The sequence below is a fragment of the Bubalus kerabau genome, chromosome X, assembly GCF_029407905.1.
Source record: "Bubalus kerabau isolate K-KA32 ecotype Philippines breed swamp buffalo chromosome X, PCC_UOA_SB_1v2, whole genome shotgun sequence".
Classification (NCBI taxonomy): domain Eukaryota; kingdom Metazoa; phylum Chordata; class Mammalia; order Artiodactyla; family Bovidae; genus Bubalus; species Bubalus kerabau.
In genome coordinates this window covers 114,156,948-114,301,126 of record NC_073647.1, presented here as the reverse complement: position 1 = coordinate 114,301,126, position 144,179 = coordinate 114,156,948, and the positions used below count along the sequence as shown (strand labels likewise).

General features: G+C 39.7%; 1 protein-coding gene, 3 long non-coding RNA genes and 1 other non-coding gene across 15 annotated transcripts; 3 read left to right on the top strand and 2 right to left on the bottom strand.

Moving 5' to 3' along the window:
* Positions 1-981: 981 nt before the first annotated feature.
* TRNAR-CCU (transfer RNA arginine (anticodon CCU)) lies at positions 982-1,054 on the top strand. Its single transcript has one exon. It is a non-coding gene; the product is annotated as a tRNA-Arg (tRNA).
* A 68,519-nt stretch (positions 1,055-69,573) lies between these two features.
* Positions 69,574-84,092, bottom strand: LOC129638435 (uncharacterized). Of its 3 annotated transcripts, none has more exons than XR_008707794.1 (3): positions 77,195-77,341; positions 76,299-76,404; positions 69,574-69,953 (listed from the first exon to the last, which is right to left on the bottom strand). It is a non-coding gene; the product is annotated as an uncharacterized LOC129638435 (long non-coding RNA). The 3 variants fall into 3 exon arrangements; XR_008707793.1 differs by lacking the exons at positions 69,574-69,953; positions 77,195-77,341 and adding exons at positions 75,451-75,613; positions 83,988-84,092; XR_008707792.1 differs by lacking the exon at positions 69,574-69,953 and adding an exon at positions 75,451-75,613.
* ZNF674 (zinc finger protein 674) lies at positions 83,608-121,360 on the top strand. Of its 9 annotated transcripts, none has more exons than XM_055562851.1 (8): positions 84,070-84,197; positions 85,158-85,266; positions 86,570-86,638; positions 87,201-87,243; positions 88,288-88,329; positions 89,034-89,160; positions 89,447-89,545; positions 118,740-121,360. In XM_055562851.1, exons 4-8 carry the CDS (start codon positions 87,229-87,231, stop codon positions 120,230-120,232), a joined length of 1,776 nt encoding a protein of 591 aa, XP_055418826.1. In that variant the 5' UTR covers positions 84,070-84,197; positions 85,158-85,266; positions 86,570-86,638; positions 87,201-87,228; the 3' UTR covers positions 120,233-121,360. The 9 variants fall into 9 exon arrangements, with proteins under 9 accessions (XP_055418825.1, XP_055418826.1, XP_055418823.1 ...); XM_055562849.1 differs by having other exon boundaries at positions 84,075-84,205; XM_055562853.1 differs by having other exon boundaries at positions 84,075-84,205; positions 88,283-88,329.
* LOC129638434 (uncharacterized) lies at positions 100,797-103,688 on the top strand. The gene is made up of 2 exons (XR_008707791.1): positions 100,797-100,906; positions 103,595-103,688. It is a non-coding gene; the product is annotated as an uncharacterized LOC129638434 (long non-coding RNA).
* A 2,318-nt stretch (positions 121,361-123,678) lies between the features above and the next one.
* Positions 123,679-125,794, bottom strand: LOC129638436 (uncharacterized). Its single transcript, XR_008707795.1, has 3 exons — positions 125,603-125,794; positions 124,074-124,200; positions 123,679-123,757 (listed from the first exon to the last, which is right to left on the bottom strand). It is a non-coding gene; the product is annotated as an uncharacterized LOC129638436 (long non-coding RNA).
* Between the last annotated feature and the right edge of the window lie 18,385 nt (positions 125,795-144,179).

Sequence of the window (144,179 nt, the reverse complement as noted above, 5' to 3'; positions counted from 1 at the left end):
TGCCTTGCCCCCTCCCTACTTCATTTAAGTCTCTGCACAAACACATGAAGTAAAAGCATTTGCATGGAATTTGTACTGGCATTTAACATAATTGGTCTTGGACTCCCTTATTTGTACTTGTTCTCCACTCCTCTTGTTCATTTTGCTCAAATGTTACCTTATCAGAAAGGTCTTCTCTCACACCTTATCTAAAACAGCACCCATCCCCTACTACCATCCCTGTCACTTGCTATTTTATCCGTTCTGTTTTTCTTCTTACCACCTGAAACATTATAGATTTTATTTATTTATTGTCTGTCTCCTCCAACCTGAAGGTAAGTTTCATGAGAGCGCAGTCTTTGTTTCATTAATTGCTATACCCTCCACACCTAAGACAGGGCCTGGCACATGGTAGGTCTTTGATAAATAACTGTTGAACTAATAAGTGAATCCTAGTGGATAATTTACACACTCACTCATATATGGATAAACTGAGCGACTTTACATTAGACTATGAAGGATCTGATCGCAGTTAACAAGCTTGAATTAGCATTAGCTACTTCAATGTAGCTAATTGAAGTGAAAGTGAAAGTAGCTCAGTTGTGTCCGACTCTTCGAGACCCCATGGACTGAAGCCTACCAGGCTTGTCCGTCCATGGGATTTTTCCAGGCAAGAGTACTGGAGTGGGGTGCCATTGCCTTCTCCAGGGGATCTTCCTGACCCAGGGATCAAACCCTGGTCTCCTGCATTGCAGGCAGACGCTTTACCCTCTGAGCCACCAGGGAAGCCCCATATAGAGTCCAACAAATAGAGATGACTTTCAACTAATGGGGCAATTACTAAAATTACTACTATTTCCAACTAATGGGGCAATTACTAAAACAGACCATGCATTATGGCACAAAGAAAATCTCAATAAATTCCAAAAGGATAATATCAGATAGGCTCAATCTTTCACTACATGCAGTAAAATTAGACATTAACAACAAAGAATAGGGACTTCCCTGGTGGTCCAGTGGCTAAGACTCTGCACCCCTAATGCAGGGAGCCCGGGTTCAATCCCTGGGCAGGGAACTAGATCCCACATGCTACAATGAAGATCAAAGATCCTGCATGCCACAACTAAGACCTAGCCCAGTCAAATAAATAAATATATTTTTATAAACAACAACAAAGAATAGACAAAAGGAGCTATGCACTAAGAAACTATAAATAATTTTTAAATTGCTAAATTATTCAATTTAAAGAGGAAGTAAAAACTGAAATTATGAAATATTTATGATTCAAGACCAAAGAAACCATTATGACAAAATCTGTAGGATGAATATTTGCACTCACCCTTTTCTTCCCAGAGAAAAATCACCATTGTGAATTTCATAAAATTAATTCCAGCCTCTCAAATTTTATATTTAAATTTTTGAATAATGATTAGAAGGATTAAAACAAACTGATAAGATGGATTAAAACAAACTGATAAGACCAAATTGAAGAAAATAACAATTGGAAACATTCTTCATATATTTTTTTTCCATGTAAGTCAGCTATATTAACAAAGTGTTGAGTAGGAAATATCTTTAGGGACTCTGCATCAAGATGACAAAATATATATTTGTAAATTTACATCATAACTGAAAGTAACTGATATATTTTTATTGCCCTAAGTATTTAACCTCTCACTTTAAAGTATGAAAAAAATTGCATTGGTACTGTCCAGTTGAATTAAATTTTACTCTATATGGATGAAACCCATAATTATTTACTTTCCAGTATTTCCGGGATGAATGCATTCATAACTCAATTCATGATGCCAAATCTACAGAGCAATTTCCTCAACTTAGTGAGTGGAAAATTATTGATTCATAATTCCCTAATTTCTCAAACACCATCAGCCATATCCAACTCTTTGCGACCCCATGGACTGTAGCCTGCCAGGCTCCTCTGTCCATGGAATTCCCCAGACAGGAATCCTGGAGTGGGTTGCCATTTCCTTCTCTAGGGAGACCTTTCCGATCGAGAGATCAAACCCAGGTCTCCCAAATTCCTGGCAGATTGTTTACCATCTGAGCCACCAGGGAAGCCCTTTTCAAACACCATAACTTCTCCTAATCTTACATTACCTCATTGTAAACTTCCCTAAACAGCCCATAGGCATTCTTCATCATAGTGCTCAAAACAAGAGCAAAGTAAAATTTATGCTCTCCTTTGATATCACTTAATCCTTATTCTCCCAGTAGGAAAAGATGGAAAAGCTTATTCACTGGTCAATAATTACTTCTATATTCTGTGTACCCTTAACTAGGATTTGACACCTCTTTTAGGGTACACCAGTCACAGGACTTTTTATCTTCATGAGAGGGCTATTCCTAATTTTTCCTGTGATGAAATGACCTTTGAATAGTCTGAGTAAATAATCCTTTAAATTAGGGTGGAAAAAAAAGGTAGATAAAAGGCATATACCAGGAAAGTTAAATATAGCACAGCCTGTTTTCTAAGAAGAAAAGCAGCCAATAAGAATAGCTGCATGGGCATCATTTATTCTGCAGCACTTTCTGGGGTTTTGATACTGTGTGCTTCAGGAGGACAATACACCAGTATGCTCTATAACTCATCCATCTCCTTGGCAGGCTCTAGCACTTTCGAGACTATACATTTCTGTTTGATGTACTCTAAGTCCTCAATTTAACTCATACTTGTCTTTTATTCAACACTCCTTTGAAATAAAATCTCCACCTTCTCTCCTTAACTAAATCTCACCTACCTTTCTAAGTACAGGTTAAATCTCACCTCCTTGAACCTTTTTCTCATCTTACCCCAGGAATCACTGTCTTTGCTGAATTCTGAAATCACTTCTTAGGGGCAATGAATGCACTGTGAGCAAGTCACCAGGAGGAACACAAAGATAAGACATTGTCCCTTTACCTCATTCATGCTCACCTTGCCCATTCCTATCTATTTAGACAAATGAAGTGAAAGGGCATTCCTATCTATTTAGGCAAATGAAATGAAAGAAAAATATACCATGGTAGAAGAAACACTGCCAGTAATTAACTGCCTGAGAATTTAGAGAAGGGAGAAATCATCAAGCCCTGAGGTAGTTTGAAAAAGATATGCCAAGAAGACACTGGAACTATGGCTAAGGGAATGGGCAGAATTTATATAGATGTAAAAGAGGGCATTATAAGTGGACAAGACAGAAGTAAATGAAGAATTGAGATAGGAAGAAAAAAAAAAAGCTATGTTTCAGGAGCAGGAAATAGGAAAAACTCTGAACACTGTTCTTTCATGTGCCTGATCCTATGCCTCGCCATAGTAGTTGCTCAGAATGCATCATTGAGTGAACAGAGAAAGGTGATAATATTTTTACCAATAATAATCTGCTATTCAGTTAATACGTGAACAGAAGATAGCTTTGTGTGAAGGAAGTATGAGAGCATTAAATTGCCACAAACATGAAATGTTAGCTTGTTATCATATCTCACTGATAGGCAGTATTATTAAGATAAATTAAAGGGATTTAACCTTTAAAATTTTAGTTGAAATGAATAATAAAATATAAATATCATTGAAATAATTAACATTGCTAATGGTTGTTCTCTATATTTGATGGTCCAAGATACCAATATTAAAGCCAAATATCTATAAAACTCTATGCAGTGTATTTCAGCATACTTCATTTTTATTAGAAGTGGTGATCTTTTTGATTTTTGAAAGCTCTTCTTTGGAGAGACTACTTCATCTTGTCTCTACAAATAAGAACTTATGTACTCAATTAACCACTGATGGGACTTGTTGTTTCTGTGAGAGCAATAAGTGACTACAAGAAGAACACATCCACTAATGGTTTGCAGAACCATCATTCCACAGTTGTTTGAGGCATTATCACAAGGTCCTTGAGTGAAAGGTTTTTCTTCTGCTGAAATCTGTAACATGTATCAGCAAGGGCTGGGATAGCTGCTGTGGACCTGTGGGGCTCGCTCCCTCGTGCTTGTCTTTGAGCAACAAACCGATCGCATCAAATCTTTTTTTCTCCCTAAGTGTCAGACAAGTGACTCAGTTTTGAAAAACCTAACCATCTAGTGGCTTAATTTCATTAACAGAATAAACTAGTGTGTGCTATGTGAGTGTGCAATACATATGTGTTATGGATGCAGGAGCTGAGATGGTGGTTTACAAACTATAAAAATTCATATTTAAAAACAAAACATGGGACTTCCCTGGTGGTCCAGTGGCTAAGATTCTGAGCTCTCAATGCAGGGAGTCTGGTTTCCATCCTAGCTCAGCGAAGTAGATCCCACATGCTACAACAAAAGACCCTGCATACTGCAATGAAGATTGAAGATCTCACATGCCACAACTAAGACCTGGCACAGCCAAATCAATCAATCAATAACTTTTTTAATAAAAAATAAAACCAAGAAAACTAGATTTCAGGGAACATAAACTAATATGTCCAAACTATGATTGCCTGTGGAGAAGATGTCACGTTTTCCTCCATTTAAAGGCATCTTTGATGAGGTCAGTTTCTTCCCTCCCACGAGTAACTTTTTGTGGCCCTTACATAACAACACAGAGACGAATAAGAAAGTTTGATATTAGATGAAAGAGATGAGAAGAGAATTATTTCTCACTAAGGAAGAGGAAAGCTCTTGTCATACAGTTGAACAAATGAACTGAAGTGTTTTGTTGAGTTAAACACAGGGTTAGTTAATTCACACAAAGGTACCTGGAAACATAAAAAGTTTTTAAGAGATGTCATCCTCAAGGAGTACTTATGAGAGAGAAAAAAATGCAAGTGAAATTAAGTTGGAAGAGAAAATTAATACATACAATTGCAACAATAGACCAGCTAATGTCGGTCTTAAAACTCAGTTATGAGAACTGTATAAAAGCTGAACACGCCTTAATTAATACAAGTGAAAATGAAGAGACTCGCGTTCTGCCCCTAAATGTACAAAGAGCCACCTAGTGAAGAGCATGCTCCAAACAGTACAGAAATAGAGATGGGCAGGGTGCAAAGTTTATAACTTCCCCCTCACAGCTGATCATCCTTAAACACATTGTGTTCTGAATTCAAAGTAGGCATAAGATAAGAAAACCCTCGTAGATCCTGTTCTAGATACATCTCTCTTTATCTCTTTTCACAAAGGCCAGCACTGTCCAGAATCTCAGAATTTTCCAGGTCTCTGAAAACATGATAAGGAGGAAACAATTTTGCTTTGACAGTCAAGTGACATCTATATAACTCTTTATGTCAATTTTTCTCCAGTTGTGGAAAGACAATCAATTTTAAATGAAGCCATAATTCTAGCATTCATGGTCCTTTTTTTCCTTCTAAGTTTTTGGCTTGGATCAGTTACCCAGCTTTAAATGACATGAGTTTCAGTGCCACAGCCCTTGATCTGTCCTCCCACACTCCTCAGATCACAAGGCCAAGAGTACAAGTAGCTGCCCAGAGCAAATAGCTCCTGCATGTTTCCTCACACATCCCCAAATCCCATGGAAACCAGGCCAAAAGGATCTAAGAAACTACAAGAGAGGGCATTTTAAAACAATCTAACAAAACAGGTACCTTTTCTTATCTATGTTACCACCATTGTGCTTGTGCTCATGAAAGTGGTGAGGGGATGAGGAAAGGCCTTATTTTCTATGTTGGTTATTGGCAACGTAGTTTAAGGGATTCCCCCCCAACAACAAAACACACAATTGAAAGTGGAAAGTCCTTCAATAGAGGGCTAATTGTGATCTTTAGTTTTAAGTGTCAACTTGACTGAATTAAGGGACTCCCCGATAGCTGGCAAAGCATTATTTCTGGGTGTGTCTGTGAGAGTGTTTCTGGAAGAGATTGGCATTCAGATCAGTAGACTAAATAAAATTCCCCTCACTGAGGCAGGTGGGCAGCATCCAACCCATTGAAGGCCTGAGTGGAACACAAAGGGGGATGAAGGGCAAGTTCACTCTGTCAACTTGAGTTAAGACACCCATCCTCTCCTGCCCTTGATGCTGGTACTCAGGCCTTTAGAGTCAGAATGAATTATACCACTAAGTTTCCTGGTTCTCTAGCTTGCAGGCAGCATATCAGGAACTTCTCAGCTTCCATAATTGCATGCACCAATTCCTATGATATCTATTTCTCCAGCCAATTCCTATGATATCTATATATTTACCTGTCTATCCTACTGGTTCTGTTTCTCTGCTGCTGCTGCTGCTAAGTCACTTCAGTCGTTTCTGACTCTGTGTGACCCCATAGACGGCAGCCCACCAGTCTCCCCCGTCCCTGGGATTCTCCAGGCAAGAACACTGGAGTGGGTTGCCATTTTCTTCTCCAATGCATGAAAGTGAAGTCTCTCAGTCATGCCCAACTCTTAGCGACCCCATGGACTGCAGCCTACAAGGCTCCTCCGTCCATGGGATTTTCCAGGCAAGAACACTGGAGTAGGTTGTCATTGCCTTCTCCTCTGTTTCTCTGAAGAATCCTAAATAATACACCAATGCTTTTGTGGGATATAGAAGGCATGGTTTTTTATATCACCTGGTGATATACTTTTAGAAGATTAACCCCAAACTTCCAAGGTATAAAATGATAGCAGGAAGGAATGGCTGACTTCAAGTTTTTAAAATTTCCATAGGGAAGACATAGAAACTCACCATAGACTTTTATAAAATATCAATTATTAGATAGTACATTCTGACAGTAAACCTCAAATTCATCTTCTGAAAACCTGAGCTTAAGAGTGATTAGCCATAGGACTTGGAAATGTGGGAACAGAACTTCACTGAAGAGTCAAAAATCAAACTTGTCAAGAACAAAATCTCTCTTTCCCAACCCTAAACAATTTCCCTCCAAGACAGAACTAACACAATATCCTTAAAGGAGAAAATTAGAATATGAAGGGCAAAATCTCTAAAAGGAATTTCCTGCTTTCACACCAAGACTCTGCTGACTACATTGACGGTGTGCAGAAAACAAAAATGGGAGTCCTTTGGGTTGATTGGGCAGAGGCACATGGAGTACCAGTCTGGGAAAATAGCAGCCCTACTTATGGACCAAAGACTGAGCACACCCAGTAGAAATATAAGCATAGCTGGCATTGACCAAGGTCATACCCCACATTGGCTACTTCATACTAGCATTTGATCATTTAACTCTCATGGAAACTATCTGAAAGAGATATTTTAATTTCCATCTTAAAATGAGGGGACAGAGGCATCAAGAGACTAACCGTCAAGCTAACTTTAGAGGTTAACACAACTAGCAAATGACAGAGTCAGGAGTCAGCCCATATCTTTCTGACTCCTCCCTTTAAGCAACTCTACCTTGTTGATACTGACTCTTCACTCCCGGGGCTTTACAGCCTCTTCTTTCACAGACATTCAAAAACAATGCCATGCTTAACTCATTCAGCATGTAAAAATCAGAGGCTCTCTCTAGAGAAAGCCAAAATACCAGTATGAAAAATGGAATTCACAATCTGACAATTTGCCATGTCTGAAGAGGTGAATGCTACCATCTTTTTTGCTAATATATCCCATTCCTGAAAGTGTTGTATAGCTGATAATTTTTGTTTAAATTAAAATGAAAAAAAATGGGTTTCAAAACTGTTAACAGTATCATGACAGTGATTCAAATAATTTCTTAAACTGAGAAGTCTCAAAACCAGAGTTGGAAATAACTAGTTTGAATGCTTTTTAAGAAAATAATTCACAACCCAGAACTGTGAAGTTCTAGATTGTCCTTTGCCAGAGGGAAGCAGAGAAATAATCTATTATAACCCACACCTCAACCTTCCTGTCCTATGCTTCTGGTCTCTCTAATAGCAGTAACATCTCTCTCCTCCTTAAAACATCTGAACACCTCTATGTTCTGTCAGTTTGCTAATTACTATAATTGTATCTCTGTAATCATTTTCTTCCTGCTCCCTGTCTGTTGCAACCACTGCTATCCTAGTTCAGATCCTTTTTAACCCTTACATCTGAAGTGGCTTCCTTCCCTGTTTCCAGTTCTTCCTACTCTATTTACGTTAAGCCAGAGTTTTAACTACTAAAACACATCAGTCTATTAACACAAAGCACACAAATCATCTTCTAAACTTCCAGTGATTCCCTATTGCCAAACTAGAAACAAGCAAAACAGTACAAAACAAACTGCAAAGCAAAACACAGTTCTCAGTTTTGTATTAAAGGCCTCCCGTGATCTGATCACTGTTCATTTTTCCAGACAAGATGGCTTCCCAATATCCCATCCCCTGCACCCTATTCTGCAGTCAAAGAAGACAATGCAATAGGTCCCTAAAACAACACCTTTCATCTCCTCCTAGAGCTTTTTTTTTTTTTTGCTTCAAATTACTGTAAAGTGAAATGAAAGTGATTTCAGAAATGAATGAAAGTGAAAGTTGCTCAATCGTGTCCAACTCTTTGTGACCCCATGGACTATACAGTCCATGGAATTCTCTAGGCCAGAATAATTGCATTCTCCTTCTAGATCTTTTTTTTTTTTTTTTTGGCTTCAACTTACTGTAAGTTGGTGAAGAATCTGCCTGCAATGCAGGAGACACTGGTTCAATTCCTGGGTCGGGAAGATCCCCTGGAGAAGGGATAGGCTGGCTACCCACTCCAGTATTCTTGGGCTTCCCTTGTGGCTCAGCTGATAAAGAATCTGCCTGCAATGAGGGAGACCAGGGTTCAATTCCTGGGTTGGGAAGATCCCCTGGGGAAGGGAAAGGCAACCCACTCCGGTATTCTGGCCTGAAGAATTCCATGAACTGTATACTCCATGGGGTAACTGTAAGTTCTGTTAAAATAGAAACTTTGTTTGGTGTATGTTAAATGAATGAGTGAATGAATGTGGTGTTCTCCCTGTTGCAATGTTCTTTTCTCCCATCCTTACCTGTCTATGTATTCAATACTATCAATTCACTCCATATATCATTTAAATCATTCCTCATCCACAATCCTTCCCTGATGATCCTCACAGAGTCTGTCCCTTGACTATGTCTGCTCTTCCATTAATTGGCTCTTCTCTGTTCTAACACTTCCACTGGCTGCCTCAGATTACAGCCCCTCCAGCCTTTTGTTCTTCTGCTAGAAAAGCCCCCAAAGAGCAGAGGTAAACATTGTGTTTCAAGCATGCGGCCTGGCACATAGTAGGAACTCAAAAGAATAACAATCATCATGTATTAAATTGAAGCTTATTAACAACACACAGGCCACACAATGCATTCCTGTGTACAAGGTTTTTATCTGTATGAAATTTTTTATCTTCAGGGACAAAATGTGGAACATACAAATATATGTATATATCTAAATCAAGGATTTATACATATAAATACAAATTTATATACAGATATATGTATATATCCAAATCAATGCATCTGGTCCCATCACTTCATGGCAAATAGATGGAGAAAAAAATGGAAACAGTGACAGACTTCATTTTCTTGGGCTCCAAAATCAACGTGGACATTGACTACAGTCATAAAATTAAAAGACACTTGCTCTTTGGAAGAAAAGCTATGATAAACCTAGACAGCATATTAAAAAGCAGAGACATCACTTTGCTGACAAAGGTCCATGTAGCCAAAGCTCTGGTTTTTCTAGTAGTCATGTATGGATGTGAGAGTTGGACCATAAAGAAGGCTGAGCACTGAAGAATTGATGCTTTTGAACTGTAGTGCTGGAGGACTCTTGAGAGTCCCTTGGACATCAAGAAAATCAAACCACTAAATCCTAAAGGAAATCAACCCAGAATAATGCCTGGAAGGACTGATGCTGAAGCTGAAGCTCAATACTTTGGCCACCTAATGTGAAGAGCTGACTCATTGGAAAAGACCCTGATGCTGGGAAAAATTGATGGCAGTAGGAGAAGGGGGCAACAGAGGATGAGATTGTTGGATGGCATCATTGACTCAATGGATATGAGTTTGAGCAAACTCTGGGAGATAGTGAAGGACAGGGAGGCCTGGTATGCTGCAGTCCATGGGGGTCCTAAAGAGTCGGACATGACTGAGTGACTGAACAACAAAATCAAGGATCAGTAAAATTCCCCTGAAAAGAGCCAGATAGTAAATATTTTAGGCTTTGAACCATAAGCTCTTATGAACCATAAGATCTCTGTTATTTTTATGACAAAAATAGTCACAGACATAAACAAATGTACATGACTGTACTTCAATAAAACTTTATTTATAAAAGCAGGCAGTGGACCTTGAAAGGGACTAGGATGTCACTCTGGCATTAAGAATTATTTTGAGCTGAAGGCATTTGATTTCCAGAAATTCCTCATCAGCCTAAAAGCAGAACCTTCCACAGTAACTCAACTGTCAAAAATCTCTCCACAGGAGCAACTCTAATCTCTTCTTTAGGAGAGGGAAAGTTGATACCACACTCAAACAGACAATGTCATAAACTATAGTAACTCCTATCTATTCCTAACGGCTCATTTATCTTTCCAAAAAGTCATTTGTGTTTCCATTAGTACTCTTTCTCTGCCCCCACCCCTTTCTAAGAAGTCATTTGTCCTCACAGAGGTACCCGTCTGCCTATTCCCTATTGATATGATATGTAAGCTCCAAATTTTAGCCATCCTGAATCACATTTTTCTGTGAACTATTGTATACTTATGTGTAAAGATTTTTTTTTCTTGCCTGTCTTTTGTCAGTTTAATTTGCAGGTCTCTGAGTACTGAACATAAGAGGATAGATGAAAAGTTTTTCTCCTCAGAAGTTGGATTTGGCCCAAGGGGCATAGTTTTCCAACCCTGTATTGAATCACAACAAATTAGCAGGAACAATGGCTGCTGTGTTTCTTCAGCTTCTCCTTTCACTGAAGCAAACAAAACTCTGTTTCCAATTAAGATCAAAATACATTCATTCCTGTACTTTAATAAAGGTCTTCTCAGTGTTGATGACTATGTTCCTGCTGGAGGGATGCAAAAATAAATATGTGAAAAGTTACTTGTAAGCATCCAGTACATAAATATTTGGCATTTTGTAATATCATTTCATTCTCCTCTATTTCCCAATTTATATCCTGTTGATTTTTGAATTTTGTTAACTTTTTGGCATTGAAAATAGATTCAGTTTTCAGAGTGATGTGCCATTCTTGACATATATAACATTTTCCCTTTCTAAAGAATTCTTTTTTAATTAAGGGGGAAAGCACATAAAAATAAATCAAAATGCTGAACTGAATATTCATTATGGTCTTGATTATATAACAAATGTTCACAGAATTAGTAAGTGAATACTCAGTATTACAGAGAAAATTTTTGTTTCAATGGAGAACTCTGCATCTTTTATATCACAGCTCTGGTCCTATTCATTGTCTTTGAACTATTTTGCATCTCTTTGTAAATCATAGGTAACTGATAAATATACAAACTCCATCTTGTCTGAGATTAAGTCTTGAGACTTAACTTGCACTCCCTCTAGAGAAAACAGTTTGGGGTCTTACTTGCAGACTGGACTGGATTCTATCACTTTGCCCAAATTGTCCATTCTTCCAGTTTTCTTCAAAATCTGGCTACAACCCTCCAAACTAACATAACCAGTTTCTCTCCCTCCTGCCTGACTCAGAGTCACCAAGAACTAAAACCTGGCTACCCAGATCCCTGTTGAGACTCTGGGCTCACTTGCAGCTGGCCTTTTCCCCCTAGGACCTGAAGAAATCTTGCAAGCTAAATCACCAAGACTCCATATAAACTTTGAAGGACTCACTATTGTAGCAGCAATCAGGCATGGGCTAGAATTTTGCATAGAGAAGCCATTGCCTGGACCACTAAGGAAGTCCAGTGAAATGATCAGGTCATGCACCCCTTATATAAGAGGTAACCAAGACTATGGACAACATGGCCGAGAGCATGACCATACTAACTTGACAGCTTCAAGAAAGGCAATGAACTTTGCTGCCTAATTGACTGGTGCTCACCTAATTCTGGCTTACAGAAAGGGTGCATGTGCAGTAGGTGGACACACTAATAATAGTGTGGTCCAGAAAGCTTCTGTGACATCTTCACATAATCACATGTGAGATGCCAACAGAGAAATCTCTGTCAAGTATCTGCAGTTCTGACTCTTGAGCTAAAGGTTTTCCTCCACCCATTTCTTGGAATCTAGTGGACTAGTTTGGAGAAGGCAATGGCAACCCACTCCAGTGTTCTTGCCTGGAAAATCCCATGGACAGAGGAGCCTGGTAGGCTGCAGTCCATGGGGTCGCTAAGAGTCGGGCATGACTGAGAGACTTCACTTTCACTTTTCACTTTCATGCATTGGAGAAGGAAATGGCAACCCACTCCAGTGTTCTTGCCTGGAGAATCCCAGGGACAGAGAAGCCTGGTGGGCTGCCATCTATGGGGTCGCACAGAGTCGGACACGACTGAAGCGACTTAGCAGCAGCAGCAGCAGTTACCCTTAGTGTTTGACTACTGAATCTTCAACATGACTTTCTGTGTTTCTCTTTTTCACTTGAGGCAACCCTCTTTTGAAATGCCTGGTCTCTGGGATCCTAGAACAACTTACCTTTGCCAGCGAATCTCAACAGATGGTTTCACTGGTTTTACAGGCACAATGCCAGCAAGAGTCCTGGAAAGACTATTTCGTAGACATCTGCTTCCTCCACTCAGGAGGTTTACAATCACCTCTGTGTTGTTCAGTGACTCATGATATTTGTCTTGAACAAAAGTGGAAACTGACTGCATTGAATTTTATCTGAACCCTGTACTCCTAGAAAGCAGCAACAGTTAAGAAATTTGCTTTCCCTTTCCAGAAAAAAATAAATGCAAAGGACTACCTGCCCTTGGTATTCAGAGATAAAGACCTACCTCCACCATTCCTCATGGTTCCTCCTGACACCCCTAAGACTTCCTGTCTACCCTGCCTCATGACTCCCTTGTTTACTACTTGCCTGTGTAAAACTTCAGGTGTTCTTTCTTCTTTGAGATGTTCCTAATTAATGAACATTCTCCCCAGTGCAATGTTATGTACGTGCATGCTAAGTCGCTTCAGTTGTGTCTGATTCTTTGCAACCCCATGGACTATAGCCCACCAGGCTCCTCTGTCCACAGGATTCTCCAGGCAAGAATACTGGAGTGAGTTGCCATGCCCTTCTCCAGGAGATCTTCCCGACCCAGGGATTGAACTAACGTAATGTCTCTTATGTCTCCTGGATTGGCAGGGAGGTTCTTTACCACTAGCACCACGTGGGAAGCTCCCCCTCCACCAGTGCAATAGACTACATAAAATCATCTCCTTAACTGTCCAATGCATTTTTGTCTTTGATGACATTTAAAAATTTTTTACAATCAGCATTTATTATTGTAGGACAAGAAAAACTTTTTTCCTCTACCTTCCTAGGTTTTCCAACTGGGGCCCTGTAGATTAGACTGACAAAAGACGGATTAATAAAAAACAATGAACAGAGTTCATTAACATGTGCATTGTGCATACAGTATTCCATGTGCATACAGGAATACTCAGTGATGAGTAACTCAAAAGGGTGGTTAGAACTTGGGCTCATTTAGCATCTTAACTAAAGATTCTCCCAGCAAGAATACTGGAGTGGGTTGCCATGCCATCCCTCCTCCAGGGGATCTTCCGGACTCACGAACTGAACCCACATCTCCAGCATCTCCTGCATTGCAGGCAGATTCTTTACCGCTGAGTCACTGGGGAAGCCCTTTCTTGTGTCTGCTTCTTCTCAGTTGCCTTCAGATCAAAATGCATACTCTAAATACCTTCATTCTTCTTATATTTTAAAAGAATAAATAGCACCAAGGTGGTTTTTTTTTAGTTTTTCCTTCAAAAAGTGTTTTGGATTTCTGCGATCATATGATTTTTCCAGTGGAGGAAAAGGGACAAAGGGGTTTTGAGCTTTGTATCACTGTTACTTTGCATACTGTTCTTTGTGATAGCTGTAGTTTTGAATGGCATCTGTTTTACTGATGACGCCACAGGCTCAGGGACATAACGCCTGTGCAGTCCAAGGCTGGACTGTGCTGGTGGACTGTGCTGGCACTCGACATTTTTTGTACCTCCTTCTATGTCTTGCCTGGTTTTCAGAGGTTGGAAATCTGGGAACCACATTTCCTAGACATTTCCTGGATTTCCTTGGCAACAGGATTTTGGATTCAGTTTAGGTTCCACTAATGAAATGGATATGCGCAAAATACCAAAGGTGACAAAAAGGCACCAGCAGGTAGACCTATATATGTCAACAGATATGACTTTTTTTTTTAATGAGCCTCCAGGTGTTTTTCTGCTTATCGCCCTCCGTGATGCTGCTGGCAGCTGCAACCACTGGTGGCAATGTCCTGAAATTCCTTTCCTGAATAGCTGAAACAAATTCCTGAGTCTCTGAAAGCCTGCAGTGACTCTGAGAGCTAGCAATGGCTTTCCCTGACTTTTGTTCCTCCAGTCCTTCCAACAGTCATATAAGCTTCCACATCTCTGTGTTATTATCCTTATTGATTGAAATACTGAGAGTAATTTCTGTTTTGTTGTCCTAACCCTGACTAATACAGGGGTGCCTGATGTTACAGACCCTGGAAGCACAGCTCCATTTGACTCCAGAGACCAAGTTCCTTGTCAATGACCTTCCTGGTTCACCAGTAGTACCTGCACCACACATCATCCATCCTGGAATGACCTCCTTCGTGGAAGCTGACTCAGTGGAGTTTTGAGAGCAGGCAGAGAGATGAGATGAGGCATAAGGAGAATGAGTCCTCCAGTACAACCTCCCAGAGGGGAAAAGCACATTATGTAGCTATTGGACACGTGAGAGAAATGTCAAAAGAACATGATATCAGGTAGGTATTTATTCTACACAAAGAAAACAAAAAAAGTTTCTTCAAGATGATACCACAATGGAGCCAATATCTAGTCTAAATAAACTGAGTCCTACTCAAACCCTCTTCCACCATCATGTGGGGCCTATTGCATCTGGGATGAAGGAGAGGGCTCCAAGCCAAACTTTGGTTAAAGTCTGCCCTTTGACACTGTTGACTGAAAAAGAAAAACACAACATAAAAGCTGTACGTCAAGTGTATTCAGTGTCTTACTGAGGACCTTGGGACACAACCTGTCAGATAACCCTGAGGAACTGTTCCAAAGATGTCGGGGGAGATGTTAGTATATATGTGAACTTGGTGAAGATCATCTCAGCAGAAAGTTGCTGCTAGTCCTAAGGGACAGATATCTTAATTATTTTAGTGCTTTTCTAAGTATGGGCTCCCCTGATAGCTCAGTTGGTAAAGAATCCATCTGCAGCGCAGGAAACCCTAGTTCAATTCCTGGGTTGGGAAGATCCACTGGAGAAGGGATAGGGTGCCCACTCCAGGGTTAATGTTTAATGTTTTTCTAAGTATGGGAAGGTGCAAGAATTGAGGTTCATAAAAAATTGCTCCTGAAAATATCTAACCATCTGAAGGCCCGTTCTGCAAGTTTTCCCAGAGCACAGAGTGCCTCATTCTTGATCTCCACCCTGAACTCCTTTCAGGTGAGTGTTAAAGGTTAGCAACTATAGTGACTAATGACACAACTCGTGCACAGTCAGATGGTGAGTAACATTCTTTGGCTGGCAACACCAACCCACCACTTCTAACATCACTCCCGTTTTGCTCCTGGGTTCCCAACCCACCTATCTAGGTGTGTGTGCTCAGTTGCTCAGTCATGGGGTTTGACTCTTTGCAGCCCCATGGACTGTAGCCCACCAGGCTCCTCTGTCCATGGGATTCTCCAGGCAAGAATAATGGAGTGAGTTGCCATGCCCTCCTCCAGGGGATCTTCCTGACCCAGGGATCCAACCCATGCCTCTTGTGTCTCCTGAACTGGCAGGCAGATTCTTTACCACTATTCCACCTGGGAAGCCATTATCTAGGTGTCAATCTCTTTAATCCCTGCTAATTGATCAGAATTGAAAGTGTGACAGTTTCCTGGAATATCTAATTTCAATAAGGGAAACCCAAGCAAAGCCTTCCCAACCCTGTCCTCTCTCTTGAGAACATGAGTGGAGGAGGATTTGGCAGACTACTTCAGATATATCTTCAAACTCTCACCTGGCTCACAGCCACAAAACATGACTTGGACATTATTCCTATGAGATAGGAATCTACTCTTGCCTTAAAAGTGTTCAGCCTTCAGAGAAAGTCCCTTGGCCATCATGTCCTAATTTCAAACAGTTCAAACATAAAACACTTGGGGTTACATTAAGCAGTTACCAAACCAAGACATATCAGGATTTCCTAAACATAAAATTAAAAGATTGTTGGGTCTCTCTATCTCTGTGCAGGAAGCAGTGATCAAGACCATCCCCAAGAAAAAGAAATGCAAAAACGCAAAACAGTTGTCTGAGGAGGCCTTACAAACAGCTGAGAAAAGAGGAGAAGCTAAAGGCAAAGGAGAAAAGGAAAGATATACCCATTTGAATGCAGAGTTCCAAAGAATAGCAAGAAGAGATAAGAAAGCCTTCCTAAGTAATCAATGCAAAGAAAGAGAGGAAAACAATAGAATGGGAAAGACTGGAGATCTCTTCAAGAAAATTAGAGATACCAAGGGAATATTTCACACAAAGATGGGCACAATAAAGGACAGTAAATGTATGGACCTAACAGAAGCAGAAGATATTCAGAACAGGTAGCAAGAATACACAGAAGAACTATACAAAAAAGATCTTAATGGCCCAGATAACCAAGATAGTGTGATCACTCACCTAGAGCCAGACATCCTGGAGTGTGAAGTCAAGTGGGTATTAGGAAGTATCATTACGAACAAAGCCAGTGGAAGTGATGGAATTCCAGCTGAGCTATTTCAGATCCTAAAAGATGATGCTGTGAAAGTACTGTACACAACAAATTTGGAAAATTTGGCCAGCAAAATCTGCCAGCAAATTTGGAAAACTCAGCAGTGGCCACAGGACTGGAAAAGGTCAGTTTTTATTCCAATCCTAAAGAAAGGCAATGCCAAAGAATGTTCAAACTACCACACAATTGCACTCATCTCACACGCTAGCAAAGTGATGCTCAAAATTCTCCAAGCAAGGCTTCAACAGTATGTGAACCGAGAAATTCTGGATGTTAAAGCTCGATTTAGAAAAGACAGATAAGCAGAGATCAAATTGCAAAATCCATTGGATCATAGAAAAAGCAAGAGAGTTCCAGAAAAACATCTACCTCTGCTTCATTGACTACACCAAAAACTTTGTGTGGATCACAACAAACTGTGGAAATTTCTTCAAGAGATGGGAATACCAAACCACCTGACCTGTCTCCTGAGAAACCTGTATGCAGGTCAGGAAGCAACAGTTAGAACTGGACATGGAACAACAGACTGGTTCCAAATTGAGAAAGGAGTAGGTACTTTAACTTATATGCAGAGTACATCATGTGAAATATGGGGCTGGATGAAGCACAAGCTGGAATCAAGATTGCCAGGAGAAATATCAATAACCTCAGATATGCCGAGGACACCACCCTTATGACAGAAAGACAAGAGGAACTAAAGAGCCTCTTGATGAAAGTGAAAGCGGAGAGCGAAAAAGCTGGTTTAAAACTCAACATTCAATAAACGAAGATCATGGCATCCACTCCCATCATTTGATCACAAATAGATGGGGAAACAAAGGAAACAGTGACAGACTTTGTTTTCTTGGGCTCCAAAATCACTGCAGGTGGTGACTGCAGCCATGAAATTAAAAGACACTTGCTCCTTGGAAGGAAAGCTATGACCAAACTAGACAGCATATTAAAAAGCAGAGACATTACTTTGCCAACAATGGTCCATCTAGTCAAGCTATGTTTTCTCCAGTAGTCATGTATGGATGTGAGAGTTGAACTATAAAGAAAGGTGAGCACAGAAGAACTGATGCTTTTTAACGATGGTGTTGGAGACGATCTTGAGAGTCCCTTGGACTGCAAGGAGATTAAACCAGTCAATCCTAAAGGAAATGAGTCCTGAATAATCCTTGGAAGGACTGATGCTGAGGTTGAAGCTCCAATACTTTGGCCACCTGACATGAAGAACTGACTCATTGGAAAAGACTCTTATGCTGGGAAAGATGGAAGGCGGGAGGAGAAGGGGATGACAGAGGATGAGATGGTTGGATGGCATCACTGATTCAATGGACATGAGTTTGAACAAGCTCCAGGAGTTGGTGATGGACAGGGAAGCCTGACGTGCTGCAGTCCATGGGGTTGCAAAGAGTTGGACACGGATGAGCGACTGAAGTGAACTGAACTGAACTGATTGGTCTGTCTGTCTCTAGAAATATGTAATAGCTGGTTGACATCAGTCTTAAAGGCATAAGAAAACAGGAGTGCTTTAACTACCACCCTCCTCTCCAAATTCACCACAGATCAAGTAGATTTCCTCAGACTGGTATTAGACTGGAAACAAATATCCTGTGCATGTGTGCTCAGTAGCTTCAGTCACGTCCGACTCTTTGCAACACTATGAACTGTAGCCCGCCAGGCTCCTCTGTCCATGGGATTCTCCAGGCAAGAATACTGAAGTGGGTTGCCATGTCCTCCTCCTAGGGATCTTCCCAACCCAGGGATCAAACTCGTGTCTCTTACATCTCCTGCACTGGCAGGCAGGTTCTTTACCACTAGTGCCTATCCTACATATATGTAAATACATACATGCACAAACACACACAGAGACCTTTTTTTCCATCTCCAGTCTTTCTCAATTATGTCATCTGAAATCAATAAATATTGACTCTTCCCATACACACATATTATGCTCAAATACCTTTAGGTTAAATTCCCAGCTGTTATCAGCATTAAGGGTGCAATCAAAGACAGCCCCTCACCAAACCCTTTCCCCTGACAGGTGAAATATTAGGTACTTTGAATCATTTCCACTTCAAAAAGGTTTTAAGAATTGCTTACTGGTCTCCTCTGACAAAAGTCTTTTGAGCCTTTAAGAGAGTATTTTATTTTTTAAAAGACCAAAAACACAATTTCGTGAAAAAGTGATTTCAAAATGAAGCCATTCAAATTCAGTCTAAAAATCTAAACTCTGGCCCAAGTTGGGGTCTCAACAAATTTTTAAATTTAAATTAAAAAAAATCATGCCTGCCTATAACTCCCCGTGACTCCTCCTTCATCTTTATTTACGTCCTTTCACTTACCACATCCCACAACTACTTTGTGATTTCCTTTGTTTATAACCCAGAAATGTAATCTTTGTTAACAATCATAAGACTTTAAGTTTTCCTAGCTCTAGCACATATATGAGATCATTTAACACCCTATGAAGTATTCATCATTGATGTTTAATATTCAAGTAGAACATTGAGGCTCAATGACATCAATGGTTTCATTCAAAAAGTAGCAAAGAAGGATAAGAATTCATGCCATTCTAAGATGCAAATGCTTGGACTTACTCCAGATTCTCAGAATCAGAAACTCGAGGGATAGGGCCCAGCAAGCTAGCTTTAACAGGCCCTTAAGTGACTCTGATGCTCACTCAAGTGTGGGAACCACTGACCTACAAGATGCCACACAGTCTGATGGAAGACTGGCCTCATTGAGTTCAGCTCACCACCTCGTCCACTCTGCTCTAACCACTCTGGCCTTCTTTCTACCTATTAAAGACTCCAGGCTGATGGCTAACTCAGGAATGTTTCGCTTGTTAGTCCCTCTCCTGGGAATGCATTTCCTGAGGTCTTGGTATGGCCTATATCTTTCCATCTACAGGTCTCACTTAAGACGTCATCTCCTCAGAGGAGCCTTCCCTAAATACCTTATCTAAAGTCATCTTCCTCAATACCCTGTGTCAGTACTTCCTCTTCTTCACAACAGTTATCACTGTGAGGACTTTGCCTCTAACCTCTTAGGGTCTGTACTTGAGGCCTGTGAATTAAATAGACAAAAGACAGATTAACAGGAGAAAAAGGCACACATACTTAATTGACATTTCTAATTTTATGTTGAGGGGGTGCTATACAGAAAAGAAGTAAAACTCCAAAGTGGTGGGTAGACTCAGGGGCTTGGATACCATTTTAACAAAAGAGTGATAAATTGTGGAATAGTAACTAGTCAAAGGAAAAGGGATTTGTGAGAAGGTAAATATATGGGGGAAGTATTGGTAGATAAGGATTGTTTGGTAAGGTTTGTTATGCTGACTCAAGTCAGTGCCATCTCCAGAGATGAGTCATCACTGGTGATTAAGAGTATTCTCCTCTTCCTCATATGTGAAAAGGAAACACCTTTACAAATGGAAATGCTTTTAGGCAGAAAGGGAGAGGGCAAAAAGATCCTCCCATGTCTGTGCTGTGTTTAGTCATGTCCAACTCTTTGAGACTGCATGGACTGTAGCTCACCAGGCTCCTCTGTCCATGGAATTCTCCAGGCAAGAATACTGGAGTCAGTTGCCATGTCCTCCCCTCCAGGGGATCTTCCTGACCTAGGTATCAAACCCACGTCCACGCCGAGTCTTCTGAATTGCAGGCAGATCTTTAGCACTGAGCCACTGAAGAAGCCCCATCCCATTGTCTATGGTTTCTTAATTGCCTTCAGCTCAAAATAACCCTCATATCAAAGTGCCATATTTTGGGATGACGTATTCCAATCCCCTTTCCCACCTTAAATTTTCTTATTAAGTTTCATTTCTTAAATTGTTGTGTCCTCAACACTAAACTGTAAGCTCTATGAAGGCAGGGACCTTACCTGTACTGCTAGTTCAATAGTTATTTGTTGAATGAACTGACTTAGATCTGTCTCTGCCCAAGTATTCCCCCATGTATGTCTCACCTCAAGTAATGTATAAAGTAATATTGCTGTAAATCAGTTGGGGCCTCCCTGGTAGCTCAGCAGTAAAGAATTCACCTGCCAATGAAGCAGACGTGGGTTCGATCCCTGGATCAGGAAGATCCCCTGGAGAAGGGAATGGCAACCCAGTCCAGTATTCTTGCCTGGGAAATCCCATGGACAGAGATGCCTGGCTGGCTACAGTTCATGGGATCACAAACAGACACCACTGAGTGACTAAAAAACAACAAAATCAATTGGATAGGTTTTTCCTTCTATCTCTAACTTAAAGAGGCAAAAATTCGTGGAAAAAATATTTGCAAAATAAAAAAAAAAATATTTGCAAAATAAAATGACATTGAAAAAGCCACTTCTAAAGACAAGCTGGTATGTGCCTACTGAAGGGATTAGAACATGCCACTCCAAAATCTGCCTCTTTGGCGTATGCATTATTTTGAGTCAATTGAGAACCAGTAGACAAAGGGAAAGTTCTTTATCTCACCTTCTCTGCCTGAAAATAGAGTATAAATTTTCCCTTTTGTAAAGGAAATTTACATTTATAGAGGAAATTTTCTTTCATAAAGCAGTCTCCCAACAGGAAGAAAGCTACTTCTCAGAAGACAACTTAGCATCTCTTATCTGCATATAAGACAACCCTTATTTACCACACACTTCCTCCCCTCTCCTTCCCATAATTTATTTCCCCTGCCCAGAAGCCCAAAACTCCTGTCCCATTGTTTAGCCTAAGATGGTATAATAGCCTCAATCACCTGGCCACTCACTTAAGCTACATTTTTCTTTGTGAATTCTCATGTGTACACACAAAATTAAAATTATTTTTTCTCCTGTTAATTAATATTTTATCAATTTGATTCACAGGCTCCAGGAGGGTGGAGGGGGGAGATTTTTCTTGCCCTATACTATCATGAAAATTTTTTTGCAAGAAATGTTTGGGGTTAGATTAATAAAACTCAGTTTGTCCCTTTGAATTTATCAAGTGGGAGATAACCTTCCTTCTCAGTCCACTACTAGTGGATATTTCATTATCAGAAATGAAGAAGACAATTTTTTAATCAAGATCACTATTGAAACAGGAAGGAAGAGGGCAGGGCACAACCCTTAAAGAATGTCATAGCTGTTGTGGCTATGACGTAAAGATGATATCCCAAGATGGCCGAAGATTTGACTTCCAGTAGACCTTGAACCTCATTATAGGCTTATTGTAATGTATTAATATATGCTAAATGACACACCCACCAGCAACATGACAGTTCCAAGCCTGACTATAAAAGGCTAAACAGTGGGCAATGGCCCAATTTCTGGAAATCCCTGCCCTTCTTCAAAATAGTTTGTGTAATCATTAGACTGTCATTAGCCTATCAAATCACCCAGCCCATAAAAACTAACCAAGCCATATTTAGGGGCCACTCTTTTTTTTTTTTAGTGTTTTATTTATTTATTTTAATTGGAGGCTAACTACTTTATAATATTGTGGTGGTTTTTGCCATGCATTCACATGAATCAGCCAGGGCTGTACCTGTGCTCCCCATCCTGAACTTCCCTCCCACCTTCCTCCCCATTCCATCCCTCAGGGTCATCCCAGTACACCAGTCCTGAGCACTCTGTCTCATGCATTGAACCTGGACTGGAGATCTATTTCACATATGATAATATACATGTTTCAATGCTGTTCTCTCAAATCATCCCACCCTCACCTTCTCCCACAGAGACCAACAGTCTGTTCTTTACATCTGTGTCTCTTTTGCTGTCTTGCATATAGGGTCATTGCTACCATCTTTCTAAATTCCATGCTATGCTAAGTCGCTTCAGTCGTGTCTGACTCTGTGTGACCCCATGGACAGCAGCCCACCAGGCTCCTCCATCCACAGGATTCTCCAGGCAAGAATACTGGAGTGGGGTGCCATTTCCTTCTCCATCTAAATTCCATATATATATGTGTTAATATACTGTATTGATGTTTTTCTTTATGACTTACTTCACTCTGTATAATAGGCTCCAGTTTCATCCACTTCATTAGAAGTGATTCAAATGCATTCTTTTTAATGGCTGAGTAATAGTCCATTGTGTATATATACCACAACTTTCTTATCCATTCTTCTGCCGATGGACATCTAGGTTGCTTCCATGTCCTGGCTATTGTAAACAGTGCTGCGATGAACACTGGGGTACACGTGTCTCTTTCAATTCTGGTTTCCTCGGTGTGTATGCCCAGCAGTGGGATTGCTAGGTCGTATGGCAGTTCTATTTCCAGTTTTTTAAGGAATCTCCACACTGTTCTCCATAGTGGCTGTACTAGTTTGCATTCCCACCAACAGTGTAAGAGGGTTCCTTTTTCTCTGCACCCTCTCCAGCATTTATTGTTTGTAGACTTTTTGATAGCAGCCATTCTGACTGGAGCGAGATGGTACCTCATTGTGGTTTTGATTTGCATTTCTCTGATAATGAGTGATGTTGAGCATCTTTTCATGTGTTTGTTAGCCATCTCTATGTCTGCTTTAGAGAAATGTCTGTTTCGTTCTTTGGCCCATTTTTTGATTGGGTCGCTTATTTTTCTGGAATTGAGCTGCAGGAGTTGCTTGTATATTTTTGAGATTAATTCTTTTCCAGTTGCTTTGTTTGCTATTATTTTCTCCCATTCTGAAGGCTTAAGGGCCATTCTTGCCTTTTGAGACAAACCACAATCTGTCTATGGAATGTGTATCTCTCTAAATAAATCCACTTCTTACCTATCACTTTGCCTCTCACTGAATTCCTTCTGTGCTGAGACATAAAGAACCTGAGCTTCATTAAGTTCTAAGACCAGATGTGCAATCTTAATGACAAAATCATGGGTTTGAGGACTTCCCTGGTGGTCCAGAGGTTAAAAATCTGCCTGCCAATACAGGGGACACAAATTCAATCCCTGGTCCAGGGGAGATTCCACATGCTATGGGGCAAAAAAAGCACATGCACCGCAACTACTGAGCCCATGCTCTAGAGCCCACGAACTACAGCTACTGAAGTCTGTGTGCCTCAGAGCCTGTGCTCCACAACAAGAGAAGTCACCACAATGAGAAACCTGTGCACCCCAACAAAGAGGAGACTCCACTGGCCACAACTAGAGAAAAATCTGAACACAGCAACAAACACCTAGTGCAGCCAAAAATAAATTAATTAAAATCTTAAAAAGACAATTAAAAAGTTTTTATTAAAAAAAAGATAGTGGGTTTGAGTCCCAGCCCATGGGTTCAAATCCCAATCAGTTTTGGCTGGATTCAAATACTATCTGAGTTAGGCAGTTTCAATGTTAAACACCCAGGAAGGTCCCTCTGATTCCAACACTCTCCAAAAATCATCCTCTTCAACATCATCATTAGCTTTGACATTGTTGTCCAGTGCTCTGCACTGATAATTCTCTTTTCATTCACATATCTAGCTTCAGATTTGTTTTTCACTAAATGGGAACCTATTGATCTTCACTGTTTCTGTATGTGAAGTAGAGATAATAGCTGCTTTTGAATTGAAAGTGCTATAGAAAGGAAAGGTATTATGTCATCATTATATTATTTTTCAAAGACATATGCATGGGAGAAGGGGCAGATGCTTCTGTTTCCTTTAAAGATTCCCTACAAGCCATTCTCCATCATCTATACCCACGACATGCATTGATTTTACATAGAATCAAGTAAGATTGATTATTCCTATAGAGACCAAACCTTAAGTATATGAGAGAAGCTAGAAATTCAAGTCAGAACTTGTGTTCAGGGAGGATCTGAAGAAAATGGACATCAAAAAGCTAACTCAAAGTGTAGCCACGGACCATCTATCACTCAACAGCATTGTTCATCTGAGCATGCTTCATTAAGTCAGTTATATCAATAGGTAACAAAGTAAAACAAATTTCTATCATGGATCACTGCATCAGAAATTCTCCTTTGAGATATACTCTTGCAAGGGCCAACCTATTCCCCCTGCACAGACTGGAAACCTCTAGCAACTTGGTGATTCTCTTGTTGTTACTAGGATTCTATGGTGCCAGCTACTGTGTCTATGTAGCAAACAGAAGTCTGGAGTTCTCTCCAAGGCCCTACATTCTCCATAGCCCCTGCCTAACCTGCAAAAAAAGAACAACTATATTCCAAGAAAGTAACTTGGATTCTGAAAAGACATGATGCAGTGTCTCATTAGACTCCATTTCTATGGCCAGGATTTGTGTCAGGGCTTACAAGGCTCACAGCATGTCATGATCCTTATTCATAACAGCACACCACATAAGAACTGGGACAGAAAACCGCAAACGTGATTTTAATTTACAGGACGGTTGTGAAGTCATAATCGTATATAATAACACCTTGTAAAATAATGTCACTCCTGTCCCCTTAGGAGCCTTATGTACATTTCTTTCTGCTCAGCTCCTATACTGCAAAATAGCACTGAGCTTTCCTTTTCTCACCTTAGCAGAAGGAGCAAAAGAAATTTTGTCCTCACTGTTCCTGAGCCAGCTCTCCAGAGTGGAAGTCCTTGTATTAGTTTTCTATCATTAAGTAGGAAATTGCCACAAAAGCAGCAACTTAACATAAATCAAGGATCTCGCAGTTCTGTAAGTCACGCACAGTGTGGCTGGCTCTCCGCTTAGGGTGTGACATGGTTGAAATTCAGGTATTGGCCTAACTGGCCTTTTGTCTGGAGGCTCCGGGGACAAAATCTACTTCCAAGCTCATTTTAGTTGTTGGCAAAATTCAGTTCCTTGTAAAGCTGGAGGACTGGGGTCCCCATTTCCTGGCTGGTTCTCAACCAGGGGGCCATGTTCTACTCTTAGAAACACATCCACATAACTTTTTACTGCCTTGACTCTTTTTTAAAATCATTTTTTAATTGACATATACTTAATTTACTATATTGTGTTAGCTTCAGTTATACAGTAAAGTGATATTCTTTTTCAGATTCTTTTTCAAAATAGTCTATTACAAGATATTGAATATAATTCCATGTGCTATACCGTAGGTCCCTGTTGTTTATCTATTTATATATAAATAGTAGTGTGTATATGTTAATCCTAAACCCCTAATTATCCACCCCACCCCACTATTATTTCCTCTGGTTTGTTTTCTATGTCTGTGAGTCTATTTCTGTTTTGTAAATAAGTTTATTTATATCATTTTTTTAGATTTCACATATAAGTGATATCATATATTTTTATTTTTCTGCCTTGATTCTTTCTTATGCTTCAAATCTCTGCCCTCCTCATTGGCAGCCAGTCAGAAGACACTATTTGCTTGTAAGGGCTCACCTGATGAGGTCAGGCCCACCCAGGACAATCACCCTTGCTATATAACATCAGCATAGGAGTAATATCATATTCACAGGTTCCAACCACATTCAAAAGACAAAAGATTATACAAGAGTAAGGCTTATGGGGAGCCATCTTAGAATTCTGCCTACCACAGCACAAAAGGATAAAGGTGACAGAAATAGTGAATGTGGGCAAGCAGTGGGTATAACAAACCTCCAAGGTCATTTCAAAAGCACAAAGCCCTTCAGCTCCCTCATTGCTCCAAGCCTGCTTATCACTCATTTTAGAGAACGATACTGAACTCAGAGCACAGTGAAGGTAGTAACAGTTTCTCTAAAAATTGTGTTTCCTAGGGGAGTTTCCTCAAGGCTTCCTAATTCAGGAGATCCTCTAATGTTTACCTTGTCACAGTTTATTACAAGGGGCTCTCAAAGTCTTTTGTTGTGTTTTCTACAAGATGCCAACTTTTAGATGGCACTGTATCTTCTTCATTGATATCTCCCCACAGTGCCTGTAGACAATAAGTTCTAAGTGCATGTCTGCTAAATGGATGGCATGCAATAATGACACAACTGTATTATGATTCTCCCATGATATACTTCTGTTTGATCATGTCTGCTGGCTTCATTAACCAATGTTTTTACCAATCTGTGTGGTATTTATAGGGGCTTCCCTGGAGGCTCAGGAGTAAAGAATCCACCTGCAATGCAGGAGATGTGGAAGATGAGGGTTCAATCCCTGAAATGGGAAGATCCCCTGGAGGAGGAAATATCAACCAACTCCAGTATTCTGCCTGAAGAATCCCATGGACAGAGGAGCCTGGTGAGCTACAGCCCATAGGGTCACATACAGTTGGACACGATTGAAGGGACTAAGCATGCACCCATGCACGTGGTATTTATAAAACTCCTTTTAGATCAACCAGCATTTATAACATGTCTATTATGTGTAAACTTTTGCAGGAGATACAAAAAACAATGAAGATGAAATCCCTCTCAAGAAGACTGAACTCTTTAGAAAAAAAAAAAAAAAGGAGCTTGCTCTCTGATAGGAAAGACTGGTATATAAATAACATGTATCTGACACCTCAACTCCCCTGATTTAAACTTTCAGACAGCCCCCAGTTGTACTTGGGTTAAAATCCAAAATCCTTGCTGTGGTTTTCAAGGCCCTGTATGACTTGGTCTGCACTTCCCCCTTTAGCCATACTTCATTATGGTCCAGCCATAGTAGACACGTGTCTTGTTTTATTGAAGTATAGTTGATTTACAATGTTACTTTCTGGTATACAGCAAAGTGGCAAAGTGGTAAAGAACCCACATGCCAGTGCAGGAGACTAAGGAGACATGGGTTCGATCCCAGGGTCAGGAAGATCCCCTGGAGGAGAGCATGGCAACCCACTCTGCTATTCTTGCCTGGAAAATCCCATGGACAGAGGAGCCTGGTGGGGTACAGTCCATAGGGTTGCAAAGAGTCAGACATGACTAAAGTGACTTAGCACACATGCATATATATATATGGAATCTTTTTCAGATTCTTTTCCATTATAGGTTATTATAAGAAATTGAATATAGTTTCCTGTGCTATACAGCAGGTCCTTATTTATCTATTTTATATATATATAGTAGTGTGTATATATATAGTAGTGTGTATATGGAGAAGGCAATGGCACCGCATTCCAGTACTCTTGCCTGGAAAATCCTATGGATGGAGGAGCCTGGTGGGCTGCAGTCCATGAGGTTGCTAAAAGTCAGAGATGATTGAGCAACTTCACTTTTCACTTTCACGCATTGGAGAAGGAAATGGCAACCCACTCCAGTGTTCTTGCCTGGAGAATCCCAGGGACGGGGGAGCCTGGTGGGCTGCCGTCTATGGGGTTGTACAGAGTTGGACACGACTGAAGTGACTTAGCAGCAGCAGCTGCAGCAGCAGTGTGTATATTAATCCCTTTCCCCTTTGGTAACCTTAAGTTAGTTTTCTATGTCTCTGAGTCTATTTTTATTTTGTAAATAAGTTCATTTGTATCCTTTTTTAGATTCTATATATAAGTGATATCATATGATATTTGTCTTTCTCTGACTTACTTCACTTAGTATAATAATCTCTAGGTCCATCTATGTTGCAGCAAATGGCATTATTTCATTCCTTTTTATGATTGAGTAATATTCCATTGTATATGTACTGTATTTTCTTTAGCCATTCATCTGTCAATGGACATTTAGTTTGTTTCCATGGTTTGGCTATTGTAAACAGTGCTGGTATAAACACTGGGGTGCACATATTTTTTTGAATTAGAGTTTTAGTCTTTTCCAGATGTATGCCCAGAAGCAAGATTGCTGGATCATATGGTAGCTGTATTGTTAGTTTTTTGAGGATTGGCTGTACCAATTTACATTCCTACCAACAGTGCAGGAGGGTTCCCTTTTCTCTACACTCTCTCCAATGTATATTATTTGCAGACTTTCTGGTGATGGCCATTCTGATCTGTGTGAGGTGATACCTCATTGTAGTTTTAATTTGCATTTCTCTAATAATTAGTGAGACACATCTATTTTTAGATTCAAGGCCTTTAAACCAGCAGTGCACTGGTGAGTGCTAATAACTGCCTCTCCAGAAGAAAAATAAACAAATCTGATTTGTACTATTTGACAATTTTCATGGTGTAAATACTCCCATCATGGCCAATTTTAAGTCACTAATGTAAAATCAACCAAATTACGAAAGTGCTGATAATTAAACAATCAGCCCTTGAGAGTGGGTTTGAGTCAACACCCACACATGACTGCTTTAGACATATTATTCCTTCTTGTCCTCCCCTGTAGTAGGTTTAATAGTGTTCCCCCCAAATTCATGGCTACTCAGAATCTCAGAATGTGACCTTCTCTGGAAATAGAGGCTTTGCAGTTAAGTATCTCGAGACAAAATTATGCTGGATTTAAGGTGGGCCCTAAATCCAATGATTGACGTCCTTACAAGAGGAGAGGAGACAGAGACACACAGAGAGAAGGCTATGTGAAGACAGGGGCAGAGACTGGAGTTATGCTGCCACATGCCTGTGAATGCCTGGGGCTACCAGAAGCTGGAAAAGGCAAGAAAGGATTCGTTCCTAGAGCCATCAGACAGAGCCTAGCTTTGCTGCACCTAGATTTCTGACTTCTAACTTCCAGAACTGCAAGAGAATAAAATTCTGTTGTTTTAGGCCACCCAGCTTACAGTATTTGTTATGGCAGTCCTATCAAGCTAATACTTCCCCCAAATTTTATCTTGGATAATTCTTCTCCATCCTTCAACCTTCGACTAAAATACCACTTCCTCAGAGACGCCTTTCCTAACCAAATCAGAACCCCCATATCTATTTTCATTATGCTTTTCTTCAGAGCCTGGTGGGCTACAGTCCATGGGATCGCAAAGAGTTGGACACAACTGACCATTCATGCACACTTCATCTTCTCAGTCATTAAACGTTGGATGTTCCCAAAGCTTAGTCCTCAAACCTCTTCTCTCTATCCACATCTACTTCGTTGGTGATTTCATCTTGTTGCATGCCTTTAACCACTACCTATAATGCTGATAAATCTCAAATTTATTTCTGCTCTGGACTATAGGCTTGTATATCCAAATGCCTACTTGAAATCTCTACTTAAGTGTCTACTATAGTGCTTTATTCCTTGATCCACCTGCAGGTTACTGGTGCATTCGCTTTCTGAAAATTCAATGAGCATGCTCAACTCAGTGCTCTGTGATAACCTAGAGAGGTGGGATGAGGGGGAGGGGTACAAGAGAGGCTGAAGAGGGAAGGGATATATCTATACTTATGGCTGATTCACATTGTTGTACAGTAGAAACTAATACAAACTGTAAAGCAATTATCCTCAAATTTAAAAATGTTTAAAATGAGCATTTTTCTGTTGGAATATGATATTAAAATTATTTTTAAAGTAAAAAATTGCTAACACATCCAAAACAAAACTCCTGATCTTGCCCCCCTCACCTGCTCCTTGCACCACATCCCCCATCTTGGGATTTGACAATTCTGTATTTCCAGATGTTCCAGGCAGAAATACAGGAGTCATCGTTGATTTCTGATACTCCATGTCCAATCCCTGGTGGCTCGGAGGGTAAAGAATCTGCCTGCAGTGCAGGAGACCTGGGTTCAATCCTTGAGTTGGGAAGATCCCCTGGAGAAGGGAATGACAACCCACTCCAGTATTCTTGCCTGGAGAATTCCATGGACAGAGGAGCCTGGTGGGCTACAGTCCATGGGGTTGCAGGGTCAGACACGATTGAGTGACTTTCACTTTCCTCATGTCCAATCCACCAATTCTGCAACTTTGCTCTACCCACAAAATATATCCAGAAGATGACCCCTTCTCACTACTTCCCAGGGCAAGCCACCATCATCTCCTCTTCACCGTTTGCCTGCCAACAGCCTATTCTCAACACTGCAGCCCTGTCACTGCTCAGCTCAACACCTTCCAGTGGCTTCATATCTCACCAGAGTAGAAAGCCAAGTCCTTTCCATAGTCCAATTTTCTCTCCTGCTTTCCCCCTATCTCCCTCTATGTTTCTGTCCTCTTTGTCCTTCAAACATGCCAAACACAGTCTTGTCTTAGGGCCTTTCTTCCCTCTGATTGGAATGCTCTTACTCAAAATATATGCATGGCTCACTTCCTCCCTTCCTTAAGATTTTTGCCCAAATGTGACCTTCCCACCAAAGCATTCCCCAATTACCCAATAAAAAATCATAACCCATCTCTTTCCAGTACTCCCTAACTCTTACCTTATTTTGTCTTCCTCTCAACCGTTACTCATTTATTCACTAGAATATAATTTCCATGTTATTGGAGACTTTGTCTATTTCATTCACTTCAGTCTATTTCATTCACTGTTCTATCCCCAGGCCTAAACCAGTACCTAGTACATAGTAGGGGCTCAACAAATAAATGAACTCAGACAGGAAATTTAAATTAAGTACCAGAATACATGTGTAATAAAACAACCTTGAAAATACTGAAGAGGAAGGAATCTATTCCAGTATCCATGTAAGGGTAGAAATCAATAATGCCTCACAAAGGAACTAGTATTTGAACATAGTCATAGAACATCTGTAGGACTTCCATTCTCTGAAAAAGGATAAGATGCATTCCATAATTTCTTTACAAGCAAAAATATAATAGTATTACTTGAATAAAATCCAAAAATAAACAAAAAGACTAAAAGCAACTGTCTCATTATAAACCAGGGCCTTTCCTTACCAATTGTGGGACTAGTTGAAAATACAGGGCAAAATTTATGTTGGATTAAAAAAACTCATTGTTTTGCCATACATCAACATGCATCTGCCATGGGTGTACACGTGTTCCCCATCCTGAACCCGTCTCCCACCTCCCTCCCCATACCATCCCTCTGGGTCATCCCAGTGCACCAGCCTCAAGCTTCCTGTATCCTGCATCCAACCTGGACTGGCGATTCATTTCTTATATGATATTATACATGTTTTAATGCCATTCTCCCAAATCATCCCCCCCTCCCTCTCCCACAGAGTCCAATATTGTAAAGTAAAAAAATAATAATAATAAAAATAAAAAAAATAAAAAGCTCATTGCGAAAAAAAAAAACCTCATTGTTTAATATATCATTCTTAATAGAATCCATTTTAAAGTAATGAGTTTACTAACTTAACTGTCAAAATAGAAATGTGTTAAAATTAGATCAGCAATGCCTCCCAAACTTCAGTTGATAAGCCTGCCTCAATCTGGTTTCAGCTTATTCTAAGCCTATGGTTATAGGAAAGCAAGTTTTTTGACTTCTGGCTTGAAGAACACTTTCTTATAATAACACTAGATTTACTAAAAAAAAAAATCAAATAACATTTATAAACATGTCTATTCTACTAAACTAAGATTCCTAAACCTAACACTATAAAGGCACACTAAAGTGACTTAAATTTTCTATGTGCTTTGTGTATGTAACCTGTAAATAACAAAGTGGAAACTGTAATATCAACATTTATTTCTTGTACTATTTGTAAAAAAAAAAAAGGTAAAATATAAGACTGAATGACTCTGAAGTAGAATCCAATTAATAAACATATCACTTCAAAATTTAACACTGTTTGGGCAGCCAAAGGGAATGAAAACTAAGGTAAACTTGTGCAGAAGATAAAGACCTGTATTCTGATTTTCTGGTCTTGGCTTTGTCACTTCTTAGCTTGGGTAAGTCACTGGGCCTCATTTGATCTACACTACTTACAAAGTCAACTCCTGTTCTCATGTTCTATCTGTAGAAGGTAATGCATTTGGAATTAAATCAAGTAGGCATTACGGAAGCTTAAATGTTTTGAAATGCTGGTACAGAAAATCATACATTTTCCCAAGGTAATCTGAGATTCAAGAGGAAGTTATTTTAATTACTACAGATTCAGAGTTTGACGTGCCTATGGCCTTACACCATGGGTCATTGTTTCCCCTTCTAAATTCTTCCCACATTGAACTATGGAATGTGCATCACTCAAGTTTTGAAATAACCAATTTACAAACCAGGTAAGTCAGCTGTGAATCTGAGAAGCCCTATAAGATTCAAATTAATTAAATAATACCAGTCTACCTTCAATGAAATCCAAGTAAAATTATGAGCTTTCTGTTTTTCTCCTAGGAGAAGAAAGGAAAAAAACAACAACACTTTATCTTATACCCCTAACAAATTCCTTCTTAACTAGTGTTGAATCATGGATGGGGGTATTATTATTATGCTTCTCTTTCCATCTGCTTAGAGGACAGCACATGCAGCAGCCTGAAACCTGACCTCAGAGACTGGTTTCTATATGATCCTGTAAACTGTGCCTGGGACAGTTTGGTTACACACATTCATGAATCATGTGGCTATCACTTTCCCCGTCACAGCAGATTAACATCAGGAAATTGCCATGGGAACCCTCTTGTCCCATCAAACTAACAAGATCCAATGTAGATACTGGGTACCTGTCTGAATTGAGTTCCCTGGGAGTGTTTCTCTTTTCTCCTCTAGCCTCTGTCTCCCCCCAGTGAGAGGTGGGCTTTGTGTGCCCCATATACCCCAAGACTTGCACATCTGTAATGCATTCCAAACCCAGGAGACTTACTTCCTAGCCTTCCTGATGTTTAGATTTGAACTGGGATCTTTGAAACCTAGAAGTCTCTTCTTGATTATATTAACTTAGGAATTCCAAATATTTTAACCAAGGTGTACCGCAGGAGTAACTTTAACACGGAGAAAAAGACTTTCCCTGGATGCCAGTAAACCTAGGGTCATGCCAGTGGCTTCAACATGCTGAGGACTCACTCTGGAAATTCCAAGGATGCTTCTGGAGGGCTGTTTGTGCTACAGAAGATCCTGAAGAGATACAGGTCACTGACAAACTGCCTAGGTCTGGAAATATTCAGCAAACTTGCAGGCTTTTGTTTTTGAGTTAAGAATATGCTTGGAAAAGTGCATCATTCAGCTCTGAAACAGAATGATATAGGCTCTAAATAGCTCCCATGACAGTTTGTCTTGGAAAAGAATGCATTTCACAGACATACTCAGGGATTCCATTTTCAAGAGTTCTTATAAGCTGGTAAGAACTGCTCACAGAAGATATTAGAAAGAAAGAAACAAAAAAGCAGGGGAAAATCTTTCAAAGGCAATCCTGAGAAACTGAATTTGAAGTTCTTAGGGAAAAAAATCACTGCCATCATTGCAACCACAGATTTGTTGGAGAAGAGAAGGTCAGGCTTAGGGGGAACATAGATTCACTTCAAAAACATAACACAAACATCAATATCAGTAGCACACGTATTTGCTTAAGCTCACTAGCAGCAACTGGGGTGACCTTTATTGAGAATTAAATGGCCACAACAAATACTCAATGGCAACTTTCTCGGCAAGTGGGACCAAATAGATCCTCGGGATCCAGCTACTGTTCTTACCCTCAAGAAAGCTCCAGAAGACTGCAAAACACAGAGCACACTGGTCAGGCCATTTTGGAATTCACAGATATTCACTGCTATCTGACTTGACAAGGCTTTTTGGAAATCACAAAATCAAAATAGTTAGAAGGAGAGTTCTTTGTCTACACACAAGTGTCCAACAACTGTAGGTTGAAGCACTGTCCACAGAGAAGACAAAAAACAAAATAATTTTTCTTTCCCCATGACACAGATTCTGAGGGCAATATTTTGACCTTGGACTATTAAAATGCCAGGGAAGAAATAGTGATGGCAGTTCATGGGTAGGGGTGAGGTTTGAGGAGATAAAGAGAAGATATGAGTCCAAACATCAGAACAAGCAAACAATAAAGCCTTACTTTTTCCAGAAACTATTCTAACGTATGCCAGGTTTCTTGACTCCAGAACTAGGCATGCAAGAATTCATTCAAAAGTAGAAAACAACCTATCCCCCACCTGATCATAAATTCCAGGAAATGCCAGGCACTCTGATTATTATGGCCCATATGCCACAAAAGCATTAAAACACAGACCTGGTTCAGTTACAGGGAACACAGCTTTGTGGAATGAACACCAGAGTATGTCCTGGCTTGACTGTTCTCTTTTAAGTGATGCTAGGCAATTTGCTTGGAGAAGGCAATGGCACCCCACTCCAGTACTCTTGCCTGGAAAATCCCATGGATGGAGGGGCCTGGTGGGCTGCAGTCCATGGGGTCGCTAAGAGTCAAACATGACTGAGAGACTTCACTTTCACTTTTCACTTTCATGCATTGGAGAAGGAAATGGCAACCCACTCCGGTGTTCTTGCCTGGAGAATCCCAGGGACGGGGGTGCCTGGTGGGCTGTCGTCTATGGGGTTGCACAGAGTCGGACATGACTGAAGTGACTTAGCAGTAGCAGGCAATTTGCTTAGGTCTTTCTGTGTTGTAACTCTCCAAGTGTAAGAAGCGAAAGAGGAGAGAGAGAAGGAAAGTAAGAAATTCTCCTGCTAATCATTTAGAGATGCTGTGAGAATTGACAAATAGCATCTTTAGAACACCGAGAGACTCCTGGAAGCCTGATGTGGGGTATCTCCCAGGACTTCAAGCCTGGAGTTTGGCCCACATCACCATAGGACTGCACAGAACCTAGAATGTGGAGAGGTTCACACTACAAGCTTCGTCCTTCAGCAAGTCCAACTTGTAAATTACAGTTCATTGGTATTTCCTGATGTTCCTTGTGTAGGAGGTAAAAGCTGACTGCTTGTTTTAAAAATAATTTCCTAAGGAAGATTTTTCTAAAATATCAACGCATTTTAATTGGAGAAAGGAAAGGAAGGGAAACATCTCATTCAGTGATAAATGGATTGATTCAGTTACTCGTTTCACAAACATGTATGGAATAGCTCCAAGGTGGCAGAAACTCTGATAGACTCTGGCAAAGCCAAGGCAAATGAGGCAGGACTCTGGCCTCAGTCTATGGTCTCATAGGAGAAGAAGATGATGAGTGAGCCTGTGATCTAGCACTGTGCTCAGGTTAAGACCCAGTGTTATGAGAGTCCATTGTGGCCATATCTAAACTGTACCAGGGTTGGGAATTCCCTGGCATTCCAGAGTTTAGGACTTCACACTCTTGCTATTAAAGGCCCAGGTTTGATTCCACATCTGGAAAGTAAGCTAATTGGCATGGCCAAAAAAAAAAATATATATATATATACTAGGGTTTCTAGAATAGGGTATACCTTTAGCTGGATGGTAAAGACACATAGGAATTAGATTGAGAAAAAGGAAAGTATATTCCATGCAGAGGGAGTAGCACTTGCAAAAGTAAGTGTGAATCAGCTTTCCTACAATGTAGAGAAATATGCAATGAGATATATATGAGGTGCACCTAAGGAAGAGTAGGCATTCAACAAATGGGTGAAACAAATGGCAGAGAACCAGTGAAAGAGCTAAAGAGCTGGGCAGCTGGCAGGGCGGGCATAAGTGTCTCTGCTCATCCAGGAGGCCCTAGTGTTTATGGCTGGAAGGGGGACAGGCAGGATGACTAACAGAATTGCAACCTTGGTCCTCCCACCTTAGTCCTCCAACTGTAGTTCTTGCCCTGGCATCATATTCTTGCCCCAGAATCACTGATTTTTATAAGGTTAATTGAGAATTCTGGGACTGAATTATGTGTAGATTCACAACAGTAGAACTGTAGAAGCTATGCAGATCTGCTAGACAGTGTGAACACCCTTAAATAAAGAGATACAGCCAACTCTGTATGCAGTGGACTGAGAGCTTAGAGATTATGCTTTGGTGAGCTGGAGCAGTTACTCTCTAAGAACACTAATGAAAACCAAACATTTATTGAATTCTCACTAGATGCCAGGTACTATGATTGCCCTAAGGATATCCAATGAGTTAAAAACAGTCCTTTGCTCTCAGTGACTTCTGAAAAAAATCATTAAAAAAAAAAAGCAAGCTCTTGCCCAACCTCTAATTAACACATGAAGTTTCTGTTTTTAGTATTTTAAGGATAGTCATTTCTCTTAGTTGGGCAGTCTGGAAAAGGCATTTAGATCAAAGAAAATCGATATATTCACAGTTCCAGGAGAGGAAGCTAGAAAAGCCAAGTGTCTGCTGCCCCCATGTGGCCAGAGTTCATCCTTTGCTTCCCTCAATCACATGAAAGTACATCAGTAGAATTGTGAAATTTAGAATTGTGGACAATGAGGCTACAGTCTTGGGTAAAGGGGGAGAAGGAAATGGCAAGCCATTCCAGTATTCTTTCCTGGAGAATCCCAGGGATGGGGGAGCCTGGTGGGCTGCCGTCTATGGGGTCGCACAGAGTCGGACACGACTGAAGTGAGTTAGCAGCAGCAGCAGCAGCAGCAGTAGCTTGGGTAAGGGGCTTCTCCTTTTCCATGTTCCTGATAAAATCTAATGACAAAAATTGAAAAATTAGGCATTTTGGATTAACACATATACACACTTGCTCCTTGGAAGGAAAGCCATGACAAACCTAGACAGCATATTAAAAAGCAGAGACATCACTTTGCTGACAAAGGTTCATATAGTCAAAGCTATGGTTTTTCCAGCAGCCAGGTACAGATGTGAGAGTTGGACCATAAAGAAGGCTGAGCACCAAAGAATTGATGCTTTCAAATTGTGGTGCTGGAGAAAACTCCTGAGAGTCCTTTGGACTACAAGGAGATCAAACCAGTCAATCCCAAAGGAAATCAACCCTGAATATTCACTGGAAGGACTGATGCTGAAGCTGAAGCTCCAATACTTTTGGCCACTTGATACAAAGAGCTGGCTCACTGGAAAAGACTCTGATGCTGGGAAAGGTTGAAGGCAAAAGGAGAAGTAGGTGGCAGAGGATGGGATGGTTAGACAGCATCACCAACTCGATGTACATCAATTTGAGCAAAGTCTGGGAGAGAGTGAAGGACAGAAGGGCCTGGCATGCTAGAGTCCATGGGGTCCCAAAGAGTCGGGTACAACTCAGAGACTAAACAGCAACAAAAAATACACACTACTATATATAAAATGGGTTTCCCAGGTGGCTCAGTGGCAAAGAATTCACTTGCCAAGCAGGAGATGTGGGTTCAATCCCTGGGTCAGGAAGATCCCTTGGAGAAGGAAATGGCAACCCACTCCAGTATTCTTGCCTGGAAAATCCTATGGACAGAGGAGTCTGGCAAGCTGCAGTCAGTGAAGTTGCAGAGTCAGACATGATTTAGTGACTAAACAACAACAACATATATAAAATAGATAATCAATCAAGACCTACTATATAGCAAAGGAAACTATAGTTAATATTTTATAATAATCTATAAGGGAAAATTTTTGAAAAGAATATAGATATGTACAACTGAATTACTTTGCTATACACTTGAAACTAACACAACATTGTAAATCAACTATAGTACTTAAACTGTTAAAAATTGTTTAATTTTTAAACAATTTAAATTTTTAAATTCCAGAAAGTTGAATAACCAACAAATCACAGAAGAAATCAAAAAAGAAATCAAAATTTGCATAGAAACGAATGAAAATGAAAACACAACAACCCAAAACTTGTGGGACACGGTAAAAGCAGTCCTAAGGGGAAAGTTCATAGCAATACAGGCACACCTCAAGAAACAAGAAAAAAGTCAAATAAATAACCTAACTCTACACCTAAAGCAACTAGAAAAGGAAGAAATGAAGAACCCCAGGGTTAGTAGAAGGAAAGAAATCTTAAAAATTAGAGCAGAAATAAATGCAAAAGAAACAAAAGAGACCATAGCAAAAATCAACAAAACCAAAAGCTGGTTCTTTGAAAGGATAAATAAAATTGACAAACCATTAGCCAGACTCATCAAGAAACAAAGGGAGAAAAATCAAATCAATAAAATTAGAAATGAAAATGGAGAGATCACAACAGACAACACAGAAATACAAAGGATCATAAGAGAGTACTATCAACAATTATATGCCAATAAAATGGACAACGTGGAAGAAATGGACAAATTCTTAGAAAAGTACAACTTTCCAAAACTCGACCAGGAAGAAATAGAAAATCTTAACAGACCCATCACAAGCACAGAAATTGAAACTGTAATAAAAAATCTTCCAGCAAACAAAAGCCCAGGTCCAGACGGCTTCACAGCTGAATTCTACCAAAAATTTAGAGAAGAGCTAACACCTATCCTGCTCAAACTCTTCCAGAAAATTGCAGAGGATGGTAAACTTCCAAACTCATTCTATGAGGCCACCATCCCCCTAATACCAAAACCTGACAAAGATCCCACAAAAAAAGAAAACTACAGGCCAATACCACTGATGAACATAGATGCAAAAATCCTTAACAAAATTCTAGCAATCAGAATCCAACAACACATTAAAAAGATCATACACCATGACCAAGTGGGCTTTATCCCAGGGATGCAAGGATTCTTCAATATCCGCAAATCAATCAATGTAATACACCACATTAACAAATTGAAAAATAAAAACCATATGATTATCTCAATAGATGCAGAGAAAGCCTTTGACAAAATTCAACATCCATTTATGATCAAAACTCTCCAGAAAGCAGGCATAGAAGGAACATACCTCAACATAATCAAAGCTATATATGACAAACCCACAGCAAACATTATCCTCAATGGTGAAAAATTGAAAGCATTTCCTCTAAAGTCAGGAACAAGACAAGGGTGCCCACTTTCACCATTACTATTCAACATAGTTTTGGAAGTTTTGGCCACAGCAATCAGAACAGAAAATGAAATAAAAGGAATCCAAATTGGAAAAGAAGAAGTAAAGCTCTCACTGTTTGCAGATGACATGATCCTCTACATAGAAAACCCTAAAGACTCCACCAGAAAATTACTAGAACTAATCAATGACTATAGTAAAGTTGCAGGATATAAAATCAACACACAGAAATCCCTTGCATTCCTATACACTAATAATGAGAAAACAGAAAGAGAAATTAAGGAAACAATTCCATTCACCATTGCAACGGAAAGAATAAAATACTTAGGAATATATCTACCTAAAGAATCTAAAGACCTATATATAGAAAACTATAAAACACTGGTGAAAGAAATCAAAGAGGACACTAACAGATGGAGAAATATACCATGTTCATGGATTGGAAGAATCAATGTAGTGAAAATGAGTATACTACCCAAAGCAATCTATAGATTCAATGCAATCCCTATCAAGCTACCAACAGCATTCTTCACAGAGCTAGAACAAATAATTTCACAATTTGCATGGAAAAACAAAAAACCTCGAATAGCCAAAGCGATCTTGAGAAAGAAGAATGGAACTGGAGGAATCAACCTACCTGACTTCAGGCTCTACTACAAAGCCACAGTTATCAAGACAGTATGGTACTGGCACAAAGACAGAAATATAGATCAATGGAACAAAATAGAAAGCCCAGAGATAAATCCACGCACATATGGACACCTTATCTTCGACAAAGGAGGCAAGAATATACAATGGATTAAAGACAATCTCTTTAACAAGTGGTGCTGGGAACTCTGGTCAACCACTTGTAAAAGAATGAAACTAGAACACTTTCTAACACCATACACAAAAATAAACTCAAAATGGATTAAAGATCTAAACGTAAGACCAGAAACTATAAAACTCCTAGAGGAGAACATAGGCAAAACACTCTCTGACATACATCACAGCAGGATCCTCTATGACCCACCTCCCAGAATATTGGAAATAAAAGCAAAAATAAACAAATGGGACCTAATTAACCTTAAAAGCTTCTGCACATCAAAGGAAACTATTAGCAAGGTGAAAAGACAGCCTTCAGAATGGGAGAAGATAATAGCAAATGAAGCAACAGACAAACAACTAATCTCGAGAATATACAAGCAACTCCTACAGCTCAACTCCAGAAAAATAAATGACCCAATCAAAAAATGGGCCAAAGAACTAAATAGACATTTCTCCAAAGAAGACATACAGATGGCTAACAAACACATGAAAAGATGCTCAACATCACTCATTATCAGAGAAATGCAAATCAAAACCACTATGAGGTACCATTTCACACCAGTCAGAATGGCTGCGATCCAAAAGTCTACAAGTAATAAATGCTGGAGAGGGTGTGGAGAAAAGGGAACCCTCTTACACTGTTGGTGGGAATGCAAACTAGTACAGCCACTATGGAGAACAGTGTGGAGATTCCTTCAAAAACTGGAAATAGACATGCCTTATGATCCAGCAATCCCACTGCTGGGCATACACACTGAGAAAACCAGAAGGGAAAGAGACACCTGTACCCCAATGTTCATCACAGCACTGTTTATAATAGCCAGGACATGGAAGCAACCTAGATGTCCATCAGCAGATGAATGGATAAGAAAGCTGTGGTACATATACACAATGGAGTATTATTCAGCCATTAAAAAGAATACATTTGAATCAGTTCTAATGAGGTGGATGAAACTGGAGCCTATTATACAGAGTGAAGTAAGCCAGAAAGAAAAACACCAATACAGTATACTAACGCATATATATGGAATTTAGAAAGATGGTAACAATAACCCTGTGTACGAGACAGCAAAAGAGACACTTATGTATAGAACAGTCTTATGGACTCTGTGGGAGAGGGAGAGGGTGGGATTATTTGGGAGAATGGCATTGAAACATGTAAAATATCATGTATGAAATGAGTTGCCAGTCCAGGTTCGATGCACAATACTGGATGCTTGGGGCTGGTGCACTGGGACGACCCAGAGGGATGGAATGGGGAGGGAGGAGGGAGGAGGGTTCAGGATGGGGAACACATGTATACCTGTGGCGGATTCATTTTGATATTTGGCAAATCTAATACAGTTATGTTAAGTTTAAAAATAAAATAAAAAAAAAATAAATTCCAGAAAGTTTAATTTTTAAACTCCAGAAAAGCCTAAGAGATTCCAGTAGTAAATTCTGGTTTATCTTTTTAATTTGAAGGCCCTTGCTCTGGCATTCTAAATTACATAAGTTTCTGAGATATCCAAACTGGTAAAACAGTTCATGTCCAGGAATTCAGTAAGCAAATTCTACAAGTTACTTCAACCAGTGTCTTAGCTATGTGCTGTGAGAGTTGTGAAGAATTTCAACCAAATTTCATATTGGTTATCCTCAGGTCTCTTTCAAATAATCTCTCCATCCTACACTCACTCCTTAAAAACCTGTAATGGAATGGGTTTAGCCAAGCAAATACATTTGTTTTTCTCCACTCAGAGGACAACAACTACTGAATCAAATTATTTATTTTCTTGGGCTCCAAAATCACTGCAGATGGTGACTGCAGCCATAAAATTAAAAGACGTTTGTTCCTTGGAAGAAAAGTTATGACAAACCTAGATAGCATGTATTATAAAGCAGAGACATTACTTTGTCAACAAAGATCCATATGGTCAAAGCTATGGTTTTTCCAGTAGTCATGTATGGATGTGAGAGTTGGATCAAAAGAAAGCTGAGCACCGAAGAATTGATGCTTTTGAACTGTGGTGTTGGAGAAGACTTTTGAGAGTCCCTTGGACTGCAAGGTGATCCAACCAGTCCATCCTAAAGGAAATCAGTCCTGAATATTCATTGGAAGGACTGATGTTGAAGCTGAAACTCCAATACTTTGGCCACCTGATGTGAAGAGCTGACTCACTGGAAAAGACCCTGATGCCGGGAAAGATTGAAGGCAGGAGGAGAAGGGGACGACAGAGGATGAGATGATTGGATGGCATCACAGACTCGATGGACATGAGTTTGAGAAAGCTCTGGGAGTTGGTGATGGACAGGGAAGCCTGGCATGCTGCAGTCCATGGGGTCACAAAGAGTCGGATATGACTGAGCGGCTGAACTGAACTGATTTATCTCAAGCAAATAATTTCAGTATCTTCCACCTGGAAGAGAAAACAGAGACAAAGAAAGAGACAAAGAGACAGAATGACTAGGAAAACTTCTATTAATGGACTTATATGTAAACTACTCAAAAGTAACGACTACATGTAGCCTTTCCATTATGTCTTTCCCTACACTACTATAATGGAATATATATTTGGAGAGAGACTGCTCCATAATGAGAAGAGAGTTCAGGATACTATTAATATGACTTGAATCCACATTTTCCAAGAAGAATTTTTAATTTTAAGATCAAGCATGAAACATAATTCAATTCAAGCACATTGAATATACTTCTATAAATGAAATTAGCTTAAAATACTACATTTGCAGATCTGTTTCCTCAGCTAAATGTCAGGCACCTCGCACCTTGTGGGTAAGAATCATGCCTGCTTTGACTTTTTTAAAAATAGGCTTATTGATGAATAATTTATATGTCACAAATTCACCCTTTTTACATGTACAGTTCACTGATTCCTAGTAAATTTATAGAACTGGGAGACCAGCCACACAATCTAGTTTATTTCCATCACTCCAAAAAGATCCTGCATGATGCTTGCAAGACCCACTCCAATTCCTCCTAAGCAACCATTAAACTGTTTTTCATCCCTATATATTTGCCTCTTTTGGACATTTCATATAAATAGAATCATGCAGGGACTTCTCTGGTGGTACAGTGGTTAAGACTCTGTGCTGCCAATGCAGGCAGTGCAGGTTTGATCACTGGTTGGGGAACTAAGATCCCACGTGCCATGCAGCATGACAAAAGATTATACAAAAAATTAAATTAAATCATATAATATATGTTATTTTGTTTCTGGCTTCTTCCTTTTAGCATGTTTTTGAGGTTTATCATATTATCCCATGTATATGTACTTCATTCTTTTTTATATAACACATTTTGTATTCATATTTAAGTTTATGGACATTTGAATTCTTCCCACTTTTTGGCTATTATGAATAATGTTGCTATGAACATTGCAGGTCAAGATATAGTCTCTCTATGTTATGTTTTCATTTCTCTTGAGGAGATACCTAGAGAATTGCTGAATTTATGGTAACTTTATTTAAGAAACAGCCAAATTTTTTTTTTCCAAAGTGGTTTATCCCATTTTATAGTCTCACCAGCAATGCTTGAATGCTCCAATTTCTCCACATTCTTACCAACATTCTAACAGGTATAAAGTGGTGTGTCATTGTGGTTTTTATTCGCATTTCCCTAAAGATTAATGAATGTTGAGCATCTTTTCATGTGCTTATTGGTCATTTGTATGTTTTCTTTGGTGAAATGTGTATTCAAAAGTTTTGCTTACTTTTCAATTTAGTTGCTTTTTTATTATTGAGTTATAAAAGTTTTCATACATTCTGGACACTGTCATTTGCCAGAAATACAATTTGCAAATATTTTTTTCTGGTCTGTGGATTGTCTTTTCAATTTCTTAATGTCCTTTGAAGCATAAAAGTTTTATAATTTTGATGAAGTCCAATTTATTAATTTGATCTTTCATGTATTTTGCTTTAGGTGTTATATATTAGAAAATTTTGCCTAACCCAACATCACTAAGATTTTATCCTGCATTTTCCTTTAAAAGTTTTACAGTTTTAGCACTTACTTACACTTAGGTCTACAAGCCATTTTGACTGAATTTTTATGTATGTTGTGAGTTAAGGGTACAAATCTATCCTTTTGCATATGGATATCAAATTATCCCAGCACCATCTGTTGAAAAGACTATCCTTTCTCCATTGAATTTCCTTGGTACTTTTTTATTGAAGTATAGTTGATTTCAATATTCATTATCTTCAGGTGTACAACACAGTGGTTCCATTTTTTTTATATAGGTTATACCCCATTTAAAGTTATTACAGGGACTTCCCTGGCCATTCACTTCACCTTCCAATTTCAATCCCTGTTCAGGGAGCTAAGATCCCACATGCCTCCTGGCCAAAAAACCAGAACATAAAGCAGAAACGATATTGTAACAAATTCAATAAAGACTTTAAAAGTGGTCCACATTAAAAAAAAATTAAAATGAATTGAGAGAGCAGTATTGAAATATATATATTACCATGTGTAAAACAGATAGCTAGCAGGAAGTTGCTGTATGACACAAGGAGCTTAGCCTGGTGCTCTGTGATGACCTAGAGGGGTGGGATAGAGGGATGGTAGACTCAAGAGGGAGGGGATACATGTATATTTATGGCTGATTCATGTTGTTGTATGGCAGAAACCAAGACAACACTGTAAAGCAATTATCCTCCAATTAAAATAAATTTTAAAAAATAATTAAAAAAATAAAGTTATTACATAATAATGGCTATATTTCCCTGTGATGTACAATATATCATTATTGCTTATGTATTCTATATATAATAGTTTGCATCTCTTAATCCTGTATCCCTGTCTTACCCCTCCCCATTCCCTCTCCCCATTGTAACCATAAGTCTGTCCTCTACATCTGTAAGTCTGTTTCTGTTTCATTATATTCATTCATTTTTTTAGAATCCACATATAAGTGATAACATAAAGTATTTGTATTTTTCTGTCTGACATATTTCAGTAAGCTTAATATGTTCAAGGTCCATCCACATTGATGCAAGTAGCAGAATTTTACTCACTTTCATGGCTGAGTAATATTCCATTGTGTACATATACCATATCTTCTTCATCCATTCATCAGTTGATGGACACTTAGGTTGCTACCATATCTTGGCTATTGTAAATAGTGCTGCTATGATAGCATCACTGACTCAATGGACATGAATTTGAGCAAACTCCAGGAGACAGTGGAGGACAGGGGAGTCAGGCATGTTACACTCCATGGAGTCACAAAGAGTCAGACACGACTTATAGACTGAACAACAACAATGATGACTGGGGTGATCAACAATGCACTTTTTCAAATTAGTGGCTTTGTTTTTTCAGATATATACCCAAAAGTGGAATTGTTGCAGCATATGATAGCTTCATTTTTAGTTTTTTGAGGACTCTCCACACTTGTTTTCCATAGTGGCTGCAACAATTTACATCCCCACTATAGATGTACAAGAGCTCCTTTTTCATGTACAAGAGCTCCTTTTCCTCCTTATCTTCACCAACATTTGTTACTTGTAGACAAATATTGAACCACCCTGGAATATCCCACTTGATCAAGTATGTGCTGTGCTTAGTTGCTCAGTTGTGTCCAACTCTTTGCGACTCCATGGACTGTAGTCCACCAGGCTCCTCTGTCCTTGGGGATTCTCAGGCAAGAATATTGGAGTGGGTTTCCATGCCCTCCTCCAAGGATATTCCCAATCCAGGGATTAAACCCAGATCTCCCGCATTGCAGGTGGATTCTTTACCAATTGAGCCACCAGGGAAGCCCCAAAATACTGAAGTAGGTAGCCTATCCCTTCTCCAGGGGTTCTTCCCAACCCAGGAATCAAACCAGGGTCTCCTGCATTACAAGCAAATTCTTAACCAGCTGAGCTACCAGGGACCCCAAATCAAGGTATATGATCCTTTTAATATATTATTGAATTCATTTTGCTAATATTTTGTTGAGGATTTTTGCACCTACCTTCATCAAATATACTGGCATATAATTTCTTTTTTTGTATGTCTTTATCTGGTTTTGGTATCAGAGTAATAGTGGCCTTATAGAATGAATTTGGAAGTATTCCATCCTCTTCAGTTTTTTTTTTTTTTGAATAGTTTGAGAAAGACAAGTATTAGCTCTTCATTGTAGGTTTGGTAGAACTCCCCTGTGAAACCATCCAGGACTGGACTTCTGCTTGCTGAGAATGTATTATAAATTCAATTTCACTACTAGAGATCAGTCTGTTCAGATTGTGTATTTCTTCTTGATTCAGCCTTGGAAGATCTTATGTTTCTAGAAATTTTTCTGTGTCTTTTAGGTTGTCCAATTTATTGGCATATAATCATTCATATTACTCTATTATTTTTTGTATCCCTATGATATCAATTGTTATTTCTTTTCATTTTTCATTCTTTTATTTGGGTTTTCTTTCTTTCTTTTTTTTTTTGGAGGAGCCTGACTAAAGATTTATCAATTTATTTGTCTTTTCATAAAACCAACTCTTGATTTCATTGATCTTTTCTATTTTTTATCTCTATTTTATTTATTTCCTCTCTGGTCTTTATTATTGCTTCCTTCTGCTGACTTTGGGCTCTGTTTGATTCTTCTAATTCCTTTACATGGTTGGCTAGGGTATCAATTTGAGAATTTTGTTCCTTTTTGTTTTTAATTTTTTAAATTTTATTTTATTTTTAAACTTTACAATATTGTTTTAGTTTTGCCAAATATCAAAATGAATCCGCCACAGGTATACCTGTGTTCCCCATCCTGAACCCTCCTCCCTCCTCCCTCCCCATACCCTCCCTCTGGGTCGTCCCAGTGCACCAGCCCCAAGCATCCAGTATCGTGCATCGAACCTGGACTGGCGGCTCGTTTCATACATGATATTATACATGTTTCAATGCCATTCTCCCAAATCTCCCCACCCTCTCCCTCTCCCACAGAGTCCATAAGACTGATCTATACATCAGTGTCTCTTTTGCTGTCTCGTACACAGGGTTATTGTTACCATCTTTCTAAATTCCATATATATGCGTTAGTATACTGTATTGGTGTTTTTCTTTCTAGCTTACTTCACTCTGTATAATAGGTTCCAGCTTCATCCACCTCATTAGAACTGATTCAAATGTATTCTTTTTAATGGCTGAGTAATACTCCATTGTGTATATGTACCACAGCTTTCTTATCCATTCATCTGCTGATGGACATCTAGGTTGCTTCCATGTCCTGGCTCTTATAAACAGTGCTGTGATGAACATTGGGGTACAGGTGTCTCTTTCCCTTCTGGTTTCCTCAGTGTGTATGCCCAGCAGTGGGATTGCTGGATCATAAGGCAGTTCTATTTCCAGTTTTTGAAGGAATCTCCACACTGTTCTCCATAGTGGCTGTACTAGTTTGCATTCCCACCAACAGTGCAAGAGGGTTCTCTTTTCTCCACACCCTCTCCAGCATTTATTGCTTGTAGACTTTTGGATCGCAGCCATTCTGACTGGTGTGAAATGGTACCTCATAGTGGTTTTGATTTGCATTTCTCTGATAATGAGTGATGTTGAGCATCTTTTCATGTGTTTGTTAGCCATCTGTATGTCTTCTTTGGAGAAATGTCTATTTAGTTCTTTGGCCCATTTTTTGATTGGGTCATTTATTTTTCTGGAATTGAGCTGCAGGAGTTGCTTGTATATTCTCGAGATTAGTTGTTTGTCAGTTGCTTCATTTGCTATTATTTTCTCCCATTCTGAAGGCTGCCTTTTCACCTTGCTAATAGTTTCCTTTGTTGTGCAGAAGCTTTTAAGGTTAATTAGGTCCCATTTGTTTATTTGTGCTTTTATTTCCAATATTCTGGGAGGTGGGTCATAGAGGATCCTGCTGTGATGTATGTCGGAGAGGGTTTTGCCTATGTTCTCCTCTAGGAGTTTTATAGTTTCTGGTCTTACGTTGAGATCGTTAATCAATTTTGAGTTTATTTTTGTGTATGGTGTTAGAAAGTGTTCTAGTTTCATTCTTTTACAAGTGGTTGACCAGTTTTCCCAGCACCACTTGTTAAAGCGATTGTCTTTAATCCATTGTATATTCTTGCCTCTGTTGTCAAAGATAAGGTGTCCATATGTGCGTGGATTTATCTCTGGGCTTTCTATTTTGTTCCATTGATCTATATTTCTGTCTTTGTGCCAGTACCATACTGTCTTGATAACTGTGGCTTTGTAATAGAGCCTGAAGTCAGGTAGGTTGATGCCTCCAGTTCCATTCTTCTTTCTCAAGATCGCTTTGGCTATTCGAGGTTTTTTGTATTTCCATACAAATTGTGAAATTATTTGTTCTAGCTCTGTGAAGAATACCGTTGGTAGCTTGATAGGGATTGCATTGAATCTATAGATTGCTTTGGGTAGTATACTCATTTTCACTATATTGATTCTTCCAATCCATGAACATGGTATATTTCTCCATCTATTAGTGTCCTCTTTGATTTCTTTCACCAGTGTTTTATAGTTTTCTATATATAAGTCTTCCATTTCTTTAGGTAGATATATTCCTAAGTATCTTATTCTTTCCGTTGCAATGGTGAATGGAATTGTTTCCTTAATTTCTCTTTCTGTTTTCTCATTATTAGTGTAAAGGAATGCAAGGGATTTCTGTGTGTTGATTTTATATCCTGCAACTTTACTATAATCACTGATTAGTTCTAGTAATTTTCTGGTGGAGTCTTTAGGGTTTTCTATGTAGAGGATCATGTCATCTGCAAATAGTGAGAGTTTTACTTCTTCTTTTCCAATTTGGATTCATTTTATTTCTTTTTCTGCTCTGATTGCTGTGGCCAAAACTTCCAAAACTATGTTGAATAGTAATGGTGAAAGTGGGCACCCTTGTCTTGTTCCTGACTTTAGAGGAAATGCTTTCAATTTTTCACCATTGAAGATAATGTTTGCTGTGGGTTTGTCATATATAGCTTTTATTATGTTGAGGTATGTTCCTTCTATTCCTGCTTTCTGGAGAGTTTTGATCATAAATGGATGTTGAATTTTGTCAAAGGCTTTCTCTGCATCTATTGAGATAATCATATGGTTTTTATTTTTCAATTTGTTAATGTGGTGTATTACATTGATTGATTTGCGGATATTGAAGAATCCTTGCATCCCTGGGATAAAGCCTACTTGGTCATGGTGTATGATCTTTTTAATGTGTTGTTGGATTCTGGTTGCTAGAATTTTGTTAAGGATTTTTGCATCTATGTTCATCAGTGATATTGGCCTGTAGTTTTCTTTTTTTGTGGCATCTTTGTCAGGTTTTGGTATTAGGGGGATGGTGGCCTCATAGAATGAGTTTGGAAGTTTACCTTCCTCTGCAATTTTCTGGAAGAGTTTGAGCAGGATAGGTGTTAGCTCTTCTCTAAATTTTTGGTAGAATTCAGCTGTGAAGCCATCTGGACCTGGGCTTTTGTTTGCTGGAAGATTTTTGATTACAGTTTCAATTTCTGTGCTTGTGATGGATCTGTTAAGATTTTCTATTTCTTCCTGGTCGAGTTTTGGAAAGTTGTACTTTTCTAAGAATTTGTCCATTTCTTCCACGTTGTCCATTTTATTGGCATATAATAGATGATAGTAGCCTCTTATGATCCTTTGTATTTCTGTGTTGTTCGTTGTGATCTCTCCATTTTCATTTCTAATTTTATTGATTTGATTTTTCTCCCTTTGTTTCTTGATGAGTCTGGCTAATGGTTTGTCAATTTTATTTATCCTTTCAAAGAACCAGCTTTTGGCTTTGTTGATTTTTGCTATGGTCTCTTTTGTTTCTTTTGCATTTATTTATGCCCTAATTTTTAAGATTTCTTTCCTTCTACTAACCCTACGGCTCTTCATTTCTTCCTTTTCTAGTTGCTTTAGGTGTAGGGTTAGGTCATTTATTTGACTTTTTTCTTGTTTCTTGAGGTATGCCTGTATTGCTATGAACTTTCCCCTTAGGACTGCTTTTAAAGTGTCCCATAGGTTTTGGTTGTTGTGTTTTCATTTTCATTCGTTTCTATGCAAATTTTGATTTCTTTTTTGATTTCTTCTGTGATTTGTTGGTTATTCAGCAGTGTGTTGTTCAGCCTCTATATGTTGGAATTTTAAATAGTTTTTCTCCTGTAATTGAGATCTAATCTTACTGCATTGTGGTCAGAAAAGATGCTTGGAATGATTTCTATTTTTTTGAATTTACCAAGGCTAGATTTATGGTCCAAGATGTGATCTATCCTGGAGAAGGTTCCATGTGCACTTGAGAAAAAGGTGAAATTCATTGTTTTGGGATGAAATGTCCTATAGATATCAATTAGGTCTAACTGGTCTATTGTATCATTTAAAGTTTGTATTTCCTTGTTAATTTTCTGTTTAGTTGATGTATCCATAGGTGTGAGTTGGGTATTAAAGTCTCCCAGTATTATTGTGTTATTGTTAATTTCTCCTTTCATACTTGTTAGCATTTGTCTTACATATTGTGGTGCTCCCGTGTTGGGTGCATATATATTTATAATTGTTATATCTTCTTCTTGGACTGATCCTTTGATCATTATGTAGTGACCATCTTTGTCTCTCTTCACAGCCTTTGTTTTAAAGTCTATTTTATCTGATATAAGTATTGCTACCCCTGCTTTCTTTTGGTCCCTATTTGCATGGAAAATCTTTTTCCAGCCCTTCACTTTCAGTCTGTATGTGTCCCCTGTGTTGAGGTGGGTCTCTTATAGACAACATATGTAGGGGTCTTGTTTTTGTATCCATTCAGCCAGTCTTTGTCTTTTGGTTGGGGCATTCAACCCATTTACGTTTAAGGTAATTACTGATAAGTATGATCCCGTTGCCATTTACTTTATTGTTTTGGGTTCGATTTTATACACCGATTTTGTGTTTTCTGTCTAGAGAATATCCTTTAGTATTTGTTGGAGAGCTGGTTTGGTGGTGCTGAATTCTCTCAGCTTTTGCTTGTCTGAAAAGCTTTTGGTTTCTCCTTCATATTTGAATGAGATCCTTGTTGGGTACAATAATCTGGGCTGTAGGTTATTTTCTTTCATCACTTTAAGTATGTCTTGCCATTCCCTCCTGGCCTGAAGAGTTTCTATGGAAAGATCAGCTGTTATCCTTATGGGAATTCCCTTGTGTGTTATTTGTTGTTTTTCCCTTGCTGCTTTTAATATTTGTTCTTTGTGTTTGATCTTTGTTAATTTGATTACTATGTGTCTTGGGGTGTTTCGCCTTGGGTTTATCCTGTTTGGGACTCGCTGGGTTTCTTGGACTTGGGTGATTATTTCCTTCCCCATTTTAGGGAAGTTTTCAACTATTATCTCTTCAAGTATTTTCTCATGGTCTTTCTTTTTGTCTTCTTCTTCTGGGACCCCTATGATTCGAATGTTGTAGCATTTAATATTGTCCTGGAGGTCTCTGAGATTGTCCTCATTTCTTTTAATTCGTTTTTCTTTTATCCTCTTTCATTCATTTATTTCTACCATTCTATCTTCTAATTCACTAATCCTATCTTCTGCCTCTGTTATTCTACTATTTGTTGCCTCCAGAGTGTTTTTAATTTCATTTATTGCATTATTCATTATATATTGATTCTCTTTTATTTCTTCTAGGTCCTTGTTAAACCTTTCTTGCATCTTCTCAATCTTTGTCTCCAGGCTATTTATCTGTGATTCCATTTTGATTTCAAGATTTTGGATCAATTTCACTATCATTATTCGGAATTCTTTATCAGGTAGATTCCCTATCTCTTCCTCTTTTGTTTGGTTTGGTGGACATTTATCCTGCTCCTTTATCTGCTGGGTATTCCTCTGTTTCATTTTGTTTAAATTGCTGAGTTTGGGGTGTCCTTTCTGTATTCTGGCAGTTTGTGGAGTTCTCTTTATTGTAGCGTTTCCTCGCTGTGTGTGGGTTTGTACAGGTGGCTTGTCAAGGTTTCTTGGTTAGGGAAGCTTGTGTCAGTGTTCTGGTGGGTGGAGCTGTATTTCTTCTCTCTCCTTTCGAAGACTTGGGTTGCTTTTCTGGGTGCCTGATGTCCTCTGCCGGCATTCAGAAGTTGTTTTGTGGAATTTACTTGGCGTTTAAATGTTCTTTTGATGAATTTGTGGGGGAGAAAGTGTTCTCCCCATCCTACTCCTCCGTCATCTTAGCTCCTCCCCCTAAAATAAGGTTTGATTAACTTGAGAGTTGCAAACGAGTGGTGCGCGCTCAGGCTGCCTTTGTTGATCTGGGAGAAGTTTTTCTGCCCTGAGTCCAGGTACCCAAGTCACTGGTGCTCAGGGTGGCCGCTGCTCTCCGCCCCCACACGCCCGGTGACTCCCTGCTCTCTTTCTTCTACTCTCTCCACTTCGTCTTTTCCTCTGCTCTGTGGCTCCCTTGGCGGGATTTTTGGACTGGAAGGTGGGGAACCGGATCCTGCCTTGGACTGGCGCACGCCCTGCCGGGGAGGGGAAATGGAGAATGGGAGGGATGCGAGGAGCGGACAGGGAGAAGACGCGGCTGGGGAGGGGGGAGCGCGCCATTCCCTCACAAGCTGATTGGGAAGCTTCTTCTTAAATGTGAAGTTCTCCCCGAGAATTTTGTTTCTTGAGGTAGGCTTATATCACTATAAACTTTCCTTTTAGAACTGCTTTTAGTGCATCCCATAGATTTTGGAAAGTTGTGTTTCCACTTTTATCTGTCTCAAGATATTTTCTGATTTCCTCTTTAACTTCTTTATTGACCCACTGGTTTTTTTAGTGGCATGTTAACTAGTCTACACATGCTTGTGCTTTTTCTACTTTTTCCCCTGTAATTGATTTCTAGTTTTATACCACTGTGGTCAGAAAAAAAATGTTTGATATGATTTCTATACTGTTAAATTTATTGAGACTTGTTTTGTGCCCCAGCATGTGATTTATCCTGGAGAGCATTCCACATGGACTTGAAAAGAATGTGTATTCTGTTGTTTTTAGATGGAATGTCCTGTAAGTATCTATTAAGTCTAACTGGCCTAATGTGTCATAAAAGACTACTATTTCTTTATTGATTTTCTGTCTGGGTGATATGTCCATTGACATAAGTGGAGTGTTAAAGTTCCTTATTACTATTATATTATTGTCAATTTCTTCCTTTATGTCTGTTAATATTTGCTTTATATATTCAGGTGCTCCTGTACTAGGTGAATATATATTAATGAGTGTTATATCCTCTCCTTTTATTTATCCTTCTATCATTATATAGTGTCCTTCTGTTTTGTTATAGACTTTATTTTAGGGTCCATTTTGTCTGAATATTGCTCTACCTGCTTTTTGTCATTTCAACTTGCATGAAATATTTTTTCCCATTCCCTCTCTTTCGGTCTTTGTGTTTCTTGAGCTCTGAAGTAAGTCTCTTGTAAGTAGTATATAGATGGGTCTTTTTCTTTTATCCAATAAACCACCCTATGCCTTTTGATTGTGGCATTTAGTCCATTGACATTTAAATTGATTACTGATAGGTACGTTCTTATTACCATTTTGTTACTTGTTTTCTGGTTGATTTTAGAGTTCTTCTCTGTTCTTTTCTTCTTTTTTTATTTGCTTGTAGTTTGATGATATCCTTTAGTGTGTTTGAGTTCCTTTCTCTCTAGTTTTTGCATATCTATTGTAGGTTTTTGATTTGTGGATACCATGGGTTCATATATGTTGACTTATAAATTTATCTACTGGTTTTACACTGGTAGTTATTTAAATTGAAACACATTCTAAAAGATCTACATTTCTCCCTCTCCTCTGCCACATTTTATGTTTTTGGTGTCCTATGTTACATCTTCATGTTCATCCTCTTATTATTGTAGTTACAGCTGTTTTACAAATTTTTGTCTTTTAATATTTATACTAGCTTATTTAAGTGGTTGATTCTCAGCCTTTAATATCTTCCTTTCCTAGTAGGAGTTTGCTTTTCCTATAGATATTTATTTCTTGTTATAGCCTTTTCTTTTCCACTGAAAGAAAACCCTTTAACATTTCTTTTAGGGTCAGTTTAGTGTTGATGAACTCTTTTAGTTTTTGCTTGTCTGGGAAGTTCTTTGTCTCTTCCTCAATTCTAAATGATAATTTTGCTGGGTAGAGTATCCTATGTTGCAGGCTTTTCCCTTCAACACTTTGAATATATTATGCCACTCACTTCTAGCCTGCAAGATTTCTGCAGAAAAATCAGGCCATTGACTTACTGGGGTTCCCTTGTATATGACTCTTTTTCTCTTTAGAATTTGCCTTACACTCTTTGCCTTTAGAATTCTCTATCTTTAACTTTCACCTTTTTAATTATAGTATGTCTCAGTGATGTCTCTTTGGGCTCACCTTATTTGGGACTTTCTGCTTCCTTTACCTGGATATGTTTCCTTCTTCAAATTTGGAAGTTTTCAGCCATAATTTCATCAAGTGCATTTTTTACCTCCTTCTCTTTCTCTTCTCCTCTCAGGGGTCATAATGCAAATGGGCATGCTTAATATTGTCCCAGAGATTTATTTCTAAATTTTTATTTGTTTTTCTTTTTGCAGCTCTGATTGGGTGATTTCTATTATCCTATCTTCCAGATCACTTATGTGTTCTTCTGTATAACCTAGTCTGCTGTTAATTTCTTCTAGTGTATTTTTCATTTCAGTTATTGTGTTCTTCAATTCTGACTGGATCTTTTTAATATTTTCTATTTCCTTGTTAAGTTTCTCACTGTGTTCATACATTCCTTTCCCTAATTCAGTTAGCATTATTACTAGTAAAGCTTTGAGTTCTTTCTCTGGTAAATTGTTTATTTCTGTTTCATTATATTTGTTCAGGGGTTTTCTCTTTCAGTTGAAATGAATTCCTCTATAATCTCATTTTGCTTCACTTTCTCTGTCTCTATGAAATGAGGAAAAACAGTTACCCGTTAGCTATATCTATCAATTCAACTCAATCTTTATGAAAACCTAACTGGCTTTCCCCCCCTAGAAATTTATCTTAAAAAGGCTTAGAACACCAAAAGAATTTTTGAGAAAGAACAAACCTGAAGGACTTTCACTTCATTTCAAAAAATTACAAAAAACCTACAGTAATCAAGACAGTGTGGTATTGTCACAAGGACACATAATGGTACAGAATCAAGACTCCAGAAATAAACCCTTACATTTATAGTCGGTTGAGTTTTGACAATCAAAATGCCAAATCCCAAAATACCAAGATAGATGAGGAGACCAAGATGGTGGAATAGGAGGTAAAACTCACCCCCTCCACCACAAACACATCAAAAATACATCTTCACGTGGAACAATTCTCCCTGAAAACTAACAGGAGACAGGCAGAAAGACTCTTGTACACTCAAGACTATAAGAAAGATCCATACATAATCAGATGGGAAGGGAAAAGAAATAATCAGTTTGGGATCTGTTCCCCCAGGAGGGGACTCAGAAAAGGAAGTGAATTAAATAGAGATCCTCCCTGGGGAGTAACAGCTCAAGTCACAGATTGGGTGCCTTAGCCCTTGGGTCTGACATCAGAAAGATGAGTTCCCTTGGCTGGTTGGAGGGCTAATGGAAATAACAGGAGGGCTGTGGGAAGTCTGGACTTCGCTCATGAGGAATGAACACACATTTACTCCCAAAACAGAGTGGAGAGTGAACATTGAATCTTCACGGGTCACTGGTCAGTTTTCCACAACTTCCCCGGTGTGTACCCCAGCCTGAGCTGAGTGACAGCTTTATGAAGCAGCTCCACATTGGGGCAAGGGCTGCTGAAGCTGAGAATAAAGGTGGCCCAGTTCAGGAGCAGCATCTGAACTGGGTAGGGGCAGCCATTACTGGTGCTTACGCAGGCAGGGCATTGAAAGTGGTCAGGGTCACTGACTGTGGCCTGACCCCCTCAGCTTGCACCCCAACCTATGCCCAGCACCTGCATCAGCCTCTCTTGCTTCAGAGCTGCTCCCTCCCACCTCTGAGGCGAGGGTGCTGGTACTTGGAGTAGGGAGAGCACACACTTAAAGGGAATGGAGGCATCTGGGACTTGACCCTCAGTGCTTCTACTCCAGCAACTTGAGATCCAGGCCCAACTCATAAAGGGCAGGGATGGCAACTGAGCATAGTAGAAACCTCAGCTTATATCTAGCTTATGTCCTAGCCCCTCCATCTCCTGCCCAATCTCCTACCAAGGTGATAACTGCCTGTGCACCCTGGGGAAAGATGTGACTTCTGTTCACATCAGATCAAGTTCCCCCTTCAAAGCCACTGGGCACATGCAGATAGCATAGTGTTGCTCTCACACAAGGACTCTTTCTATATTTATTGGGTGGCATTCTTCTATAAATAATTGCTGTAGTGAATACTGTGGTGCTCTGCTCAGATCTCTTTTTCAGGGCCAATACATTATCCCCTAGCTTCTGAGAAAATCAGCTATATCTCATAGCTATATCCCTCATTAGGAACTATCTTCAGCTACAGGGGACTGCCTCACTCAAACTTATGCCTTCACCTCCCCACCTCTGCCCAGGGAGCAGGTAGTATTAAATGAGTGTCTTATGCGGGAACACAAAGGTCCAGTCCTCAATTTGGAACAACTCTGAAGGGCCATCTCAGCTCCAGACTTTCCTGTTAGACTGAGTCCTCAGTTACAGTTGCATTGAGGGTAAATTCTCCTTTTGTTAATCCTAACCTCCTTAACTTCTTACAGATGTTTATCCCCAACAAATCTTCTGTATGCAACTCTCCATCTCTGCTAAACCAGAACCTATACAAAGACAATGACAAAGATCTTTCTTCTCTTTTCATCTTTTTTTCATTTGTTTGTTTTTGGAGTATCACTATGAACTTATGGGTTTTTATTTATTTAATGTACTACAACAAGTTGCAGCCATTATCTTCTTGATGCTCAAATGATCACATGTGGCCAGTTAAGGCCCTTCATGATGCCTCCTATGTCCTTTAGATGTTAGTCTTTAGGTGTGTCTTTTCTAGCGTATGAAGATAACTCATGTTTATCACGTATTCTTTCAGGTCCAGACCTAGGAAATGATATCACTCTAAAAATTTCTGATTCCCTTAGTGGGGATGGTAGTTAAAGATCAAGATTTGGGCACTAGGATAAACTGTTTGTTTGTTTTGGTTGCACTAGGTCTTCATTGCTTTGTGTGGGTTATCTCTAGCTGTGGTGAGCCAGGGCTACTCTTTCTTGCAGTCTACGGGCTTCTCACTGCAGTGGTTTCTCTTGTTGCAGAACACAGGCTCTAGGTATGCAGGCTTCAGTAGTGGGCTCAGTAGTTGTAGTGTGTGGCTTCTAGGGCATGTGGGCTTCAGTAGTCGCAGCACGCAGTCTTGGCAGTTGTAGCTCATGAGCTTTTAAGTGCAGGCTCAGTAGTTGTAGCACATGGGCTTTGTTGCTCCATGGCATTTGGAATCTTCCCAGACCAGGGATCAGACCCATGTCCCCTGCATTGGCAGGTGGATTCTTATCCACTCTGCCACTAGGGAAGTCTGGGATAAACTTTTAATTTCATTTTCTAAATGTCTTTGCTGGTATACAGAAATACAATTATTTTTTAATATAGACATTTCTCTCTGGTCACAGTAGAATTAGAACCAAGTTACTCTGAATTTCAAACTCTATTAGTTAGAAATATTTTCAGCTGCAAATAACAGGAAGCTGACTCACAATGGCCTAAGAAAACAAGATGCTTAGTTAGCACATTTAATAAGGAGTCTGATGATAGCCAGTCCAGAACTGATGCAGTGGCTCAATGATCCTGTCAAGGATACAGACTGTTACTATGTAACCACTTCTTAGTTTGCTCACATGCTTCTTTCCTCCTTCTTACAAGATGGCTGGGCTCCTACAAGATATTATCTATATTCTAAGCAAGGACAAAGAAGAAAGATAAAGAGGTTAATGGTAAAAATATTTCTCCTTCCCAGGTTTTTCTTTTTTTAATTTGAGAAAGATGCCCTCTCCATGTAATTCCACTTAATCATTACTAGACAGAACTCCAACTCTTGATAAGAGCCAAACTCTTGATATAAGATAGATGAGAAAATTGAGGGGTTTTATTTCTTAACTTCCAATAACTGCTAAAAGGAAAGTCAGAAGGAGTCAAGAATGGAGGTTGAAAGTACCTCTTGTGGTATGCACACTCAAGCCAACATCCTTCCCACTAGATAATTCTGTTAGGTAAAGCTTTGACAAAGTGTGACAAAGCTTGATTCATGTAAAAAAAAGGATTCCTTTGAATAAAAAGACCTCAAAGTACTTTTATTTAATATGTGCAACTGAAGGCTACAAAAATGTGATCTTTATTCACTGGAGAAGAATTTTTATTTAGTTTTCTCAGTAAAATTGAGGCATAACATTAACATCATGTAAGAAGAAATTCTAGCAAAAGATTATTACTTGTTTTGGACCAACTAGTACATGGAAAACAACTGGAAAAATTGGGGAAAACAACTGTTCAAAGGCATCACATAAACATAGGCATTAAGACTGTACCACTAAGACCAAGAAGAAGAAGGAAGCCAAGAAAGGCTGGCTTTTGTCTCAAAGTGATAACCATTCTGCACAGTCTACAAGTGAGAGCTGTTACTCAGAGATTTCAGCAGTCTTAGGTGGTTGTTGAAAGTTCAGGGCATGCCAATGCAGAGAGATCTTTATAAACACTCTAGGATTTTAACTGGAATAAGTGTGAACTGAAATAGATCATTATCATTCCTAGGAATGAAGGTTCGATTTAAATTAGCTCAATATCTGACTGGATTAAGGTGAGAAGTCACAAATAAATTAATATTGGGAATGAAAAAGGAGTATCACCACAGACCTTACAGACACTGGTGGTTTAGTTGCTCAGTCATGGCCGACTCTTTGTGATCCCTTGGACTGTAGCCCACCAGGCTCCTTTGTCCATGGGATTCTCCAGGCAGGAATACTGGAATGGGTTGCCATTTCCTTCTCCAGGGGATCTTCTCTACCCAGGGATCGAACCTGCATCTTCTGCATTGGCAGGCAGATTCTTTAACACTGCACCACCAGAGAAGCAGGGTTTATTCCAGGAAAGCAATAAACTAACTGGGTTTACCCTGGGAATGCAATATTTGTCAATCAATTAATGCAATATTATAATGACAGAATAAAGGAGAAAAATTACATCTCTATAGACACAGAGAAGGCATTTAATAAATTTAACATCCATTCATATTAAAGCTTCTTTGTGAACCAGGGATAGAGGGAATCTTTCTTAAACTGGCAACCGATTTTTACAGAAATTCTATAGCAAAGACTTCTTCCAAATATGACAGGTTATTGTCTCTCATAGAATTCTTTGGCTGATAGAAACTATGACAACTAGATAAAATATGAAAAGAGCTTTTTAAAGGTATCATAGATAAAGCAAGGAAACCAGCATTGCTGCTGCTGCTGCTGCTGCTGCTAAGTCGCTTCAGTCGTGTCCGACTCTGTGCAACCCCATAGACGGCAGCCCACCAGGCTCCCCCATTCCTGGGATTCTCTAGGCAAGAATACTGGAGTGGGTTGATATTTCCTTCTCCAATTCATGAAAGTGAAAAGTCAAAGTGAAGTTGCTCAGTCGTGTCCAATTCTTAGCGACCCCATGGACTGCAGCCTACCAGGCTCCTTTATTCATGGTATTTTCCAGGCAAGAGTACTGGAGTGGGGTGCCATTGCCTTCTCCGAAACCAGCATTAGAGAGGTCTAAATGATTACGTGAAGGGAAACACATTGAGGTGAGCTGCTTCTTTTTCCCCTGAGGAATTTGTCAATTCCTAAGCTGTGTGGAGCCAAGATGAAGAGCAAAAGGTAGTGATTCAGAACTTTGAGAAATTTAATGAAATAGGACACAAAAATTGGATTTATGGTTATTAAGAAAGCCAAGACTTCAAGGTCAAGATCCAATTAAAAAAAAAAAAAAAGGAACCACAGAAAATGGAGCTCCAAATTTTGAGCACAATTTCTAAACTACATAAGACAAGATGTCATGAAATCAAGTGGAAAGCAACAACTAAAAAGCTAAAAATTTAAGCAGAGCTTTTGGAAGTCTCATAGCAATACAGGCACAAAAACTAGAAAACTAAAGATCAGGGTCTGCCAGGCTTTCAGGTAAAAGTTCTGAATGGTTTTGTCCTAGGAGAGGCAAACCAGTTATGGATCAGCCCTCATGAAGACAAAATAGATTATGAAATCATTTTAATCCTTGATGACTAAGGTTATCTTCTTCTACTATATCTGGCCCCAAGAAGAAAAGTAAATTGTTTCTAGAGGATGAAACATCATCCAGAGAAATTTTTTAAACTCTTCATATACAATTTATGGCATTCAACAATAACAAAATATCACAAACATGCCATGAGTCAGAAGAAGGAAACCAAGATAAAACAGATAAGATAAATAAACCCAACAGTGATCCAAGATAAATAAACCAAACGGTGATCCAAGTATTTGAGTTATCAAATATTTAACACAACTTAAAAAAAAACCCTATGATTACTATGCTCGAGAAATTAGGTGACAAAATTACTGACATTAGAAAGAATCAAATGGAGATTCTAGAGCTAAAAAACACGCTTTAAAGTAGCACTAAACTGATATTAAATGCCAAAACTGATATTAAATGCCAAAGTGCATGCTCAGTCATGTCCAACTCTGCGACCCAAAGGAACATAGCCCACCAGGCTCTTCTGTCCATAGGATTCTTCAGGCAAGAATACTGGAATGATTAGCTGTTTCCTCCTCCACGGGATCTTCCTGACCCAGAGACTGAAACCACATCTGCATGGCAGGTAGATTTTTTTTTTTTTAATTAAAGGGTAATTGCTTTATGGAATTTAGTTGTTTTCTGTCAAACCTCAACATGAATCAGCCATAGGTATACATATATCCTATCCCTTTTGAACCTCCCTCCCACCTCCCGCCCCATCCCACCCTCTAGATTGATACAGAGCCCCTGTTTGAGTTGCCTGAGACATACAGCAAATTCCTGTTGGCTATCTGTTTTACATATGGTAATGTAAGTTTCCATGTTACTCCTTCCATACATCTCATCCTCTCCTCCCCTCTCCACATGTCCTTAAGTCTATTCTGTTTGCTTTCTCCATTGCTGCCCTGAAAATAAATTCTTCAGTACCATTTTTCTAGATTCCGTATATATGCATTAGAATATGATATTTAACTTTCTCTTTCTGACTCACTTCACTCTGTATAATAAGTTCTAGGTTCATCCACCTCATCAGAACTGACTCAAATGCGTTCCTTTTTATGGCCAAATAACATTCCATTGTGTATATGTACCACAACTTCTTTATCCATTCATCTGTCGATGGACATCTAGGTTGCTTCCATGTTCTAGCCATTGTAAATAGTGCTGGGATGAACAACGGGATACATGGGTCTTTTTCAATTTTGGTTTCCTCGGGGTATGTGCCTAGGAGTGGGATTGCTGGGTCATATGGTAGTTTTATGTCTAGTTTTTTAAGGAATCTCCATACTGTTTTCCATGGTAGCTGTATCAATTTAGATTCCCACCAATAGTGCAAAAGTGTTCCGTTTTCTCCACACGCTCTCCAGCATTTACTGTTTGTGGACTTCTTGATGGGAAGCCATTCTGACCAGTGTGAAGTGATATCTCACTGTGGTTTTGATTTGCATTTCTCTAATAATGAGCGATGTTGGGCATCTTTTCATGTGTTTGTTAGCCATCTGTGTGTCTTCTTTGGAGAAATACCTGTTTAGGTCTTTTCCTACTTTTTAGTTGGGTTGTTTGTTTTCCTGGCAGTGAGTTGTATGAGCTGCTTGTATATTTTGGAAATTAATCCTTTGTCAGTTGTTTCATTTGCTATTGTTTTCTCCCATTCTGAGGGTTGTCTTTTCACCTTGCTTATAGTTTCCTTTGCTGTGCAAAAGCTTTTAAGTTTAATCAAGTCCCACTTGTTTACTTTTGTTTTTATTTCCATTACTCTAGGAGGTGGGTCATAGAGGATCTTGCTTTGATTTATGTCATTGAGTGTTCTGCCTATGTTTTCCTCTAAGTTTTATAGTTTCTGGTCTTACATTTAGGTCTTTAATCCATTTTGAGTTTATCTTTGTGTATGGTGTTAGGAAGTGTTCTAATTTCATTCATTTACACATAGCTGTCCAGTTTTCCCAGCACCATTTATTGAAGAGGCTGTCTTTGCCCCACTGTATGTTCTTGCCACCTTTGTCAAAAATAAGGTACCCATGGGTGCATGGGTTTATTTCTTGGCTTTCTATTTTGTTCCATTGGTTTATATTTCTGTGTTTGTGCCAGTACCATACTGTCTTGATGAATGTAGCTTTGTAGTATAATCTGAAGTCAGGAAGGTTGATTCTTCCAGCCTCATACTTCTTTCTCAAGACTGCTTTGCCTATTCAGGGTCTTTTGTGTTTCCATATAAACTGTAAAATTTTTTGTTCTAGTTCTGTGAAAAATTCCATTGGTAATTTGATAGGGATAACATCGAACCTGTAGACTGCATTTGGTAGTATAGTCATTTTCACAACATTGATTCTTCCTACCCAGGTAATCTCTCTCCATCTGTTTATGTGGTCTTTGATTTCTTTCATCAGTGTCGTATAATTTTCTGTGTACAGTTGTTTTGTCTCTTTAGGTAAGTTTATTCCTAGATATTTCTTTCTTTTCTTTTTTTTTTTTTTTTGCAATGGTGAATGGGATTGATTCCTTAATTTCTTTTTCTGATTTTTAATTGTTAGTATATAGAAATGCAAGTGATTTCTGTGTGTTGGTTTTGTATCCTGCAACTTTGCTAAATTCACTTATTAGCTCTAATAATTTTCTGATTCTATCTTTAGGGCTTTCCATGCACAGTATTATGTCATCTTCAGTGAGAGCTTTACTTCTTCTTTTCCAATCTGGATTCCTTTTATTTCTTTTTCTTATGATTGCTGTAGCTAAGACTTCCCTAACTATGTTGAATAGTAATGCTGAAAGTGGACACCCTTGTCTTGTTCCTGATCTTAGGGGCAATGCTTTCAGTTTTTCACCATTGAGAATACTGTTTGCTGTATGCTTATCATATATGTCCTTTACTATGTTGAGGTAGGTTCCTTCTACACCCATTTTTTGAAGAGTTTTCATCATAAATGGGTGCGGAATTTTGTCAAAGGCTTTTTCTACATCTATTGAGATGATCATATTTTCTCTTTCAAATTGTTAATATGGTGTATCATATTGATTGATTTCCGTATATTGAGGAATTCTTGCATCCCTGGAATAAACCCAACTTGATCATGGTGTATGAGCTTTTTGATGTGTTTCTGAATTCTGTTTGCTAAAATTTTGTTGAGGATTTTTGCATCTATGTTCACCAATGATATTGGCCTGTAGTTTTCTTTTTTTGTGTTGTCTTTGTCTGGTTTTGGTATCAGGGTGATGGTGGCTTCACAGAATGAGTTTGGAAGTGTTCCTTCCTCTGCAATTTTTTGAAAGAGTTTTAGAAGGGTAGGCATTAGCTCTTCTCTAAATGTTGGTAGGCTGCAGTCCATGGGGTCACTAAGAGTCAGACATGACTGAACGACTTCACTTTCATTTTTCACTTTCATGCATTGGAGAAGGAAATGGCAACCCACTCCAGTGTTCTTGCCTGGAGAATCCCAGGGACGGGGGAGCCTGGTGGGCTGCCATCTATGGGGTCGCACAGAGTCGGACATGACTGAAGCAACTTCGCAGCAGCAGCAGCAGCAGCAAATGTTGGATAGAATTCTCCTGTGAAGCCATCTGTTCCTGGGCTTTTGGTTTTTTTTTTTTTTTTTTTGGGGGGGGGGGATTTTTGATCACAGCTTCAATTTCAGTGCTTGTAATTGGGTTTTTCACAATTTCTATTTCTTTCTGGTTCAGTCTTGGAAGATTGAACTTTTATAAGAATCTGTCCATTTCTTCTAGGTTATCCATTTTATTGCCATATAGTTGTTCACAGTAGTCTCTTATAATCCTTTGTATTTCTGCATTGTCTTTTGTAACCTCTCCTTTTTCATTTCGCATTTTGTTCATTTGATTTTTCTTTTTTTTCTTGATGAGTCTGACTAAAGGCTTGGCAATTTTGTTTATCTTTTCAAAGAACCAGCTTTTAGTTTTATTAATCTTTACTATTGTTTCTTTCATTTCTTTTTCATGAATTTCTGCTCAGATCTTTATGATTTTTTTATCTTCTACTAATTTTGGGCTTTTCTTGGTCTTCTTTTTCCAGTTGTTTTAGGTGTAAAGTTAGGTAGTCTATTTGATGTTTTTCTTGTTTGTTGAGGTAAGATTGTATTGCTATAAACTTCCCTCTTAGAACTGCTTTCACTGCATCCCACAGGCTTTGAGTTGTCTTGTTTTCAGTGTCATTTGTTTCTAGAAATTTTTTTATTTCCCTTTTGATTTCTTCAATAAACTGTTGTTTATTTACAAACATGTTGTTTAATCTCCATGTGTTTGTGTTTCTTACAGTTTTTTTCCTGTAATTGATATCTAGTCTCACTGCATCGTGGTTGGAGAAGATGCTTGATACAATTTAAATTTTATTAAATTAACTGAGTTTTGATTTGTTACCCAAGACGTGGTCTATTCTGGAGAATTCTCTATATGCACTTGAGAAGAAGGTGTATTCTTCTGCATTGTCCTCAAGATATCAATGAGATCCATCTCATCTAATGTATCATTTAAGACTTGTGTTTCCTTATTAATTTTCTGTTTGGAAGATCTGTCCATTGGTATGAGTGGGGTGTTAAAGTCTCCTACTATGACTGTGTTATTGTCAATTTCTCCTTTTTGTCTGTTAGTGTTTGTCTTATATAGAGGTGCTCCTATGTTGGGTACATAGACATTTACAATTGTTATATCTTCCTCTTGGATTGATCCCTTGATCATTATGTAGTGTCCTTCCTTATCTCTTGTAATCCTCTTTATTTTAAGGTCTATTTTGTCTGGTATGAGGATTGCTACTCCATCTTTCTTTTGCTTCCCATTTGCATGGGATATATTTTTCCATCCTCTCACTTTCAGTCTATATGTGTCTTTAGGTCAGAAGTGGGTTTCTTGTAGACAGCATATGCATGGGTCTTGTTTTTGTATCAATTCAGTCAGTCTGTGTCTTCTGGTTGGAGCATTTAATCCATTTAAATTTAAAGTAATCATTGATATATATGTTCCTATTGCCATTTTATTAATTGTTTGGGGATGATTTTGCAGATCTTTTTTCTTCTCCTGTATTTCTTAACTATATAAGTCCATTTAACATTTGTTGTAAAGCTGGTTTTGAACTACTGAATTCTCTTAACTTTTGCATGTCTGAAAAATTTTACTTCTCCATCAATTCTGAATGTAATCCATCCTGGGTACTGTAATGTTGGTTGTAGATTTTTCCCTTTCAATACTTTAAATAAGACTCATCAAGAAAAAAAGGGAGAAGAATCAAATCAACAAAATTAGAAATGAAAATGGAGAAATCTCAACAGAGAACACAGAAATACGAAGGATCATAAGAGACTACTATCAGCAACTATATGCCAATAAAATGGACAACTTGGAAGCAATGGAGAGGGAGGGTATGGGGAGGGAGGAGGGAGGAGGGTTCAGGATGGGGAACACAGGTATACCTGTGGCAGATTCATTTCGATATTTGGCAAAACTAATACAATATTGTAAAGTTTAAAAATAAAATTAAATTAAAAAAAAAACTGAACCAGGAAGAAACAGAAAATATTAACAGACCCATCACAGGCATGGAAATTGAAACTGTAATCATAAAACTCCCAGCAAACAAAAGCCCAGGACCAGATGGCTTTACAGCTGAATTCTACCAAAAATTTAAAGAAGCGCTAACACCTATCCTACTGAAAGTCTTCCCGAAAATTGCAGAGGAAGGTAAACTTCCAAACTCATTCTATGAGGTCACCATCACCCTAATACCAAAACCTGACAAAGATGCCACAAAAAAAGAAAACTACAGGCCAATATTACTGATGAACATAGATACAAAAATCCTTAACAAAATTCTAGCAAACAGAATCCAACAACATATCAGAAAGATCATACATCATGAGCAAGTGGGCTTTATTCCAGGGATGCAAGGATTCTTAAGTATTTGCAAATCAATCAATGTGATATACCACATTAACAAATTTAAAGATAAAAACCATATGATTATCTCAACAGATGCAGAGAAAGCCTTTGACAAAATTCAACATCCATTTATGATTTAAAAAAAACCCCTCCAGAAAGCAGGAATAGAAGGAACATACCTCAACATAATAAAAGCCATATATGATAAACCCACAGCAAACATTATTCTCAATGGTGAAAAATTGAAAGTATTTACCCTAAGGTCAGGAACAAGACAGGGGTGCCCACTCTCACCACTACTATTCAACATAGTTTTGGAAGTTTTAGCCACAGCAATCAGAGAAGAAAAAGAAATAAAAGGAATCCAAATTGGAAAAGAAAAAGTAAAACTCTCACTGTTTGCAGATAACATGATCCTCTACATAGAAAAACCTAAAGACTCCACCAGAAAATTACTAGAGCTAATTAATGAATATAGTAAAGTTGCAGGATATAAAATTAACACACAGAAATCCCTTGCATTCCTGTATACTAACAATGAGAAAACAGAAGGAGAAATTAAGGAAACAATTCCATTCACCATTGCAATGAAAATAATAAAATACTTAGGAATAAATCTACCTAAAGAAACAAAATACCTATATATAGAAAACTATAAAACACTGATGAAAGAAATCAAAGATGACACAAGTGGATGCAGAAATATACCATGTTCATGGATCGGAAGAATCAATATAGTGAAAATGAGTATACTACCCAAAGCAATCTATAGATTCAATGCAATCCCTATCAAGCTACCAATGGTATTTTTCAGAGAAATAGAACAATTTCACAATTTGTATGGAAATACAAAAACCCTCAAATAGCCAAAGCAATCTTGAGAAAAAAGAATGGAACTGGAGGAATCAACCTGCCTAACTTCAGACTATAGTACAAAGCTACAGTCATCAAGACAGTATGGTACTGGCACAAACACAGAAATATAGATCAATGGAACAAAATAGAAATCCCAGAGATTAATCCATGCACCTATGGACACCTTATCTTTGACAAAGGAGGCAAGAATATACAATGGAGAAAAGACAATCTCTTTAATTAGACGTGCTGGGAAAACTGATCAACCAACTTGTAAAAGAATGAAAATAGAACACTTTCTAACACCATACACAAAAATAAACTCAAAATTGATTAAAGATCTAAATGTAAGACCAGGAACTATAGAACTCCTAGAGGAAAACATAGGCAAAACACTCTCTGACATAAATCACAGCAGGATCCTCTATGACCCACCTCCCAGAGTAATGGAAATAAAAGCAAAAATAAACAAATGGGGTCTAATTAAACTTAAAAGCTTTTGCACAACGAAGGAAACCATCAGCAAGGTGAAAAGACAGCCTTCAGAATGGGAGAAAATAATAGCAAACAAAGCAACTGACAAAGAATTAATCTCAAAAATATACAAGCAACTCCTGAAGCTCAATTCCAGAAAAATAAATAAGTGACCCAATTAAAAAAAAATGGGTCATAGAACTAAACAGACATTTCTCCAAAGAAGACATACAGATGGCTAACAAACACATGAAAAGATGCTCAACATTACTCATTATCAGAGAAATGCAAATCAAAACCACAATGAGGTACCATCTCATGCTGGTCAGAATGGCTGCTATCAAAATGTCTACAAACAATAAATGCTGGAGAGGGTGCTGAGAAAAAGGAACCCTCTTACACTGTTGGTGGGAATGCAAACTAGTACAGACACTATGGAGAACAGTGTGGAGATTCCTTAAAAAAAGTGGAAATAGAACTTCCATACGACCCAGCAATCCCACTGCTAGGCGTACACACCGAAGAAACCAGAACTGAAAAAGACACGTTTACCCCAATCTTCAGTGCAGCACTGTTTATAATAGCTAGGACATGGAAGCAAACTAGATGTCCATTGGCTGATGGATGGATAAGAAAGCAGTGGTACATATACACAATGGAATATCACTCAGCCATTAAAAAGAATGCATTTGAATCATTTCTAATGAGGTGGATGAAACTGGAACCTATTATACAGAATGAAGTAAGTCAGGAAGAAAAACCAATATAGTATACTAATGCATATATATGGAATTTAGAAAGATGGTAACAATGACCCTATATGTGAAACAGCAAGAGAGACACAGATGTAAAGAACAGACTTTTGGACTCTGTGGGAGAAGGCGAGGGTGGGATAATTTGAGAGGGTAGCACTGAAACATGTATATTATCATATGTGAAGTGAATCGCCGGTCCAGGTTTGATGCATGAGACAGGGTGCTCAGGGCTGGTGCACTGGGATGACCCTGGGGGATGGGATGGGGAGGGAGATGGTAGGTGGATTCTGGATGGGGAACACATGTGTGCCCATGGCTGATTCATGTAGATGTTTGGCAAAAACAACTACAATATTGTAAAGTAATTAGGCTTCAATTTAAATAAATAAATAAATAAAAATACTTTAAATATATCCTGCCATTCCCTTCTGGCCTGCAGAGTTTCTGCTGAAAGATCAGCTGTTAAGTGTATGGGATTTACCTTGTATGTTACTTGTTGCTTCTCCCTTGCTGCTTTTAATATTCTTTCTTTTTTAGTCTGTGTTTATTCTTTCTGTGTTTTGTCTTTGTTAGTTTGATTAGTATGTGTCTTGGAGTGTTTCTTCTTTGGTTCATCCTGTATGGGACTCTTTGTGCCTCTTGGACTTGATTGACTATTTCCTTTTCCATTTGGGGAAATTTTCAACTATAATCTCTTCAAACTTTTTCTCATATCCTTTCTTTCTCTCTTCTTCTTCTGGGACCCCTATAATTCGAATGTTGGTGCATTTGATATTGTCCCAGAGGTCTCTAAGACTATCTTCAGTTCTTTCCATTCTTTTTACTTTATTCTGCTCTTCATAAGTTATTTCCACCATTTATCTTCCAGCTCACTGATTTTTTTCTTCTGCTTCAGATATTCTGCTTTTGATTCCTTCTAGAGTGCAGTGGCACCCCACTCCAGTACTCTTGCCTGGAAAATCCCATGGACGGAGGAGCCTGGTGAGCTGCAGTCCGTGGGGTCGCTAGAAGTCGGACACGACTGAGCAACTTCACTTTCTGTTTTCACTTTCATGCATTGGAGAAGGAAATGGCAACCCACTCCAGTGTTCTTGCCTGGAGAATCCCAGGGATGGGGGAGCCTGGTGGGCTGCCATCTCTGGGGTCGCACAGAGTTGGACATGACTGAAGCAGCTTAGCAGCAGCAGCAGCAGAGTATTTTTAATTTCAGGAATTGTGTTGTCTCTGTGTGTTTATTCTTTAACTCTTCTAGGTCTTTGTTGATTGATTGTTGCATTTTCTCCATTTTGTTTTCAAGGCTTTTGATCACCTTTACTGTCATTATTCTGAATTTTTTTTCAGGTAGTTTGCCTATTTCCTTGTCATTTATTTGGACTTCTGTGTTTCTAGTTTGCTCCTTCATTTGTGTAGTATTTCTCTGCCTTTTCATTATTTTTTTTAAACTTATTGTGTTTGAGGTCTCCTTTTCCCAGGCTTCAAGGTTGAATTCTTTCTTTCTTTAGGTTTCTGCCCTCCTAAGTTTGGTCCAGTCGTTTGTGTAAGCTTCATATAGGGTGAGATTTGTGCTGAGTTTTTGTTTGTTTCTTTTTCCTCTGATGGGCAAGGCAGAGTGAGGCAGTAACCCTGTCTGCTGATGATTGGGTTTGTACTTTTGTTTTGTTTGTTGTTTAGATGATACATCCTGCACAGTGTGATACTGGTGGTTGGGTGACACTTAGTCTTGTATTCAAGTGGTTTCCTTTGTGTGGGTTCTCACTATTTGACACTCCCTATAGTTAAGTTTTCTGGTTGTCAAGGGTCTTGGACTCAGTGCTCCCACTCCAAAGGATCAGGGCTTGATCTCCCTCCAAAGACCAGCCTAGGTCCAATCTATCAAGAGGAATTTCACCTGCAATGAGAAGGCCTTTACTTGAGTTCCAAAAGCCAATGCACAAGAACACAATGGAGATCTCTGACTCAGCGGAAACTCACTATTGCTTTCCACATGGAATGGCCTCCTTGGATTGCAACAGATGATTAGACGATCTGTCCTTGGCAGTGGTCAGCAGAACTGAAGCTGAGAGCGAACTAAAGGCAGAATCTTTACCACTGAGCCATCAGGGAAGCCCAAAATAGATGTTAGATATAGCACTAATAGAAGTTTAGTGAACTGAGAGAGTTAGCAGACAGGCTGGAGCATTATGGAAAAAAAGGAATTAAAAATAATGGAAAGAGTGTAAGAGACATAGTGTATATGTTTAATTGGAAGTAATAACAGATCAAAGAGATACTAAAATTGACAAGTGATACCAAGCCATTGATTCAAAAAAACTAGTGATCTGAAGCAGAATGAATCAGAACGAAGCAGAATGAATCATAACTAGGCACTTCACAGTCAAACTGAGAAGACAGTAAAAAGGAAAATATAATTGCAGCCAGAGAAAAGAAAGCACACTACATTCAAAGGAGAAACAATAAGAAGAGCAACTGACTTTCAAGAAATACAATGAAATGATATCTTTAAAGTGCCGAAATAAAATACTGTAACTGCTAAGCCAGGACTTGACTCTCAGGGAAAATACTCTTTTAAATGAAGATGAAATAAAGTTTATTTGGTGGCTCAGATGGTAAAGCGTCTGCCTGCAATGCGGGAGACCCAGGTTCAATCCCTGGGTTGGGAAGATCCCCTGGAGAAAGAAATGGCAACCCACTCCAGTACTCTTGCCTGGAGAATCCCACGGACGGAGGAGCCTGGTAGGCTACAGTCCATGGGGTCACAAAGAGTCGGACACGACTGAGCGACTTCACTTTCACTTTTCACTTTCAGAAAAGTCAAAAACTGATACAACTTATTGCCAGCAGACTACACTAAAAAAACACTAAAGAGATTTCTTAAAGTTAGGAAATACTGATCCTTAAAAAATAAAAAGTGAAAAAGTTATGAAGAATACTTTAAAAAGTAAATATGTGGATAAATCTATATGAACACTGACTGTATTAAGGAATTATAATAATACATTGAGAGGTTTAAAATATGCATAGAATTAAAATTCAGGTCAACAATAGTACACTAGATAAGGAGGGATTGAGTTAAAATATTTTATATCATTGAATTATGGAGGAAGTGGTAAAAGTATTAGTCTATAGAAGGCTAATAACGTGAGGATGTATGTCATAATCTCTAGCATAACCACTAAAAGAATAATTAAAAACTGAAAAACTAACAAGTCAATAGAAGGAAAACGGAATAATAAAAATTAACTGATCAATCTAGACAAATTGCCCATAATCTCCCAAGATTTCTTCAGCCCTTCATGGTATCAGTGTTATATCTTCTTATATCCATGAATTGTCACATTTTTACATGTACCTGACTTTCCCAAAAAGTCCTCTATCTGGTACATTCTATGATGATAAAACCTGAGAGTTTGGGCTGCATCAGCTGCCACAGTAGTGTCCGGATTTGGGGGGGTCCTCTCTTGTCCCTTCGGAGAAGGCAATGGCACCCCACTCCAGTACTCTTGCCTGGAAAATCCCATGGATGGAGGAGCCTGGTAGGCTGCAGTCTATGGGGTCGCTCAGAGTCGGACACGACTGAGTGACTTCATTTTCACTTTTCACTTTCCACTTTCATGCATTGGAGAAGGAAATGGCAACCCACTCCAGTATTCTTGCCTGGAGAATCCCAGGTACGGGGGAACCTGGTGGGCTGCCATCTCAGGGGTCACACAGAGTTGGACACGACTGAAGTGACTTAGCAGCAGCAGCAGCAGCTCTTGTCCCTTTCTCATCATCTTTAAAAGAAGAGTAGCTGAGAGATCTAACGACGGTTAGCCTTGTTTCTCAGTGTCAATTTTTCATAGAAACATAGCTAAAGTATCTGCCCATTCTGTTGTGCATCTGTGGCCCCTAGACATTTTAACTACCCAGTGACTAGCCATCAAGAAGCAAATGAATTGCCCATTTGGCAATATTTTTGGGACTTACAGACATTGTGGCCATATCATAAGCACTAGTGGTTATTTGCCCTCAACACCAGAGAAGATGCTTCCCACCCTTCAAATGAAACAGTTCAACTTTTCTGCCATGTTCATTCCACATTTGGTACCACTGTCAAGAAAAGGGTTCAGTCAATCACCAGTAAGATACATTGAGGCAGGCTGAGTCACAGACACATGGGTGAGCAAAAAGCACAAGTCCCATTCTCTCCTTATCCTATAAAGAGACATGCTTGGGTTGGGTGCAGCTGGAAGCACCAGGACCACCCTGTGTCAATCTTCCTTTCCATACTATGAGCATGAAAGTGCCACGGTAAGCACAGGATAAATATTTGAGCTCGGGTGATGGTTGTTCAGGAGACATGTTGAAAACGAGAGCTGTTCAGCAACCTTGAGGGAAGTTGAGATCATGAGAAGCCCCTCACTTTATTAGGGGGATGGAGGAGCCACTGGTCCCACTTAGCCCACTGTCAAGTCACCCTGAGGAAGCCTGTTATTATTCCATATATAATTTTTTTTAATTTCCCAACATGTTTTCTGGGAAAAGTTCTATGGTGAAATACATTTGGAAAATGCTGTATTTTATAGACCCTTTGGGAAATAACAGAATGATCTCTGTTCATTTCCAAGGCAAACCATTCAGTATCATGGTAATCCAAGTCTATGACCCGACCACTAATGCTGAAGAAGCTGAAGTTGAATGGTTCTATGAAGACCTACAAGGCCTTTTAGAACTAACACCCCCAAAAGATGTCCTTTTCATTATAGGGGACTGGAATGCAAAAGTAGGAAGTCAAGAAACACCTGGAGTAACAGGCAAATTTGGCCTTGGAGTACAGAGGAAGCAGGACAAAGGGTAATAGAGTTTTGCCAAGAGAATGCACTGGTCATAGCAAACATCCTCTTCCAACAACACAAGAGAAGACTCTACACGTGGACATCACCAAATGGCCAACACCAAAATTAGATTGATTATATTTTTTTGTGGCCAAAGATGGAGAAGCTCTATACAGTCAGAAAAAACAAGACTGGGAGCTGACTACGGCACAGATCATGAACTCCTTATTGCAAAATTCAGACGTAAATTGAAGAAAGTAGGGAAAACCACTAGACCATTCAGATATGACCTAAATCAATTTCCTTATGATTATACAGTGGAAGTGAGAAATAGATTTAAGGGACTAGATGTGATAGGCAGAGTGCCTGATGAAGAATGGTTGGAGGTTCATGACATTGTACAGGAGACAGAGATCAAGACCATCCCTGAGAAAAAGAAATGAAAAAAAGCAAAATGGCTGTCTGATGAGGCTTTACAAATAGCTGTGAAAAGAAGAGAAGAGAAAAGCAAAGGAGAAAAGGAAAGCTATACCCATTTGAATGCAGAGTTCCAAAGAATAGCAAGGAGAGATAAGAAAGCCTTTCTCAGTGATCAATGCAAAGAAATAGAGGAAAACAACAGAATGGGAAAGACTAGAGAGCTCTTCAAGAAAATTAGAGATATCAAGGGAACATTTCATGCAAAGATGGGCTCGATAAAGGACAGAAATGGTATGGACCTAACAGAAGCAGAAGATATTAAGAGGTGGCAAGAATACACAGAAGAACTGTACAAAAAAGATCTCCATGACCCAGATAATCACAATGGTGTGATCACTCACCTAGAGCCAAACATCATGGAATGTGAAGTCAAGGGGGCCTTAGGAAGCATCACTACAAACAAAGCTAGTGGAGGTGATGGAATTTCAGTTGAGCTATTTCAAATCCTGAAAGATGATGCTGTGAAAGTGCTGCACTCAATATGCCAGCAAATTTGGAAAACTCAGCAGTGGCCACAGGACTGGAAAAGGTCAGTTTTCATTCCAATCCGAAAGAAAGGAAATGCTAAAGAATGCTCAAACTACCACACAATTGCACTCATCTCACATGCTAGTAAAGTAATGCTCAAAATTCTCCAAGCCAGGCTTCAGCAATACGTGAACCATGAACTTCCAGATGTTCAAGCTGGTTTTAGAAAAGGCAGAGGAACAAGAGATCAAATTGCCAACATCCGCTAGATCATCAAAAAAGCAAGAGAGTTTCAGAAAAACATCTCTTTCTGCTTTATTGACTATGCCAACGCCTTTGATTGTGTGGATCACCACAAACTGTAGAAAATTCTGAGAGGTGGGAATACCAGACCACCTGAGTTGTCTCTTGAGAAATCTGTATGCAGGTCAGGAAGCAACAGTTAGAACTGGACATGGAACAACAGACTGGTTCCAAATAGGAAAAGGAGTACGTCAAGGCTGTATATTGTCACCCTGCTTATTTAACTTATATGCAGAGTACATCATGAGAAACTCTGGGCTGGAGGAAGCACAGGTTGCAATCAAGATTGCTGGGAGAAATATCAATAACCTCAGATATGCAGGTGACACCACCCTTATGGCAGAAAGTGAAGAAGAACTAAAGAGCCTCTTGATGAAAGTGAAAGAGGAGAGTGAAAAGGTTGGCTTAAAGCTCAACATTGAGAAAACGAAGATCATGGCATCTGGTCCCATCATTTCATGGGAAATAGATGGGAAAACAGTGGAACCAGTGGCTGACTTTATTTTTTTGGGCTCCAAAATTACTGCAGATGGTGATTGCAGCCATGAAATTAAAAGATGCTTACTCCTTGGAAGGAAAGTTATGACCAACGTAGACAACATATTAAAAAGCAGAGACATTACTTTGCTGACAAAGGTCCATATAGCCAAAGCTATGATTTTTCCAGTAGTCACGTATGGATGTGAGAGTTGGACTATAAAGAAAGCTGAGTGCTGAAGAATTGATGCTTTTGAACTTGGTGTTGGAGAAGACTCTTGAAAGTCATTCGGACTGCAAGGAGATCCAACCAGTCCATCCTAAAGGAGATCAGTGCTGAGTGTTCGTTGGAAGGACTGATGTTGAAGTTGAAACCCCAATACTTTGGCCACCTGATGCAAAGAGCTGAGTCATTTGAAAAGACCCTGATGCTGGGAAAGAGTGAAGGCAGGAGGAGAAGGGGATGACAGAGGATGAAATGGTTGGATGATATGACCGACTCAATGGACATGGGTAAACTCTGGGGGTTGGTGATGGACAGGGAGGCCTGGTGTGCTGCGGTCCACGGGGTCGCAAAGAGTTGGACACGACTGAGCGAGTGAACTGAACCGAACCGGAGATCTATCTAGTAAATTAGTAACCTTGTGGTTCTAGAAGTCCCTCCATTTAAAAACAAAACAAAACAAAACACACACACACACACACACACACACACACACATGTAAACAATGTTTTCCAAGTTTTCATGTTTTATTGTTGTTCAGTCACTCAGTTGTGTCACTTAGTCACTCAGTTGTGTTGTTCAGTCACTCAGTTTTTTGTGACATCACGGACTGAAGCATACCATTCATGATTAGAGAACCTTTTAATCACATCATGATTTTTAATAAGCCAGAGAACCACTGTTTCATTGAATAGATTCTATGAATGCTGACCCAGGACAGGCATGGCAAATAGATTTCAGCACGATTTCCAACTCTGACCAGTAGAGGTAGTCTAGAACATACTGTTGAGAAGAATATAAGAGTTTGATCTTATCAGAAAGAATACAATTATTGACAAACCATAGCTGCCGTGTAGGCAGACTATAATGGCAGTATAAGGGTAATGGACTTGCTGGTCTTAATCTAGGTTCTTTAGCTTCATTTTCTCTGGCAAAGGATTGTTCTAGTTCAGAATTAGTGACACAAGAATTCCTCCAATAGGAACTCAACTAGGAAAATGTGAAATCTTTATTCCTTATAATTTGTTCTTGTTCACTGAGTCTTTACTGAGTGGACTGGTCCTTCAGGAAGGGGAGGAGGTTCTTTATATTGAAGGGAATGCTCTCAAAACTACCATATAAAATAAATCCTGGAATTGGAATCTAACTCCAAGCTCAGTACCCAGGAGGATACTCCATACCCAGATGTCCCCATGCCTGTAGCCTTGGTCAGGAGCATTTGAGCAGAATCTAGGAATTTCTCCCAATTCTCTGAAGCCTCTTTGGCTCTATCACCTATGAATATTTTGGGATCCTCCACTGTGAAGCTGCTCAGGGCTTTGGAGCCCAGTGCTCTCCACCTGGGGATCTGTTGTCAGAGATGTGGTTTTGTGTGTGTACCTGCACACCTAGAAGTACATACATGTACAAGTGTGTACAAACATAGTGGGGTGCACAAACACAGTGGGGGGCACAGATTAGGACTCACCTGATATCCACAGGGTCCAGGGCCAGAAGAAGAAAATTCTATGATACAAACCACTTCAGCAGCTGATGCTTCTTCAGTTTGCAGTGTCACCGGAGACACTGGTAGTCTGGAAGGAGGAAAAGGGAGACAAATGTTTCAGCTTTAATGGGATTTTCAAAGATGTGCCAGGTATTGTCTGTTGGGACTCCGTTGACACTCCCACCCATCCCCTCCCCTGTGCTGAAGAGACTGGAAGCATTGAGATGAGAGTTCTCAGACTCCCTTGCCAATGTGAGCTCTCTGCATGAAATTTGGAAGGGAGCAGGGAGTTAGAAACCATACTTCCCCTCTAGCTGGAAAAGTAGATAAGTATCTTTCAACAGATGAGAGTTTAGTTTTCATTTTATTGTAGTTGATTTACAGTGTTGCATTAATTTCTGCTATAAGCAGATGTGGGCTTCCCAGATAGCTCAGTTGTTAAGAATCCACTTGCAATGCAGGAGACCCCTGTTTGATTCCTGGGTCAGGAAGATCCCCCGGAGAAGGGATAGACTACCCACTCCAGTGTTCTTGGGCTTCCCTTGTGGCTCAGCTGGTAAAGAATCCACCTGCAATGTGGGAGACCTGGGTTCGATCCCTGGGTTGGGAAGATCCCCTAGAGAAGGGAAAGGCTCCCTACTCCAGTATTCTGGCCTGGAGAATTCCATGGACTGTATAGTCCAAGGGGTCACAAAGAGTCAGACATGACTGAGCAACTTTCACTTTCACTTTCATAAGAAGATGTGAGTTTTGCAGCACCTGCTAGACTCCCTTACATGTTAATCACCCAATCACCCTGGAGCCATGAAACTCCTGTGCTGTCAGCAATGATTTTCTGCGGTTTTCTGACCTCTGGGTCTCCGAAAAAACTTTCTGACCTTTTTCTGTACCATGGTGATCCTGAAAAGTAGTGGTGGCTCCTGATCTGTACTCCTCCATTCTCTTTTTCACTTCTGGAATGATGACAACCAGAGTTCCCTGGAAATCATGTTGAAGAGGGCAGAAATGTCAACAGCCTGGGTCCATATGGGGAATGCCATCTGTCATTATGGAATACCCAAGGTTAATTTTTTTTTCTTGTTTTGTTATTCTTTCTTTAAAAAATTAGTTTAATTGGAGGCTGATTACTTTAAAATATTGTGGTGGTTTTTGCCATACATTGACAAGAATCAGCCATGGTGTACATTCTAAACCCCACTCCTACCCCCCTCCCAATCCCATCCATCTGGGTTGTCCCAGTTTACCAGCTTTGAGTGCCGTTTCATGCATCAAATTTGGACTGGTGATCTATTTCACATATGGTAATATACATGTTTCAATGCTATTCTCTCAAATCATCCCACCATCGCCATCAGCCACAGAGTCCAAAAGTCTGTTCTTTAGATCTACGTCTCTTTTGCTGTCTCGCATATAGGGTTATCGTTACCATCTTTCTAAATTCCATATATATGCGTTAATGTACTGTATTGGTGTCTTTCTTTCTGACTTACTTCACTCTGTATAATAGGCTCCAGTTTCATCCACCTCATTAGAATTGATTCAAATGCATTTTTTAATAGCTGAGTAATATTCCATTGTGTATATGTACAACTTTCTTATCCATTAGTCTGCTGATGGACATCTAGGTTGCTTCCATGTTGTAGCTATTGTAAACAGTGCTGTGATGAACACTGTAAACGGTAATAAACATTATAAACAGCTATTGTACACAGTGCTGTGTGGTAAACGTGTCTCTTTCAATTCTGGTTTCCTTGGTGTGTATGCCCAGCAGTGGGATTGCTGGGTTGTATGGCTGTTCTATTTCCAGTTTTTTAAGGAATCTCCCACACTGTTCTCCATAGTGGCTGTACTAGTTTGCATTCCCACCAACAGTATAAGAGGGTTCCCTTTTCTCCACACCCTCTCCAGCATTTATTGTTTGTAGATTTTTTTATGGGAGCCATTCTGACCAGGGTGAGATGGTACCTCATTGTGGTTTTGATTTGCATTTCTCTGATAATGAGTGATGTTGAGCATCTTTTCATGTGGTTTTTTATTTTATTTTATTTTATTTTTTTAGCCATCTGCATGTCTTCTTTGGAGAAATGTCTGTTTAGTTCTTTGGCCCATTTTTTGATTGGGTCATTTATTTTTCTGGTAATGAGCTGCACGAGCTGTTTGTATATTTTGGAGATTAATTCTTTGTCAGCTGTTTCATTTTCTATTATTTTCTCCCATTCTGAAGGCTGTCTTTTCACCTTGCTTACAGTTTCCTTCACTGTGCAAAAGTTTTTAAGTTTAATTAGGTCCCATTCATTTATTTTAGCTTTTATTTCCATTACTCTGGGAGGTGGGTCATGGAAGATCTTGCTGTGATTTATGTCAGAGAGTGTTTTGCCTATGCTTTTCTCTAAGAGTTTTATAGTTTCGAGTCCTACATTTAGATATTTAATCCATTTTGAGTTTAGTGTATGGTGTTAGAAAGTGTTCTAGTTTCATTCTTTTACAAGTGGTTGACCAGTTTTCCCAGCATCACTTGTTAAAGAGATTGTCTTTTCTCCATTTTATATTTTTGCCTGCTTTGTCAAAGATAAGATGTCAATAGGTACGTGGGTTAATCTCTGGGCTATTTTCTTCCATTGATCTATATTTCTGTCTTTGTGCCAGTACCATACTATCTTGATGACTGTAACTTTGTAGTATAGTCTGAAGTCAGGCAGGTTGATTCCTTCAGTTCCATTCTTTTTTCCATGGTTGATTCATATGTAAGTAGGAAAGCAATTGTGTCTGAGCCATTATATATATATATATATATATATATACACATACACACATATATATATATATACACACATATATATATATATACCTTTTGGTCTAATTCAGCCTAATACAAGTGTTGTTCCATATGTGTAGTTACTGTTAGTCCCTGGAGTTTGTGGACAGGCAGTTGAGCTTACAAATAGTGTGCCTGGGCATCTGAGAGGTGCCTGGGGTCTATTTTCCCCATGGTGTTACCAGCACAGGTATGTAGACTTACAAAGAGAGCTATTTGGACCTTTTTCCTGGGCTCAGTACAGCTGGGTCCTCTTGAGTGGCTGAGACATGTACAACATGGAGGACAAGGAGGCCTGGATTGGAGATCACTGCAGTGGTTCTTAAAAAGTCTTAAGTAATCCATCATTGAGCACCCATTCCTTTACTATTCTCCTCCCTCACAAGCTCCTGTACAACAGAGGGAGGGAAGGAGTAGGGAGAAACATTGGCTGGGAAGTCAAGTAGATTAGGTCCTAGTCTCAGCCTATTAACAACTCTCTGAAGCTTCCTTTCCCTCCATCGGCTTGAGAGTCTTCAAACTCAGAAGGAAATTAGTGAGAAGCATCAGTACTGAGAATCAGAGAGCATCCCAATCCTATCCCTCATCCCTGATTATATCTGTGTCTCTGTGTGTCAAGCAGAAGTCATAGCTGCTAAACTAGAGGGTCTGAGAAACCTTATTTGGATTCAAGGTGTATATTCTGAGGACCAGTACATTAGCATCACCTGGGAGCTCATTAGAAACAGACTCTCAAGGCCCACCACATAACTACTGACTCAGAGTCTGCAATTTAATCCCAAGGGGATCCCTCTATGCCTTCAAGTCTCAGATGTACTGATCCAGAGGCGTGGGGGAAATGGCCAATGTCAGCTTGAAAATAAAGAATGGGATTTGCAGTCAGGAGACCTAGGCTCTACTTTGAGTTCTGCCCTTTACTTGCTCTACACAATTCACCAAAATATGTCACCACTCTCAACTTTATTCTTAAATGAGGTTGCTCTCATAACCACTGAATGGAGTAGAGGTTAATGGTATATATTCTGGAGCCAAACTGCCTAATCTTAATTGTTTATTTCATTTACTAGCTGTGAAGCTTTCAGTAAGTCACTTGACATGCACATCCTTCTGTTTCCTTATCTGGAAAGTATAGTTTAATAACGAGGGATTCTAATAATAATTTTAAGTTAGAAGTGAATATAAATAACATAGGACAGTGCCTAGCACAGCCTAAGTCCACAGCACATATTATTACACACCGGCTTTTTACAGCATCTTTTAAGAACACAAAGAGACCTTATTCCTTATGGGGTTTGCATGGTGTACACCCTTCTCAGCTGAAGGACACAAACACCCAAAGGCTGAGGTTCTAACCTCTAGGCCATCAGACATCCATGAGACTGGCTTCATGCTATCATTTTGGAGCCATCAACCAGTCCCCTGGGTTCGATTCCCACTTTGTCTATTCCAGCTCCACTCACTCCACACATTTTCCTGCCTGCGGGAAATCTGCAGGAGTAGCAGCTCAGAGAGCTATGCAGTCCACTCAGGAGATGAACACTTGAATTGGCCTTCCCTTTTCCTACAGAAACTCATGCAGTTCAAAAAGCAGAATGTAATCAAGGCATTGCTCAACAGACCTGTCACCACAGTCATTGCAGGGAAGACTTCCAGGAAGAGGGCGGTACCAGGGACCTTCAGCAGAACCCTACAGCTCAGCAAGAAAACAAGCTCCCTCAGCTGCCACTAGGCAAACCTAGACAGTGTATTAAAAAACAGACACATTACTTTGCTGACAAAGGTCTGTATAGCCAAAGCTATGCTTTTTCCAGTAGTCATGTATGGATGTGAGAGTTGGACTATAAAGAAAGCTGAGCGCTGAAGAGTTGATGCTTTTGAACTGTGGTGTTGGAGAAGACTCTTGAGAGTCCCTTGGACTGCAAGGAGATCAAACCAGTCCATCATAAAGGAAATCAGTCCTGAATATTCATTGGAAGGACTGATGATGAAGCTGAAACTCCAATACTTTGGCTACCTGATGTGAAGAACTGACTCATTGGAAGAGACCCTGATGCTGGGAAAGATAGAAGGCAGGAGGAGAAGGGGACGAAAGAGGATATGTTTGGATGGCATCACCGACTCAATGGACATGAATTTTAACAAGCTCCAGTAAATGGTAAAGGACAGGGAAGCCTGGTGTGCTGCAGTCCATGGGATCTCAAAGAGTTGGACATGACTGAGCGACTGAACATCAACAATAGCTGCTGCCCAATGCACATCCTCAGGACCTCTGCTCCTCAGAGGTGGGAAAATCCCAGCCTTGCTCTCTGAGTGCTGCTCCTTAGGTTGGCCACCTCCTCACAAACACCAAGCAGATGTACTGCTGAGGGCACAGTCAGAGTGTATTCACAAGCCCCACCCACTGGGATGGTTGTAACAACCAACCTGGGAATCTACAGCGACAATGTGTGCAGGGTCCCCATGGCTGGATGATTCCCTAGGATGACTCAGGACTTGGAAACACTGTTATGACTTCTCAGAGTCTGGGAGTCCTACTGAATTGTTATATACATATTTGATTTATGACAGTTAAAGTAAAATCAGCAAAGGGAAAGGCGCAGGGGTGAAGTCCAATGGAACCAGTTGTGAAATCCAGTTGTTCTCTCCCAAACGAGTCACATGGACAACACTTAATTCTCCCAGAAACGATCTGTGACAACGCATGCAGTGTCACCAATCAGGGAAGTTCAGCCATGACTAGGGGTCCAGAGATTGTACTGGAGGTCAGGCATGCAGGCATGCAGCTTCCATGTGACCACTTCAGCTACTCAGTCTACAGCCCCCAGATGTCAAATGAACACAGCATGGCCCAGGCAGACACAAAAAAGATGCTCATCATAAATCACACTGTTAGCAGGAGCTACCTGGTCAAATGAAACAGAGAGGGCTGGAATACAGAAATACCCTACTAGGCAGAACATACCAGGGTCTTTGGGGTGGCTTCCCAGGAGCGGACAAGGACCAGTCTTCATCAGACAGGCTTTTCTTTGGAATATAAGGGTTTGAGTAACTGGGATCTTCTGGAGTTACCATTTACAATGAATTTTAACTTATTAATAATTAGAGACTTAATTGCCATTTAGAAATGTTTTCAGTTGGGTATGAGTGGTGATCCTGGGCAAGGGTGGTGGCAAAGTGGAAGTCCACAGTGCAGGAAGGAGCAGTAATGGGGACTAGCATGCTCCCTAGTGTTGGGGAGAGGACAGCAAATGCTGCCACCAATTGCCAGGTGCCTGCTGTGGGCAAAGTCCTGGGTTTGGAGTTCTAGAGATGTTCCTTCAAGCAATCATGAGAACTGTTTGGATGGGTGGTCTTTAGCTATGATGTAAACGAGGCTCAAAGGGCCAGTAAGTGGTGGAGCCAAACCTTCTCTTCTATGGACAGAAAGATCCCAACAGCTGGGCAGAGTGTGGGCTAGAAGAATACCTTGGCATGTTTCCTGGATCCTGGATGCCCAAGTCACACTAGAAAAAAGCTGTCACTGTGTGAACAACCACACGTCCTTCACCAGCCCCTACTTTCTGTGTGAACACTCATTCCTGCCAAGTCAGGATACGGGGAGAGTCTGACCAGGACAAAAGACCAGGTCTTTCTGCAACTAGGGGTTTCTCTACTGTCCTAGGGACACTATCACACTAACTCCATTAAATTTCTCTTGCCTCTTGACAGTGTTGTCAGAAAAGGTTATCAGGTCACTTCTTCTGGAACTAGACAGGTTAGGATCCCCAAATCTGGCCATCATTTACAAATGCACAAAGAATTCATGGGGCGGGGAGTCCCCACTCACATGACAGTAAATAGACTCTTCTAGGGCTTCTACACAAGACTGGGACAGAGTCACTTCCCAGGAGACGTCCAGGTTGTAGATTTGGGCTATGATTCATCCAACTACCCTGGGAGTATCAATTAACTCATAGGGGCAAAGGGAAAGAGAGGGAGAAAGCAATGTGTTCATATGGAAGAATAAATAAATGTATGCTGGATGCCATGACTGCTTTCCTCACTTCTATCTCTCAACAGTGCCTGGCAGATATTGGCTGTAGCACAGGAGTGGGCGTTCTGAGCCCAGATTCTGCCCTGCCCAGACCAAGTTCTGCTTGCAACCAGGGAAGTGCCACAGGCACACAGCACACACTTAGCCTCTCTCCCCAAGACCCTGACAAGAAACAGAAAACTTTCCTGACAAGCACTACAGGCCTTTTTAGCAGACCACGTTGCCACAGGCTGGCATCATCAGAGAAACTGTTCTCCCCTAATTTATGCTGCATTTTCAAAATGGGCAAAGCCCAGGTTCTCCAAAGATCCCCAGGCTCCAAGAAACCAGAACTCCTCGGTTTATTTCAGGAGAATCAGGCATCATGGTTTCTTCATTCGTGCATGCTGCCGGCCCAGCAACCTGGCTCCCATCCGCTGCTCCAGGCAGCTTCTTGAACTGTGCCTGACCTCTGCCCTCTGATCCCTGACCTGACACCAGAGCCCGGGTCCAACGGGCCGGCCCCGCCTCCAAGATGGCCGCACTCATGTAGGTTGTAGTTACGCTGAGGCTTCTTATTCTGATGATCTAAAGAAAGAGGAGAGCGTGGCTTTGCGGGATGGAGGGATGGGAACTCCCCAGGGAGCACAGCCACAAGGAGACCCGGCGGCGCAAGAGGACGGGGAGAGGAGGCCTCGGAGGCAGCGGACCCGGCTCCACTACGACAGTCTGCGCGGAGGCCGCTTGCCTCCCGCCGCCCGAGACGCCCCCCACCCCCCAAGCCCCAGCCTTTCGTACGACTCGTCGCGGAAAATGGTCGCACTCCCTCGTCGCTTCATCTAACCTCAGAGGGAGCCACGTCAGAACCAGCGTCCCTGAAAGGCGCCATGTTGCCCACTGGCTGTCTTGCCATCCCCCCAGCCCCCTCACCTCCCTCCTGCGCGTGCGCAGCACTTGGGCTCCCAGGGCAACGGGGAGCGGAAGTGTTCTGCTCACCAAGAGGGCGGTGCGAATTGGCGCTGGCTGTTTTACGCCCTCAGACCTCGGGTTCCTGGTAGTTTAGTAAGGGGAGGCGAAATTGGGGACGGGCTGGATGGGGAGGTCGGAGGGGCCGTGGGCCGTGGGTAATGAGCTCGCGCCCCGGGGGTGTTGAGTGTCAGGGCCGTGGGGCGGGGAGGGGACTACGGAGTTTACGAGCGAATGGTTCATTAATTGATTCCTTTAGCAACTGTTTACTTGGTGGTGGTTTAGTCGCTAAGTCCTGTCCGACTCTTGTGACCCCATGGACTGTAGCTCGCCTCTGTCTATGGGAGTTTTCAGGCAAGAATACTGGAGTGGATTGCCATTTCCTTATCCAGGGGAATCTTCCCAACCCAGGAGTCGAATCCGGGTCTTTTGCATTGCAGGCAGATTATTTACCGACTGAGCTATGAGGGAAGCCCAACTGTTTACTTAGTGCGTAGTGAATACCAGACAGCATTGTTGCACGTTAGTCATCACAATAGCCCCATGAGTAGGCACGATGATTCTCTTCATTTTACAGAGAGAAAGCAAGAACAGAAAGGCTCGGGCACGTGACCAAAGTCACACAGTAAACTACGGGGATCCTTGTTATTTTTTTCAGCATACTATTTATGTGTTTCTAACTAACATACCTTGAATTTATCACCTTTATTGCTTACTGTCTCTCCCCTGCTAAGAATATGGCTCCTCAAGATGGGGGAACTCTGTTCATCTAGAACAGGCATAGTAGGCACTCACCTCTGTTATTAACCAAAGAAAAGCAGCAGAGCAGGTGGTCAGCTTCATTCCAGAGCCCAGACTCTTAGGAAGTAAGGCAGTCCCTAGCTCTTTATCTAATGGTGGTGGTAACTGAGCTTACTAATGTCAATTTTTAAAACTAGAGGGAGGCACTGTGCCTTCTAGTGTCAAGGGAAACATTTGGATTTTCCTCAACTTTGCTCCATCATAGACGTTGCTAACTGCATCTCCTGTGTGGTCATTCCCTTTCCAGGGTCAGGGTTCATAACAGCCAACAGCTCACCAGCTTCAGATGCCAGCTGATCTACCATGGGCTTCCTTAGTTAGTCTACAGAAGACCCAGTCTGAGACCTCAAAAGGAGGTGAGTTTGCCTGGTCGAAGGTAGAGACATGGTCCTGAAGGGAAGGTCCTAGCAAAGGTATCTTTGTCTTTGAATCCTTGGGTCCTGCCTCCTTAGTAATAAGACAGCTCATTTGGGAATTCCCTGGTGGTCCAGTGGTTAGGACTCCATGCTTTCACTGCTGAGGGTCCAGGGTTCGATCCTTGGTAAGGGAACTAAGATCCCACAAGCCGAGCAGCCAGACCAAAAAAACAAAAAACCCTAAACCTCAAAAAGATAGCTTCTCTGAGGGGAGTTGGAAGAGAAGCACCAGACCAGACCTCAGGGCAGAGTGGGGAGATCCACAGGACAGACTCAAATGCTCTAGTTAGAGGTAAGTGGCTCACAGTATAGCAGGTTCTAGAAGAACTGAACCTGCAGTGCCCTCTGTCCCTTCCTTCAGCTGAGAGAGAGCAAGACTTCTAGCCACCATCAAGAGCTATGTCATGGTGGTCAGTTGAACCTCTATTGCAGGAGAGAGATGAAAGTTATGGATGGATGGAGGGATGCTGCCCTGCGGTAGTGCTAGCAAGGACATGATCAGGCTGGAAAGATTGACTCCCTACCTCCCAGGACTTTCTCCACTCTTAACACATTTGTGCACACAACATTTGTGCTCCCCTCTTGTGCTGTGGGCTATTTCAGTCAGTCCCATAGTAGGAACAATCCACTTGCCTATAGCAGAAATGTTGAATCTCCTCTGCCCTGACTAAATGACTAAATGTTTTTGGTTTCTGCATGTCTGTGAAATCTCAGAGTAGTCTCTACGTAGCCATCACCTAGCTATGCTACCCCATTTTCATGCTAGTAACTGGGTCTGGAAGCATGACTCACTAAGCTCCATCTTGCTGAACCCTGTGGTTCTGACACTAAGGCAGGGATTGCTAGAGTGGCAGTGGTTAACAAAAGCTCCTTGCTGAAAATTTGTTTTGAAAACTGCCAAATAAGGAAGAGCTTGGCAATCAAATGGCCATGATGGGAAATAAGGAAGTATTAGGGAGGGAACAGGGAGCTGGTGGGCCGGAAGGACCGGGGTGGGGGGGAGCAAGGTCAGTGGTTTCCAGTTCCATGTGGACGTGACCAATGCCAGGCCCTTAACCTCCCTCCATCCCCCTACCTTTCACCCTCCACCCCTTTCCCTTCCGCCCTGCACTCAGCCCTGGTTAGTCTCCTTCCTCCAAACTGCAAGTTGTCCCTGTCTCCAGACTGCTCAGGGTGTGTCACTTCAAGGGCTCAGTGTGATAATTAGGTGATTTGTAATGATTTCTCCTTTTTATTTTACTAGTAATTAATATTGTCAAAAGTGATAAAATGCAAGTAAACAAAAAAGGAAAGGTGAAATCAACCCTCAGAGGTAAGCAGGGTCAACATTTTAATAGACGTTCTTCAGTACATGCATATAGCTTAACAAAGGAGATCCCACCCACCTGCTTTCTGGTAACCTACTTTTAAATATGTTAAGACATGAGAACAGGATTCCATTGCATTTTTAAAGCCCATGTGGTATTTCCCATTTTGTGTGTCTTATTTTTTTTAAACTTGAGTCCCCTTTACTGGAGGTTTAGTTGCTTCCAGATTGTCGAATGGTGGAAACACCTAAAGTTAACATCTTTGCAAATAAATTATGATAAATTCCCAGGCATAGAATTCTTGAGAGAAAGGAAATATCAGGTTGTTAATGGCTTCTGAGTAGAAGTCTTTAAACACAAGTCATACATCTGTCTAGGGAGAGAAAATCAATTCCCATGAGATTGTGCAAAACTCATGGGATCTTAGCCAAGGGAACAGCCTGGAGCTACCAAGCCTTGTGTTCTGATCATCCTCACTGTGGGGCAGGGGTGATTGTTATTAGGTTGGTGATGGTGGTCTCAGGGCTGTGTGCAATGACCTTGACCCTCCTGATTCTGCCTTCCTAGATCTCCATCCTTGGTCTGAGCAGGACTGATGGTCATGTCCCAGGTGAGTTACTAATTTACCCCTACTTTGTTTCCTGTTAATTTGAGGCAGCAATTAGGAAATTATATGGCAACCTTGAAAAAATATCTGTTAGTTCCCTCAGCTCTGGCTGTTTTCTGCTCAACCTGTCATCCACCTCAGGTTTCTCCAGTCCTTCCTCTATTCACCAAAAAGGAAAAAAAAAAAAGGAACAAGATAGAGAAGAAAAGACATTTTTGTCTACTTCTTACTCTTGGAACTGTGCTTCATATTTTTGCCTTCTCAAAGAAAATTGCTTAAATGCATAAACTTACCTTGCTTTTTCTATTCACTTTCAGTTCACTTTTTGCCTTTTCTTTATGTTTAAAATTGTGAAAGTGTCTCATGTTCTAATATGCATAAAATAAACAGAATCCAAAAGATCCCTATTTCTTCCCCCAGTACCACATTCTTCCTCAGAGATGCCCACTGTTAGCAGTTTGTTGATAAGGTGCTGTAGATGCATTTACTTCAGTTTAATTAACTAAAAATAGAGGTACATGTTGGAGAAGGAAATGGTAACCCACTCTAGTACTCGTGCCTGGAAAATCCCATGGACGGAGGAGCCTGGTAGGCTACAGTCCATGGGGTCTCGAAGAGTCCAACAGGACTGAGCAACTTCACTTTCATTTTTCACTTTCATGAATTGGAGAAGGAAATGGCAATCCACTCCAGTGTTCTTGCCTAGAGAATCTCAGGGATGGGGGAACCTGGTGGGCTGTCATCTGTGGGGTCGCACGGAGTCAGACATGACTGAAACGACTTAGCAGCAGCAGCAGAGGTACATGTAATGTGTATTTTTTCTCAAATGCCATCACACCCCCATACCCATCTTGCTTTTCCCCCTTGATTATATTATGAGTGTTGTTCCCCATCAGTACATAGAAACTGTTTCAGTTCCTCTTTCATGGTATGGATGTCTCATTTAACTATTTCTCTCTTCATGAATGAGTTTTTTTGTTTTATTTTTCTGTTGTAAACAGTGCCTCATGAACCACTTTATATTTATCTGTTGGCCCACTAGTACAGGTATTTATGGAGAGTACACCTGGAAGAATTTTTGAACCAAAGGTATTCACACTTTAAATTTGCTTTCCCAAATCCTGGACTGATTGTACTTTCACAAAATTTTAAATACCAGATAATTTCTGTGTTCAACTCTTCTAGGCTGTTGTTGAAAGGTTAGAAGGAATCCAGTTCATGCTATGATGCCACCTAAATTCGAGGAAGTTACTACAGAAAAGTAAAAAGCGAAAGACCATTTTTATTTAAGAATATGGATGCGGAAATTCTAAAAATGTGTTCTGAATAGAGCATTAATAAATTGAATTGAGCATTTTTTAAAAAGTACTCTGTACCTAAACTAACACTTTGTTCAACAAAAGGTGAAAAATAATTTTCCTTCTCACCCTGTTTCCATATCTCCTTCATATTTCATGCATGCTGCCAGAAATCGTGTGTGCATATTTATTTGTCTCGATGGAAGAATCCCCCTTTCTTTTATTTTCTTCCTTTTCACATATTACAGCACATTCTAGTCCTTTCTGTGGCCATTTCATTTCACTGTGTGTTTGATCAACCTTAGCTTTTCTCACCTCAGCACTTTTGACCTTTGGGTCACATAATGCTATGTTGTGGAGGGGTGCCATGTGCATTGGAGGATATTTAGCAACATATCTGGCCTCTACCCTCTGGGTAGAGGGATGCCAGTGCCCTCCCCCCCCTCCCCCCCGCCTTGTTGTGACAGTGGGCTAAGGAGAAGTGTGTTGTTGCAGGAAACATTGACCTTCAGGGACGTGTTTGTGGACTTCACCAAGGAGGAGTGGCAGCAGCTGGACGCTGCTCAGAAGAACCTCCACAGGGATGTCATGCTGGAGAACTACAGCCACCTGGTCTCCGTTGGTGAGGAACCCGCCACAGGGTGACTGGAACACACCCCCTCGTGTTTCCCTCTCTGGGCTGCTGCAGCTCAGGGGCGTCTGGGCCCTGAATGAGGCAGGCCTCAGGCTCCCGGTCAGGAATGGTCATGCTCTCGCCTTCTCTGTGGATGGTCTGCACTGAGGGCCCACTGGCTAGGCTCACAGGGCAGTCACCAAAGCCAGACCATCCCCACCCTGCAAGAATGGGCCTTGGTTCTGGGATGCTGCAGGTGTTCATAACCAAGTCCTCTGTCATTTCCCCTCAACAGGATACCTTGTGGCCCAGCCACATGGGATCTTCAGGTTGGGACAAGGAGAAGAGGAAGCCAGGATAGCAGCTGGAGAAAGCGTGATGTGGAGCTGTCCAGGTAAGCCCATGCCAGGCCAGCTGGGCCAGACAAGGGGACCTTCACGGCTCAGGGAGATCTTGGCCTCAGTGGCACGTCCAGGAACTTGTCTCAAAAACCCCAGGCTTGGGGACACAACTGAGGGCTGATGGAACAAGCTGCTGTGATAGCTACATGATGCCCCACCTGCCACCCCTCTGCAGCCCCTTATTCTTGGGGTTCAGAAAGAGGCAGCTGCTATTGTTCTCTAGATCCTGTCTCCACCTTCTAGCATCTCCAGTATAGGGAGATGTGCCTAGGTTTGTCTCTTTCCTCTTCCTCCCCCTTTCTGAAAGCTGTTAAACCTTCTCTCTTGGGTATTTACATGTTCATCAGAAGCCAAGCAGATGGAAGGATGATCTTTCCTCTTTATTTGGCATATTGTGGGCCCTTAAAGTCTGAAATGCAGTATCTTTTACCTCAGGGAAATTATCCTGCCTGGTTTATTAGTTTATTGGAGTTGGGATGGACAAAAGAGCTTTGCTTAGTGACCTTCAGCTCTACCAGGCCAGGTACCACTGTGTCCTTGTCTGTTCTCAGTTTGAGGCTAAACAGTGTCAACTTCACACAGATTTCTGTTTGCTTATTTCTCTCAGGCCATTCCAAATCTTACTTGATTCCACCTGTTGTCAGATTCCTCCTCTTATCAATACTTCCCTCCTGCTTAACTCTTTTGTCTTTTGTAGTATCTCTGTCTACTAAAATAAGTAAACCTGAGAGCATATTACTTACACAGTGGCATGCTTCAGTGAGCACTGTCTGCTTTCCTGTTTGTTTGTTTGTTTTTGCTCAGGGTCCCTTATGGTGACCAAGGAAGTCTCGAGACATTGCTCTTCGTCTTTTTCTCTCCCACTCTTGGTGGTTACCCTTCACTGCACTCCATGGACCAGCAGCCTGGGCATGGCCTGGGCTCAGAGTAGAAGTGCAGATTTGGGATCCATTTCAGCTTTACTGAATCTGCATCTGCTTTTCAACAGCTGTTCAGAGATTAGTTTCATGGCTGCAGCTGTAGTCAGACAGGCCCAGCTGATTCCAGGTGACTCTCTAGATGGCTTCCCTAGAGCCCACTCCTGCCTGGCAGGTGCACCCTCTCACTCAGAGCATCCCTGAACCTTCTCCCAGGGACATTTTGACCTACAGTTTACTCTTTATCAATCAATCCCATATCTGCTGCTCCATAGAGATTCATCAGGGTTTCTGGTCTGCTGATGGCCTGCTTTTTCCTTCTTCCAGTGTTTCCAGGAATTGAGTCTCATTCTTATTTCAATATTAATTGTGGAAGGAGGAAGCACAGACTCAAAGGCAGCTTCCACCCTTTGAAGACACATTTCCCATGTTGAGTCTGAGTGTGCAGAACAGTCTGGGATATGAAGTAATTGCAGTGCGTTTGCAGTCACACCTCCAAGGGCAGCTTCTTTTCAAGGTTTCTAATTCCTCTGATGAGCATCTCCAAAGGTCCAGGGAATACCTTCACACCTACATTTCTCTGTTCGCTTTCCCTCCTATGAAAAATAAGGATTTAGTTCAGTTAACCTTGATCTTCTGCTCTGCAGGGCTTCACAATGTTCGTTAAATTTTTATTTTTCCTTTCTTTGTTGGCTATCTATGTAACTTTCAGCAACATTGCTAAGCTTCTGTTTTTGCATTCCAGTTGGTAACTTTCTTTAAACTGTAGCCAAAAGCCTGTGGCTTAATTTTCTACCTGGAACACAAACCCCTAGAGGCAAGAGTCCATATCTTATTCTCATTCATCCAGGTGTGGGGCTGTAGAGGCACTAAGTAAGTATTGCTTTGATTGTTTTGGACTGGGGCAGAGGAAGGAGGTTTGTTATTCTTCCATAGCCCAGTGGTGAAGAGCTTGGACTTCGGAGCTCACAGCCTAGATTCAGATTCTAGCTTCTTCACTCACAAGCTGTCACTTTGTACACGTGACTTAGCTGCTCTTTGCCTGTTTGTAGAATGGGGCTAAAGGCTGAACTTACAGGACTGACAGAATTTAATGCGTTGATAAATGTCAAGCACCAAAAAAATGTGCATAGAAATAAAGGAAGTTCTCAATATATGTTATCACTCTTTGTATTATTGTTATTAGCCATATAGAATATTTGTTTAATGTAATGGTTGTCAACCAGAGGTGTATCACTTATGGAGGTCTAGTTATGTGCATTGTCACATTCCAGATAGTTCTGATATCCATGTCTAGTTCAGATTCATTGCTTTAAATGTCTGCTGACAGAAGTTCAAAGGACTGTGAGACTTAGCAAGGCCATCACCCAGGAGCATGGGTCAGATTGGATAGTAAATAAGAGCACATAGCCTCACTACTGGATAGCTTGGTTCTCTTCCCCCATTCCTCCATTCTTCAAGCTACTTCAGGGCTTATATTTTCCTCTGGGCCCTGGATGAAATCTCTGACAGATCTCATAAATTCTCAGATTGTTCAGAGATAATAAAAATCTTCTGTCAGGATCCACAGATCAAGAGTAGCCTCGCTGTCATATTTATTATTTTCAATTTGTTGAGGTTTTCACAGAAAGAACTACCTTTGTTAATTTTCTTTATTGTGTTTTCCATTTTGTTGATTTCTCCTTTTACATTTATTTCCATTTCTACTTCTTTGGGTTTACTTTGCTGTTCTGTATCAGTGTCTTTTTCCCTTCAACATTTTATTATAAAAATTTTCATACAAAACAAGCAAAATAATTATAGTTTGAACATCCATGTAATACCATTTAGATTCTACAATGAATGTTTTGCTGTATTTGCTTTATTGCCTATCTGTGTGCTAATTCCTCTCTTCTTCCATCGGTCTCCCTATTTTTTGTGTGTGGAATGCATTTCAAAGTGAGTTGTGGATATCAGTACACTTCACACCTAAATACTCCCACAGGCATGTCATTAACTAGAATAAAATATTTCTTAGTATTTTTTCTATCCTTAATGCTTAACAGGTATTTTCATAAAAGGAAATGCAAAACCAGCACAATATGATAGTGGGTTGTATGTGGTAATGTTTTAATGTAATTTCCAGATGCATTTTACATGTACTGTCATGATATATGTAACTCCAGTGTCTTCTTGAAAATGAGGTTTGGGTTATTGAGGTATAATTTATATACCATGAAGTTCACCTCTCTTAAGTGTACAGTTCTATGTATATTGACAAATATATAGTCATTTAAATACCACCACAGTCAAGCTATTGGACATTTTCATTCCCCTAAAACATTCGCTTGTTCCTGTTTACAATTAAACTTCTCCCCTACTCTCACATCTGATCTTGTTTCTTCTAGTTTTGTTTTTTTCTAGAATGTTATATAAATGAATCTTATAGTATATAGCCTTATGCATCTTGCTTCTTTCATTTACCTTAATGCTTTTTAGGTTCATCTGTGTTGTGACATGTTTCAACAGTCTGTTCCTTTCTGTAGTCAAATGATACTCCATTTGCTTACCATAGACCAAGATATGCACTTTTGAATTTTTTCTTATTTTTGGTTATTATGAAAGAAGCTGGTATGAACACACTCATGTTTAGGCATTTGTGTGGGAATGTATTTTCATATTTTTGGGGTAAATAGAGTGGGATTGCTTGGTCATGTGGTAAGTGTATGTTTAACTTCACAAGACATTACCAAACTGTTTTACAGTGTAACTGTACCATTTTGGATGCCTACCAGCAACATATAAAAGTACCAGTGTTTTGCTCTCTTGACAGCACTTGGTATTATTAGTATTGTTAGTCTTTCTAGAAGCTGTGTAAGAGTAGCTCATTGTACAATGAATTTGCATTTCTCCAATAACTGATATTCAGCATCTTTTCATGTTCTTTTGTTTGCCATCTATATATCTTTGGTGAACTATTTCTTGTAATCTTTTGCCATTTTTGTTATTATTAAATTGTGAGAGTTCTTTATATATTCTGGATGCAAGCCCTCTATCACTATGTGTTTTCCAAGTCTTTACTCCCATGCTGTGGCTTGTTTTTATCTTAACAGTGTCTTTCCCAAAAAAGACATTTTTAATTTTGATAAAGTGCAATTTATCAAATTTTTCTTCTACGGTTCATGCTGTTATACCCTGTATAACAATTCTCTAACACAAGGTAACAGAGATTTTCTCATATTTTTATTTCAGAGGATTTATAATGTTAGCTCTTATATTTATCAGGCTTTCCTGATTGCCTAGTTGGTAAAGAATCCACCTGCAATGCAGGAGACCCCGGTTCAATTCCTGGGTCAGGAAGATCTGCTGGAAAAGGGATAGGCTACCCAATCCAGTGTTCTTGGGCTTCCTTTGTGGCTCAGTTGGTAAAGAATCCGCCTGCAATGCAGGAGACCTGGGTTTGATCCCTGGGTTGGGAAGATCCCCTGGAGAAGGGAAAGGCTACCTACTCCAGTATTCTGGGCTAGAGAATTCCATGGACTGTATAGTCCATGAGGTCACAAAGAGTTGGACACGACTGAGTGACTTTCACTTTCACTTATATTTAGGCCCATGGCCAATAATGAGATGAATATTTTTACCTGGTATGAGTTAAGGGTCATTGTTTTCCTTTTTTTTTTTGGCATATGCATATTTAATTGTTCAAGCAGCATTTTTTAGAAGACTGTGTCTTCTCCATTGACTTACCTTGGTACCCTTATCAAAAACAGTTGAGCACATATGCATTGATCTGTCTGCCAACATGGCAGACAGGTATCAGGTACAGGTATCAGGTACATGGCATCAGGTACAGTGAATCTTCCAACTTTGTTCTTTTCATAATGTTTTGGTCCTTGATATTTTCATATAAATTTAAAAAGCAGCTTGCCAATTTCTGCATGAAAGCCTACAGGGATTTTGTTTGGGATTACTTTGAGTCTGTGGATCATTGAAATACTAAGAATATTGAGTCTTCCAATTCACAAACATAGTGTATCTCTCAATTTATTTAGGTCTATAAAAATTTATCTCAGTATCTCAGTAATATTTGGTAGTGCATAGGTCTTGCATAGGGAATACAACTGCAATTTAATATTTCATTTTAAACACACCTATTTGCTTTTTGTCAGTATCTCCTTTGTGTGTTTTTTTTTAATTTAGTGGTTGCTCTAGCAATTAAGAGATACATACTTTATTAACCCTTTCACCACATATAGTTATATTTTAAGACTTCAAGTCATATGTAGAAAGTTTATAGCAATATAGGTCACTTCCCTCCCCTCTTTTATCTTATGCTATAGGTTTCAAATGTATCCACAACTGTCATACATATTTTAAAGAATTCAAAAGGAGAAAAATAGCCTGTATGTTTTTTTTTTTTTTGCACCCCCATGGACTGTAGCCCACCAGGCTCCTCTGTCCATGGGATTTCCCAGGCAAGAATACTGGAGTGGGTTGCCATTTCCTTCTTCAGGGGATCTTCCCAACCCAGGGATTGAACCTGTATCTTCTGCAAGTCTCCTGTATTGCAGGTGGATTATTTACTGCTGAGCTACCAGAGAAGCTCATTCTGTATATTTACCCAAATGTTTTTGTTGTGGTGGTTGTTAATTAATTTTAATTAGAGGTTATAGTTACTTTACAATCTTTTAGTGTTTTTTTCCGTACACTCACATGAATCAGCCATGGGTGTACATGTGTCCTCCATATCCTAAACTGTCTTCCCACCTCCCTCCCCATCCCATCCCTCAGGATCGTCCCAGTGGACCGGCCCTGAGTGCCCTGTCTCATGCATCGAACCTGGACTGGCGATTTATTTCACATATGGTAATAACACATGTTTCAATGCTGTCTCTCAAATCCCACCCTTGCCTTCTCCCACACTCCAAAAGTCTGTTCACATGAATCAGCCATGGGTGTACATGTGTCCTCCATATCCTAAACTGTCTTCCCACCTCCCTCCCCATCCCATCCCTCAGGATCGTCCCAGTGGACCGGCCCTGAGTGCCCTGTCTCATGCATCGAACCTGGACTGGTGATTTATTTCACATATGGTAATAACACATGTTTCAATGCTGTCTCTCAAATCCCACCCTTGCCTTCTTCCACACTCCAAAAGTCTGTTCTTTACATTTGTGTCTCTTTTGCTGTCTCGCATATAGGGTCATTGTTACCATCTTTCTAAATTCCATATATATGTGTTAATATACTGTATTGATGTTTTTCTTTCTGACTTACTTCACTCTGTATAATAGTCTCCAGTTTCATCCACCTCATTAGAACTGATTCAAATAAATTCTTTTTAATAGCTGAGTAATACTCCATTGTGTATATGTACCATAGCTTTCTTATCCATTCAGCTGCTGATGGACATCTAGGTTGCTTCCATGTCGTAGCTATTGTAAACAGTGCTGCAGTGAACATTGGGGGACATATGTCTCTTTCAATTCTGGTTTCCTCAGTGTGTATGCCCATCAGTGGGATTTCTGGGTCATGTGGAAAATTCTGAAAGAGATGGGAATACCACACCACCTGACCTGCCTCTTGAGAAACCTATATGCAGGTCAGGAAGCAACAGTTAGAACTGGACATGGAACAACAGACTGGTTCCAAATAGGAGAAGGAGTACGTCAAGGTTGTATATTGTCACCCTGCTTATTTAACTTCTATGCAGAGTACATTATGAGAAATGCTGGGCTGGAAGAAGCACAAGCTGGAATCAAGATTTCCGGGAGAAATATCAATGACCTCAGATATGCAGATGACATCACCCTTATGGCAGAAAGTGAAGAGGAACTAAAAAGCCTCTTGATGAAAGTGAAAGAGGAGAGTGAAAAAGTTGGCTTAAAGCTCAACATTCAGAAAACGAAGATCATGGCATCTGATCCCATCACTTCATGGGAAATAGATGGGGAAACTAGAAACAGTGTCAGACTTTATTTTTTTGGGCTCCAAAATCACTGCAGATGGTGATTGCAGCCATGAAATTAAAAGACGCTTACTCCTTGGAAGGAAAGTTATGACCAACCTAGATAGCATATTCAAAAGCAGAGACATTACTTTGCCAACAAAGGTCCGTCTAGTCAAGGCTATGGTTTTTCCAGTGGTCATGTATGGATGTGAAATTTGGACTCTGAAGAAAGCTGAGTGCTGAAGAATTGATGCTTTTGAACTGTGGTGTTGGAGAAGACTCTTGAGACTCCCTTGGACTGCAAGGAGATCCAACCAATCCATTCTAAAGGAGATCAGTCCTGGGATTTCTTTGGAAGGAATGATGCTAAATCTGAAACTCCAGTACTTTGTCCACCTCATGAGAAGAGTTGACTCATTGGAAAAGACTCTGATGCTGGGAGGGATTGGGGGCAGGAGGAGAAGGGGACAACAGAGGATGAGATGGCTGGATGTCGTCACTGACTCAATGGACAGGAGTTTGGGTGAACTCCGGGAGTTGGTGATGGACAGGGAGGCCTGGCGTGCTGCGGTTCATGGGGTTGCAAAGAGTCAGACATGACTGAGTGACTGAACTGAACTGAACCGAACTGATGGCCATTCTATTTCCAGTTTTTTTAAGGAGTATCCACACTGTTCTCCATAGTGGCTGTACTAGTTTGCATTCCCACCAACAGTATAAGAGGGTTCCTTTTTCTCTGCACCCTCTCCAGCATTTATTGTTTGTAGACTTTTTGATAGCAGCCATTCTGACCAGGGTGAGATGGTACCTCACTGTGGTTTTGATTTGCATTTCTCTGATAATGAGTGATGTTGAGCATCTTTTCATGTGTTTATTAGCCATCTGTATGTCTTCTTTGGAGAAATGTCTGTTTGGTTCTTTGGCCCATTTTTTTATTGTTACTCAGATATTTTATCATTTCTGTTGGTCTTCCCATCCACCCTGCAGAAGATCCTGTTTCATTTCTCTTAGAATAAATCTGATGACAAAATCTCTTTGCTTCAATGTAGAATTCTGGGTTGACATTTTTTTGCCTTTAGTAATTTTAAGAAGTTCCAGTATCATCTGACCTTCATTGTTTCTGATGAGAACATCAGAGTCATTTGAATAATTGATTCATATGCAGTGTGCTTTTTTTTTAACTGACTACATTCAAGATATTTTCTTTTAACTTTGCTTTCCAGATATTTGACTGTAATATTCCTGGGTGTTTCTGTGAGTTTATGTTGTTTCTGCTATGCTGAGCATCTCGAATGTGTCATTTTATGTCTTTTTCCAAATTTGGGACTTTTTTGGCCATTATTTCTTCAGACCTTTTCTTCTGCACTAGTCTCATTTCCTTGGAGGACTCCAGTGATGTGAATGTTGGACCTTTTGATACTGTCCCATGGATACCTGATGCTGTATTTCTTTCTTTTATTTTTCTCAGTCTTTTTATCTCTGTTCCTCATATTTGCAGGTTGGACCATTTCTCTCAGTTTCATTGACTCTTGCCTCTCTCGTCTCCATTCTGCTGCTTAATTCACCACAGGTGTTGGTTGTCTTTCTGCTTTCAGATACTATCTTTTCTAGTTCTAAAATTTCCATTTTTAATAGTTTTTTTTATCTCAGTTGAGAACTTCTGTTTATACATTCACTTCAAGTGTGTCTGCCTCATAGAGCTGTTTCCATAGCTGTTTAAAATGTCTTTGGTATTTCCAGCATCTGGCAGCTGTTGGTTATCTTTTCTCTTGAGAATTGGTCACATTTTGCTAGTTGTTTGTTATGTTGAATGATTTTGGATTCTGTCCTAGATAGTGGTGATTGTTTTGTTGCTTTTAATCTTTATTTATCACTTAATAAACCTAGTTAGACTCATATCACTGGTTTTGTGTTGTCCTCTGTGGGTACTGATTCTAATCGATATGGTGTGCAAAGGCTTTGCTTTGTGTATGCACCATTCAGGGGTTAATTTGAGACTTGAATGATGGTTTAAGTCTTTGTGCAGTTTTCAGAACCTTTGCTGGCCTGCTTCATGGTTGTCTCCATGCATTTGTCACTCAGGTGTTAGTCTCAGACTGAGCTGTGGTTGAAGTATTACTTTCGTTCAGTTCTTAAAGCTTTGGTGTGAGGCTTTTGCTTGGATGAGCTCAGGACTTCTGGAGGTTTATATACCATTGGGACAGAGTCTTGTGAAAAAAGAATGAGGACTAAAAAGAAACACCCTGGTATACGGGCTGCTTCTTCACTTGACTCACCTTCAGAGTCTGCCTGCTTTATTTTGCTTTTAACTTGTCAGAATCCTGCATAGCTACTTTACATATTTTGTCCAGAGTTCTTAGTTGCAATGATCAGTAGGAGAGGGGCTATAGTAGACATACTCCATTGTGCCCAGAAATGGAAACCTTAGTTTCATTCATTCTTGCTTTTATCTTTATTATTTCTATCCTCCTGGTAGTTTGAATTTAATTTTCTCTTTTCCTAGTTTCATAAGGTAGAAGCTTAGATAATTCATTTGATAGCTTCCCTGTCTAATATAAGTATTGTGAATGCTATGACTGCCTCTAAGAACTGATTTAGCTGTTTCAGCCTCTCTGTATTATACCACAGTATATAAGAAACATACAAGAAACTGCATGTATTTAAAATGTATAATTTGATAAGTTTTGACATGTAAACACCCAAGAATGTATCACCAGAATCAAGATAGTGAAGTCATAGAATGAGCTGGGAAGCATTCCCTTCCCTCTTTAGTTCTTTTGGAGAATTTATATGAAATTGGTATTATTTCTTCCTTAAATGTTTGATAGAATTCCCCAGTGAAGTCATTTGTGCCTGGAGTTTTCTTTATAGGAAGGCATTAAACTACAGTGTCAATTTCTTTAATAGATACTGGATTATTCAGATTATTTCTTCATGAACAAACTTTGGTAACTTGTGTCTTTCAAGGAGTTTGTCCATTTCACCTAAGTTGGCAAATTGATTGGCATAAAGTTGTGCATAGTTATTTCCTTATTATGCTTTTAATTTCTGAGGGTCTGTGGTAGTCGCATTTTAGTTTTAAAATAGTAGGCATGTGTAGAAGTGAAAACTATGAACTTCATTTAAAGGGAAATCTCTCCCCCCACTGAAGCTTTTAGTACCAAAGGAAGCATGCTCAGCTTTTTCTTTCTTTACTCTACTCTCCCCACCCCTGGCCCCTGCCACTCGCTGAATCACCAACTGGGCCATCTCTGGCTCCTTGGGTGAAGCAAGTGAAGAAGGAGGGAGTTAGAACAAAAATAGTTTGCCCTAACTTATAAAGATATAATCTGATATTGACACCCTCTGCATGTGGCAGATTCTAGAGACCGATTTCTTTCTGTCCCTGATATGTTTTGGGCTTCCCAAGTGGCACCAGTGGTAAAGAACCCACCTGCCAATGCAGGAGACATAAGAGACACAGGTTCAGTCCCTGGGTCGGGAAGATCCCCTGGAGGAGGAAATGGCACCCCTATGGCAGCCCCCTCCAGTATTCTTGCTTGGAGAATCCCCATGGGCAGAGGAAACTGGTGGGCTTCAGTCCATAGGGTCACAAAGAGTTGGACATGACTGAGCACACACAAACTGGTATGTTTATGGTTTCTTTGGAGATGCCCCAGCTAGGGCCCTTGATTGCAGTTCCCTCAATATAGGCGGTGCCTCTTTTCCAGCAAATTATTTAATATATCTCCTTCTTGTCCTCACAAAACAGCACCATCGTAGACATCCAGTCTCTTTTTTCTAAGGTCACCTTGATGCTAGGAGAAAGCCCCCTCTCCAAAGTAACCCAACCCTGTTTCTATCCAGAGGGTCCACATCTGGCTTGTGGAATGTATGTCTGTGTGATGGGGCCTTGATCTCTTCATCATCTCCCCCGACCACCCAATGCAACCTTTTTTCTGTGGCCACAGACTGCCACAACCTGCCTGTCACGTGTAGAATTTTCTAGCCACAAACCAGGTGCCAAGTCCCATGTGTCCCCCAGACTCTAGTGGACATATATCAAGCAGGTTGTCTCCTTGAAGTTATCCTTACTAGATTAGGGCTGGGGCAAAAGTACTCCTCCTGCCCCTATTGTGTGAGAGAGAAAATGCCACCGCTTTCCAACAGCTCTGTCTGAAGACGGTTTCTTCCTCAGCTTCTTAAACCTTAATACTACTTAATACTACTTAATACCTACTTTTATTTTTTTTAACTCCTACTTGTAAGGTGTCTTACTGCAGAGGGACTCCAAGTGGTTTAGACCTACTCCTTTAAGTCCTGTAAAGGTCTCGACTGCAAAAGCACTTGGTAGTATTTTATTACCAGCCTTTGAAATTAGTAGGGTTTTTTTTTTTTAATGTTTTATTTTCTTGTAGTGTACCTACATCTTGTATTTTGTACCTTCATTTATTAGATTTTGGGAGTCCTCTTTGGTTTTAGTCCTCTATGTCTACTTTGTAGATTTCATCAACTGTGGTCTATTTTAGGTCTGTACTTTGATTTATTTTTTTTTTTTTTTTTGAAAGTCATCATTTTATTTATTTATTTATTTATTTTTTTAATTTTATTTTATTTTTAAACTTTACATAACTGTATTAGATTTGCCAAATATCAAAATGAATCCGCCACAGGTATACATGTGTTCCCCATCCTGAACCCTCCTCCCTCCTCCCTCCCCATTCCATCCCTCTGGGTCGTCCCAGTGCACCAGCCCCAAGCATCCAGTGTCGTGCATCGAACCTGGACTGGCAACTCATTTCATACATGATATTTACATGTTTCAATGCCATTCTCCCAAATCTTCCCACCCTCTCCCTCTCCCACAGAGTCCATAAGACTGTTCTATACATCAGTGTCTCTTTTGCTGTCTCGTACACAGGGTTATTGTTACCATCTTTCTAAATTCCATATATATGCGTTAGTATACTGTATTGGTGTTTTTCTTTCTGGCTTACTTCACTCTGTATAATAGGCTCCAGTTTCATCCACCTCATTAGAACTGATTCAAATGTATTCTTTTTAATGGCTGAATAATACTCCATTGTGTATATGTACCACAGCTTTCTTATCCATTCATCTGCTGATGGACATCTAGGTTGCTTCCATGTCCTGGCTATTATAAACAGTGCTGCGATGAACATTGGGGTACTCGTGTCTCTTTCCCTTCTGGTTTTCTCAGTGTGTATGCCCAGCAGTGGGATTGCTGGATCATAAGGCATGTCTATTTCCAGTTTTTTAAGGAATCTCCACACTGTTCTCCATAGTGGCTGCACTAGTTGGCATTCCCACCAACAGTGTAAGAGGGTTCCCTTTTCTCCACACCCTCTCCAGCATTTATTACTTGTAGACTTTTGGATTGCAGCCATTCTGACTGGTGTGAAATGGTACCTCATAGTGGTTTTGATTTGCATTTCTCTGATAATGAGTGATGTTGAGCATCTTTTCATGTGTTTGTTAGCCATCTTTATGTCTTCTTTGGAGAAATGTCTATTTAGTTCTTTGGCCCATTTTTTGATTGGGTCATTTATTTTTCTGGAGTTGAGCTGTAGGAGTTGCTTGTATATTCTCGAGATTAGTTGTTTGTCAGTTGCTTCATTTGCTATTATCTTCTCCCATTCTGAAGGCTGTCTTTTCACCTTGCTAATAGTTTCCTTTGATGTGCAGAAGCTTTTAAGGTTAATTAGGTCCCATTTGTTTATTTTTGCTTTTATTTCCAATATTCTGGGAGGTGGGTCATAGAGGATCCTGCTGTGATGTATGTCAGAGAGTGTTTTGCCTATGTTGTCCTCTAGGAGTTTTATAGTTTCTGGTCTTACGTTTAGATCTTTAATCCATTTTGAGTTTATTTTTGTGTATGGTGTTAGAAAGTGTTCTAGTTTCATTCTTTTACAAGTGGTTGACCAGAGTTCCCAGCACCACTTGTTAAAGAGATTGTCTTTAATCCATTGTATATTCTTGCCTCCTTTGTCGAAGATAATACCAAAACCTGACAAAGATCCCACAAAAAAAGAAAACTACAGGCCAATATCACTGATGAACATAGATGCAAAAATCCTTAACAAAATTCTAGCAATCAGAATCCAACAACACATTAAAAAGATCATACACCAGGACCAAGTGGGCTTTATCCCAGGGATGCAAGGATTCTTCAATATCCGCAAATCAATCAATGTAATACACCACATTAACAAATTGAAAAATAAAAACCATATGATTATCTCAATAGATGCAGAGAAAGCCTTTGACAAAATTCAACATCCATTTATGATCAAAACTCTCCAGAAAGCAGGAATAGAAGGAACCTACCTCAACATAATCAAAGCTATATATGACAAACCCACAGCAAACATTATCCTCAATGGTGAAAAATTGAAAGCATTTCCTCTAAAGTCAGGAACAAGACAAGGGTGCCCACTTTCACCATTACTATTCAACATAGTTTTGGAAGTTTTGGCCACAGCAATCAGAGCAGAAAAAGAAATAAAAGGAATCCAAATTGGAAAAGAAGAAGTAAAGCTCTCACTGTTTGCAGATGACATGATCCTCTACATAGAAAACCCTAAAGACTCCACCAGAAAATTACTAGAACTAATCAATGACTATAGTAAAGTTGCAGGATATAAAATCAACACACAGAAATCCCTTGCATTCCTATACACTAATAATGAGAAAACAGAAAGAGAAATTAAGGAAACAATTCCATTCACCATTGCAACGGAAAGAATAAAATACTTAGGAATATATCTACCTAAAGAATCTAAAGACCTATATATAGAAAACTATAAAACACTGGTGAAAGAAATCAAAGAGGACACTAACAGATGGAGAAATATACCATGTTCATGGATTGGAAGAATCAATGTAGTGAAAATGAGTATACTACCCAAAGCAATCTATAGATTCAATGCAATCCCTATCAAGCTACCAACAGCATTCTTCACAGAGCTAGAACAAATAATTTCACAATTTGTATGGAAAAACAAAAAACCTCGAATAGCCAAAGCGATCTTGAGAAAGAAGAATGGAACTGGAGGAATCAACCTACCTGACTTCAGGCTCTACTACAAAGCCACAGTTATCAAGACAGTATGGTACTGGCACAAAGACAGAAATATAGATCAATGGAACAAAATAGAAAGCCCAGAGATAAATCCACGCACATATGGACACCTTAGGTCTGTACTTTGATTTAGAATGGCATTGATTGTATTTTATTTCATTTTACATTAGTTTGAAGTAAATTATTTAATTTTGGGGAAAAAAAAAAAAGATTCACTCTCTTAGCAACTTTCAAATACACAATACAGTATTATTAGCTACAGTTGGGCTTCCCATGTGGCTCAGTGGTAAAGAATCTTCCTTCCAGTGCAGGAGACGCAAGAGATGTTTGATCCCTGGGTTCGGAAGATCCCCAGAGGAAGAAATGACAACTTACTCCAGTTTTCTTGCCTGGAAAATTCCATAAACAGGAGGAGCCTGGCAGCTAGAATCCATGTGATCGCAAAGACTTGGACATGACTGAGCGACCAAGCATACACACACAGCTATAGTCACCATGCTGTTACTACTTCTGCAGTGTTTATTTAGAAAGCCCCAGGCTGGAATCAAACTAAGAAAAAATGTCACTGCTGTTTCCCAATTTACAGTGGAGCTGCCTCCTCACCCCTCCCCCCAAGTTAGTATCACCTTAATCCATGTGTACAGATCATTGTTGAATCTTGAGATGTGGGCAAGAGAAGTGGAAAAATAAAGGGCTCTACCAATGGTTTTTTCAAAGCAGATGGCCTGCAAAGAGCTGTACTGATATCATGTTAAGCCAGTTCCTTCAGAGCATAGATTGCAACTGGGTGGCAGATGTAGTTTCTGAAATATGTGAAACTTTGGGTTTTGAACAGGAAGCATCAATGTAAAAATGCAAAGCTCTGTAACCTTATGCAGCCAAACTGATGATACAGACAATGCATGATTTAGACCAGTGCTGCCCAAGAGAACTTTCTACAGTGATAGCACTGTTCTCTCTATATAGAACTGTAGTATAGGCACACTCCTTGGGCTTCCCAGGTGGCGCTAGTGGTAAAGAACCCTTCTGCCAATTCAGGAGACGTAAGAGATGCGGGTTTGATTCCTGGGTCAGGAAGATTCCCTGGAGGAGGGCATGGCAACCCGCTCCAGTATTCTTGCCTGGAGAATCCTGTGGACAGAGGAGCCTGGTGGGCCATGACTAACAAAAGAGTCAGACACAACTGGAGCAACTTAGCACGCATGCATACAGGGGCACACTCTACATTTTGGTAATCTGTTAAGTACAAATTTGTATCTTACTGTAATTTTTGTTTCCCTGATTACAAGTCAAGGTATTTATCATTTCATATTTGGTGTGGACTGGATTTCCTCTTCTGTGGCTTACTTGTTTATATCGTTTATTTGTGTTTTTGTTGGGGGTATTTGTCTTTTTCAGATCTATACAGATTCTTTATATAGTCCCAATTCTGATTTTGTGTATAGTCAATATCTTTTTAAAAAATTTTTATTGGAGAGTATAGTTGATTTACAATGTTGTGTTAGTTTCAGAGGTATAACTGAATCAGTTACACACACACATATGTCCACTCTTTTTAGTTAGTATTCTTTCTTCATCTTGGTTATTGTTGGTGTTTTTTGAGTAGAGGTTTTCTTTGTAATGTAATTTCTTTGTAATTGATTGATTTTTTAGTTTGTACTTTTTGTGTAATTTCATGTAACTTTTCTCTGACTGAGCTCATAAAAATGTAATTTTCTTCCCCAAATTTCATATTTTGCATTTTACTTTCTTAAAATCTGCCTCAGTCAGTTCAGTCACTCAGTCATGTCTGACTCTTTGCGACCCCATGAACTGCAGCATGCCAGGCTTCCCTGTCCATCACCAACTCCTGGAGTTTACTCAAACTCATGTCCATTGAGTCAGTGATGCTATTCAACCTTCTCATCCTTTGTCATCCCCTTCTCCTCCTGCCTTCAATCTTTCCCAGCATCAGGGTCTTTTCCAGTGAGTCAGTTCTGTGCATCAGGTGGCCAAAGTATTGGAATTTCAGCTTCAGCATCAGTCCTTTCAATGAATATTCAGGACTGATTTCCTTTAAGATGGACTGGTTTAATCTCCTTGCAGTCCAAGGGACTTTCAAGAGTCTTCTCCAACACCAGAGTTCAAAAGCATCGATTCTTTGGCACTCAGATTTCTTTATAGTCCAACTTTCACATCCATACACGACTACTGGAAAAACCATAGCTTTGATTAGATGGACCTTTGTTGGCAAAGTAATGTCTGTGCTTTTTAATATGCTGTCTAGGTTGGTCATAGCTTTTCTTCCAAGGAGCGAGCATCTTTTAATTTCATGGCTGCAGTCACCATCTGCAGTGATTTTGGAGCCCCCCAAAATAAAGTCTCTCACTGTTTCTGTTGTTTCCCCATCTATTTGTCATGAAGTGATGGGACCAGAAACTATGATCTTAGTTTTCTGAATGTTGAGCTTTAAGCCAACTTTTTCACTCTCCTCTTTCACTTTCATCAAGAGGCTCTTTAGTTCTTCTTTGCTTTCTGCCATATATATAGGCATATATAAAATCTGCCTAGACTTTACATAATTCATGAAGAAGGGAACTATTAGTTGTTCTTTTTTCCCCATGTGGACATCCACTTGTACCATGCCACATACTAAACCCTTTCAATGGTGGTGTGGGATACCCCTTCAACTAGAGGTCAAGTTCCATATCTGTGCGGGGCTTTTCCAAGGCTCTCTATTTTGTTCCATTAGTCTGTTTGTCCCTTTGCCATTTGCATGTTTTTCTAACTTAAAATGAATATGTAAAGCACTTTAAAGTGCCTAAGTGAATGCTATTACATGTCAACTGTTATTCTTACTGTTCTTGATGTTGTTAATAGCTGGTAGGATGATTCTCCTTATCTCTTTGGACTCTTTGGTCTTCAAATAGGAATCTAAGGATTAGTTTGTCAAGTTCCATGGAAAACTATTGGAGATTTCAATTGCAATTGACCTGTGTTTGGAGATGAGTTGGAAGTATGTTGGGGTTTGGTATCTTTACTCTATTGAATTTTACCATCAGTGAACTCTTATTCAACCTGTCCTTTCTGCCATTTAGTAATATTTTGAACTTGTCTTCAGGAAATGCTTGCACATCTTTTGTTACACTTATTCCTAGATACCTCCTAGCTATTATTGCAATTGTGATTAGGATTTTTTTTCATAGTATGGTTCCTAATTGGTTAATACTAATGTATGACAATGCATTGGTATTTATACATTCAATTTGTGTACAGAAACCTGTCTGAATGCTTTTATTAATACTAATAGCTTTTAGATTCTCTTGGGTCTTCTATGTAAACAATTATCTTCTTAAAAGCAATTTTGGATTTCCAGTTATCACTTCAGTTCAGTCGCTCAGTTGTGTCTGACTCCTTGCGACCCCATGGACTGCAGCACACTAGGCTCCCTGTCCATCACCAGCTCCCGGAGCTTGCCTAAACTCATGTCCATCGAGTCAGTGATACCATCTGACCATCTCATCGTCTGTCATCCCCTTCTCCTCCTGCCTTCAATCTTTCCCAGCGTCAGGGTCTTTTCCAATTATACATTTTCTTTTTCATTTCCCATTCTGTTAGTCAGGGCCTGTAATACAGTGTCTAATAGATATAATGATAGTGAATTCCTTATTTGTTTCTGATTCTAATGCAAGTATTGGTGAGGACAATGATAGAAATGTAATGATAGTCAATGTGTAAGCGTGTGCTGTGTCCCACAAATGCAGTACTCTGTCTGCTTTATATACGTTATAGAGTTTAATCCTCCAAATGATCTTGTAAAGGAAACTGGTTATTATTTTATAGATGAGAAACTGAGGCACAGAGAGAATGTGATTTCTAAAACGTTCATCATTAAGTATATTTGCTGTGGTTTTTTGAAAAAATACCTTTCATCAAAAGCTTTTATGTCCCTGGTTTACTAAGACATTTAAAAAAAAATCATGAATGTGTGGTATTTTCTTGAATGCTTATTTTCTGCATCTATTAAGAAGATACTTTTTTCTCCTTTAATCTATTAATGTGGTAGATTATATTAACATTTTTTCAATGTTGTACTGTTCTTGCATTCCTGTGCTAAACTCTTAATTAGTTTTAAAGCATTTTTAATTGATTGAATTCAGTTTAGTCATGTTTAAGAGTTTTCCATTAGTGTTCAGAGTGAGACAGATCTTAGATTTTCTTTTCGTGTACTGTTCTCTTATTCTGGTATCCAAGGTTATCCTCACTGCATAAAAAAGACTGTACTTTTTGCTTTTTTTTCTAGTTTCTGAAATTATATTGACTGAACTATACCTGTTCTTAAGAGTTTGATAGCAGTCATCTACAACAGCATCTGGATAGGAAGCCTTTTTTAGGGGAAGACTTTCAAGTACAGAGTAAGATTTATAGTTTTTTAAAAGCAATTCCTGATTTATTCATGTTTTCTCTATCTTCTATCAGTTCTGGTAATTTTTTAAGATAATCATGTTTCATCTGAGACTTCAGATTACTGACCTAGGGTAGTATTCTCTTTTGAGTAAAAAAGCTTTAATTTTTATCAAATTAAATCATGTCCATGGTTTAAAGAATAAAATAAATGTGATAAAACTATAATGAATGTCAAGGGCATAATAGTGTACTTGGTCTTAGCTAACAAGCTGAGAAACAGGGCATGACAAATATAAAATTCAGGATAGTGATTATCTGAGAAGAAAGAGAATGAAATGAGCACATGAAGAACTTCAAAGGTAAAAATAATTTTTTTAATGAGTGGTGGATATGCAGATAATTTTTGATATCTCTGTTCTTTATAATTTACATATTTCTTATGAAAATTATTTAAAACTTTATGCTATGGAAGATGAAGATTTAGCTCACTTCATTGTTTTTGCCATTCATACACACACACACAAAGACTTCTTTTTTGAATATCAAGTTTTTTTCTTTTTTTTGAAGTATAGTTGATTTATAATACTGTGTTAATTTCAGGTATACAACACAGTGATTTGATATTTTTATAGATTATACTCCATTTAAAGTTATTCTAAAATATTGGCTGTATTCCATGTCTGGTTTTTATTTTATACCTAGTAATTTTTATCTTTTTAAAAATATTTATTTGGCTGAGCCAAGTCTTAGTTGCAGCATTCGGGATCTTTAGTTGTGGCATGTGAACTCTTAGTTGCGGCATGTGGGACCTAGTTCCCTGATCAGGGATCAAACTCAGGCCACCTGCATTGGAAGCACATAGTCTTAGCCACTGGACCACGAGGGAAGTCCCAGTTTTTATCTCTTAATCCCCTTCTCCTGTTTTGCCCCTCCCCTTTCCCTCTCCCAATTGGTAACAGCTAAATTGTTCTCAGTATCTGTAAGTCTGTTTCTCTTTTGGTACATTTAATTGTTTTATTTTTTAGATTCCACATACAAGCGAAAACATACAGTATTTGTCTTTCTCTGACTTATTTCACTAAGCAAGACTCAATGGACATTAGTTTGAGCAAACTTCAGGAAATAGTGAAGAACAGGGAAGCCTGGAGTACTGCAGTCCATGGGGTTGCAGAGAGTCAGACATAACTTAGCAACTGAACAAATATACCCTCCAGGTCTATCCATGTTCTTACAGAGGGCAGAATCGCATTCCTTTTTATGGTTAAGTAATATTCCATTGCATGTATGTGTTTGTGTATGTGTGTGTCTTCGTTATCCATACATCTGTTGATGAACACTTAGGTTGCTTCCATATCTTGGCTTTTGTAAATAACGCTGTTTTGAACATTGTGTCTTTTCAAATTAGTGTTTTCGTTTTCTTTTCAAATATGTGTATTTTCAAATTAGTGTTTTCATTTTCTTCGGCTGTATAACTAGGAGTAAAATTACTGGATCATATGGTAGTTTTTGTTTTTAACTTCCTGAGGGACTTCATAGTGTTTTCCATAGTGACTGCACCAGTTTGCATTCCCACCAACAGTGTGGGAGGGTTCCCTTTTCTCCACATCTCTGCCAACATTGGTTGTGGTCTTTTTCATAGTAGCCATACTGACAGGTGTGAGGTGATAGCTCACTGTGATTTTGATTTGCATTTCCCTGATGGTTAGTGATGTTGAACCTCTTTTCATGTGCCTATTGGCCATCTGTATATTTTCCTTGCAACACAAAGACTTCTTGTTTGCCCATGTTCCCAGTATGATTATACCATAAATTTGCTTTCCATCAATACTATTGTTTACATAATGACTATATGAACAAAATGACTATATGAACACTACAGATAGCCATGTAGTGACCTATGATTAATTTACCTTTTCTGTATAACTTTTAGTTTCCTCTGGTTAATAATTGCTTTGTTTCTTTCATTTGCTTCTTTCTCTGAGTACTTCTCGCTAGTTCAGCTTAAACACTTCATGACCCATGATCCAGAGTGATTTTAAATGTTTCCAGAGCTAAAAGTGCTCCAGCAATGTCATATGCCTGAGTTTGTCTGGGGCTCTCTGACCACTCCCTTCTGGGTGGATTATCTTCATTCCTGTTTTGTGCAGCCACCATCCTGACATCTCTCTTCACCATCATTCTGGGAATTCCCTCCACTTTCTCATTGTTGGGAGTCCTCATTTGCTTTAATGCCATGCCTTCCTCTACATTTCACTGGAGCACATTCTTCCAGTGCTTTCCTAAGAAAGAATGCAGGCCCATGGGAGATACTTTTTTTTTTTTTTTTTTAGATTTTTGAATACCTGAAAGCGTTTGTTGAAACCTCATCCAAGATGGGGAGTTGAGCTTGGAGTAGAGTTCTAGGATGGACATTTCTTTCCCTTAGATTTATGAAGGCATTGTTCCATTGTCTTCTGACTGAAATTTTCCTTTTGAGAACTCTGAAGCTTCTAAGACTTTTTCCCCCTTTATTTCCTGCTTTCTGACATTTCTTCATGTGTCCTAATAGGGTTCATTTCCACCCATATTGCTGGGCACTTGGTAGGAGACAAATCCCTACAGCGATAGTTGCCCCTTTCTCATGCAAATCCAAGATGCTGCAGGGCTAGACAGCTGCAGTTCAAGTCCACGTGGCAAGTAAGACTTTTTAGAAAGCCCTTTTCGCTTTGTGGGAGATTCTCAGTTGACCCACTAAATAAAAATAGGCACATCCAGGTGTCTCGACACCCAGGAGAAAATCAGGTATTCAGTGCCCTAGGTAGGCTAAAATCATCAAAATAGGGAACATTCCACAATCTGCATTCCCAAACATCAGCCAGGAGCCAAGCATGCCACGTTAACACCTTGCTGGACATTACCTTTACTGGTGCTCTCTATTTTTTCATGGGGATTGTAGTTACTATATACTGTTTGGAACCGAGTTCCAAGTTAGATCAAGGTAGTAACAAAACTCTGGAGATGGGGCTTCCAGTGGAGCTCCCTTCAGCTGCTGTGAGGATGCCAGTTTTCATTCCTTCTGGACCACAGAGTTGAGGAGCCAGGGGTCTAGGGTGGAGGTGGGGGTGGGGAGAAATAACACCAAGTAAAAACCACATACTTGGCTGTTCTCAGTGAGGTTCACTGGTGGTTCTTGAATAAATGCTTTTTAACGTGGTGTATGACTTTGGTTAATTTCCAAAGTCCTGAAATGATAGATTTTGATAATTTTGCCAATATTTTCATTGCTTTTAAGGGGAAGACAATTTACTAAGGTCCTCACTCCACTGTTCCAGAAGCCCTGCTTTAAGGCATTTCTCTTGAAACTGCACAGAAGTATAGAAAGTCATAGTCATAAGAAATACTGTCATAGTTACCTTCCAATAATAGCAAATGCTAAGATTTTGTCATTTGGTGGTGATGTTTTTTTGTTTATAAAAGAAATAGAGGTTTACAAATAAAGGTGAAGCCTCCCTTTTCCCCTCCTGAGTCCTCTTGCCTTCATTTCCTCCATAGGCAAGCGGTATCATGAATTTGGTGAGTATCCTTCTAACCATGTTTTTATACTTTTACTACATAAATTTGCACTGGTAATCAATATAGCATTCTTTTTGTAAATTTACCAGATTAGTGCCCTAGAAACCATAGGAGGTCTTTGTACAACTTACTTTCTGTATTCACCTTTGAGTTTACCTGTGTTAGATTTAATTCATTCATTTTAACTCCTGTATAGCATTCCAACATCTCAGTATCGGAGTCTACCAATCTAAGCCTCTATTGGTGGGCATTTAGTTGTTTCTAATACCTTGTTGCCATTCTTGTACATGTACATATTTGCAGAATTTCTCTGTGGTGTAACTGTAAGTATAATACATAGTGGAATATATACATTTTCAACATTATTAGGTGTCTAACCTTTTTTCTCTCATAAATAGAATCAATTTGTCATGTATATTTAAGTGTTTTGCATCTATGTAACTGAAACTGCTTTATAATATTTTCATATTCTGTCCTTATTTGCTTTTGGCATCCAGGTCATTCTATTTTGTATAACATCAGATCAGATCAGATCAGATCAGTTGCTCAGTCATGTCCGACTCTTTGTGACCCCATGAATTGCAGCACGCTAGGCCTCCCTGTCCATCACCATCTCCCGAAGTTCACTCAAACTGACATCCATTGAGTCGGTGATGCCATCCAGCCATGTCATCCTCTGTCGTCCCCTTTTCCTCCTGCCCCCGATCCCTCCCAGCATCAGAGTCTTTTCCAATGAGTCAACTCTTCGCATGAGGTGGCCAAAGTACTAGAGTTTCAGCTTTAGCATCAATCCTTCCAAAGAACACCCAGGGCTGATCTCCTTTAAAATGGACTGGTTGGATCTCCTTGCAGTCCAAGGGGCTCTCAAGAGTCTTCTCCAACACCACAGTATAACATAACCGTTGTTTTACCAATTTTCTTTGGTTATTAAGTGCCAGGTGTATCTGTCTATGATTTTAACATTTCCCATTTTGTTGTAATTGTCTTTTAAAAACACATAGCTGATTTTTAAAAGCACAATTTAATATGGTTGGCCTATACTTAATGGGGTTAACATTTATTTATTGTTCTATTACTGTATTTGTATTTCTTCTTTTAGAGGAAACTGTATTTTCTAAAGATCCTGCTTTTCCTTTACCTTTTTTCATGCCTTTGCTGGGTTTTCTTTACCCTCCCCCCATACCTTTTTCCCCTTTACTCATTTTCCTCCTGAGTAATTCAAGTACAAAGCATATTCTTAGCAAGCTTTGTGTATGGCAAATTCTCTGTTTTCTTGTCCAAAAGCATCTTTATTTTGTCATCTTCCATTACAATAATTTAGCTGGGGATGGAAATATCTAAGGTTGTCTAAGGTGACAGCTTGTCTCAGGACTTTGAAAATATTCTTTTGGCTTCTTTTTTAGCTGATGAAATCTGTTGTTGACCTAATTGTTTCTTTATAGGTGGTTTTTAAAATTTCTCCATGGTAGCTTTCAATACTTACTTTCTTAACGTCTTACAGTTACACAGAACTATGTCTCAGTACTGTGTCTCACCACACTCAGGACTCTGGACATTCAAGGGTAGGATATAGGGGATATATGTATACCTATGGATGATTCATGTTGAGGTTTGACAGAAAACAACAAAATTCTGTAAAGCAATTATCCTTCAATTAAAAAATAAATAAATTTTAAAAAAGGGTAAGATACATGACAGAAATCTCTCATTCATTATCTCTTCAAATGCTGCCTAGACTGGGGGTCCCTCAAGACCACTGCCACTTTCAGAGATTCTTGAGAGGGACTCCCAGGCCTCGGCATCTAGCTGTATATACAGCTAAGATTATTACAGCAATGTAGTAAGGATATACAGGCCTCCCCGGTGGCTCAGCAGGTTAAGAATCTGCCTGTAATATCGGAGACACAGGAGATGCAAGTTCAGTCCCTGGGTCTGGCAGATTCCCTGGAGGAGGAAATGGCAACCCACTCCAGTATTCTTGCCTGGAAAATTCCATGGACAGAGGAGCCTGGCAGGCTGTCGTCCATAGGGTCTCAAAGAGGCAGACATGACTTAGCGACTGGGGATATAAGGATATACAACTAAAGCATAAGGGGAGAAGACAGGAGCAGAGTCTGGAGGACTCCATGTAGAGTTCCTTATGTTCTCTCCCTCCCATCTAGGGTCACACAGCACATACTTCTCCCAGCATTGAAAAGGCAGCAACATGTGTGTGTTCACGCACAGAGAAGCCCATTAGAGAGACTCAGCATCTATACATACACCCCACACTTACCAACATTCCAGACTCCCAGAAGGAAAGCAGATCACCTTGTTTGTACAAGCAGCCTTATCAGTTAGCGAATGGTGGGGACATTCCTGAACTCTAAATTCCCAGGTGGTAGCCAAGGGCCAGCCTTGCAAGCTGGCCTTTCTAAGTATAGGAGTCTCAGTGTTGCTCTAGTAACCCATTTCTTGGCATATTGCCTCTCCCTTTTTCTCTAGTCCTCCATTTGGATTAGCTGTTAAACCTATTCTGGAACTTATCATTTCTATATTTCTCTTACCATATTTCCATTGTTAGCTCTTCATGCTACATTCTGGGTGATCTCAAGGTCTGTCACCTAATCTGTTAAATCTGTCTTTATCTATGACTAGATAGAAAGTAGGTAGAGTTCTTCCCTTATTTCTTTAAACAGTTGAAATATATTTATCTTGAAGTCCACATGGTTTTACTAGCTATAGTTCTAGAAATGGGAGTATCTTTTAATATATATGCTGCTTCTCTTTCATAGTAGGTCATTTCCTTGTGAGGTTGTTAATTTTATACTGTTAACTCTTCAGTGATAATTGGTATACCATAGACATCCTATGAGCCCTAAGCTATAAAAATACAAAAATATATCTTTTGGAAGATGTGCCACCACTGGGAACCTACGAATACAGGACCAATTTTTAGTCTAATTTTTTAGCTTAGGGGGCTCTCTACTACACTTATAATCATTTGGATTGAGTTACAGAACTAGGCTTTTGATTTTTTTATCTTATTAATGTATAATTGACTTACAATGTTGTGTACACTCTGCTATATAGAAAAGTGACTCAGTTACACATACATATATTCTTTTTCATATTTTTTTCCATTATGGTTTATCACAGAATATTGAATATAGTTCCCTGTGCTATACAGTAGGACCTTATTCATTCATTCTATACATACTAGTTTGCATCTACTAATCCTAAACTCCCAATCCAACTCTCCTCCATCCCCGCTCCCCCTTAGCAACCACAAGTCTGTTCTCTATGTCTGTGAGTCTGTTTCAGTTTCATATATAGGTTCATTTGTATCATATTTTGGGAGAAGGCAATGGCAACCCACTCCAGTACTCTTGCCTGGAAAATCCCATGGATGGAGGAACCTGGTAGGCTGCAGTCCATGGGGTCGCAAAGAGTTGGACACAACTGAGTGACTTCACTTTCACTTTTCACTTTCATGCATTGGAGAAGGAAATGGCAAGCCACTCCAGTGTTCTTGCCTGGAGAATCCCAGGGACAGGGGAGTCTGGTGGGCTGCCGTCTGTGGGGTCGCACAGAGTTGGACACAACTAAAGCGACTTAGCAGCAGCAGTATCATATCTTAGATTCTACATATAAGTTATTTCATATGGTATTTGTCTTTCTCTGACTTCACTTAGTATGTTAATCTCTAGGTCCGTCCATGTTCCTTCAATGGCATTATGTCATTCTTTTTATGGCTGAATAATATTCCACTTTGGATATATATCTTTTTTACCCATTCATCTGTCAGTGGACATTTAGGTTGTTTCCATGTCTTGGCTATTATAAATAGTGCTGCTATGAATATAGGGTGTATGTATCTCTTCGAATTAGTGGTTATGTCCCGATATATGCCCAGGAGTAGGATTGCTGGATCATATGGCAACTCTTTTTTTAGTTTTTAGAAGAACCTCCATACTATTTTCCAGTGGCTGCACCAATTCACATTGTCACCAACAGTATAGGAGGGTTCCCTTTGCTCCACACCCTCTCCAGTATTTATTTGTAGACCTTTTAATGATGGACATTCTGACCTGTATAAGGTGGTACTTTATTGTAGTTTTCATTTGCATTTTTCTGATAATTAGCGATGTTGTGCATTTTTTTCATCTACCTATTGGCCATTTGCATGTCTTCTTTGCAGAAATGTCTATGTCTTGTGCCCATTTTTTTTTTCAGGAAAATTTTTTTTATTGCCATATAATTGCTTTACAATGTTGTGTTAGTTTCTGCTGTACAACAGAGTGAATCAGCCATAGGTATACATATATCCCCTTCCTCTTGAGTCTTCCTCCTCCCCGCCCCATTCCATTCTTCTAGGTCAAAACAGAGCACCAAGCTGAGCTTCCTGTGTTATACAGCAGCTTCCCACTAGATATCTATTTCACACATGCTAGTATATGTATGCCAGTGCTATTCTCTCAATTTTCTCCACCCTCTCCTTTGCCCCTTTGTCCAGAAGTCCATTCTCTACATCCACACCTCTTTTTCTGCCCTGCAGATAGGTTCACCAGTATCATTTTTCTAGATTCCAGATGTATGCATTACTGTATGATATTTTTCTGATTTACTTCACTTTGTATGACAGACTCCAAGTCCGTCCACATCTTTATAAACGACCCAAATTCATTCTTTATAGCTAAGTAATAGTCCATTGTATATATGTACCATATCTTTATCCCTTTATCTGTTGATGGACATTTAGGTTGCTTCCATGTCCTGGCTATTGTAAATAGTGCTGCATTGAACATGGGGTGCATGTATCTTGTTTGATTTGTAAATTGGAACTCTAAAAATGTATTTGTGCATGTGTGCTCAGTCATATCCAATTCTTTGTGATCCCATGGACTATAGCCCATCAGGCTCCTCTGTCCATTTTTCCCAGGCAAGAATACTGGAGTAGGGTGTCATATCTTTCTCCAGGGGATCTTCCCAACCCAATGATCAAATGTGTTTCTGGCATCCCCTGCACTTGCAGGTGGGTTCTTTACCACTGTGCCACCTGGGGAGCCCCCAAAATGAAGTGTGTTAGTTGCTCAGTTGTATCCGACTCTATGTGATCCCATGGACTGTAGCCCACCAGGCTCCTCTGTCCATGGGGATTCTCCAGGCAAGAATACTGGAGTGGCTAGCCATTCCCTTCTCCAGGGGATCTTCCTGACACAGGGATCGAACCCAGTCTCCATTGCAGGAGGTCTCTTTACCATCTGAGCCACCAGGGAAGTCCCCCTCCCCCACAAAATTATTTGTCCATTTATTTATTTATGGCCGCCCTGTGTCTTCGTTGCTGTATGCAGGCCTTCTCTAGTTGCAGCGAGCAGGAGCTACTCTAGTTGCAGTGCAGTGGCTTCTCTTATCATGAAGCTCAGGCTCTAAGCCCATGGACTTCAGTTGTTGCAGCATACAACTTCAGTAGTGAACATGGGCCCTGGAGTGTTTGGGCTTCAGTAGTTGTGGTGCACAGGCTTAGTTGCTCCACAGCATGTGGGATCTTCCCAGACCAGGGATTGAACCCATGTCCCCTGCTTTGGCAGGTGAATTCTTAACCACTGGACCATCAGGGATATCCAGAATATACTTTCTTCTTACCTGAGAACAGTTTTTCAAACACTCAGTTACCATTTTTTCTGTCTATCCTTTTTTCAGGAAGGCAGAAAGGATCCTTAGAAACAACACCTCCTTGCATCCCAGGGCCCTCCCTTGATGCGGTACTCACCAAGGACAACCTGAACCACAAGATGACCAGCATTATGACCCTTAGGCCCATTTTTTGATTAGGTTGTTTTCTTGTTATTGAGTTGTATGAGCTGTTTGTATATTTTGGAAATATACAGATTTTGGAAATATACAAATATAGTTTGTATATTTAAGCCCTTGTTGGTCTCATCATTTGCAAATATTTTTTCACAGTCCATAAGTTGTCTTTTCATGTTGTTTATGGTTTTGTTTGCTATGCAAAAGCTGGTGGCTGAGATGGTAAAGAATCAGCCTGCAATGTGGGAGACCTGGGTTCAATCCCTGGATTAGGAAGATCCCCTGGCAGAGGGCATGGCAACACACTCCAGTATTCTTCCCTGGAGAATCCCCATGGACAGAGGAGCCTGGTGGGCTACAGTCCATGGGGTCACAAAGAGTTGGATACAATTGAGTGACTAAGCACACATGATTTCATTTGCTGTGCAAAAGCTTATAAGTTTGATTAGGTTCCATTTGTTTATTTCTGCTTTTATATCTATTGCCTTGGTAAACTGACCTAAGAAAACATGGGTATGATTAATGTCAGAGAATGTTTTGCCTATGTTCTTTTCTAGGAGTTTTATGGTATCCTGTCTTATATTTAAGTCTTTAAGCCATTTTGAGTTTATTTTTGTGCATGGTCTGAGAGTGTGTTCTAACTTCATTGATTTACATGTCATAGGTAATTTGATAGGTATTGCATTAAATCTGTAAATTCCTTTGGGTAGTATGACCATTTAAACATATTAATTTTTCCAATCAAAGAGGATGGGAGTTTTTTCCTTCAGACCATCTTCAGTTTCCTTTATCAATGTTTTAGGTTCTCAGCGTATTAAGTCTTTCACCTCTTTGGTCAGGTTTATTCCTAAGTATTTTATTTTTTGATGTGCTTTTAAAAGGGATTTTTTTTTTACTTTTCTGATATTTCACTGTTAGTATAAAGAAACATAAACAGTTTCTCTGTGTTAATCTCGTATCCTGCTACTATGCTGAATTTATCAGTTCTAGTAGTTTTTGTGTGGAGTCTTCAGGGTTTTCTATGTATAGTATCATATCAGACTTTTAATTTTTTATATATAATAGCATTCTTTCCAGTTTCCTTGACCAGTGGGGAGTCTTTCTAGTTCCTGTTTAACAAGCATGGATACCCTTTGTGGTTCCTACTTTAAGTGAAAATCACATTCCAGTTTCCTGAACATTTGTGCCTTGTAGTCTGGATTCCCCAGTAAATCCTCAAGCTTCAGTTTCTGTTCACCCCATCACTTTAAATTCTCATTTCACTTTTGATGTCTAAAATTTATATTTTCTTGGTCTTGAGCTTGACTGTGAATTAAATTATTTTTGTTAAATATAGGCCAGCATTTCTTTGTATTTACAGTTGAGGGAAGTGGTGGAGTATAGGGAGGGTGGTGGAATATAGGGAGGGTTCATTCACATCAGCTCAGGTCCATTAATAGGAGTTCACAGCAGGCATTTATGAATTAATTTTGTCCCATAACATTATCATAGAAATACTTACAAGTTTGATGAATCATTGCATTTTTCCCTAGAATTCTGGAAAGTTAATGACCAGACAGATAACCACAAGGAAAGCCAAGACAAACTTCTATGGCAAGCTGCATCCATAAATAAGGAAACACTGAAGAATAAAAGTGGCCAAGAATTCAGAACATATGGAGAAATCATTTATCCAAGCACAGGCTTTGTTTCTATAGGACAAAGACTCACTAAATATTATTCATGGGGAAAGTGTTCAAAACATAATTTTAATTTTCTTAGTCAAAGTAGAAGCTGTGTAAGAAAGAAAGGTGATGAATGTAAGGCATATTGGAAATTATGCTTCCATTCTAATCTTGATAAAGCTCAATCTGGAGAGAAATTCTTTGAGCCTAATGAACATGGAAAAGCCCTCCACTGTAAGCAAGCTCTTAATAAAAGTCCAAGAATTCAAAATGGGGAGAAACTCTATCAATGTTCTGAATGTGGAAAAGTGTTTATCCAGAAAGCAAACCTTGTTGTACATCAGAGAACTCACACTGGAGAGAAACCTTATGAATGCTGTGACTGTGCAAAAACTTTCAGCCAGAAGTCAACCCTAATTGCACACCAGAGAACTCATACAGGGGAAAAGCCATATGAATGCAGTGAATGTGGGAAAACATTTATCCAGAAGTCAACTCTGACGAAACATCAGCGAACTCATACAGGAGAGAAACCATTTGTATGTGGTGAATGTGCAAAAACTTTTAAGAGTTCATATCACCTTATTAGACATGAAAAAACACACATTAGACAAGCATTTTATGAAGCTATCAAATGTGATAAGTCCAGCCTTATATATCAAAGGACTCATATGGGTGAGAAACCTGAGTGCAATAAACATGGGAAAGGCTTTGATGAGACACCCACACCCATTAAACATCAGCTAACTCATACAAAAGAGACACTTTATGAGTGTAGTAAATGTGGAAAAGGCTTCAGGGGAAAGTCACATCTTTCTGTTCATCAGAGAGTTCATACACGAGAAAAATCCTATGAATGTAGCATATGTGGGAAGACTTTCAGTGGAAAATCACATCTCTCTGTCCATCATAGAACTCACACAGGAGAGAAACCTTATGAATGCAGAAGGTGTGGGAAAGCATTTGGTGAGAAGTCAACCCTTATTGTACATCAGAGAACTCATACAGGAGAAAAACCCTATAAATGCAATGAATGTGGGAAAGCTTTCAGTGAAAAGTCACCACTGATTAAACATCAGAGAATTCATACAGGAGAGAGACCCTATGAGTGCAGTGAATGTAGGAAAGCATTCAGTAGGAAGTCAACTCTCATTAAACATCAGAGAATTCATACAGGAGAAAAACCTTATGAATGCAGTGAATGTGGGAAAGCTTTCAGTGTGAAATCAACTCTCATTGTACATCACAGAACGCATACAGGAGAGAAACCTTATGAATGCAGAGAATGTGATAAAGCCTTCAGTGGGAAGTCAACTCTCATTAAACATCAGAAAAGTCACACAGGAGATAAAACCTATTAATATACTTACTAATAACCTATAATATGATATAATAACATATTATAACCTATTAATATATTAATATAGAGATAATTTCACTAGTTATACCTCATTATATATCAGTTCATCCTGGAGAGTAACCTTATAAATATCAAGAATGTAAAAAACTTCATATACTATTTAATGTTCATTTAACTTAAGAAAGCACAAAAGCACAATTCCAGAAGCATCTGATAAATGTGACCAATTTTTCATCCAGAATTCTTACACGAGTGGAGAATTATATATCAGAGAATTCAGAAGTGACAAAACTGTCAATATATTGATATAGAAAAAAATTTACAAAGAATTTAAATGTCATTGACTATCAGAGTATGCTGAAAAGAAACTAAGAATTTAAAGTCTAGAAAACTGTTAGAAGTTATGAGAGAAATATGTTCCATATTCTATACCACACATTTTGTGGGAAAGGTCTAGAGGTTCCAAACAAGCACTCAGTAATTAAGACATGTTCACTGTGGAGTAAGTATGACATTTTTGAAAGAAAAATATAAAGTATAAAATTACTAATCCTAGCTATGGCAAACTACGTTCACTTCTTAAACAAATAGGAAAATTCCTCCCTTAAGTGGTATAAAGGGGGATGAGTCATCATGATCCCTGAAACAAGCACTCAAACAGGAGATCTTACACATGTTCATCAACACTTTCAGTGTAAAATACAAACCCCTTTCAGAAAAGGCATATAGTAAGCTTTAACACACCTCACTTAGGAACATAGCTTACAACTTAATATTTAAGGGTGACCATTTTATGGTTACATTTTATGCCTCATTTTATTAGTCAATAAAAATTTTTAATTTTCAGATTATCTCCCTTAACACAATATTATTTAAAATAGGAAAAAAATTGATTATCCAATAGTCAATTGATTCAAAATTGACATATCAATAAGATAGAATAGTATGCACTAATTAAAAGTGTTCTTACTGCTGCTGCTAAGTCACTTCAGTCGTGTCTGACTCTGTGAGACCCCATAGATGGCAGCCAACCACGCTCCTCCCTGGGATTCTCCAGGCAAAAATACTGGAGTGGGTTGCCATTTCCTTCTTCAAAAGTGTTCTTATGTTTGAGAATTTAAGGAAATGTTCATGATAATTGGCTAAGTGAAAAAAAATTTAAAATGTACCATATGATTTACATTGTAAAAATGCATTGAGAATGGATATGCAGCATTATATGAGTGATTCTGGGTGGCAGAAAAATAGTTTTATACTGAGTAAAATTATATGCACATATATGTATACAAATATATTTGTTTTATATTTGTATGTGTTTTAGATTGTATAGGTGGACACAGAACAAAATGCTTAGAAGGAAATATACCAAATTATTAAGCAGAGTATCCAGATTATTACTTGGGTGTTAGGACTGTTGATTTTTTAATTTTTAAATGTAGTCTCCAGAAACTACCAGTAAAATAAATTGTTTAAAGTAATCTTGGGCATGCTTGATTCTGTCTTTCCATCCATACTTTAATGTATGACATCATTGTTTTCTTAAAATAACCCCATTTTCATGTATGTGTATATATTCCTTATTCCTTTTTCATGTGGTTATCTGAGGGTATGGTTTTGAGTATATGTTTTGCATCTTGACAGTGAATATCCTGCAATTTTAATATCTGTGTGATTTTTTGGATAAAAATGTGTCTCCATAGTTATTTACTCTGTGACCACCAAACCTCATTACATAAATTATCAGCTAACAAACTTTACAGGTGAGGTAGTAAATTGGTCAGAGGTACAAGTAATGAGACAAAACTGACTTCTAACACCAAGTAGAAATCTCTTCAACTGTGATACTTGTGAATGTTCTTATTCCCTCTTTTCTCCTTGTCCTGTTGTCATCAGTTGTGTCAGGCACATCCTAGGTGACTCCAGTGATTTATGCCCTATATAATCCTCTCTGCTTAAGTGTAGGCAGAACTGAGACTTGCTTTCAGCCAATAGTTTATGGCAGAGGTATAGGATGTCACTCCCATGACTATGTTATGTTATACAACACTTCATCTTAGGAGACCAGAGAGAAAATTTCCTTGCTGGCCTGATAAAGTAAGCAGCCATGTTGAAGAAATACATGTGACAAGGAATTGCAGCTGGTTTCTAGGCCCTGAAGGAGCCCTGAGCTAAGACAGTGGGACTTGGGTGGCAAGCTCATGCAGGCAAGAAAAGTAGCAATAGACAGCTACTTTTTTCCCACAAGGAGCTCGCTGATTGGTAAATGGCATAGGACAGATTCAGAGATGTATAGCAGCCAAGAACCTTATGTGCTAAGGAGATCAACTTGGAGATCAGACCCCACTAGTGATTATGGGCCCAGGTAATTATCAGAGTTTCAGTTGGAACTTCTGAAGAACTTAGGAGGAAATTCATAAGAAAATATAAGTTAATCCCAATAATTATTTACTTTTTTGCTTAGTTTTTTATTTTTCTGGAGTTTCTAACAATGCTTTTAAAAATTTTCTTGTTTATTTTTCCAGGGTCATAAAACATACAATCGTATCAATGGAATTCTCCTCTCTGGTATTAGAATTCACGATAGTTAATAACTTTGAGGGGGAGGACTTAGAAAGGGCAAGGGGAAGATCCTCAATTAGGGTCAATAGCAGGCTAGAAATTTTTTTTCTCTGAAGAATATCTGTCTGCAGAAGATGGCATCGCTATGCTCCAAAACCCTCACAGGCTGTACTGTGACTCACATACAGGGACCTTCCAAAATTTCCATACTCCATGTCCATCTGCCACAAACACTTCATATGCTAGGTCATTTGGTAATCCACACCTATTGCAAAGTCTATTCTTGCTCTAGGCCACACTGAAAATTGGCAGTTTTGTGGGTTATTCAGTAAATGGAGCAGAGCAGCAGGATAGAAGGAGGTTTATTGTGCCTGGTGCTCCTCATGAGTTATGGGACCCTGCTATCTCAAAAGTAGTATAATTCTCTGACACATATTTCATGACCTTACTCAAAAGTCTAAGGGGCTTGTTTCTCACTCTGCATCTTTTCCCACCACTGACACCTTCAGCCCCTTAGGGCAGCCAGACCATATGGTGCAAGCAACAAGACTGTTGGCACTAGAGCCTGGGCTAACTACAGAACCTTTCCTGCCCTAGGCCCCAGTCAAAGCTGGCAGCCTTTTGTGTCACCTGGAATATGGGCCAAACAAGTATTTCTAGGTGTAAAATGTGTCACCTCTGATCCCAAAGAGGACCTCAAGGTGCTATATTTCTCTCTTGTGAAGTTAAACTTGGTGTGGTTGAGCTTGTGGTAGTTTAAACTTATTCTCTGGGATCCAGCTGGTTTCCTCAGGGGCCAGAAAGATGAAATAAATAGAACTGTGGTAAGGACCACCACCCCTTAACCCCTGACCTGGCATGGGCTTACCTGGACAGCTCCACAGTGGGCTTTCTCCAGCTGCCATCCTGGCCTCATCTTCTCCTTGTCCCAACCTGAAGATCCCATGTGGCTGGGCCACAAGGTATCCTGTTAAGGGGAAATGACAGAGGACTTGGTTATGAACACCTGCAGCATTCCAGAACCGAGGCCCGTCCCTGCAGGGCTGGGATGGTCTGGCTTTGGTGACTGCCCTGTGAACCTAGCCAGTGGGCCCTCAGTGCAGACCATCTACAGAGAAGGCGAGAGCATGACCATTCTGGGCAGGGGGCAAATGCCATTAGGAATTCCTGACCAGGAGCCTGAGGCCTGACTCATTCAGGGCCCAGATGCCCCTGAGCTGCAGCAGCCCAGAGAGGGAGACACGAGGGGATGTGTACCAGTCACCCTGTGGAGGGTTCCTCACCAACAGAGACCAGGTGGCTGTAGTTCTCCAGCATGACATCCCTGTGGAGGTTCTTCTGAGCAGCATCCAGCTGCTGCTACTCTTCCTGGGTGAAGTCCACAAACACATCCCTGAAGGTCAGTGTTTCCTACAACAACACATCCTTAGCCCAGTGATTAGCTTGCAGATGGAGATAGTACGTCAAATCAAGTGCCCACTCTGTGCCCATCCTATGTTCTTCATATGTAGAAAGATTTCAGCCCTCCCCACCACCCAGGAGAACCCTGACAGATGAGGACAGGAAGGTTCATAGAGTGCAAGGTCACCTGCCCCGGGTCACACAGGTAGGAACTAGGAATCAAAATCCATGCAGTCTGGTTTCTGCACACACACTTTTAGACACTGCATTGCCTTTCTCTATGTAATTGTTATACTGTTCATCATCCACAATTTGACATAGTGTAGTATATAGGGTGCTTATGTAACTAAAATTATTTTAAACTATGGGAAAAGAGATGAAGTGTTAGAAATATCTCACCCTGGAAGTTCATTCTTTCAACATGTATTTATTGACTAGAGACCAAGCTGATAAGTTCTGAGGATTCAAAGATTAATAATAAACAAACACCTCCTGAGTTGAAGGAGTTACATACATTCTAGTAGAGGGAGAAAAACACCACTTATAAACTTACACATGAAAGGGCAGGAGGAAAGGAAGAAGGCAATGGCAGATGTAGGGCAGGGAATCCAAAAGAGGAAGAACTCAGTTCTGCTTGGGACCGACAGAGAAGGCTTTGGAAGGGATGTAGATCTAGAACAAACAGTTCAAAACATAGCCACTCAATCATGACCAACAGCACTGATTATCAGGTCAATCACGAGTCAAAGAACAGGACAGTATCTGGCCTGGTCAGCAAATTTAGGTAATAAAGAAAGGTCTATATTTGATCTTATCACCACCAAACAAGGATTTACTTCTCTAACTGCCTGGAGAGCAATAACCCACCCATTTCCATTCTGGATCCCATCCTGTCCCACTCCCCCTCGGTGGCCTTAAATTCAAGAAGACATGTTGCAGCCACAAGGCCCCCATGGGCCATGTGTGGCACCAGTTTACTCAGCTTTGCAGAGGGAGACAGGAAACAGTGGGCCAAAAGGTAGTAACAGGCCTGTGTCACCAGCAGGAGGACTTTGTACAATCCAGTAGCTCAACCTGCCCCTGCCACTCCCCCCCCGCCATGTACTAGTTGAGGTGCCCAGGAACCACACTGTCAAACACAGCCAGTATCTGGCCTAGAAGCCAAAAGCTGCTCCATACACCAGTATCTCTTGTAACAGACCCCCAGGCACACGTTTTGCCAAGTTTTACTTTCATTTTAGGTTCAAAGGATTCATTAGCAAAAGAAACCACTCGTTACTCACACACCAATTTGAATATTTAATACAGGATTATCTGACTTATTTTCAATATACAGTCATTAAAAGAAAAGAAATAGAAGCAACAGAGAGAAGTAACAGCATATACATCACCAAATTGGGCCAACACCTACATCCAGAATTTAACAGCGCTGGGACGTCCCAAGTAATAGCAATCTGGAGTCCCAATTGGGAGAGGGTCCTGGGCAATGCCTCCACCCCACTGGCGAGATCAAATTGCAGCTTTGGGGGCTCCTGCTTATAATCCCAGGCTGCAAATTGATACCATCATCAGTTTGTGAACAAAAATGCAGCTCTGGTTTTTCTTTAAACTTTGACAGTGCTGTTTATTCCATCTTCTGAGTCACCAGATTTTCCAGACCCCAGAGGCTGGCCAGGCCTCTAAGAGCTCAAGAAAATTCCAAGACCCATTCCCTCTCTTATCTAAAGAGCTGCTTGATAGCTGGTAACAATCTGCATGCTCATAGGCAGGCACGTAACCCAGGGAGTGTCCAGGCAGGTCAAAAGCAGGTCAGAGGCCTGCTACCTCGCCTCTGAAGCCTGAACAAGACTACCTCCATTTTAATTTCCCTAACAGCATATTTTCCAGGGTCCTGGTGAAGGACATGCTCAGTTATGAGAGTTACCCTGGACCCAGAAAAACCCAAATCAATGGCTTCCTACCAGCTATTTTTAGTTATTTGCAGGCCTCCCAGTCCAGGTGCAGTTTGTTTACCAATAAAGAATCATACTGATCCTAAGTAACAATGCCTGGTAATACAGCTGTTATTCCACAATTATTGGATTTACAGAGACACAAAGCTAAAGCCAGGTTATCTCAGATTTCTGTGATGAGGAGAAAGAGTTTTATTCATACTACACTCAATGTTATGCTTTAATAATGACAATGAAGGAATTTAAAAACTACTAATAGATCCTATACATACAGGGTCAGAATTTAGTTCAGAACGAAAGCATCTCAAATTGCTGCAGAAAAGAGGTTATTAGCAAAATCTGGCTACGTATTTATGCAGGAAAAAAGCATACCATAAAACTGCATTAGCTACCCCACTCCAAATTCCAAAATAAATTACAGATGAATTAGAGATTTAAATGTGTGCAGGATAACCATAAAATCACTAGTTAAAAGTTTTTATAAATGCAAAATAGCAAAAGTCTTTCTAAGCCATCCCCAAATTCAGAAAACATACAGTTAAAAACGGGCAAACTTGATTACCTAGACATTAGAAATATCTAAATTGAAGAAAATAACTTTAAATTCTCAAACATCAATATCAAAGTGGTAATGATATTTGTTTATTATATAACAATGATCTAATTTCCTTCATACACTAAAATTCTAACATCTTTAAGAAAAGAACCACAACCTACAACTGGAGGAATGTGAAATAAATTTATAATAGTATACCATTTATCACCCTTCAGATTCTTTTTCTTATTGAGATATAATTGACATATAACACTGTGTAAAGTCTGGATTTCCCTGGTGGCTCAGTGGTAAAGAATCAGCCTGCAATGTGGGAGACTCAGGTTCGATCCCTGGGTTGGGAAGATCCCCTGGAGAAGGAAATGGCAACTCACTCCAGTATTCTTGCCTGGAGAATCCCATGGACAGAGAAGCCTAGTGGGTTGCAGTCCATAGGGTCGTGACGAGTCGGACACTGAGGAACTGAGCATAACACATACAACATATTGACTTGATACATTTATATTTTGTAATATGATTACCACCAGTAGCATTAGTTAACACCTCTATCATGTCACACAATTATAATTTCTTTTTTTGTAGTGAGAACAATTAAAATGTAGTCTCTTGGCAACTTTGAAGTTTATAATACAGTATGGTTAACTATAATCATTATGCTGAGCATTAGATCTCCATTAATTATTTATACTCTTCAGCTTCTTAAACATTAAATAGGTTAATACCTAGTGCAATCAAGTGTGTAGAAAAATAACAAAGAAGTTATAAATGATTTAAAGCATTGGGTATGGGTGGAGCAACTGGTTAATATACATCAAAATGTATATTACAAATACTCTTTAATGCAGCAGTGCCATTTCTAGGATTTTACTCTAGAGTTTTTGATAAGTCAGTTAAGAAAAGACAACAGAATGGATAAAATGTTCATACCAACAGAAATAATTAGTTGACTAAAAATTTCATTTAGGTTTTTCTGTAAGATGGTATGGAAAAACCTGAATGAACTTTTTGGCCAAACCAATATAAGCAGCTGCTAAAGATACAAATAGATTATAAATCTCAATAGAGTTCAAATATATGCTGATTAAATAGTAAGAGACTCTTTTTTACCTATAAGGTTAGTAAACATTCAAAAGATAGAGAAGAGCCACTGTTCATGAAGGTATAGGAACATGAGTACTCTTAGTGTGGCAATAACTATTACATTTTTTTTTCTCATATTTTAACCAGGACTCTACCCTACTGACTTCCCTGGTGTCTCAGACAGTAAACAATCTTGCCTGCAATGCAGGAGACCCAGGTTCAATCCCTGGGTCAGGAAGATCCCCTGGAGAAGGAAATGGCAACCCACTCCAGTATTTTTGCCTGGAGAATTCCATGGACAGAGGAGCCTGCCGGGCTACAGTCCATAAGGTCACAAAGAGTCAGACTCCACTGAGTGACTAACACTTTCTTTCTATCTTACTGGAATATTTATATGGCCATATGGATGTTAAAGGCAGCATTATTCATATTAGCTAAAAGAAAAGGGACATGACTCAATGTCCTATGTTCCTGGGAATTCAATAATGGTGGCATGACAGTCATATCACCAGGTGACGTCGCTTCTGATAAAAATGACCTTTGATAGTAAACAAGCTGCATCTGGACTTGGAGGATGACAGTGTTTAAATTGTTATGGCTACACTCTGAAATGGCCATTATAACAATTGGCTGACATGAAAAGATGTCTGATGTATTTTTGTTAAATGATAAAAAGCACTTTAGTCAGAGTGGAGAGTGGAGGGATATTCAACATTTCTGCCAGAGGCAGGAGGGATGTTCATACTAAGGGATTGACTCAAATCCAGAAATAGCCCATGGCATAAGAGGGAAGAATAAGGTGTGTACACAAGTATGTCAGCATGGGGGAAAGTCCTGTGAAATTGTAGCCGAGCAGGACCCTTTGGGGTCTTCCCAGGCAGATGTCCTCCACCTGCCTCTTGTTTGTAGAAAAACTAGTCTCCTAGGCCTTCCCTCAGTTCCAAAGAATAAATTTAATCAAAGAAATGAGAAAATGCAGAAACAAAGGAAAACAGTAAAATAAGACAAAAGAGTAATAGTTAAGTCATTAAACAAAGTCAAATACTTCTGGTTCCTTCTCAAGGACTATAGATAATACTTCTGAGCCATATCCTTTGAGCTGTTTTGCAGAGACGGAAACTCTTACCAGGTGGAAGAAGTTAACTGCATGTTGACTACAAGCACAGAGACCCCCAGATGGGTTGGAACCAGAAGGTCGATAATGTTAACTCCCACTTATCTTACCACAATTTGATCAGAAAAATGTTTACAAGCTGATCATGGATCCTATAATCCCCCTCAGTTACCCTGTCTCAGTCACCCTGTTGTAAAAAAAAAAAAACGTTTTCCTGACAGTCACCAGAGAGGTCGGGTCTTTTAAGCACTAGCTGCCTGGACTCCTTGCTTGGTGCCCTGTAATAAATGCTGCATTTTCCTTCACCACAACCCAGTGTTAGTAGATTTGGCAACCAGATGCAATTTGGTTTGGTAACATGGTGGGGAGTGATCTTTCCTAGCTTGATTCTGCCCTCACAGGCACTACAGCAGGGCACCTGCCCTCATGGCAGTGTCTCTCCAAACACTTCTAACTTTCATCTCTCTCCTCTGATAGGGATTTAACTGCCCTTTGTAACCTGGTCCCTCATGGGTGGCTGGAAGTTGAGTCACCATGCCAGTGTTGCTCTCTCTCAGCTGGGAGAAGGGACAGCACATTGCAGGCCCAGCTCTTGTAGGATCTGCTGTTCTTTGAGCCTTCCTCCTCTGCCCTGGTGTCTGGGTTCAGGGTTGAGGCATCCCCTGCAACTCCCCTCAGAGGAGCTTATTCCTAAGGAGGCAGAACCAAACACATTTCTGCAGAACCATCACTTCAGCACCCTCTCGCTGCCTCTGACCTGGGAACTTGCCTCCTTATGAGGTCTTTTGTAGATTAAGGAAACGCATGGCAGGTCAGCAGGTGTTTGAAGCTAGTGAGCCATTGGCTGTTATGAACCCTGACCCTGGAAAGGCAATGACCACACATGAGATGCCATTAGCAAACCATATGATGAAGCAAAGTTGAAGAAAACCTAAATGTTTTACTCAACACAAGGAGGCACAGTTTTTCATTCTGTGTTTAAGAGGTAAGGGCTCAATTGCTGACAGGGTCTCCTTCAGGATTTTGGGCCTCTGGATGCGTGCAGGGATCTGGGCCTTTGGACCGCCACCTGGCACTGGATTTGGCCCTTGCTGCTGGAGCCACCCACCTGGGCCTGAGTACTGATGTTGAGGAAGACTCTTGAGAGTCTCTTGGACTACAAGGAGATAAAGCCAGTCAATCCTAAAGGAAATCAGCCCAGAATGTTCATTGGAAGGACTGATGCTGAAGCTCTAATACTTTGGCCACCTGATGCGAAGAAGTGACTCACTGGAAAAGACCCTGATGCTGGGAAAGACTGAGGGCAGGAGGAGAAGGGGACGACAGAGGATGAGATGGTTGGATGGCATCACCGACTTGATGGACATGGGTTTGAGCAAGCTCCAGGAGTTGGTGATAGACAGGGAAACCTGGCGTGCTGCAGTCCATGGGGTTGCAAAGTTGGACACGATTGAGTAACTGAACTGAAACAAAGAGCTCGATTATCGGTAGACAATGAGCTACAACTGCTTTACTTCTTTGAGAGTCCAGCCTCTGAAATCAAAGTCCTCTGCAGGTTTCACTCATTCAATATAAGAAGTGAGTGCCTACTATGTACTTATTCTATGCGTTGGATATACAAGAGTTCCCTGATTGTGTGGAGCTATACTCTTGCAGAGGAGAGAGAGTAAGCAACAAACTTGATAAGTAAATTAAGGGTATGTTAGTTAGAAAGGCATAAGTGCTATGTGGGGTGGGGAGGGGGGGTGGAGTGCTACCTGTAAGTCCTTTGCATCCTCCTCAGCCCTAGTCTGGCTAAGGCTCTCTGCCCCAGTTGGGGAGGGTTTTTTTCCCATTCCAGTTTGAGCAGCTAATAATGAAACGGAAGCTGAGATGGACACAGCACAAGCTTTATTCAGTGGCCAAAGAATGGAGAAGCAGGAACTAAGTTCACAGAGCAACTTCTCCTCACCCACCTGCAGCAGGGATTTAATTTTAAACAGTGAAGACAAAAGGGGGAGGAGTGAGGCTGAAGATGGGGATGCATATGCATTAGTCTAAAGACGCTTACTCCTTGGAAGGAAAGTTATGACCAACCTAGATAGCATATTGAAAAGCAGAGACATTACTTTGCCAACAAAGGTTCGTCTAGTCAAGGCTATGGTTTTTCCTGTGGTCATGTATGGATGTGAGAGTTGGACTGTGAAGAAAGCTTAGAGCTGAAGAATTGATGCTTTTGAACTGTGGTGTTGGAGAAGACTCTTGAGAGTCCCTTGGACTGCAAGGAGACCCAACCAGTCCATTCTGAAGGAGATCAGCCCTGGGATTTCTTTGGAAGGAATGATGCTAAAGCTGAAACTCCAGTACTTTGTCCACCTCATGCGAAGAGTTGACTCATTGGAAAAGACTCTGATGCTGGGAGGGATTGGGGGCAGGAGGAGAAGGGGGTGACAGAAGATGAGATGGCTGGATGGCATCACTGACTTGATGGCCGTGAGTCTGAGTGAACTCCGGGAGTTGGTGATGGACAGGGAGGCCTGGCGTGCTGTGATTCATGGGGTCGCAAAGAGTCGGACATGACTGAGCGACTGATGTGATCTGATCTGACTGGGGAGAAGGTGGTGCTTTTTCCAGGGGGTGTGGTATTACCCCCTTTTATCCTTTTATTATTATTATTATTGTTTGGTCTTTAATCTCTGGTCATGGCCACCGGTAAGTTATCTAAAATGCTAATGTAATAAAATCAGTGTATACTGAGACCCAGGGTCTGTTGGAGATCTGAAGAGTGAGCATCTCAGTCCCAGCTGGTTTGTAGTTTCCTTTCTAATCTCTGGGCCCTTTAACAGTAAGATTTCAGTTAATTCCTGCTAAAGGTGGGGGTTGGCATGTTTTGAGTAAGTTGGAGCAGCCCTGGCAACAAAGGGATCCTTTGGGTTTACTGTGTGACTTTGGCTAGGTTTCTAAGCCCTTCTGTTCTTGTTTTCTCCCTAGAAAATGAACAGAAGGGCAGTATCAAAGTACATACAGGGCAACTATGAAGACAAATGTGAAAAACAGTGCCAGGCATTTAGTAGACGCTGAGTAAACAGTGGCTGAATTAATCAATTAATGAAGCAATCACTCGCTGACCCCTGGAGCCCGCCCTTCTCCCACCACAGAGGCCTGGTCACTCAACACCGCCCCCACCCCAGGGGAGGGAGCTCTTTATCCATGGCCCCTCCTCCGACCTTCCTAAGTGGCCGATCCCCAATTTCGCCTCCCCTTAATCCACCACCAAGAACGCGAGATCTCTGGGCGGGTAACACCAACCAGCACCAACTTGCACCTCCCTGGGGTCAGCAGAGCACTTCCGTTCCCGTTGCCCGGGGAGCCTGAGTGCTGCGCACGCGCAGGAGAGGGTTGAAGGGGCGAAGGGCAACCCAGCCAATGGGTAACATGGTACCTTTAGGGACACCGCTTCTGACGTGGCTCCCTCTGAGGTTAAATGGAACGACAAGAGTGCGACCATTTTCCGCGACAAGTAGTACAAAAGGCTGGGCAGACGTCTCGGGTGACGAGAGGCGAGCGGGCTCCGTGCGGACTGTCATTGCGACCCGGTTCCACCGCCTCCAAGTCCCGCTCCTCCGGTCCTCCTGCGCCGCTGGGCCTCCTTGTGGCTATGCACCCTGGAGAATTCCTGCCCCTCCATTCCCCAAAGCCATGCTCTCTTTCTCAGAATAAGAAAACCAGCACTGGTCCCCAGCAGCACATAGTTTGGGGCGGGGCCGGCCCATTAAAGAGGGGTTATGGTCCCAGGTCAGTGGTCAGTCCAGAATTGGCCTAGAGGAGGGGCTGGGCAAGGTTATACTTTAAAAGGTTATAGTCCGTTTAGTTATTATAAAATATTGACTGTATTCTCTGTGTTGTACAATATGTCCTTCTGGGTTATTTTATACATAATAATGTGTACCTCTTAATCTTCTACCCCTATATTGCACCTTTTCCCCCTTCCCTCTCCCCACTGGTAACCACTAGTGTATTCTCTATATCTGTGAGTCTGTTTCTTTTTTGTCATATGCACTAATTTGTTGTATTTTTTAGATTCCACGTGTAAGTGATATATGGTATTTGTCTTTGTCTTACATTTTATTTAGCACAATAGCCTTTAAGTCCATCCATGTTGTCACAGAGGGCAAAATTTCATTTTTTATGGTTGAGTAGCTTTCCTGTGTGTTTGTGTGTGTTCGTGTGTGCATGTGTGCATGTATGTGTGTAGTCACATCTTTATCATTCATCTGTTGATGGGAATTTAGGTTGCTTCCATATCTTGACTATTGTAAATAGTGCTGCTATGAATATTGGGGTCTGTGTATCTTTTTGAATTACTGTTTGTTTGTTTTTTCAGATATGTAGCTGGGAATGAAATTACTGGGTCACATGGGAGTTGTATTTTTAGTTTTTTGAGAAAACTCTGTACTGTTTTCCACAGTGATTGCAGCAGTTTACATTCCTACCAGTGGCGTACAAGGTTTCTCTTTTCTCCACACTGTTGCCATCATTTGCTTGTGTTCTTGCTCTCTTTCCTGATTTTTTGGCCACACCATGTGGCTTGTGGGATTTTAGTTCCCTGACAAGGGATTGAACCCACACCCTCAGCAGTGAAAATGCATTACAGATGTAGTCTTTACCGCTGAGCTACCAGGGAAGCACAAAATGTCTTAAATATGTAACCTTTAAAATTAATCTGGTTTTAAATACTCAAACAATGCCTTAATAGTCTTCTCATTGCAGAAATATCATTGCAGCCTTAGTAGAGAGGGGTGACACGGTCTAATTCAGGGTCATAAGTGTTCAGAGAGCTTTTTAGCTGAAAATAAAAGTAGCAAAACTCATCATCTTTAAAAAATTTCTAAGTGGACTATCCCCACATTCTTGCTGTGTTAATACTTGCCATGGGTGTCCCATTTTCTTGGCTGGAAGCCAGAAGGCTAGGGAGCCTGGTGGATGCAGAGAACAGCATCCTGGGACACACAGCAGGATAGAGAGGGGTGGTGAGTAAGAATTTGTAGAAGAAAATGGGAATATTTGGCACAGACATGAGGGGATAAACTTTTGGTTAGGAGAGTTGTTAAGATTTGGTACCGAATGTTGATTGGTTAGTTGTATTAAGTCTTTATGGAGTTGGAAAAGCCCTTCATTGTTATCCATAGTTAAAGCAAAGGTGCCAGGCCTTGAACCACACATCTCCCAGTTGTTGGATGTGGAGGTAGGGCATGACTTTACATTAGATGACTTTCTTGAGCCAAGGGCAATTCCTGAGAGAGACTCAGCTGAGAGTTATTGGCTGCTAAATCTCTAAGCTGCTGAGAGAATGAGTAACTTATTCCTGAAGAGGGAGACATCTGAGAGGCACACTACTGCATGCACTACAATTTATTACATTTCTTATCAAGGCCATGTGATGCTTCTGAGATGGAAGGAGCAGATGATGGTTGGAAGTAATGAAACTGGAGCTTGAATGAGGGCCAAGGGATGATAGAAAAGGAAGGCAAGGATAATTAAAAGCTAAACAAGTGATTGGTTCTTTAAATTTCCAGTGATTGATGAGATTTTATCCTTACAGTGGCCTCCTATGAATGAATGTGGTGTGACTTCGTATCCTCCACTGGAGTACATGGGCTTTACTGGAGCCCAGATAGGCAGACAAGAAGACAAGCCTGTCAAATGAATCTGAAGGAGAAACATTTTCCTAAGCAGATCTTGTTTGATTTTGTTTTGTTCTAATCAGTCTGTATCATATCATTGTCAAATGTCTATTTCAGCTAACAACAGTTAGTTCAGTTCAGTTCAGTCGCTCAGTCATGTCCGACTCGTTCTTAAGCCTTGGTCAAAAGGATGAATTCCTAGTTTGCTAAGGATTTTTATCACAAATGACTGTCAAGTAATTTTCAAATTTTCTTTGTTATCAGTTGATCTTATCAGGTCATTTTTTTCCCTTTAAATTGTTAATATGATACATTACATTGATAGATTTTCAAATATCAAACCTTCCTTTTATCCTTGGAATAAACCCACACAGTCATGGTAAATTATTATTTTTTTAATATATTGATGGATTTGTTAATACTATGTTAGGGATTTTTGCATCCCTTGCTCATGAGAGATATTGGTGTATACTTTTCTTTATTTCTAGTTAATTTAGTTGCCTGGGTTAGATCACTCAAGTCTTACATTTCCTTTCTAGGAGTTTCCAATGTCCTTACATCTAATCTCAAAGAAACTGCATGTCTCAGGCCCAGTTCCAAAGCTCTTATATCAACACAACGTACTTTAAATAAAGTTAACCTTGGAACTTCCCTGCTGGTCTGGTGGTTAAGAATCCACGTTCCAATGCAGGGGATGTGGATTTGATCCCTGTTTGGAGAACTAAGATCCCAAATGCTGTGATTGGCAAGTAGAGATCCCATACACTCTAGAGCTTGTGCACCGTAACAAGAAAAGCCCACATACCACAACTAGAGAAGTCCTCACGCTCTGCTATTAGAGATACCCCACGGACCACAATGAAGTCCCAGTGCAGCCAAAATAAATAAGTAAATAAAATTAACTTTAAAAAGTTAACCTGCTTAAACCAATAATAAACCAATTGAATAAATAAACCAACCTAACATTAACCAGTTGAAATAGGATAGAGTCCAGAAATAAACTTTCACATTTATGGTCAATTGATTGTCAATAAGGATACCAAGTCAAGTCAATGGGGAAAGTAAAGTATTCCCAACAAATGGTGTTGATAAAATTGGATATCCACATGCAAAAGAATGAAATTGGAATCATATAAACAAAAATTAACTCAAAGTGGATCAAAGACCTAAGTATAAGTGCTAAAACTATAAAATTCTTAGAGGAAAACATAAGGGGAAACCTTCATGACATTGGATTTGGCAGTTATTTGGGGATGTGACATCAAAAGCACAGGCAACAAAAGAAAAAATAGATTAATTGGACTACATCCTTTTCTTTTTTAAACTTTGTGCATCAAAGGACACTATTGGCAGAGAAAAAAGGCAATCCATAGAATGAAAGAAAATCTTTGCAAATCATATATCTGATTAGGGAATAATATCCATAATATATACAAACTCATACAGCTCAACAACAAAAAACCAAACAGCCCAATTAAAAAGTGGGCAAGGAACTTGAATAGACACTTCTCTAAAGAGAGCATATAGATTATTGAGATTTTCATGTCAATAAACACATGAAAAAAATGGTCAATATCACTAATCAGGTTAATGCAAATCAAAACCACAATGAGATAACCACTTCTACTCATTACAATGGCTGTCATTATAAAAATAGACAAAGAAAATAAGTGTTGGCCAAGGATGTGGAGAAATCAGAACCCTTGTCCACTTCTAGTGGGGATATAAAGTGATGCAGATGTTATGGAAAACATTACTGATATTTCTTAAAAAACAAGCATAGAATTACCAATACGATCCAGCAATCCCACTTCTGGTTATCTACATAAAAGAATTGAAAGCAGGGACTCACACAAACAGTTTTTTTGTACACTATTGTTCACAATAGTGTTATTCACAATAGCCAAAATGTAGAAACAACCCAAATGTCCATCGGTGGATGAATAGATAAACAAAATGGTATATATACAAAGTAGAACATTATTCAGCATTAAAAAGGAATGAAACTTGAGAATATTATAAGTGGAACAAACCAGACACAAAAGAATGAATACTGTACAATATTGTATTGGTTTTGCCATACATCAACATGAATCTGCCACAGGTATACACGTGTTCCCCATCCTGAACCCCCCTTCCTCCAATTAAAGTAAATAAGTTTATATTAAAAAAGAAAACAAAACTAGTGCTTAAAAAAAGAATAAATACTATATGATTCCACTTACATGAGGTACATAGACTAGTCAAATTCATAGAGACAGAAATTTGAAAGGTGGCCTCCAGGGCTGGGTAGGGGGTGGAGATGAGAAATTATTGTCTAAGGGGTACTTAGTTGCAGTTTGAGAAGATGAAAAAATTCTGAAGATGGATGATAGTGATTGTTGTATAACAATGTGAGTGTACTTAATACTACTGAGCAGCACACTTTAAAAGAGTTGAAATGGCAATTTTTATGTTCTGTATATTTTACCACATTAAAAAAAGTTAAGCTGGAAATAGTGTGGAGAGAAAGTTGAGACAAAAAGTTCTGCCAGGAGGAAATGGCCAGGCTCCAGATTTGACACAATGAAATCTGGACCACAACCATTCTAATGCAGAGAGAAGCTCTCTGGGCCTAATGCATTAGGCTCAGAAGTTCTATGTTGGCAGATTTTCATTCACTTTCTCAATTTGCGTACATTTGCAGGTTGGCATTTAGACATGCAGTATTTGTTCACTGCTGTCTAGTTAAGAAGTAGTCTAAAGTGAACCCACATGATTGCGTGCGCTTCCTGGACTGTATCTACTTTTTATTAAAACATCTGACTTAAAATTCTAAGTGTCATTGTTGCAGTAGCAAATTTTTTTAAAAACAGCTCTATTGAGGTATAATTTACACAGTATAAAATTCGCCTAATTCAAGTGTATTGTACTTCTTTTTCAATCAATGCACCATTTGTTTATTTTTTTGTCTAACTGCCCTGGCTAAAACATCTAGTACAATGTGGCATGCAAGTGGCAAGAACAAACATCCTTGTCTTGCTCCTTCTTAAGAAGACTTCCAGTTTTTCACCATTAATATGATGTTAGCTATGGACTTTTAATTGATACCTTTTAATAGTTTGAGTAAGATTCCTTTTATTCATAGTGTATTGAGTGGTTTTACCATGAAAGGATGTTAGCTATTGTCAATGTTCATCTACATCTGTGAAGATAATCATCTGGTTGAGGGCCTTTATTTGGTTGATGTGTTGTGTTACACTGATTGATTTATTGGCTTTTGTTTGTTAAATCCCAAACTTACATTTCTGCATTTCATAAATTCCACTTGGTCATGACATGTAATCCTTCTTACATATTGCTAGATTTGGTTTGTTAGTATTTTGTTTCAGAATTTCTTGTGTGTCTGTATTTATAAATGATAATTGATCTGGAGTTTTCTTGTCTGGTTTTGGTATCATAAAATAAGTTGGGACATATACCTTCTATTTTTTGAAGTTTGTGAGATGTTAATTCTGTAAATGTTTGGTAAAATTCACCGAAGAAGCCACCTGGTCCTGGGCTTTTCTTTGTGAGAAGCTTTTTGAAAATTATTAATTCAATATCCTTATGTTTTATAGATCCGTTCACATTTTCTATTAATATTTCTTCTTGAGAAAGTTTCAGAAGTTTGTGTCTTTCTAAGAATGTGTCCGTTTTATACTGGTTATCTAATTTTTTTGTTGTTGGTGGTATATAATTGTTAAAGTGTTCCTTTATAACCCTCTTTATTTCTGTAAGGTCAGTAGTAAAGTCCTCTCTTAAATATCTGATTCAATAATTTGAGTTTGCTCCCCTTTTTTCAGCCTAAAGATTTGTCAATTTTGTTGATCATCTCAACAAACTTTTAGTTCTGTTGATTTTCTATAGTGTTTTTCTAGTTTCTGTTTTATTTATTTCCTCATTAATATTTATTATTTCCTTTCTCCTGTTTGCTTTGCATTTTTGTGTGCTCTTTCTCTAGTTTCTTAGAGTAGAAGGTTGTTGGTTTGACATTTCTCTAGAGACTTCTGTGACCCATGTGTTATATTTAGAAGTATGTAGTTTAATCTTCAAGCGTTTGGGGATTTTCCAGCTATATCTGTTACTGGTTTCTAGTTTAAATCCATTGTAATCAGAAAGCATACTTTGTATGATATATATTCTCCCAATCATGTTAAAGTGTGTCTATGGCCCAGTATGTTTTCTATCTTGGTGAATGTTCCATGTGAGCTTGAGAACTCATAAAGTGTATTCTGCTGTTGTTGGATAAAGTATTCCATACATGTCAGATTCAGATCTAAGATTAGATTGATGGTACCTTTCATTTCAACCATATCCTTGCTGATCATCTTCTGGCTGGACTTGTCAATTATTGGTACAGGAATGTTGCAGTTGATGACATATTTAAGATCATTTAAAAAAATCAATATGGAGTAGCTATCATTGAGGCATCCAAAATGGAGACAGGTGGTCATTGTGGATGTGGTTTCAGACATTTTCCTGAATCACTGAGAACTTGAATTTTCTCAGTTGTATCAAATTCAAGGATATCACCAGCCATTCTCAAAATAATATCTGCTAGCAGCTGCTAGCTTCAACCTTATAGCTTCAGAATCACTCAGATCTTTGTAACTATGTAATCATTTCAAACCCCAACCCATCCTTGCTTAACAAATACCCTTACTTCTTTCCAGCTCCAGTCCTAATTCTTGGCCAAAAATTTATGTAACCCTGCAGATTTTTGCCTTTATAAACTTCCCCAATTTTTTAGTCTGGCAGAACACAACCCAAATGCTTCTTGGAGCTGTGTCTCGAAGGCTGCAGTCCTAACAAACCCAAAATGAAAGCTGTTTTTTTTTTTTTTTCTTCTTTTTTGGCTTTAACCACGTCTATGTTCTCATAATTCTTGGTTAACATTAACACAGTCTTCAACTATAATAGTGTATTTGTCTACTTCTCCTTGAAGTTCTATCACTTTGCCTCAGGTATTTTGATGCTGTGTTTTTAGGTGCATACATATTAAGGATTGTTATGTCTTCTTGTTCTGATGTTCACTTTGTATGCTGCTACTGCTAAGTCGCTTCAGTCGTGTCCGACTCTGTGCGACCCCATAGATGGCAGCCCACCAGGCTCCCCCGTCCCTGGGATTCTCTAGGCAAGAACACTGGAGTGGGTTGCCATTTCCTTCTCCAGTGCATGAAAGTGAAAAAATAAAGAAGTCGCTCAGTCGTGTCCAACTCCTAGTGACCCCATGGACTGCAGCCCACCAGGCCCTTCCGTCCATGGGATTTTCCAGGCAAGAGTACTGGAGTGGCGTTGCACCCCACTTTGTATAAAATTAATTATAACTACTTCAGATTTCTTTTATGTTAGCATGGTATGTATTTCTCCATCTCTTTGTTTTTTAGAAATATTTTTATTATGGTAAAATACATATAACATGTACCATTTTAACCATTTAAAAGTGCACAAATAAGTAACCTTTAGTACATTCACAATGTTGTGCAAACATCACCGCTATCTACTTTCAGAACATTTTCATCATCCCAAAAGGAAACCCCTTACACATTAATCAGTCATGCCCCATTCTACCTTTCCCCCAGCCCCTGGCAACTATTAATCTGCTTTCTGTCTCTAGAGATTTGCCTATTCTGAATATTTCATATAAGTGGAATCATAATATATGTGGCACTTTGTGCCTGACTCCTTTCACTTAGCATGTTTTCAAGGTTCATCTATGTTGTACATTTAATCTGTACTCCATTCCTTTTTATGATTGAATAATATTCCATTGCTTGAATATGCCACCTTTTGTTTATCCATTTATCAGATAATGGACATTTGGCTTATTTCTTCCTTTTGACTATTGTGAATAGTGCTGCTATGAATGTTCATGTAGAAGTTTTTATTTGAACATCTATTTTTAAATCTTTGGGATATATACCTGTCTTAGTCTCCTCAGACTGCCACAATGGCTTAAACAATAGAAATTTATTTTCTCACAATGCTGAAGGATGAAAGTCTGAGATCAAGGTGCCAGCACAGTTGGTTTCTGGTAAAGCTTTCTTCTGAGCTTGGAGATAGCTGTCTTTTTGATATATCCTCACAATGGCCTTGCCTCAGTGCATGAAAGTGAAGAGAGAACAAGTAAGCTCTTTGTGTCTCTTTTTATAAGGACACTAATCCTTTCAGACCAGGTACCCACCTTTATGACCTCATTTAATCACTTCCTTAAAGGCCTCATCTCCAAATACAGATGCATTAGAGGTTAGAATTTCAATGTATGAATGGGGGGTATACACTATTCAGTCCATAACAATATTCAACAGTAGAATTGATGTGTCATGTGATAATTCTATGTTTAACTTACTGAGGAACCATCATACTGTTTTCCACAGAAGTTGCACCATTTTACATTCCACAAACAATGTCTAAGGGTTCCAATTTCTCTACATCTTCACCAACACTTGCTATTTTCTGTTGTTTCTGTTTTATATTAGCCATCCTAGTAGATGGTATTTATTTACATTTCCCTAATGACGATTATGTTGGCATCAATATTTTGGCCACCTGATGTGAAGAAATGATTCATTTGAAAAGATCCTGATGCTGGGAAAGATTGAGGGCAGGAAGAGAAGGGGACAACAGATGATGAGATGGTTGGATGGTATCACTGACTCAATGGACATGAGTTTGAGCAAACTGCGGGAGATGGTAAAGGACAGGGTAGCCTGGCATGCTGCAGTTCATGGAGTCCCAAAGAGTCGGACATGACTGAGCGACTGAACAATTATTCAACTGCTTGTTGGCAATTTTTATTTGTTCTTTGGGAAAATGTCTATCCTAGTCCTTTGCCCATTAAAATTTTTTTTGTCTCTTTTTTGTGATTTAGTATGAGGGTTTTTGGGGTGGGAACCTCTAGAAGTCCCCATTTTATTTATTTATTTGACTGTGTACTGTGCCATGTGGGATTATTAGTTCCCTGACCAGGGATGGAACCTGCAACCTCTGCAGTGGAAGCATGGAATCTTAACTACTGGACTGCCAGGGAAATCCCAAGAGTTTTCTCCCATTCCATGGGGTTGTCTAATGTGTCTGTTGACACATTTTTCATTGTGTCCTTTGATGCATAAGTTTTAAATTTTGATGAAATCCAACTTATCTATTTTTATTTTGTTGCTGTGCTTTGGTGTAAATCAAATATCTAAGAAACCATCGCCAAATCCAAAGTCATGAGGATTTGCCCTTATGTTTACTTCTAAGAATTTAATGGTTTTAGCTTTAATATTGAGGTTTCTTTTTTTATCCATTCTGAATTAACTGTTATATAGGTGGGAAGTAGGGGCACAACTTTATTTTTTGCATGTGGATATCCAGTTGTTTCAGCACCATTTGTTGAAAAGCCTATTCTTTACACCATTGAATGGTCTTGGCACACTTGTCAAAAATGAATTTGCCATAGATGTATGAATCTAGTTTGGACTCTCAATTCAATTACATTGATCTGAATGTATAACCTCATGCCAGTATCACACTTTTTATTATTGTGTCTTTATAGTAAGTTTTGAAATCAGGAAATGTTAATCCTCCTACTTTGTTTCTCTTTTTAATGACTATTTTGGCTATTCAGGATCCCTGAAAATTCCATAAGAATTTTAGGATCAACTTTCTTGAGAACTCCATGAAAAGTATGAAAAGGCAAAATGATAGGATACTGAAAGAGAAACTCCCCAGGTCAGTAGGTGCCCAATATGCTACTGGAGATCAGTGGAGAAATAACTCCAGAAAGAATGAAGGGATGGAGCCAAAGCAAAAACAATACCCAGCTATGGATGTGACTGGTGATAGAACCATGGTCCGATGCTGTAAAGAGCAATATTGCATAGGAACCTGGAATGTCAGGTCCATGAATCAAGGCAAATTGGAAATGGTCAAACAAGAGATAGCAAGAGTGAATGTCAACATTCTAGGAATCAGCGAACTGAAATGGACTGGAATGGGTGAATTTAACTCAGATGACCATTATATCTACTACTGCGGGCGGGAATCCCTCAGAAGAAATGGAGTAGCCATCATGGTCAACAAAAGAGTCCAAAATGCAGTACTTGGATGCAATCTCAAAAACGACAGAATCATCTCTGTTCATTTCCAAGGCAAACCATTCAATATCACAGTAATCCAAGTCTATGCCCCAACCAGTAACGCTGAAGAAGCTGAAGTTGAACGGTTCTATGAAGACCTCCAAGACCTTTTAGAACTAATACCCAAAAAAGATGTCCTTTTCATTATAGGGGATTGGAATGCAAAAGTAGGAAGTCAAGAAACACCTGGAGTAACAGGCAAATTTACCCTTGGAGTACGGAATGAAGCAGGGCAAAGATTAATAGAGTTTTGCCAAGAAAATGCACTGGTCATAACAAACACCCACCTCCTACAACACAAGAGGAGACTCTATACATGGACATCACCAGATGGTCAACACTGAAATCAGATTGATTATATTCTTTGCAGCCAAAGATGGAGAAGCTCTATACAGCCAGCAAAAACAAGACCAGGAGCTGACTGTGGCTCAGACCATGAACTCCTTATTGCCAAATTCAGACTGAACTTGAAGAAAGTAGGGAAAACCACTAGACCATTCAGGTATGACCTAAATCAAATACCTTATGAATATACAGTGGAAGTGAGAAATAGATTTAAGGGCCTAGATCTGATAGATAGAGTGCCTGATGAACTATGGAATGAGGTTCGTGACATTGTACAGGAGACAGGGATCAAGACCATCCCCATGGAAACGAAATGCAAAAAAGCAAAATGGCTGTCTAGGGAGGCCTTACAAATAGCCGTGAAAAGAAGAGAAGCAAAAAGCAAAGGAGAAAAGGAAAGATATAAGCATCTGAATGCAGAGTTCCAAAGAATAGCAAGAAGAGATAAGAAAGCCTTCCTCAGCAATCAATGCAAAGAAATAGAGGAAAACAACAGAATGGGAAAGACTAGAGATCTCTTCAAGAAAATCAGAGATACCAAAGAAACGTTTCATGCAAAGATGGGGTCGATAAAGGACAGAAATGGTATGGACCTAACAGAAGCAGAAGATACTAAGAAGAGATGGCAAGAATACACAGAAGAACTGTACAAACAAGATCTTCATGACCCAGATAATCACTATGGTGTGATCACTGACCTAGAGCCAGAGATCCTGGAATGTGAAGTCAAGTGGGTCTTAGAAAGCATCACTATGAACAAAGCTAGTGGAGGTGATGGAATTCCAGTTGAGCTATTCCAAATCCTGAAAGATGATGCTGTGAAAGTGCTGCATTCAATATGCCAGCAAATTTGGAAAACTCAGCAGTGGCCACAGGACTGGAAAAGGTCAGTTTTCATTCCAATCCCAAATAAGGGCAATGCCAAAGAATGCTCAAACTACCGCACAATTGCACTCATCTCACATGCTAGTAAAGTAATGCTCAAAATTCTCCAAGCCAGGCTTCAGCAATATGTGAACCGTGAACTTCCAGATGTTCAAGCTGGTTTTAGAAAAGGCAGAGGAACCAGAGATCAAATTGCCAACATCCACTGGATCATGGAAAAAGCAAGAGAGTTCCAGAAAAAACATCTGTTTCTGC

Excerpts from the sequence above, each read along its gene's own strand:
- ZNF674 (XM_055562850.1), top strand. Across the intron at positions 88,330-89,033 it reads GAAGAATTTTTGAACCAAAG|GAAACATTGACCTTCAGGGA; the intron begins GTATTCACACTT and ends GTGTTGTTGCAG. Across the intron at positions 89,161-89,446 it reads CAGCCACCTGGTCTCCGTTG|GATACCTTGTGGCCCAGCCA; the intron begins GTGAGGAACCCG and ends TCCCCTCAACAG.